Source organism: Gopherus flavomarginatus, chromosome 1 (assembly GCF_025201925.1).
Source record: "Gopherus flavomarginatus isolate rGopFla2 chromosome 1, rGopFla2.mat.asm, whole genome shotgun sequence".
In the NCBI taxonomy this organism is placed as follows: domain Eukaryota; kingdom Metazoa; phylum Chordata; order Testudines; family Testudinidae; genus Gopherus; species Gopherus flavomarginatus.
Window position 1 is genome coordinate 242266275 of NC_066617.1, and position 144179 is coordinate 242410453.

A 144179-nucleotide genomic window follows, 5' to 3' on the forward strand; every position below is an offset into this window, starting at 1 on the left:
AATCTTGGTGGAATTTCTCAAGGACCTCCTTCCCATGGGTCCAGATGATGAAGATGATGATGAAGATGTCATCAGCGTAGCGCAAGTAGAGTAGGGATGCTAGAGGATGACAGCTGAGGAGGTGTTGTTCTAAGTCAGCCATAAAAATGTTGGCATACTATGAGGCCACGTGGGTACCCATAGCAGTGCCACTGACTTGAAGGTATATATTGTCCCCAAATCTGAAATAGTTGTGGGTGAGGACAAAGTCACAAAGTTCAGCCACCAAATTTGCAGTGACATTATCGGGGATACTGTTCCTGACAGCTTGTAGTCCATCTTTGTGTGGAATGCTGGTGTAGAGAGCTTCTACATCCATAGTGGCTAAGATGGTGTTTTCTGGAAGATCACCAATGGATTGTAATTTCCTCAAGAAGTTAGTGATGTCTCAAAGATAGCTGGGATTGCTGGTAGTATAGGGCCTGAGGAGAGCGCCCACATAGCCAGACAATCCTGCTGTCAGGGTACCAATGCCTGAGATGATGGACAGCCAGGATTCCCAGGTTTATGGATCTTGGGTAGCAGACAGAATACTCCTAGACCGTGTTCTAGGGATGTATTTGTGTAAGTGGTGATTCAACAAAAAACTTCAAAAACAGATTTTAATGAAAAACTGCAGAACTGGAATTTGCAAACTGGACACCATCAAATTAGGCCTGAATAAAGACTGGGAGTGGATGGGTCACTACAAAAAGTAATTTTCCTCTCTGCTGATACTCACACCTTCTTATCAACTATTGGAAATGAGTGACGTCCATCTTGACTGCATTGGCCTCATTAGCACTACAAAAGTAATTTTCTCTCTCTTGATATTCATCCCTTCTTATCAACTGTTGAGAATAGGCCACTTCCACCTTAATTGAATTGGCCTCGTTAGCACTGACCCCTCACTTGGTAAGGCAACTCCCATCTTTTCATGTGCTGTAATATTTATACTGCTTACTGTATTTTTCACTCCATGCATCTGATGAAGTGGGTTTTGTCCAAAGCTTATGCCCAAATACATTTGTTAATCTCTAAGGTGCCACAAAGACCCACATTGTTTTTGCTAAAAGTTTATAGACAGGCAAAGGAATTTTGTTTAGGGTTAGTGAATCCAATTTGGTTTATCATGGATAACCTAAACAGTTTATAAATGGGCAGAGGTAAGTGATCTTAACCAAGTCCTTAAAAAGAAGCCATTTGAGTAGCCAACTAATTAATACTAAGAATCAAATCAAATGTTGTTATTTCTCTTTGTTTACCAAGTCTCACTTATTTACCCTTTCCAGGAGTACAGCCTAATGTTTAACAGGAGAAGCTATTAATATCTTAAATTACAATGGCATTTCAATATTCCATTAAAACCATTTCAAGAAAAAAAATCCATCTAATCCCTTGACAGTGCTTTTGCAAACTGCATCTCAAAAATCTTGGTGATCACATCACAGAAACAGCACTGGGCTGGATGGTTGCTTCATCTTGATGCTGTGTTATCACCTTCTTTGTTTAGTGCTGAGGTTGGCAACCTTTCAACAGTTGTGTGCCGAGTTTTCATTTACTCACTCTAATTTAAGGTTTTGTGTGCTGGTAATACATTTTAACGTTTTTGGAAGGTCTCTTTCTATAAGTCTATAATATATAATTAAACTATTGTTGTATGTAAAGTAAATAAGGTTTTTAAAATGTTTAAGAAGCTTCATTTAAAATTAAATCAAAATGCAGAGCCCCCTGGATCGGCGACCAGGACCTGCGTGCCATAGGTTGCCTACCCCTGGTTTAGTGCCTTGTTGCTATTTTGCTTGCTTGTAGAAATGAAATGAACAGGCTAAATTGAGAAGAGTGTACTCAGATGAAAGTTTTCAGAGTAGCAGCCATGTTAGTCTGTATCCATAAAAAGAAAAGGCGTACTTGTGGCACCTTAGAGACTAACAAATTTATTTGAGCGTAAGCTTTCATGGGCTACAGCCCACTTCATCGGATGCATGAATGGAAAATATCATAGGAAGATATACACACACACACACAGAACATGAAACAATAGGTGTTACCATACACGCTCTAACGAGAGTGATCAGTTAAGGTGAGCTATTGCCAGCAGATGAAAGTGCTGTTCTATTGGTCTGTCAACTCAGAGTTTTATATTGCTCTCTTTCTCTGTTCTCATTAAGGGTAGAAGTCTTGGCTCAAATATCAGCTGCTGTTACCTTTTGATTACTTCATCACTTTCATGGGAAGGTCTTGACTGCATATTCAGCAGCTGAAGATCCTGTCTGGTAATACATATGTAGCAGAGTTGTAAATGACTTTGTCTGTGGTGGGAATTTCTCAGGTCATATTTAAAGTTTGAGTTTTAACTCTTTTATTCAGCTCATTTTGAGATCCCTTTAGTTCTATTGGGTTTAATAAGAGTTGAAATTCTTTTTTAAATGAGTCCAAATATGCCTATTTCCTATGTAAAGGTTTTTCATCTTTCAAAAAAATATTTTTTAAACAAATTGTTTGAGAGTCTTTAAACTAAAATGGTCATCAAAGAAGATATTGTGCGCCCCACTCCCTTACTAATCCTTGTAGAGGTTCTTCTTATAGTAAGGAGTTGCACTGGCAGGTAACGAATTAATTGCCAATTAATGTCCAATTAATATTGATGTGTATAAGGAAGTGGCTTACTATATTAATAATCAGCATCATGTGTATGAAAATAAAGTAGCTCTTAAAATTCAGCAAAGATGCAGAAAAGTTTGTAATAACCTAAAGTTACTTTTATTATAATTAGTAACCATTTTTGCATCAATGGTGAGGTCTACCCCTGCAGAAAGGCAATGGGCCTAATTCTTGTGTAGTCACCTGCATCCAATTTAAGTATTATACAGTAGTTAATTTACATATACATTATAGTGTATTCTAACGTGGATGAATTCATTAGTTTTTTCATAATGTTTTAAGTGTGAAAACAATTGTAAGGAGAAAGGGGTACCCACTGCAGGCAAATATTTTAACCCTGTGTCAGCCGGAGAAGTTAGGGCCCTTTTTAGTCCATGTCTGAGGGCATTTATTGCAATACCTCACCCCTGACTATGTAAAGCATGTCAAGGGTTAAATATGTCTGCCACTGAACACCATGCAATCGTTTAACACCATATGCACACTTGCGAAGCACAGAAAGTGGGGAATAGCTGTGCCTAGCAGGACTGATTGCTGTCCCCGTGTGACAGGATCAGAAGTTTTCTCTTACCAGACACTTCTCTGGCCGGGGGGAGCGCGCGGCGGTGAGAAGCCAACTCGCAGCCTGGGCGCCGCAAGGGAAGCCCCCCCGAACCTGCCCAGTCCTGTCTGGTTTACCAGGTGGCGGGGGCGGTGAGAGACTGAGCGGCAGCCTCAGGTGTCCGCGGAGGTGGGGCTGCCCGGCTAGGAGGAAGAGCCGCAGTTTGAAACGTGTGCGCGGGGCGGGCATCTGGATTATGAAGGCACCAGCCAGTTACTGCCCCCACCCCATGGTGGGGGAAGCGCAGCGAGGACGCCTTGTCCCGCCAGGTGGGGCGAGGCGGGGGGGGCTGGCTCTGCACAGGGCGGCGGGGATGAGCAGACACCCCGCTCCACGCTGTGGTGCCGCGGGCACCTCCCTCCCTCGCCGGGACTGTCTGTGCCGCAGCGGCAGGAAACCCAACCTCGCCCCGCCTCCTCCCGCCCTCGTGCGGCTCAGCGCTAGCCTCGCCCGCCCGGGCTGCCCATTGTCTGCGCGGCGGCTCCGGGAGGCGGGAGAGGCGGCCCGGGCAGCCAGGCAGGGCGCGCAGCGGGGGCGGCTGCCGCTGCTGCTGGTGCTTCGGGGTAGGAAGGCGGCGGCGGGGGCGCGATGCTGGGCAGCCCGGCAGCCGCTGAGAGACTGAACCAGGAACTGGCCCGGCGGGGCAGCCGCCCCTGCTGCTGCTGAAGGGGGAGCGGCCGCGCCGGCTCCGGAGACGCGAACTTCGCGCCCCCGACCCCATGGAGACGCTCAGCGCCGTGAAGGCCAAAGTGGGGGCGAAAAGCGCCGGCGGCTGCGAGGCGGCGGGGACGGGCGAGTCCCAGCCCGCCCCTTCCTCCAGCCCCGCGGGCTCCGGCTCCCCGGCGCCGCCCGAGCCCCACGCCTGCAAGCTGGAGGATTTGGAGACCCTGGCGACTGTGGGTGAGTGGGGGGGACTTGGGACGCAGCCACTGCGCCCTCGGGGCGAACAAAGGAGCCGCGTCCCTCTGCCCCGTCCTCTGCCCAGGTACCCGCCAGCCAGCCGGGGCTGGGGGCGCTGGGCTCCGGGCACCAGTTCTTGGCTCCGCAGCCGGCAGTGGCACCGCTTTGCCCCTTCTCAAAGCCGAAGCTCTATCCCTCTTCTTTGTTGTGCCTTGTGCCTTCCCCTCCGCCTAGTCCCCAAGGGGCATCTTCCATGCCCGGCGCCAGCCGTGCCCTGGTCCTCTCCCGTGGCTTTCTGAAGACTTCAGTGCCTGCTGGGTAGTTCCTGAGCGCCTGGAGGTGCAGTGTCTGAGCTAGCAGAGTTAAGCTCTGTAAATGTCAGTGTAATGGCTGGCAGGTGCCACCCACTGAAAAACCTACTGACACTGTGGGGAATTGCGATATTTTATGTGCCTATAACTTTTATTTTGTTCGGCATCTATGTTAAGCATAAAGCTAAGCCTTTTCTCTTCTTGATAGACAAGACCACAAACTGTTCATCTCAGAACAATATATTGCTCTGAACTTCAGCCACCTTTGAAAGCTGTTTTCACTAGACCCAGTTTTTGAATGAAAGCTATAGTTCGCATAAATTGGTGCATTACTGTGGACCTTCTTTTTTCAGTTTCTCCTACCCTAAACACTGCAGAATTCCTACTCCACTGCATGCTCTCCAGCTGAGCTCTGTAGGCATCACTGTAGTGTGGATACTATGTTCAGACTGTCTGAAAAGGGCTTTGAGCAGGGTTTAAAAACAGAAGAGAGCTGAGCTGGATGTTGCTGGCTGCATAGTCATGTGTGAGTCACAACTGAACCAGTTAATAACATGATTTTGGGTCTGTGTGTGGGGATGGGGCAATCAGTGTTTAATGGCATTGAACTGTACATTCTTTTTGTAATACTGTTTTATATGGTTTAGCTTTAACCCATTCACCACAATCATGTTAAAATACACATTTAGAGTTTTAAATGCAGTTTGTGGGCCACTGAGGAGGGCAGGTTCACTGACACCCAGTTAAATATATTTCACAATCGAAATCCGCACTGCCTTCTTGGTAACTAATGCAAAAAAGCTTTGCGTTGATTGGAATAGTGGAAGAAGGTAAAGTAGCATCTTCTGATTTCTAGCACACCTTATCTAGATCTCCATTTTTTTATGAGAACACCATTCCAGTGTGTGTTAAATAGTAGCATTTATTTCAACATTTGACACCCTGTATACAACTACAGTAACTTGAATGGTATCTGCATTTAGTCTAAAATCAGTAGATGCTATGTACTTCAACAGTGTGTGCATGTGTGAATCTGTATGTTCTTGTACTAGGTTCAAATGGTGTATGCAACCATACCAAACCTTTATTTATACTTGCCAACACAATGCCAAAAAGATTAATATCTTGGATGGACTTGCTCTCTAGCAAATGCTGCAAACCCCCTAAGCTAGATAGAGAGAAATTTTATTCAGCCACATCTCGCTTAATATTTAAAACGATTCTTAATATTGTAGTTTAAACATGGTTCTTTAAAAATGGTTGTTGAATGGCTTAAGACTTTTATAGTTATGAACCATGTTAGCCAATCTTAAAATATATTGCTTTCTTTGTTATTATTTAAAAGTTGAAGTGTGAACAAGTCTTAATAGCGATTTGCATAAAACACTGATGCACTGCCTTGGAAGTGATTAATCTCATTTGTGACATCACAACTAGTTCCTGTAGAAACAGTTGTCCTCACAGAAGATTATGCCCCCAAGTGGGGCACAAACTGCATGAAAAGACTGATTCTTAAGACGCACAGATATAATTGTCATGCAAATGTCCCTAGAAATAACAAGGAAAGCAAAAAATGACACAAGAATTATTTCTAAACGTCTTTTCAGAGCTTAACACTTAAGAAAATGGAAACTCGGGATTCTGTAAAGAATGCTGATGGAACAGAGGTGTGAAGAGGGGGGGTTGCCTTAACATTTCTACTTTCTATCTGATAGTGGAAGGCACAGTGCTCAGGAAGGGTGGGAAGAAGAATGCAGGAGCGGCAACCTATGTTTAGCGGTGCACTGACAATGCACTTCTGTCTTTTTCCTGTTACCCTGCTTTTGCTGTTGCTTGGGTATTCATAGCCAGTTGGCCAACTCTTATCTGTGGCCAGAACTATGCTATAAACTTACATCAGTGTAACTATGTTGCTCAGAAGTGTGAAGAATCCACACTCCTGAGTGACAGTTATATTGACTTAACCCCCAGTGTAGACTGTCCTATGTTGATGGGAGGACTTCTGCGGTCAGTGTAGCTGCACTACTTCTCATGGAGGTGGATTGACTACACTGATGGAAGAAACTCTCCTGTTGGTAAAGTAGCATCTTCACTGAAGTGCTGCAGCAGAAACTAGAAAACTTGAGAGAGAGGAGAGAAGAGTGTACAAATCTGTTGGTGTAAAGACCCCTAGGAAGTTAAACATGGAAGTTTGAGGTGGCTTAACTTAAATTAGTTTTAAAACTGATTTTGTTAAACCAGTGCAGAAGATCATGGGTGTTGAGTTTAAACGTGTTCCTTACCTTGCTAAAGCAGTATAATCCAAATTTGTATTGTTTTGAGGATCCAAACAGTCTTTTACTCTGCTTTAAATAGATAGATTTTAAGTCGCACCTCTTCACTCCAAGCATTATCAGCATGAAATTAACAATACTATGGTTAGTTTCACTGCTGCAATTTAGAACCTCAGTAAAATTGTCAAGAATGGTCAGTTTCAGTCTGCTGATATTGAAAGCTATGCCTGGTATCAGAGGTGAACATGGGAATCATCTGTGTGGGAGGAGAGCCAGGATGTTGCAGTCCAGGAAGTTCTGATTTTTGGCAGGGTTTGTGTATGGGAAAGGAAGAAAGAGGAAGAGACAACAGCATCTGGGGTCCTTTGGACTGTCTTACTACAGTAATGGGGGCCATTTCGGTAGCTATTTGAGCACCTCACCATCTTTAATGCATTTATCCCCTGTGAGGTGAAGTAATTATCCCTATTTGTAGATGGGAAGCTAAACAGAGTGACTTTCCTAGAGTCGCATAGAAAGTACGTGACAGAACAAGGACCTGAACCCCAGTTTTCCAAGTCCTAGGCTCATGACCTAATTGCTGGACCATCCTTCCTCATCGTTTTCTAACACTAATGAATCATTGTTTGATACAAAAGATGGAGGAATTATTTAAGTTTAGTACTAATGTAGGCACGAGAACGAATGGGTACAAACTGGATATAAGGAAGTTTAGACTTGAAATTAGACGAAGGTTTCTAACCATTAGGGGAGTGAAGTTCTGGAACAGCCTTCTGAGGGAAGTAGTGGGGGCAAAAGACTTTTCTGGCTTTAAGACTAAGCTTGATAAGTATATGGAGGGGATGTTATGATAGGATAGTTTAATTTGGGCAATTGATCTTGGATTATCACCAGATAAGTCTGCTCAATGGTCTGCGGGGAGATGTTGGATGGGATGGGAACTGAGTTACTGCAGAGAATTCCTTCTTGGGTGCTGGCTGGTGAGTCTTGCCCACATGCTCAGGGTTTAGCTGATAGCCATATTTGGGGTCGGGAAGGAATTTTCCTCCAGGGCGGATTGGCAGGGGCCCTGAAGGTTTTTTGCCTTCCCCTGCAGCGTGGGGCATGGGTCGCTTGCTGGTGGATTCTCTGCAGCTTGAGGTCTTCAAACCAATTTTGAGGATTTCAATAACTCAGTCCTGGGTTAGGGGTTGTTATAAAAGTGGATGGGTAGGGTTCTGTGGCCTGCCTTGTGCAGGAGGTCAGACTAGATGATCATATTGGTCCCTTCTGACCTATGAGTCTATGAGCCCTGAAGGAGAATCTGGAGAAAATAATCTGAAGGAGTTGTAGCATCTTCTCCTTTTCCCAACTGCTTGAGTTGCTTGGGGATTTTTATCTAGATCCTCTGCAGTGGGGCTGTCTATTTTTTTCTGTATTATTTCTATAGTACACCTCTCTCCCAATATAACGCTGTCCTCGGGAGCCAAAACATCTTACCGTGTTATAAGTGAAACTGTGTTATATCGAACTTGCTTTGATCTGCCAGAGCGCGCAGCCCCTCCCCCCCAATCACTGCTTTACTGTTTTATATCTGAATTCATGTTATATTGGGTCATGTTATATCAGGGTAGAGGTGTATATGTCAGTTTTTTCTAAGCTTTAACAAAGGGATGAAAAACGTAGACAAGGAGGTAGAATAAGACAACAGAATGAAGGGAAAGGGGAGATTGCTTCATTCCTGGAGGGGTGTGGGGGGAAAGGAAATACTTTACTTTCTTTGTTCCCCTTCTCTTTCTTCTCTCCTCCTTCTCTCACACATTCACACCTGTCCTTGAACAATCTGCTATGACCCAGCTACAGTTTGAGTGAAAATGAAGAGGTGTGTGTCAGTTTCTCTGTGGCTCCTGCAATACTTTACTGTGGGATTGTTCCACAGGTAACTGAAGAAGCACCACTGGTAGATTATGAAGAGAGGGAAATCAGACCCTACAGGGCCAGAAGAAGGGCCTCTTCCTTGAGGGTCCTTGTTCTTAATGGGTTGGTAAGTGAATAATGAAACGGAGAAATGAACAACCCTTCTTTCCTCAAAAGGAAAAGCGTATCCAAAAGGAAAGATTCTTTTTCCAAACTGGGAGTATGCGATGACTGAAGCATGCACAGACTGGGGGGGTTGAGGATACAGACAGAGTAGGAAAAATGTTTGTGGTAAAGAGAGATTTGTAAAATCTGAGAAATTGGTAAAGAAAAGAAATGTCTGGGTTCAGTACAGTGTTACCCTGTTACCCCCTAATATTAAATTTCCTTGGACTACTAATCATATTAAAGTAGTTAGTTGGTATGAGGCAAGCTCAGACTCCCTCCCTCTTCATGCTTTGGACTTGACTGTATTTGAAAATGTGTGTGGGTAGGGAAGTTCCCTTGATATAAAACAAAATGAAATTAATCCCCATAGCAGTTATTCTTCAAAATTTATGCTAGAGTGGATCATTGCACGGTTAATCCAGTCTCCATGTCCTGAAATTGGAGAAAATGTAGGTGGAATATTGGAGAAGACTTCCTCACAGTGAGATCTAGGGAATAGTCACCCAAGGAAAAGCACTGAAGAATAAACTGAGGAATAGGGCTGTCAAGTGGTTAAAAAAATTAATCGCGATTAATCATACTGTTAAACAATGCCATTTATTGTAAGTATTTTTGGGTGTTTTCTACATTTTCAAATGTATTGATTTCAGTCGCAATAACATGTGCTGGGTCATCGTCCATGACTGCTATAACATGAAATATATGGCAGAATATGGGTAAAACTGAGCGGGGACATACTATTGTCCCCCAAGAAATTCAGTCACAAATTTAATTAACACATTTATTTTTTTTTAGCAAGCATCGTCAGCATGGAAGCATGTCCTCTGGAATAGTGGCCAAAGCATGAAGGGGCATATGAATCTTCAGCACATCTGCGATGCCAGCTAAAACAGTGCCATTCACATGCCTGTTCTCACTTTCTGGTGACATTGTAAATTACAAGAGGGCAGTATTATCTCCTGCGAATGTAAATAGACTTGTTCAGCCAGTCGCTCAGACAAAAAAGAAGTAGGACATAGCCTACGTCCACACTACAGCTTTAAATCGATATTAGTAAAATCGATTTTATAAAACAGGTTTTATAAAATCGATTTTACGCGTCCACACTAGGGCACATTACTTCGGTGGTGTGCGTCCATGGTCCCAGGGTACCATCGATTTCCGGAGCGGTGCACTCTGGGTAGCTCAGTAAAAGAATAGGACCAATAACTTCGATATCCGTCCACACTAACCCTAAATCGATTTAGTAATATTGATTTTAGGGTTACTCCTTTCGTTTAGCTAGAGTACAGAAATCGATTTTAAGACCCCTTAAAATCGATTTTAAGTGCCTTGTAGTGTGGACGGTTACAGCGTTAAAACGATTTAACGCTGTTTAAATCGATTTAACGTTGTAGTGTGGACCTGGCCTTTGTGGACTTGTAGGCTCTGAAGTTTTACATTGTTTAGTTTTTAGTGCTGCTATGTAACAAAAAAAATTACATTTGTAAGTTGCACTTTCATGACAGATTGCACTACAGTACTTGTATGAGGTGAATTGAAAAATACTGTTTTTACAGCGCATATATTTATAATAAAAATAGTAAATGCTTTGATTTCAGTTACAACGCAGAATACAATATATATTAAAATGTAGAAAAACATCCAAAAATATTTAATATATTTCAATTGGTATTCTATTATTTAACAGTGCGATTAAAACTATGATTAATCAGCAGCCCTACCAGGGAATAATCCTGCATTGCCAGGGAAACGGATATAGTTTAATATCTTTTTAATCTGATTTCTGCAGTTAGGCCTGTGCTATGGTTTTCAACAAAGCTACCTAAAAGTGTCAATGATGATGTGAATGCTTGAATAATCTCAGATCCAGCTCATACCAGTGCTGCAGACAGATGAAGCCTATAAAAGGTAGGATAATTCCTTCTCTTTACAAATAAAATATAAACAAGTATAACAGGGAGGTGTATTCTTACAGGATTTCTCCACCAGAAAGCGATAAGTCACAACTAGAAATTGGGAAGATGGAAAGTTTATATTTAACCTGAGCAGATAGAGAGATGGCGTTCAGTTGGAACAGAGAACTTTGTAAATGGCCGGCTCCAGGCACTAGCTGAGCAAGCTCGTGCTTGGGGTGGCAGATTCCAAGGGGCAGCATTTTTTTTCTCTTTGCTGCTCTGGCTGCCCTGTAGGGGGCAGCAGCATGGAGGAGGGGTGCGCCCTGCTAGGAATGGTGCCAGGTCTGTAGCAAGCACGGCACGTTTTGTTTTTTTTTTTTTTCCTTTGCTGCTCCGGCCGGCCCGCAGGTTTGTGGTCCCCACCCCGCCCCTCGCTGCTCTGGCCGGTCCGCAGGTTTTGGTTTTTTTTGCTTGGGGCGGCAAAAAAGCCAGAGCCGGCCCTGTTTGTAAATACAGTAATTGAGCACCAAGGAAGTTGTTGACTCAAACCTATTGATTTCTAGCAAGTCTGGGGAGACAGAGAGCCGCATCCAACCTACCCTTCTGCTGCCCCAGAGCCTCTCAATCAGTCTTCCTTTCAGAGCAATAAGAAGTGAGAACAAGTAGATTCTCGTTCAAGGCTGGTTGTGAAATACAGCATGTCTGCAGTGGAAGAGGGATGGACAGTGCAATTTATGTATGTGTTTCATTAGCTGCTGGGAGTGGTAAGCCAGGAAAAGCAACCAAGAATTGTCTTTCATTAAATGAAAGACAAGAAATTTGTGTTCCTGCTGTAACGGGTTGTCTATGCTAGAAAGTAGCACAGCATTCACTGTACAGATATAACTAAAGCTATTCTACCCCTTATTGTGGATGCAGTTAAACCGGTGTAAATGTGTTTATACGAGGGGAATAGTTCTTCTAGTATAACTGTGTTCACATTAGAGCTTTTATTAGTGTAACTGTTTTGGTTTAAAAAAAAATCATATCCCTAATCAAAATAGATATATGGGTAAAAAAACAAAGCCCACTATGAATTGTAGACTTGACCTAAGGTGGTATTACACTCTTCTTCAAAAACAAGGAAAATTCTGTAAATAAAACTCTGCTTAGTAAGGTGCATTTCACATGTGCTTTTCAAATGGGAGGGATGTGAGGGAGTTCCTTTTTTAGTAACAAGATTGAAATAAATTTCAGTGTTCCTGAGGGGAAAAGTAGTATCTTTCAAGTGAATTGAAAGATTGATGCCTTTGAACTTTGAGCATTAAAGTATTTTAACTAGCTAGTGCTTCTATCTGTGCTCTCATACTGTAGGAGTTGCTTAGGTTGATTTGGAAAAAAATCATTATCTCAACTGATCCTTGTTGCATACTAAGAGCACATCAGAAATCATTGTGCCAGTTCCAGCACAGTCCCTTTTGTAGCTTTGAGAACTTTGAGGGAGATTTCAAAGTGCTGAGGGAGCTCATCCAAAGCATTAGAGGTGCATTTGAGGTGTATTCCTTGTGTGGCTAAATCTGGAGGTTCATATTATGAACAGAATTGTTTGTTTGATAGCTTAGTGCAATGGGATAGTTACTATTTTCTCGTAATCTTTTAAAGAGGAGTGATGGCAGTAGAGAAGGAGTGGCCTTATTCTTAAGGAATGGAAATGAGAATGAGTTTTCTTAGGGCCTGTCTACAATACTACTTAAGTCAATGTAATTTGCATTGCTCAGGGATGTGAAAAAATACCCCCCAAATGACACAAGTTACATCGACTTAAAGCAGTATCTACACCATACTATGTCAGCAGGAGACGCTCTCCCACTGACATAGCTTCTACCTCTCGTTGCGGTGGAGTAATTACGTTGACGGGAGAGCGCTCTCCCATTATAGCATGTCTTCACTGTTTATGTTGAAGCATGGTAGTGAAGACAAGCCCTGTGTTACCTTTGGTAAGTCACTTAGGCCCAGATTTTTAAAAGGTATTTAGGCACCTAAATCCCATTAATTTCAGTGAAAGTTAGGCACCTAGGAACTTACTAAATCCTCTGTTATGGCCTGACTTTTCAAAGCACTGAACACCTGAAGCTCCCATTGACTTCATATGGCGCTTCGGGTGTATAGTACCTCTGCAAATCAGATCTATAATCTTTCTTTATTATAATAAATGAGAGTAAGAACACTGATGTAATCTCTCTAGGGAGTTCAGAATAAGCTAGTTTTTAAAATATATAGAGTCAGATGGAAGGCATTACATTTTATAAATGCAAAGTGTGCATGGAGCACACAAGGGAGAAAGGTTGGGTGGATCTTAAACTGAAATATAGGAGGGAGCAAAGGCGACATGAGTCACTGGGGAGCAGAAAGAACATAAATAGAAGACTAGAAGATGGAACAATGATATGGAAGAGCAAGGAAGTGGATGTGATTATGAAAGTTGGTAGGAGAAGAAAGGTGATGCTGTCTTTCAGAGAAAGAAGACAATAGTGGGAATAAGCATGGGAATGTTATAGAGATGGGTGAAAGGTGAGCTGTGCATACGTAACTAGAAGAAAGGAATAAATAGGAAAATATGCACACAACTCATAGGACAGTGAATTTTATTAAACCTTTTTCTCCTTTATCGCATTTACTGTACCTGGAAACTTCCTGCATGTATGTTTGTCTTTTTTTTTAAAAAGTAGTTAAAGTGGTGAGTTTTTGTGTACAGATGCTCCCCGACTTATGCAAGGCGTTCCAGAATGGAATGCTTGTGTAAGTCAAGTTTTGCGTAAGTCAAGGATATATACCGACACTTACCACCCCCCTCCCCTCCAAAAAAAGAAAACCCAGGGAGCATAACCCGGAGAGCGTCTCTGCTTATTTTATGTCAAGGTTGTTGTTACTCTCTTTCTATAGATAAATAATGGTGGGGAGGGAGGAAAGAGGAGATTGTCTAGGCAAACCTCTGACTGATAAAGGGAGTCCAATTCCTTAGAGCTTATAAGGAAATATGCCAATTTATATATTTAAATAGGATCCATGCATAGCTGTCACTATTTTGAGCAGCTGGGCTCCCCTCTTCTATCAGTAGAGACTGTTGCTGATCCAGATCGCCATCTCCCACCTCCCCCCACCCGGTGATGAGGGATGGGGAGGAGACAAAATAATTGAACACTTTTTCCAAAATCTTGAGGTCAGTCTGTGATTGGTATAATATTACAACTGGGTAAAATGAGTGGTGAAAATATTCATATTCCCACTCTAAAATGCTATGGTCAGTTCTGAAGGAGAGGAGATTGTGGGGTTTTTGTTTTTGTGTGAAAGGTGAAGGCAGCTGTGTGTGTGTATGAAATGAATGTATTTTTGTGCTACCTTTATGTAATTCAGGAGATCAAAAATTCATGTACTGCATCTGACATTCTATAAATAGATTCTTTGAACATGAAGAAAACACCTTACTTTTTCACTCTAGAGAGCTCTCTGAAAGCTTTCTGAAAGAGCAACAACAATAATTTCACAGTTGTAAAACAATTTGCGATTGGTATAGCTATAACTAAAATTGTGACCTTCAGATTATGTAAAATCTGAATTTTGTGGTTAGAGTTTTCGGGCAAGGAGAGGGCATATGGTTACTTCTCCCTAAATGCTTGGAAAGTCTGCTTCACTGCAATGCTGAAAGCAACTTGGCAGCAGGGGAAATGGGGTTAGAGACAAATGTGGCAATATATTAGCAGTACTTGCCGAGAGTCTCTCCTGTTCTATTGTCCCATTGCACAACAGAGCCAGTAATGCAGGCTACTGCAAAATTTAAAAAAGGGAAAAAAAAATCCAATTGTATGTCCTGCATGGAAGAGTTTACATGACTGACAGTTTAGCCCTTATACTTAGGATTGGTGGAACCTGATTTTTATTTTTCATAACTCCAACAAATATTTATTTTTAAGCTTTTTTATTTAAGTTTTCACAGTTCCATGAACTTGTGGAAAGGGGCTAGATGATAATTTAATGACTATAGACAATGAGATTTAATCAATTTTATTAGATAACCTATAACATCTCTTGCAAACACAGAAAACATACATGATCTAAAACTATACCAACAGCCACATAATATATTAAAATGTCTCTCTTCTAAGCCATAATCTAAAAGGGCAAAAATTACCATCAATTTATTTACTACCAGGCATTGAGAAAATACTAAAAAAATCTTTTGAGCTGATAGATTCTTTTTATACAAAAAAGATAAAATCAGCCACGCTCTCGGAAATTGGAAAATCGAATAATTCAAAAGATGAGAAATCTTCCTGTGCTCCAGATTCACATGGGCAAAAATGAAGATCTGAAGGATCTAACTTTTGAGGACTGCAGTTACCATGGTTTGGAATCTTAATTGAGTATATGCCTTTGATAATTCATTCAAATACAGTTAAAAAACATAGGGTGTCTTGAAATGTAGAAAACCAAAAGGCAAACTTGGAATCATGAATCATAGCCACATCTTCTTGCTGGGTAATATCTGTGGTTCTGTTTGAGTAACTGATTGAGTTAACTAAACAATATTGACAATAAGTCAATAATAGAAAAACCCAACCTAAATAAAATCAATTGGAGGGTCTTATACCATGGAAAAAAGGAGTATTCAGGCCAAAATTAAAAAAAAAAAAAAAAAAAAAGGCAATTCAAGATCTTCTACTTGCAGGGGGGAAAAAACCCACCTTGGTATGTAAAAATGAGGCAAGTACAGAATCTGGGAGAATTGTCTCCTCAAAATTATTTTGAACTCTCTCTGTGGCTGACATTTGGTCTCTAAACTAAACTTTGACCCCCTAAAGCATCTGTGATATTATTGTAGCATTAAAAACTTAGTGCTGCAGCAGCTATGTTCCCACCATATAAGAGGATAAAACAGGGCACTCCCTGAGCAGAGCTAAGGGCCTTTTGTTTTAAATCTTTATGATAAGGGGATCAGTGGCCCACATGGTGAAACTTCATCCCTAAATGCATAAAAGCAGAGACTTCTACAAGGTGGCCTCCTGTCTTTCCCTCAATTTGCAGAGGGTTTGTCCCAAAATCGTAATTGACAGCCTGGTCTTGAGAATTATAGCATGAAGAAAAATCACAGCCTTCAGAGCTTTCTTGGAGTTTGCAATAAAACAACCATATTACTGGCATATAACAGGATACGTCTACCCTTAATTTGTGGCAGAGAGGCATTACTGTCTTTTAAAAGGTACACCATGTCATTAATAAAATTTAATTAAAAAGAGGCACTAGAAGTCATCCCTGACATATTCCCTTAGAAGTAGGGAAAATAGTACAGTCTGGGTTGATTTTTAGTTTTTGCCCTAGAGGTATTGCCTTGGTGTAAAACCTCCAAAATATACAGAAATCTTAGATCGATACCCAAGTCGTCTTAATTTTACCCACAGTTTTTCTGTTAAAGTCAAATGCCATCTTAAGATCTATGAAAGCCACATACAATCTAGTACCCTTAACTGCAGTATATTTATAAATCATATCGGATAAAATAAGCAATTGTCAGGTGTGGCTCTACTAGCCGTAAAGCCACTTTGCTCTTTGTGTCATAAATTAGCCTTTCAAGTCCATATTTCAAATTTAGATATTAAAAATCCAGAATACATTTTCCCTGCCACATTTAACTGATTGATAGGTCTATATGAATCAGGACTTTTTTGGTCCCCTTTAAAACAAACAAAAAAAAAACTGTGATATTGCACTTCCAGGATGACTAATGACAGTAAATAATTTAGCCACGGCTGGAGACACTAGTCAAGATTCTTCTGAAAAAACATCAGTGGGGAGAAAAATCTTTCCCTGGAACTTTTTTCTATCATTGGGCTAAAATAAATTACTAGAGTTCACTGTCTGTTTCTGAAGGCCAGAGTGGTAAATTAAAGAGAGAATTCCTCAGTGCACCAACTATGGTTGAAGTAGATTAAAAAGCCATTTCGGGGTAGTCATTAAAGACCTCGCCAAAATGTGTTATCCAGACTTCTTCCTTAATATGAGGTTCCTCAACTGGAACATCTCTACTAAAACCACATTCAGATTGAAAAGGTTAAAGCTTTATAAACCATTAAAACACAAATTGTCAACATCCTATATAGAAATATATAAAAGTAAATATCCTTACATCAACTCATCATACTTGGTTTTACTAGTCATGTGCTAGTTCAAGTCTAATTGAAAAGTCTAAATTACTGGATTTTTGCCTATAAGGTTTCTATGACTAGTAGCTTTAAGTGAGACTCCTTCCCCACCTCCCCGCCCCAACACTCCCCCCCTGCCAAAACACATTTATGCGTATGTGCACACTCATCCACCTCAGGCCTTTTATTACAGTTATTGGAATGCCTAGTTATTTGATAGTCAGCAGATGATTCTAGATTTCAGAAGATCTCCAAATTTGAACATATGTCTTTAAGGTACAAAATGCTGAGCTGTCCAATTTGGTTTTCACAGAGGCATATGCAATGTTTGCTTTCAACTTTTCAACAGACAGTGATTTTTCTGCAGACATTGAAGTTGCTGGCATTCTGAGTGCAGGTGATGCACTGGACATGACACGCAGTGGCTAGGTTTCCCTTATCTAATGTTCAAGTCATCACATGACACTTTGCACACCATATGCAAGTCAAAATCATGCTTGAACTCGTCTGCCTAGCAAGGGAAACACACAGAATATTTTTGTAGTTGCTAAAATTGTGTGACATCTGGGCCTTGACAAATGAATCAAACTGAAATCCTGATCCATAGAGTCAGAGTACCTTGTGGGATATGGTTGCCTTCAGTTGGCTTAGAAATTCTGGTGTGAAAGCACACACTGCAGATGAAAGGGATCACTTTTGGAGCATATTTACTTGCCTTCTATTTCTTAAAGGCATTATCTACATCAGCCGCAGCTTGTAAATAGTGGTTAAACTGCAGATCATTGTGATGCATTGGAGTGCATTTGTTTCCATTTGCAAAGGAACCCCATGGATTTCCCCTCAAAATACAAAAAGAAAAGGTAACTTGCAATACAGTTCTCACAAGTTTCCATCATCCTCAACAATCCAGCATAGTTTCATTGCCTTCTTTGAGTTGACTGTATCCTCGTCTTTAATGAGAATGTGTCACTCTATCCCTGTGTGCGTGAATGAATTGTGTTGCCTTGAGCCAGAAAAACCAGAGCAATTGTACAATGGGGGGTGGGTGGGGACACATCCAGTGAGCTCATGTTATTGCTTGACAGACTTTAAAAAATGCTCACCTTTGCCTGTTGGTATGTTTAAATATTGCTGGAAAATGTATTTTAAATTCATTGATGTCGTGGAACTCATCAGTTCTGATTGCCTTATCAAAGCCTACGTTGGAGAAGATGAGCAATACATGGAATGTGCAGCAGATGTGGATACATTTCTTTCACTAAGCATTGCATTTGCATTGTGGAGCATTGTTGATTGACAGTTTTCCTGTGTGTGGCTGTACTCTCCAAAATGTCTTAAATCCAAATTGAAATGTCTCCTGCACTGTGCTGAGGAACAACAGAGGATTTAAATGGTATTTAAATGGTATTTATTGATTTATATTTGTCACTGAGAACACTGCAAGGATGTTAATTGCTGGGTGTCCAGCAAGCTCTGGAGTTGCATCAGTTAGTAAAGAGAATTTCCCACCACTCAAAAGATCCCTAGTTGCAGCTTGGTGAGTGAAAACTTCAGGGAGGTGTATTTTTCCAGTGGATGATGATCTGGAAGCATAGTTAATAAAAAGCTCAAACCATGGACTGAATTCACTCAAATTGCCTCAAAGCACAACATGAGTACCAGATTGCATGAAAATCTGTAGCTTCTTGGTTCGTTTGTCTATTTCTTCCCTAACAAGTTTCTTAAAGCCTCGTTTATTTTTTCTTGACATTTATTAATATCATGAACCTTACTATTCACATGTTCAGCAGTATAATTTGCCTGTTACGAGAGATCTGTTTTGCAGTACAAAATGTCCTTCTGTCCCTTTCCAGGCTTTGTCACTGTTTTGAATTTGAGGTCAGTGTATTTGTTGCAATATTCCCTTAGGGATTTTCTTCTGCAACCTGTAATAGAAATAAAACAACAAAGTTAGCCTCTGTTATTGTACATGTGCAGCAGAGCTGCAGACCGCAAATATAATTGCATTTATGCTGTTCCTCAACTTTGACCCCCACACACCTGTAACGAACATTAACACCAGAGCCAGCAGTTTTAGAAGAGTGTAGATACATGCTTTATGTAGCCTCCATTAACGCATATAAAACATGTTGTAAGGTGGGAATCTAAGACTCGGCAATATTTTTCTTTCTTTGCCTATCTGTAAAAGTTTTATCGATGGAAATATTTTGTCAGTCTGTGTGCATATGGAGAAATCAACGTTTACAAATAAAAATCAAATCCTTCCAAACCTACTTGCAGTCAGTGAATTCTGACCCTTTTTGACAGCTTTCATGTTGTACTATCAGCTGCTGTGACTTTATTATGCTATCCTATTAAGGAGCTCTCCATTCTTCTGCCTTCTTTTTCTTTACCCATGTCTCCATGCAGAGTAGTTGATGACTGCTCTGTGGATTGGTTTGGAAACAAGTGCTAATGAAACAAGACAGCTGTCACCTGCTCCAATGGAGTCTGTCTGTCTTCTATGGAACACTTGACCTCAACTAATTTGTGACGAATGTCTTTTTAAATATGAAACTCACTGTTAATTCATAAGGCATTACTGTCATGAAACTGGATTGGCTGATAGGTATATCTACCATAATAGATAAGTAGAGGGTTAAGGTCAAGGCTGACTGATGAATTCCTTTTGGGGTTAGTAGTGGTATTGTGCATTGTCATTGAATTCTTCCTGCCTCTTACCCACCCTTACAGCACACTGCATAAACTTCAGTTCAGGTTGATATGCTCTCTGGTTTACAATTGCTTAATTGTTCTGTGTAGGTAATATTTAATACTGTATAAAATACTCAAATGTATAATTTTGGAGTTTCTTAAATGAAACTGAGCTTTATTTTATTTATTAGGAAAGCTTGGTCACTGGAAGAGTTTTTTTTTTAACTTTTTTTCTCACTAAATATATATTTATAGGACTTTTAAGCCAATGGCTCTAGCTTTCAGCCAGTTTTATTGTAAGACCTGATCTGCTCTTGCCTTGCTATCTGACTATGTAGTATCATAACAGATCACAGCTTTCTGTACTGGAACACACAGCTTTATGGAATAAATTATATGTAACTTCTTGGGTTCTGCAAGTTAAAAGAAGTCAAGTAAAAAACATTAGATAATGACAAGACTTCTTATCTATCAGATCATTTATAGGATTTCATAATTAGTTATCTAGAACACTTGCTTGCAGAAACAAGGAATTACTGGTTCATCATTGGTACTACTGGTTCATTGTGTGCTGCAGAAATAAGTAGGCCATTTGCTTGGTAATGCTGGAACTCACTTTCCTTGCAAGGGACATATCTAATCTGTATTTAGATTTTATATCAGGAGTCGGCAACCTCTGGCACGCAGTTCACCAGGGTAAGCATCCTGGCAGGCTAGGCCAGTTTGTTTACCTGCCACATCCACAGGTTGGGCCAATTGCAACTCCCACTGGCCATGGTTCGCTGCTCCAGGCCAGTGAGGGCGGTCGGAAACCGCAGCCAGCACATCCCTCAGCCTGTGCCGCTTCCCGCAGCCCCTATTGGCCTGGAGCTGCGAACCGCGGCCAGTGGGAGCTGCAACCCGCTGAACCTGCGGACACGGCAGGTAAACAAACTGGCCTGGCCCGCCAGGGTGAGTCACATGCCAGAGATTGCCGTCCCTTGTTCTACATTGTAACTGACAAAGAATGAGAGAAATGGAACAACTTATTTCCAACTCAAGTAGCCTAGTTTGATTCCTCCATCCAGTTCCAATATCAGATTAATTTGTTTATAGTTGTAAGTAAATATATTTAGTGTAACCTGTAACTTAGTCTATATTTTATCTTGCACAACTGATACATATTAAAATTGTATGTAAGGAAATAATTTAGTTGAATTTAAAATAAATAGAAAATGTCATTGAATTCAAAATCCAAAAACTTTCAGTGGAATCTATAAAAGAAAAATAATTTTGTTTATACACACTCTTAAAATGAAACAAATACCTTCTGACTAATGATTGCAGAGCATTAAGTTGGTTTCTGAGTACAAAAACATAACATTCCAGTGCTGTGGGAGTCTGGATACCATTATCAGATCCTAGAAATGTAGGGTTGGATGAGACCTTGAGAGGTCATCAAGTCCAGCCCCTCCAGCTGAGCCAGGATCAAGTAAACCTAGACCATCTCTCACAAGTGTATTTGTCCAACCAGTTCTTAAAAACATCCAATTCTGAGGATTCCACAGCCTCCCTTGGAAGCCTATTCTGGAGCTTAATTATCGTTTGCTTTTCCCCTCTTCCTAATATCTCTAACCTGATTCTCCCTTACTATAGGATCAAAAAACAAAAAAAAAATCAAATATCTTAGACATAGTCTGCAGATCCCAGGTTGAAATCCCCTGTTATAGATTAAGCCAATTAATTCTTGTTCTACCTTCAGTGGGACATAGAGAACAATTAATTACTGTCCTCTTTATCACAGCCCTTCACATACCTGAAGATTGAGGTTCCACTCAGTCTTGTCTCAAGACTAAAACTTTCCTAGTAATAAGGGTTTAGAAAATCTGACCTTTTTTGTATTTGTGTGTTTTTGTTTCTGTGTTTTGCCCTAGACACTTTCCAGTTTGTCCACGTTTTCCTAAAGTATGGTGCCCAGAATTGGACACAGTACTTTAGCTGTGGCCTCATCAGTGCCAAGTGGAGCGGGACAGTTACCTCCTGTTTTAAATAAAACACTCCTGTTAATACATCCCAGAATATTAGCTTTTTTCACAACAATGTTAGAGAGCTTATTCCTTCACTCTCACCCTTCCCTGGTCCTTCTCGCATGAACAGACAGCAACAATACCTGTAGTCCAAAGGTGCAAACAATTCGATGTTTATTGGGGTGAACTTCCAGCAAGCTTAAATTCAAGTTCCTTTTCCTTATTTTCAAATCCCAGCTTACTTCCTGTTTGCCCCTAATTTATATAGTAATATTTTCAGCTATACCTTAACCAATCATTCTACTAAAATTTACCTTACCAATCCTAACATACTGTAACATGATTAGCTAACCAATTATATCCCACCACCTTAATTAGTTTACACCTAGCAAAATTAACTATACAGCAGACAGAGACCATGCATATAAACATACAAAACAATACAGAAGTAAGGATTTCACAACTACATCTATACAGAAATAAGGGTTCTCCAGCTGTGTCTATTGTTGAGTGAGTTCTTACCAGACAGAAAACTATCAAACTAAATTTCTAGGCTCTTTCCTTTCTCTGGAGGTGGTAGATTGAATCACCTTCCTAACAGTCCCAGATTGCCTTATTTTAATATGATTAGTTTGGAATGTGAGGACGTGACCATACATTTCCCAGTTTATGGCTGCTAAAGAACTAGGCCTCAGATTGTCACAGTAAGAGAAGGCAACTACACAGACCGTGATTTTGATTCTTTCTTTTATACCTCTATAACTAGCTAAATGATAAGAATACACCTAAATTCTTAAAGTATAGGCCTTTGCAGACAGGCCTGAATATCTATATCCTAACAAACAACCTCATTGATTCATACTCAAATTGTGATCTACTGTAACCCTCAATCCTTTTCAACAGTACTATCATTGAGCCATTTTGTAGTTATGCTTTTGATTTTTTCCTTCATAAGTGTAGTACTTTGCAGTTGTCTTCATCGAATTTTATCTTGATTTCAGACCAATCCTCCAATTTATCAAGATTGTTTTGAATTCTAATACTGTCCTCCAAAGTGCTTGCAGTCCCACAGTGCGGCTTGGTGTGCACTGTAGATTTCATAAGCATAGTTGCTGTTCTACTATACAGGTCATTAATGGAAGTAACCAATAGAACCAGACCCAGGATTGACTCTTGTGTGGTAAAATAAGGCCTCCCATTTTGACAGCCTTGGGAATACTCTTTCAACCTGCCTTACAGGAATTTCATCTAGACTGTGTCAGAAGCCTTACTGAAATCAAGATGTACCACACCTGCTGCTTCCCTCTATCCACTACACCAGTAACCCAGTCAAAGAAGGAAACTATATTTATTTGACATGACTTGTTCTTGACAAATTCATGCTGGCTATTGTTTTATAATCCTGTTATCCTCTAGGTGTTTACAAATTGATTGTTTAATAATTTGTTCCAGTACAGTATCTTTCCACACATCTAAGTTAGACTGTTCTGTAATTTCCTGAGTCCTCTATTTCCCCCTTTTAAAAGATAGGTACCGGGGCAAACCTTTGCCCTGGTTTGCCCTTGTCCAGCCCTCTGGGACCTCACTCCTCCTCCAGGAGGTCTCAGAAATAACCTAATCAATCTTAGAACTGGTAAGAAACTTAAGTCCCCCTAAGATGAACTTCCTCCAGCCCTGCCTAATTGAATACATCTAATTTACCTAAATATTCTTTAATCTGTTCTTCCCATTTGACTTGTGCATCTTCCTCCTTGTTGTTAATATTGTATTTAACATTTAGTAAAGACTGAATCAAAATCAATGTTAAGCACCTCAGCTTTTTTGATGTCATCAGTTATTTCTACTTCCCCACAAAGTAGAAGGACCTACACTTTTCCTCTCTCCATATGTATTTAGAGAACCTCTTCTAGTTCTCCACATGTTAGTAAATCAGTTTTTGTAGTAGGGCAGAAGTTGAGTTCCTTAAAGCATCGATAATTCAGCTCCAGTCTTGATAAACTGATGATTGGATGTTGTTTAGTGCTCATGTGGTGGGTACTGGTCCCATGGTTTCTTCCAGATGTGGTGGTCTGTGGGTTGTGGAGTAGGTATAGTTTTTGTTGTTGTGTTGGATGGTTGTCTGTTTTTTTGATAGTTTTAGAAAGATGAGCCTGGGAGCTTAAATTCATAGTTTTGCTAGAAACTAAAAATCATGGTCTTAATAAAGACACTGGATTTATGGCTTATTATAACAATCTGTAACCCACTAACCCTCCTTTGTCTGATTACAGAGGTTTTAGCAGGCCACATCACCTTGAATAGTCCCTTAGCACATGTGCTAACTACTTATGCTGAACTGTGTGTTTGATCTTGTAGTTAGCTGTGAAAACTCGCAGCTGTGAAACTGGGAGTACTTTCCCAGACCTGAGGAAGAGCTCGGTGTAGCTCAGTCTTGTTTTTCACCATCAGAAGTTGGTCCAGTAAACTATTACCTCACTCACCTTCTCTATGTACTCGTTAGCAGTTATTCTCTTGCTACTTTTTTAGGATTCCTTTTTGATTTTTCAGGTCATTAAAGAGCTCCTGATGGAATTGTATTGGCCTCTTACTATTCTTGTTTCCTGCACTTTGGGATAGTGCAGTTATGCCTTTTAATATTTTCTCTTTGAGAAGCTGCCAGCTCTCCTGGACTCCTTTATTCCTTACATTTTCTTCCATGGGACCTTACCTACCAGATTGGACTGTCTACTTTTTTGAATTCCATTTTCCTTATTCTGCTACTCTCACTCCTCCTTTCTTTCCATAGTATAATGAAATAATCATTTCCTGATAACTTCCACCCAAATTGCCTTCCACCTTCAGATTCTTTAAGCAATTCCTCCCAGTTGGTCAGAATAAAGTTTGAAATGACTGTCCCCATGTTACTTACTGTGCATTCTGCAACAAAAAAAAGTTGCCCTCGGTATGTTCCAAGAACTTAGAGATTGTGTTTTGTCATATGACTTTCCAACAGATGTTTGGGTAGTTAAAGTCCTCAGTTACTGCTGTACGGTGTTTGACCTGGGATTTCATTTTGGCTTGACCCAGTGCTCAATAGAAGCATCATTTCTCATATAGCTGATCATGGCATTATCTTTGACATCTTCCCCAACTTTTGGGGGGAGCCACTTGAAACTTGTTAGTGGCCCTAGTGTCATGGTTGGAGGTGTCAAAACTCCAAAGATTAAAACAAAGAATATGGCTTGAATTTTCTGTTTGGCAGTGGTCAGAGATGGAATTATGACTTTTGTCATTGGAACCGTTGCTTTGCATGAAGTATAGCATCAGTCAGGAACTGTAATGCCCATTACATTGTATCTGTTGGTGGACTCACAATGTATCTATCTCTCTAACATCTTCTGGGTTACTGATCGTCACAACTGAAGCCTCTTTTCGAAGATCCTGATTCTAGAGTTCTTTGCTGCCATCTGCTTGTAAGGAGTTGCTTCCACCTTTCTGCAGCTGTTGAAAATAGAAGTGGGAGACTGAATCCTATTAGTTTTGCGTAAAAGTCCTGCAAACTGCCATGGCTATCTCCCCTGGCCACCTGCCCCAAAGAGATCGTATGTACTGTTTTTATTATTTTCAAATTTCTTTTGGTTTTAGTGACTTTTTATAACGACTTGTATGCAATAAATGGTAATATATACAGTTATTACTCTGCACAATCTGCAGGTGGTGACTTTAGAGAAAAGTGGGTCCAAATTCTGTTTGCCTGTGTGTCACAGAACTAATAGGTGGTTTCCTTCCTTGTGTGGGGAATTGAGTAACAAATGTTTCCTTTTTTATCTGCATTCACTTAAGTTTAGAAATCAGTTGTTTCTCTTGACAGTGAAGACAACTTTCTTTGCTCCTGGCAGTGACTGTATATGTTGAGCCTTGCATTCTGGCATCACCAGGTGCCTTGTAAAACCTGGGAGCATGTAAGACCCATGGAGGCTTTCTGCAACATAGTTCTATTTAAACAATCCAACCGTTACTCAGAGCTTAGAGAGATAAATGTAAAACTTTATATTAAATGAACAGTGGTTACTCCCCCCTCCTCCTTTAATCAACACTAAACATATCTGGTAGGAATTTTGTTCATGTGAACTTGATATCCTGTAGAATTTTTTTTGAAAGATTCTTCTGGCAAGTAAATAAAAACATTTGGAAGATAATGAGTTTAAGGGTAATCTTGCTGCTTGGTTTTTTTGCTCAGCGCTTCTGGTTCATCGCAGTTCAACTTAAAAGTCTAAATTTATTTTACTGTTGATCATGACAAGAATTTTACAATTTTTGGTGGAATTATTTTGCTGCTAAAAACAGCTTATGTAGACTTTATGGGCTTGTATATCGAAGTGCCCATGGCACTGATGAGAAGCAGATGGCAAGAAGCTACATAGGGGGGCAGGAAGACCAACCATGTGGGACCATGAGTGTGAACTACTACACGGGGAAACAATCTGGTTAGGAAAGGAGTCCAGGATCTGGTTTTCCTGCAAAGTTTACTCTACCTATAATTTGACTGTCGCTCCTAACTTGAGTCCCTTTAATTGTGCATGATGATGCCAGCCAACTCAAGTTAAGAGCCTGTCAGGAGAGTAAAGTTACAGCTGAGTGAGCACAAATTGTCAGCTGTTCATATGACCAGTGCAGTGTGGATGCAGGCTAGCTCCACTTGAGTGCTGCTAGTCCTTCCCACGATTGCTCCTACCCTCTGTGTTCCCAAAAGGACAGGCAAACTATCCCGCTGTTCACTAGGAAAGAATCAATAGTTTTTCAGCTTACTGCAGTGCTAAGAAATGTGGAGGCTGGCCTGGGTCCCTCACCCCCCTGGACGTTCCTCTACACCCTCCTGGGGGGTACACCTCACATTTTAGGGACAGATCTGAACCAGAGCAACATGTCACTCTAAAAGCTAAAGCAGGCTCTTGTGCATTGCCATTTAAAGTGTAAATGTAACTGTTTCCTCCTCCCCCCGCCCCATCCCCAATGTTAAAGTCCAGGGTCTTTGAGAACCGAAGTCGTGGTTGTTTTTTGTTTTTTTTTTTTCTTTTAACCAAAGGACCTTTTTTCACTTGCTAAGTTGTTTTTTTTTTCCCTCTTCTTGCTTGGGAATGTATCTACTTCTCATGCATTAATTTGTATATGCAAATATTAAATGATCTTAAAAGAACACTCTCCACTTAAAACACCTTTAAGTCTGATTACAGAAAGGAGAGGATCTTTTTTTTTGTTTCCCACTTATTTTTGTCAGTTATGGCAGTTACCTATTGGAAATTATACAATGAACTTCAATGAGTGCAGAGTTAGACCCTTAATTGGTTCCAATTTGTCTGTTTGTGGCTATTTGTTTAAAAGCAAAACATGACTGCAAAAACCATAAAATTAACAGGATTATTTTGGAGGTAGTTTCAGGCACCACTACCATTTCCAAGTCAGTTTTTGAAATTGACTAAATTGCAATTTGTTGATGGCTTTATAATGCCAATACAATCCTTTCCTGAATGGATATGCATTAGGAATTTTCCTTTTGAGTTACAATTTTAAGCAGTAAACAAACTTTTTTTATGTAGAACCACTGTATACAGTAGCAAAACTTAAAGGACATTTGAGAGAAGGATTTCACAATGATTTATAAAATGGAAATTCTAAGTGTACAGTAGAACCTCAGTTACAAACGACGGGAATGGAGGTTGTTCATAACTCTGAACAAAATGTTACCTTTCAAAAGTTTACAACTGAACATTGACTTAATACAGCCTTGAAACTACTATGCAGAAGAAAAATGCTGCTTTTAACCATTTTAATTTAAATGAAACAAGCACAGGAACAGTTTTCTTACCTGGTCAAATCTTTTTTTAAACCTTCCCTTTTTTAGCAGTTACTGTACAGTACCATACTGTATTTATTTGCTTTTTTGTCTCTGCTTCCTGATTGTGTACTTCGGTCAACTACACACCGTATTTGGAACCAGATCAGTTTATAACTCTGGTGTTCATAACTCTGAGGTTCTACTGTACTTGCAAAAAACAAAGATCACAGGACAATGCCAGAATATGGGATGAAATTTCATTACATCAGCATTTCTAGCACTTAAAACTGGACAGAAAATGAAATTTTAAGTGAAACTTAAATGGTATAAAACTTAACTGTGTAGGATTTTCCATCACATCTGTTTTGGGCACAGAACAAGAAGCTATGGCTTTTTACCCACACGTTCTTTCTAAGCTTCTACGAAGATAGCCATGCACAATGTTTCAGCTCATACCTAATGTGCCTTTACCTTGTGATGCATTGTCAGACTGTAAGATGCAAAGGCTGGTGCATCTTGCATGTCATGCTACATGTAGCTTGAATTTGTGTGGAAGATTGTAACTTTATACAATACAAAAACTCTACTGTTTTAAAACCTAAATACATATCAGCCATATGCAGCAGTTTGATTTGGAACATGTTTCATGTACCATATACTGAGGAATTACATGAGAGGACTCCATGTTTTTTCTTACTCTTTAAACTGACTCTTTATTATGAGCTACTTGCAGAGGTTCTGCAAGTAGTTCATAATAAAGAGCCAGTTTAAAGAGTTAGAAAAAACATGCAGAGGTTCTGCAAGTGCATATGAACACAGACTGGCTTCCTGATGCCTCTTCCAAATTCTGCTCTCCTGCAGTCTATGCTCCTTCCTCCAAGTTTCATGTAGGAGGCTACAGATTTATAGGAGAAACAGCACTTTCACTGACCTTGTTCTATAGCAAAATAATTGTGCACTTATCATAACCTTAGGCCCAGATTTGGACCTTAGCGTCCAAAATATGGGGGTTAGCATGAAAACCTCCAAGCTTAGTTACCAGCTTGGACCTGGTACCTGCTGCCACCACCCAAAAAATTAGAGTGTTTTGGGGCACTCTGGTCCCTCTGAAAAACCTTCCCTGGGGACCCCAAGACCCAAATCCCTTGAGTCTCACAACAAAGGGAAATAATCCTTTTTCCCTTCCCCCCCCTCCAGGTGCTCCTGGAGAGATACACAGACACAAGCTCTGTGAAACTACACAGAGAGACTCCCCCTCTCTGTTCCCAATCCTGGAAACAAAAAGTACTTTCCTATTCCCCCAGAGGGAATGCAAAATCAGGCTAGCAATCCAACACACAGATCTCCCCTTGATTTCTTCCTCCCACCAATTCCCTGGTGAGTACAGACTCAATTTCCCTGAAGTAAAGAAAAACTCCAACAGGTCTTAAAAGAAAGCTTTATATAAAAAGAAAGAAAAATACATACAAATGTTCTCTCTGTATTAAGATGATATAATACAGGGTCGATTGCTTAAAAGAATATTGAATAAACAGCCTTATTCAAAAAGAATAAAAATCAAAGCACTCCAGCACTTATATTCATGCAAATACCAAAGAAAAGAAACCATAGAACTTACTATCTGATCTCTTTGTCCTTACACTTAGAAACAGAAGACTAGAAAGTAGAAACTACTTCTCCAAAGCTCAGAGAAAGCAGGAAGACAGACAAAAGACTCAGACACAAACTCCCTCCACCCAGAGTTGAAAAAATCCGGTTTCCTGATTGGTCCTCTGGTCAGGTGCTTCAGGTGGAAGAGACATTAACCCTTAGCTATCTGTTTATGACAGCACTATTTCAACATGTTTACCCTGAACAGGTGTATCTTGCTGTTCATAAGGCTGAGAACACATCAAAAATGGACAATTACCCTGCTAATGATTCCAGGCTTCTTACAGATTTACTCTACAAGGAGACTCCTAAAATCCTGATCTCCATAGTGAAAAAACTGTCTGGAGCGTTGGAACTCAACTGGAGAGAACAGAATAGTATGCCTTCTTGAGTATCAAAATGAACAGGTGAAAACATGGAATATAATAGTATACTTCTCTATGTTGGAGCAAATTAGCAGAGTGAAAAGAAATTTGAGTTTTAGGCTGTGACTTCAGGGGTCTGGAAACTGAAAAGAGACTGGAGTGATAAGGTGATCTTAGAGTCTCTTCTGTTTCCCAGCATGAGTGAAAAACTTACACGTCAAATTAACTGATGGTTGCTCTAGTGGTGTAGTGAGGAGGATTTGGGGATTGCTAAGAAATGAAATGCCTCCTGTGATTAGGACATTTTGAAGTAGATGGGTTTCCTCTTCAGATAAAATGATGAAAACCTGTGTTGGTAAGACTTGTTAGGCAAGCTCTACATAAAACAGGAAGGTTGGAGATAGGGATCTTTCTCTTGGCTCAAATAAGTGGGTATACTTCCAGAACACGCACACAAACATAAAATAGTTTTTATAAAACACAAGGTGTAAGGACATAAAGTGAAAGTGATGCTTAGTAGGTCATAATGCCCATTAAGGCTTAGTGGAATCATTCTTATAAATGGAATGTCAATAGAAAGGTAGAGTCTGCTTAGTGATAAATAGAAATATGTCAAAAGTGCATGCCCAAAGAATTTCACCACCACATATCACTGTAAAGAGGAAAAAATTGAAGAAACAATGTAGGAAAAATTATCCTGGACATCTGCAGATCACCTGGACTGAATGATAGTGGGATTGAAAAATCAATGGACCTGGTCTCAAGAAACTTGAGTTCATGGAACACCATGTTTATAGGGGACATTTTTTGCTACCTAGAGTAGGATGGTTAACATATGCCCAATGCTTAACTTAGAAAATTCAGACTTGATGATGAAGTGGTTAAGGCATCCTGAATTACCTCCTTGCTGATGCAGCAAAACAGAGTAAATATAAAAGAATGGCATTATTGACCAGTATAAGAAAAGGGCTGACAGAATGTAGCAGTACAAAAATTTTTGGATTGTAGGAAGTATATTTTGAAGAATTTTAAGTAATCTGTAGTTCAAGATGCAGTGGGAGAAATTAAAATCTGATGGGTTACATGCTACAGTCTATAGAGTAACAGCATTTGCACAGGTTCTTTTGCTCATATCAGCTATAAAATCTATTTTGATGTCACTTACTCCTCAGAAAACTGTTCTTGTTCTAAGGCCAAAAAATGTAATGCCTGTGGTTCGGGCTATGAAACCAAAAAAAGTTCACTATACCTTCTTTCTGCACGTACAAAGTGAGGGTCGGAATAGTGTCTTAAAAATACATAAGGAACTGAGATGTAATTCTCTGGAAGCTAAGGCTGGTGCAAGGCCAAGAAGAATTGAGAGAGAAAAGGCCTCTCAAATATCCTGTTACACAATTTTGTTTTGTTTTGGGTGAAAACATTCCATAGTAGTACATTCTACATTGTATCCCTGAATAAGGGAAATATTTATCTTCTGAAAAGGGGTAAAGAGGGGTGGGTAAAGAGACTGTTACAAAATTGTGAAATGCCAAAGGCAAAAAATAATTGGCTTTACTACTCTTCTTAGCTGATTGTCATTCTTTAGCTCTCTAAAATCTTCTGGCAATCTTATCTTAAGCCCTTGCTAGAGTTTGTCCCCATACTTTGAATTAAACAAAAGCTCCAGGAGGGGTCTGTCCTGTGATATAGTTTTAAGAATTGTCAGGCTGTGGTTAGAACATATGCTAGATGTTCCTTTTTTAAATGGAGATCTGTATAAGCCTACATAATAATAGCTTGCTGGAGGGTGTAGTTTGCCTTAAATCCAAAGGACTGAGTTAAAGTTTGTAGTCTTACAACATGTTACTAGGAATGTACTCAGGACCAAGAGTTCTACACACATCTTTAAATGATTGTTTTTTAGCAACTGCATAAAAAATAACACATGACAAGTGGTGCAAAAAAGAATTGGCTTCTCAGTGAAATGTGAATTTGCTTGAACTATCTTTTTCTTCTTTTATAGGGAGGAAACAAAGATTGTCTAACGCAGATAAAAATAGAGAAATGCCTGACTGAGGCAGAAAGCCGCACCTGGAATGTTAGAGGTCCTGCACCCTATAAAGAAAATTCTAATGCAGTTAAAAAGAAACATAATACATTTTCCCAAACAATCTTTTACATTAAAATCAATAGACGTTACGTTCTATGAGCCTGCATAGAAAAGTTTGTTTGTTTTTTTAAAGGAAGGCTGAGCAGGTGCAGGGTTTTAATAATAAATAAACAAAAAAATAAAAAGTGAAACCTACGCGCTCTCCTTGAGTCCACCTTCCTCCTCTAGGTATTCTCTGTTCTATAGGCAGAGGGAAATGAGGTAGTAAAGTCTAGCAGATGGCATTCTGGGCAAGGAGCAGTGTGTGGTGGTGGTGTTTGTAGGTCACTTTTCAAAAGGGCACATTTTCACAATGATATTCTAACCTGTATTGACCACTAGCTAGTATTAATTGGGAGGTGGGTCAGTGCTTTACATTAATGCTTCATCTGGAAAAAAGCCAGCTACTGGCTCCCTGATAATCGGAAAGCTTGTCAGTGATCTATGGAATGTTGCCAATCTAATGCCATAATGAAGTCTTGTCATAAACAGTAGGAGTTAATAGAACAAAAGTACTTTATATCTCTTTTGACTGTAAAGAATTAACAAGTTCAGTGAGTCTGGCTGTCACCTGACCAGAGGACCAATCAGGGGACAGGATACTTTCAAATCTTGAGGGAGGCAAGTTTGTGTGTGTGCTGTTAGTTTTTGGTGGTGGTTCTCTCTGGGTTCTCAGAGGGACCAGACGTGCAACCAGGTTTCTCTCCAATCTCTCTGATACAGTCTCTTATATGTCCAGAATAGTAAGTACTAGGTAGATCAGGCGAGTTAGGCTTATGTTTGTTTTCTTTATCTGCAAATGTGTATTTGGCTGGAAGGAGTTCAAATTTGTATTTTGCTGAAAGGATTTTAATTTGTACTTGTATACTTAGGCTGGGAGGGTATTCCCAGTGTCTATAGCTGAAAGGCCCTGTAACATATTCCATCTTAAATTTACAAAGATAATTTTTACTGTTTTTCCCTCTTTAATTAAAAGCTTTTCTTGATTAAGAACCTGATTGTTTTTTTATTCTGGTGAGACCCCAGGGGACTGGGTCTGGATTCTCCAGGGAATTGGTGGGGAGAAAGAAGGGAAGGGGGAGAGAGAGGTTATTTTCTCTCTGTGTTAGGATTACTTTCTCTCTCAGGGAGAGTCTGGGAGGGGGAGAGAGAAGGAGGGGGGAAGGTGGCTTTTCCTCTCTGTTTCAAGATTCAAGGAATTGGAATCACAGTGATCTTCCAGGGTAACCCAGGGAGGGGAAGCCTGGGAGAGGCAACGGTGAGGGAAAGGGTTTACTTTCCTTGTGTTAAGATCCAGAGGGTCTGGGTCTTGGGGGTCCCCGGGCAAGGTTTTGGGGGGACCAGAGTGTACCAGGCACTGGAATTCCTGGTTGGTGGCAGCGCTACAAGTACTAAGCTGGTAATTGAGCTTAGAGGAATTCATGCTGGTACCCCATCTTTTGGACGCTAAGGTTCAGAGTGGGGAATTATACCATGACAAGTCTATTGATAAAACTCTGATTGTCATGTGTTTTGAGCATTCATTTTTCTCCCTAATAATAATTAAAGTCTCTAGTTGCAGTTAGCTAGTATCTTTGGTGAGATATTTAGAAATCCAGGTAACTAAACCTCTTAGGTCCTTTAGCAGACTAGTAGTCTCTTTTCTAAATTTATTCCTACTTCTTGCTTTTTCTGGATGAGGGGTGGGGGAAAATGTCTGTGAACATATACATTATTCCACTTATTGCTAACCTGCTTCCTTGGTTCTCTGAAATACATTTCCTGGCATAAGCTAATTTGGATACTGATGTAATAATGCAAAAGTCTGGAAATGCTAACTCCCCTCCCTTTTATTGTGTCCCTACAATTTTTGAGCATCATGCTTCAGAAGTGCTTTTAAATGGAAAACATTATTGATATTGTTTTAATGCCCATAGGCTCCCAAGTAGGATCGGGGCCCTGTAATGCTAGATTCTGTCCAAACAACAAAAATAGTCTCTCTCTCCCCTTGGGGAGCTTACAATCCTAGAATATCAGGGTTGAAAGGGACCTCAGGAGGTCATCTAGTCCAACCCCCTGCTCAAAGCAGGACCAGTCCTCAATTAAATCATCCCAGCCAGGGCTTTTTCAAGCCTGACCTTAAAAACCTCTAAGGAAGGAGATTCCATCACCTCTCTAGGTAACCCATTCCAGTGCTTCGCCAACCTCCTAGTGAAACAGTGTTTCCTAATATCCAACCTGAACCTCCCTCACTGCAACTTGAGACCATTACTCCTTGTTCTGTCATCTGGTACCACTGAGAACAGTCCAGATCCTTCCTCTTTGGAACCCCCTTTCAGGTAGTTGAAAGCAGCTATCAAATCCCCCCTCGTTCTTCTCTTCTGCAGACTAAATAATCCCAGTTCCCTCAGCCTCTCCTCATAAGTCATGTGTTCCAGTCCCCTAATCATTTTTGTTGCCCTCCGCTGGACTCTCCAATTTTTCCACATCCTCCTTATAGTGTGGGGCCCAAAACTGGACACAGTCCACCAATGTCGAATAGAGGGGAATGATCATGTCACTCGATCTGCTGGCCATGTTCCTACTTATACAGCCCCAAATGTCGTTAGCCTTCTTGGCAACAAGGGCACACTACTGACTCATATCCAGCGTCTCGTCCATCGTAACCCCTAGGTCCTATACTGCAGAACTGCTGCCTAGCCATTCGGTCCCTAGTCTGTAGCAGTGCATGGGATTCTTCTGTCGTAAGTGCAAAACTCTGCATTTGTCCTTGTTGAACCTCCTCAGATTTCTTTTGGCCCAATCCTCTAATTTGTCTAGGTCCCTCTGTATCCTATCCCTACCCTTCAGCATATCTACCACTCCTTCCAGTTTAGTGTCATCTGCAAAGCACTGTGGAGAACAATCCTGCATGGCCAGAAGGATGGAGTAAATTATCAGTCTCTAACATTTGACTGACTGCAATGGAATCCATTTGTAAATTGCCCATATGTAAAACACTAACCCTAAATCTGAAGAGGAAAAAAAACAAGTGCTGTTGTAGCCGAACAGCTCTAATCAGGGGCTGATTAAAGTTAATCAAGGCCTGAATTCATAAAAATAGTTTGGGGACCCCGGACACTTGCAACAGGCATATTTTTTTTCCCTGCATATAAACACCCTGGACATGACCTTTCAGCCCAGCCACTTACTCCTATACATCCCACCCTGGACAGACTAGTTCCTGAGGTCCCCAAGCCTGGTCTCAACTTGCTTCTCTGACTATTCAGCATGATATTGAATTTAAAAACATTGCCTTTGATAGTCGTGTCCTTGGGTGCTGGTAGAATGATGATTCTTTGTGCTGGTTATTTAGCTGTCAGCCAGTCCATACTCCCTCAGTCAAAGCAGTGTGTTCAATATGAAAACTTGATCATGAGGCTAAGCTGCTGACCGAAGCCAATGTCAGCTTTTGTTCTCTCCACCACTCAGTCCTTCGCAGGTCATATAATAATATCATGTGGCTGGTGGGGGGATGGTGATGATTGCAGCTCTAGCAGCAGGCTGTCAGCAGTTGTCCGGTAGACCCTTTGCTTGCTGCTCCTTCTGCTTCCCTTTCTCTGGGGATCACAAATTTACTTGACCTAAGGGGATGGTTTTGGAGCGTGTTTCAGTTGTCCCTTCTTCTCTGTGTTTATCAGGCAGCAAACATAGTCTGCCCTGAGGAAGTGACAGAGCAGAGGGCACAGTAAGTGGCTACCAGATGAGTGAAGGTCTGAACATTGGGCTTGGATCCCAAGAATCCAAACCTTCTGTGACTCCCATTAAATTAAAGAAGGTTTGGTAGTTACCCTTATGTTGTCTCAAAGTTTATAAGCCTAAATAGCTGTGAACACACTTACAAAACAATTAGAGTCTTCATTTAAAAATACTTACATCTGGGAACTCAAACCATAACTTTCTTGGCAGAGTTTAGAAACACAGTAGGGTTTTTTTAATTGCATTAATCAGTGTTTTTGTCTTGATTTAATCAAAACGCCAACTTGCCGCCTTCTAGAAGAAGGACTCCACATGTCTATAGTATTATCCAAGTCTCATATTATGACTTCGGAGGTGACAGAGTACATTTTCTTGAATAATTCCACATAGTCCAAAAGCAGAACTCATAGCATCTAGAAAGTGACTCCTGAGATCTATATTGTTTTGGAAGCCTATACAAGAGACAAAGAGCATTTACTGTGCCCCTTTAGTAATCCTTTGTTTACCGCACAGGGTTAGAGTCTGAGACACAAGCTTGAGGACAAAATCCAATTTAATGCCTTTCACTTAGAGCACTGCATCTTTGTGGTGAAGGAACAGCTGATGTATTATCTGTGGAGCTAGTAACAAGTAGCATAATCATGGATTTTAAATTTATTAAAAAGTTACCTAGCTAAAGCTGAACAATCAAAAGATGAGCTGTTCCACACTAGCTGGGAGTACAGAGGTTCTCCAATGTTGAAGGTTCTTTTTAACTTAGGCAAGATAAACTGTGCTCATTTGTCACAATAGGTGCTGCCTTTTAAAGACTTAAAAGCTGTTTTGGTCTACTTGTGGAAAGATTAAAGACTATGAGATTTCTCTGGCATTTAGTGCCAGGCCTGATCCTCTGTTCCTCCCCACTGCATAACAATCTGGGAAATTCTCTGTATCAGTGTCCAAGGTTCTTTATGTTGATTTGTGACTTTTTTTGTCCGTATTTTCCAGCCAGATAAATTAGTAGATTATAATCTATTTTTAAATTTTTTAAGATGTATAGTTTATTTTAAAACAGCTCGGTTATCCAAAGTGAGATTTGTTGCCACATTCTTACATTAGCATTAAGGTTTTTTTGTTTGCTTTGAGTTTTGGAGGGATAATTTATTATAGGAAATCCATTTGGAGTTGGGAGTAGGTTCACCTAGAATGTTGCCTTTCTTCTAACAGTGTGTTTCATTCCACTGTAAAATAGCTTGACTATGGCAATTTATTGATCTTAAATCTAGCTGTAGGCTTACTGAAACAATATCTTCATTGCAAATATTCAATATTGTGACTTTTTGCTTACGTACATAAAAGCTGCATATTTTTCTAATATCTGCCTTGTTGAAATAAAGTTTCCTTTCAGAAACCAAATAAATTGACACTAATGATAAAATGACTTTATCGTGTACACTTGTTTCTTGCCCATTTGTGTGCTAGAATACTGTGTATAAAACCAAACTGACTTGCATATAACCGTAGTGAAGAAACAATATACTATACTCTCACAGTCCCATGTGAGCCAAGGATTAGGGAATCTCAATACTATCATGAAAGGATTCAGTGTAGTTGGGAATCAGAGTATCTACAGAGTAAATATACATTTTAGAAATTAGAAACCCTTGTATTAACATTAACATGATGGCTTATTCATTTTTTGAGTGTCTTTCCTCAAGCACAGTTTGATTCCAGAGAATCATTTTTAATAGGGTCAGACCCTCTGCACTATTGGCTAATCACTGACTAAACTGATTTGGTGGGTGTGCAGTATTCTTTAAGATTTGAAACATACTCCTTAGCTTAATCTGGTCCTTAAGTGAATGTGATTACTTCTTTTAAAAGGAAATTTGTGTATAGTTAGTGTGATTACTTCTTTTAAAAGGAAATTTGTGTATAGTTAGTGTATCTCGATTGCCTTCATGGGAAATAATCTTCAAGAAAACTTCTGAAGTCACTACTGTTAAGAAGTGGTTCCCTCCTTTCCTCCCTCTCTTTCTCCTAGGTTCTAGCCCTGGCAGCATTAATCAGTTCATGTGTTTGAAATCTGAGTGGCAAATCCATTCCTGGAGGTGAGGGGCAGGGCTGAGCTAAGCAGAGAAGACTTGGTGTAAAAGTCACTTGCTGGGTGAACTCGAGCCCCAAACAGATGCAGCTAACAGGAAAGTTTAGGAGGGGGAAGCTCCAGTGGCAGACTCCATGCTTGGACATAGTAGGAATTGGTGAGCAGTGCTCTTGGTCTGTCTCAGTTTTGTTTGACTGTTGGTTTATTTGTTCTCTTTTTATGGGCTGCATAACTGTGTTGTGGGTCCCTAAGTCAGCCCTTGGAGCCTTTATCATTGTCTTCTTAAGGCAGTGAGGCAGAAGATATTGGAAGTGAACCACTGGCTAGGTAAGAGGTGTAGGGTTTTGTGGAACATTGGTCCACCCTCTTTGGGGAAATGGGGCTGTGTAGTTTGTATGGTCTCCTTCTCCGTAGAAGGGGAACCAGTATCTATGGGGACAGTCTGGCTTGGGTAGTTAGGATGAGATGTAAAAGGGGAGAGTAAAAAGAGGGAAGATATGAGCATTCAGCACAAAACTGAGCTGTTGAGGAACCACTGGACACAAAGAGAAGAAATCCTATGTTGCCTATACACTAGTGCTTAGGAGCCTGGATAACAAACGAGGAATTGCAATTGTTTATTTATGAACATAAACTTGATCTGATGGGTATTACTGAAATCTGGTGAGAAGATTCACACTACTGGAATGTTAAAATCAATGGTTATAACCTATTTACGAAGGATCAAGTGGTCAAAAGGGGAGAGAGGTGGCACTATGTCAAAAATAGCATTACCTGTTTCCAAGTCAGTGATAACTTGGAAGATGATCCATAAGCATTCAAGAACATCTATGTCCAAACAGAAAAAGCACAAGATGAGATATTAGTTGGTTTCTGCTACAGACCACCAAATCACACTAGGGAACAGGATGACTGCCTCTTAACACATCTGTCTATAATATGTAGGGGAAAAAGCTGTGTGATCCTGGGGGACTTCAGTTTGAGTGACACATACTGGAGGTGTCATGCAGCCAATACTAAAACATCCTTTGAATTTCTAAACATTAGAGATGATTTCCTAACTCAAAAGTGTTGCAGCTGGCGTGGGGGAATTCTTTATTGAACCTTATTTTAACAGATAAAGAAGAACTGATCTTGGAACTAAAAATTAATAGTAGCTTTGGTACAAGTGATTATGGATCAATCATGTCTGTAATGTGCAATCAGAATCAAATCTAGACCAGTAACATAGAAACTTGATCTCATAAGGCCAGTTTTACAAATCTGAAAACAATGCTGAACCAGATCAGCTAGGGGAGAGAATTTGATCAGAAAAATGTGCATCATAATTTGCAATAATTTAAGAACACCTTAATCCATGTCCCCAAAGCCACAATTGAGAGAGGTGGCCATACTGGTTTAAAAAAAAAATTGCTTTAGAGGGGAAGAGAAGACAGCCGTGTGTATGTGCATTTTGTGACAACGTTCCTCCTCTACCTTGGTGGGTCCTGTGCTTATTGACGGATTTGCTAACCTCACAGATTCACCCTGTGGGTTGGGATACAGCCCAGAGACCTTCCCCTCTGGTAGAAACCACAGTCCAGGTCAATTCCTCCTGTGTTTGATCAGGAGTTGGGAGGTTTGGAGAGAACACAGGCCTGCACTCTACTCCGGGTTCCAGCCCAGGGCCCTGTGGACTGCAGCTGTCTAGAATGCATCCTGGTACGGTTGCATGACAGCTACATCTCCCTGGGCTACTTCCCCATGGCCTCCTCCCAACACCTTCTTTGTCCTCACTACCAGACCTGCCTCCTGATGTCTGATAACACTTGTACTTCTCAGTCCTCTAGCAGTATGCCTACTCACTCTCAGCTTCTTGCACACACTTCCTCTCCTCTAGCCTGACTGGAGTGAGCCCTTTTATAGCATCAGAGGGGCCTTAATTAGAGTCAGGTGCTTAACAGGCTCACCTGACTCTTAGCAGGTTAATTGGAGTCAGTTGTCCTCATTAGCCTGGAGCAGCCCCTGCTCTGGTCACTTAGGGAACAGAAAACTGCTTATCCAGTGGCCAGTATATCTCCCTTCAACTATTCTGCTGTTCCCAACTGGCCTGGGTCTATCACAATTTATATAAACAAATAAAATAAAAGGTAAGTTGAAAGTACTGATATATATCAGAAGTTAGAAATTGTAGAAAATTGATAAGGGAAGACAAGGGACTCTGGCCAGAAGCCTTAAGGACAGTAAGGAGGAGTTTAAGTATACTAGGAACACAAAAAAATCTTGATAATGGTATTGGTTCATTTCTAGATGGAAATGGTAGAATTATCAATAATCAAAAAACAGAAGCATTCAATAAACATTTCTGTTCCATTTTTGTGGGGAGAAAAGATTATATAGTCTCATCATGTGGTGATAATGCTACATTCCACTAGTATCATAGGAGGATGTTAAACAGAAGCTGCTAAAGTCACACGTTTAAATCAGCAGGTTCAGATAATTTGACATTCAAGAATTTTAAAAGCTGACTGAGGAGCTTGCTGGAATTTTAGTGTGGATTTTCTTTTCTCTACAATTCTTGAAGCACTGGGGAAGTTACAGAAGATTGAAAGACAGCTAATGCACTAATTCTTAAAAAGGGTAAATAGGATGACCCAAGTAATTACAGGCCTGGCAGCCTGACATTGATCCTGGGCAAGATAATAGAGCATCCGATACAGGACGTGTTTAATAGAGAACTCAAGGAGAGTAATGTAATTAATGCAAATCAATATTGGTTTATGGAAAATAGATTCTATTAGACTAACTTGATATCCCTTTTTGGATGAGATTACAGGTTTGATTGATAAAGGCAATTGTGTGTTGACATAGTTTATTTAGAATTCTGTAAGGCATTTGACTTGGTACTGCACAACATTTTGCTTAAACCAGAATGATGTAAAATTAACATGGGACACATTAAATGGGTTAAAAATGTGCAAACTGATAGGTCTTAAAATGTAATTTGTAAACCAGGAATCATCATGGAGCAGATATGTTCCAGTGCGGTCTTGGAGAGATCGATTCTTGGTGCTACACTATTTAACATTTTTACAATTACCTGGAAGAAAATATAGGAAGAAAACATTAACATTGCTGGTAGTTTGCAGATGACACACAAGTTGGGGGAAGTAAATGATAAGAGGGCAGGTCACTGCTTCAAAATGATCTGTATCATTTGCTAAAGTGGGCACAAACTGTGTGTTTTTTAATACTGCTTAATGTAAATGTATATGTTTGTGAACAAAGATGTAGGCGATACTTACTGGTTGCAGGACTCTATCCTGAAGGAGTGACTCTGGAAAAAATTGGGATTTTGTGGTGGATAATCAGCTGAACATAAACTCCCAATGTAACACTGGCCAAAAGAGCTAATGCGATCCCAGGATGCATAAACGGAGGAATCTCAAGTAGGAGCAGAGAGGTTATTTTACCTCTGTATTAGGCACTGGTGTGACTGCTGCTGAAATTCTTTGTCCAGTTCTGGTGCCCATAATTCAAGAAGGATGTTGATAAATTGGAGAGGACTCAAAGAAGAGCCACAAGAACTAATGAAAGGATTCGAAAATATGCCGTATAATGATAGAGCCCAGTGTATTTAGCTTAACAAGGAAAAGGTTATAGTGTGACTTGACTACAGCCTGTATGTGTAAATGGGGCACAGATATTTTATAATGTGCTGTTTTATATCTAGCAGAGAAAAGTACATGTCTAGAAGTTGAAGCTAGACGAATTCAGACTGGAAATAAGGCATAGTTGGTGTGGGGCCAGCAGAAGGCTGGGGCATGGGAGAGGGCTCAGGGTGCCAGATGCGGGGGAGGGGGCCCAGAAGTGAGCCCCCCACAAGCAACTTCCTGTCCCTGCATTTGCTGGCAGAGGCATGGCCAAGTGGCTCTGCAGGCACACTGCCTCCATCCCTGCTCCCCAAGCACTGACTCTGCGGCTCCCAGCCTATTGATGGGAACCGAGGCCAATGGGAGTTGCAGGGGGTGGCGCCTGCAGATGGAGGCAGCGTGCTTGCTTCCAGAGCCATCTTGCTGCGCCTCCACCAGGAGTAGCAGGGACAGGGAGCTGCTGGAGGTGAGGGGCCTCCCCACCCCCTCTGGCACTCTGAACCCCCTCCTATGCCCCAATCCCCTGGCCCAAGCCACCTCCCAGACCCCAACTGCCTCCCAGAGATTTGTCCTGCAGCCCCTGCCCCACTCACACTCCAAACCCCTCCCTCTGAGTTAACCTGCATTTTTAATTTACCAGCACCCCCCATTCCCAGCATGCTGCTTAAAAAGCTTTTACTGTATCTTCTCAGGGTTTTACTTCATCTGGATAATTTACTGCTCAGCACAATATTAAGAGAAACTGGTGGGACTAGTATCGTAAAGCACTAGTGGAATTTTTAATGAATTTAAGTTTTCATATCTGTGCTGTAGAGAAGAACTTGGTAAATGGTTCAGTACAATTCTGAATAGCCTTAGGCACTGCAGTACGGTGGCTTTATTTCAGCTGCAGTTTTACGGTGCACATGCTGTACTTACAACTGTTTTACTATATTGAGATAACAAGTCTTTAATAATGTTTGACTTTGATAAGTAACAATATATTCTGCCTGTGATATTTTGTCAATAAGATTAATTTTGCTTACATTCACACGGAGACATTTTCTCCTAAGTTTGCTGTCAGTTAACGGTTGTCATTCTGAAAATGGGACTTTAAGTACCAGGTTTTGGAAAACTTAGTATTTTTGTTCACACACTTATTCCAGTTCTATGAAGAATGTAATTGTATTACTTGGAATATCTATTTGTATTACTGTATTGCTTAGGAGCCCCAGGTTCTCATTGTGCCTAGGTTCTGTACAAATACAGAATAAAAAGATCTTATTTTTCTGCCTCAGCAGGTTTTGCTCCATACATCATAAAATTACTGATGATGTCAATTCTAATTTTAACTTCCAAATAATGTGGCTGCCACCACTTTCCGTGGGAGAATATTTCATATCCTTCTGTGTGGCAGGGTTAAAGAGGAATCTAGGAAATACAAAGGCCACTTGATATAAATTTCAGACTCTTGATATCTCCCTCAAAATTCTCAAAGGAATATCTGATAATACTATCATATGAACATAAACAAAACCTCCCTTTGAGGAATACTTTGTCCCATCGGCTAATTGTCAGTGGTCTTGTTAACAGTTAACCAAAATAAATAAACCCATTTGCAGCTGGAGTTCCAGATTAAAATAGCTTGTTAGGAGCGGATTGTGATACGTGTTCACCTTGTTCTGCTTTATTTTGCAGAATTTAATTTACAATACATAAAATAAAGACAGGGCATTTAGACTTCATGGAAATCCATCCATTCTGCCTGCAGACAAGATTAAGGAATCTTTCTCTGCATGTGGTCATCTCTTAGTCATGTGCACTTTGTGGATGATATACTTAAGACTTTTCATGTTATAAAGGGCTTGTAACTGAGAATTCAATTAAAGTTATGCAGAAATTTTCAACTAGGGCTTTATATCTTTCTCCATATGCTCCATCCTAATAACAATAAAACACAGATCAAACTAAATAAAAGTTAAAGGAAAAGAGCTCAATTATGAAAGTAAGGATCAATCATGTAGTTTTCCAGTTTCTCGTTTTCTAACGGCTTTTCTTTAGCTGCCTACAACTAAGCTTTCAGTCACACAAACATAATACATCAGATATTAAACATATAGAATCATGGGTATGTTCTAAGGTGTCTTTGTGTTGTATAAAGTTGTAGTGATGTATGGAGCATTAAGGCCTTAATGAAATGCTTATCAGGAAATAAAATTAGTGTTTTCTACTCTGACGTGTAGCTCTTGTGTGCAGTATGTCTGCTTGTATTAGTGATGGCAGTTTTACTCTTTCTACTTCTGCTCAGAGTGAGTTGAATTCTTTCTTGTGCGTTAATAGAACTGTTTCAGTCCGTTATGTCTGCATGACCCCATTGAAGGGATAGAGTTGCACTGGTGTCAATGACAGCAACATTTTGCCTGCAGAAGCTTTCACTGATGATGTGCCAGAAGGAGAGAACCCTGCTTGACATGCTGGCAATTAGGAAAGAGTCTGCAAACATATTTTTGAGTATAAATTGAGCAGATTTGATAAGGAAATGCGGTATATGTTTGATTATAAGCCGGTTTGTTATAAGCTGACCCCCTGCCCCAAAGATAGATAAGTAAAAATGGAATTTTTTTATAACCTGTTCATAAGCCGGCACTGTAATTCAGTGGTCTGCAAACTTTGGCTCCCAGGCCATCAGGATAAGCTGCTGGTGGGCCGAGATGGTTTGTTTACCTGGAGCGTCTGCAGGCACAGAGGTAAACCGAAGTAAACAAAGTGTCTCAGCGTGCTAGCTGCTTACCCTGATGGGCTGGGACAGCAACCCCACCCCTAGCCTGAGACCCCACACTCTTCCCATCCCATCCCTTCCCACCTTATCTGGGGAGGACCAGGGAAGGATGTCTCTGGCCTGGCTGGAGCTACTCTGGCAGACTGAGCAGTGCAGCTGCAGCCTGCTCTGGCAGGCCAGACTGAGCGGTGCAGCTGCAGCATGTTCCAGGCGGCTGGGCTAGGCAGCATGGCCACAGTGAGCTCTGGCAGGCCGAGCAGCGCGGCTGCAGCCTGCTCTGGGGGGGGCGGGGCCAAGCAACACAGCTGCAGCCTGCCAGCCCTGGAGCTGCAGCTGTTTCGGAGGCTGGGGGGGAGAGCAGCATTGCCAGAAATGGAGAGACTCTGGCCCCGCCTATTCCCTTCTGTCTCTGCTGTCTGTGCTGCCTCTCCTTGCTCCGTCTGTTGGGGGGAGGTGCTGTGTCCCACCTCTCCCTCTCTATACCAGTTCATAAGCTGACCCCCTTCTCTGGTGCTTCCCTTTTTTACTAAAAAAAAAATTTTGGGTTATGAACGAGTAAATTCGGTAGATGACTAATGGGACATGTTTTGTGTCTCTCTTAGCAAAACTTACACTGTTTTGAAAAGTGATACAGATATTTGAAGGATACAAACTAAGGATGGAGGTTTACCATTGGGTTTTTTAAGAGTACTGGGATGAAATTAAGAGAAGCCTACATTCCAAAAAATCTTCCTTATAGTGAGAATCTTAGGCCATAGAAGAGAAATGGGAGTGTGGAAACATTGTGGCTTGAGACACCAAAACTAGGCTAGACAAAACATGAGTATATAAGACTACTTTATTTATTGTTGTGTTGGTGCTCAAAATGTGGTAGGCACTATAGAAATATATAGGAGGAGACAATCCCTGACCCAAAGAGATTAAAATCTAAATCTAAATGGGGGGGGGAGGGGGAAAGAAGATGGAGTAATGGTGTACAAGAAACAGTATTTAGAGTGACTACTGGCATGGCTTATTAATGTAATCTGAAAGTTCTAGCATGTCTAAACTATAGGGACTGGAGTGACATAGCTATGACACCGTAGCTATTTTGCTATATTCCTATCATGTAGGTGCAGCGTACTGCGACACTTCCCCCACCCCTACCCCGCTGTAGAAACACAACCCCTCTGAGGGCTTGTCTACATCATAAAGTTGCAGCGCTGGTGAGGGAGTTACAGCGCTGCAACTTTGAAGGTGTACACATCTGCAGGGCACCACCAGCGCTGCAACTCCCTGTTTGCAGCGCTGGCCGTACTCCCGTTTTGTCTCGGGTGTAGAGGATCCAGCGCTGGTGATCCAGCGCTGGTAATCCAATGTAGACACTTACCAGCGCTTTTCTTGACCTCCGTGGAAGGAGGAAGCCTCTGGTAATCAAGCTGGTCTCCTTTCCCGGTTTGCTCTCTCCTTCCCGGAGCCCCGAGCAAGCAGGTCTCCTTCCCTGCGGTTTGCTGGGTGGCTCCGGGAACGAGAGAGCAAACCGCGGCGAAGCGGGTCTCCTTTCCCGGTTTGCTCTCTCGTTCCCGGAGCCCAGAGCAAGCAGATCTCCTTCCCTGCGGTTTGCTGGGTGGCTCCGGGAACGAGAGAGCAAACCGCGGCGAAGCGGGTCTCCTTTCCCGGTTTGCTCTCTCGTTCCCGGAGCCCAGAGCAAGCAGATCTCCTTCCCTGCGGTTTGCTGGGTGGCTCCGGAACGAGAGAGCAAACCGCGGCGAAGCGGGTCTCCTTTCCCGGTTTGCTCTCGCGTTCCCGGAACCCCCCTTGAAGCCGCCCAACAGCGCTGCAGTGTGGCCACATCTAACACCACTTGCAGCGCTGGTTGCTGTAAGTGTGGCCACTCTGCAGCGCTGGCCCTATACAGCTGTACTAATACAGCTGTAACAACCAGCGCTGCAAAACTTTAGATGTAGACATGGCCTCAGTGATGGTAGCTAGGTAGATGGAAGCATTCTTCTGTTGACCTAGTTGCGTCTATGCTGGAAGTTAGCTTAACATAGTTATGCGGCTCAGGGGTATGGATATTTCACACCCCTGAGTACTGTAGCCACGTTGACTTAAATTTTAAGTGTAGAACAGGCCTTAGAAGGACTATAATCTTCTGATTGTTTTCTTTGTATCTATGCCACATTCTGTACAGTTAGAGTGGAGTTGCAATAGAAGAACAGAAATGGATTTTTGAGAGCCCCACTCTTAGTGCTCCCATATATGTTGCCTGCAACCTCTTCTCTCTCTTTCGCTCTCTCTCTCTCTCTTCCCCCCCCCCCTCCACTCTCTTCCATGGTATTGTGAAAGGGGGGTTGATTTTTATAAAGTTTCTAGTTATGCCTTGCAACAGGACCACAAATGTACCCACTGAACTTCCCACCAGGCCTGTCTACATGCAATCATACAAAGATGGTTGGAAGCCACCATGAATTTAACATATACAGCCTTTGCACCACTGTGGGAAGAGGGAGATCAATTCAACCTTTTCTAAAAGGTCTTTGGGCCCTCAAAGCCACAGTCTACCAAAATGGGTTCCTTTCCCAGCCCCAGACTGTTTCTCTGAAGTCATTTCCTCCAACTCACTGACTGTACTCCTTTGCAGTGAGCTGTTAACCTCTTCCATTTCTACCTTACTTCTTTCTGTTTGGCTTTTGTCAACATTGGATTATGTTTGGTTGGTCTATGAATTAAGGTTGGAGACTTCTGATTTGGATTTTTAATTACAGATTAACTTGCTGTAAGGGAAAAAAAACCAAAACAAGTTCATAATGTTTGTTAGTTAATGCCAGATTTTTTAAGGATAAAGATTAAACTGTGGAAAAACTTACTGGGAATTACTATTTCATCAACAAGGACAACATGTGAAAATCCCCTCCCAAAAGCCCCTCACTGCTTTTCAGAGTTGTACTGGGGTTATGATTGTCTAAAATGTGTCTTAAGTGATTAACTGAATTTGTTGGTGTATTGTTCTTACCTGCCCAATTTATCAGTTTTGAAATTATTTTCTTTGCAGTACAATTGACTGCTCCAGATGTGTGGTTGTGTTCACTGAAAGAGGCTTTCATGTTACAGTAATACTGTTGGTAACCTTTTTTCCGCTTTATATTATCGTGACTGGTAGAAAGCTGCTCAGTTTTTTTTATTGTGTTATTTGTTCAATATAATTTGAAACCGTGGTCTATATTTGCAATACAGAAGTATGTAAGAGAAAGTTCAAGTATCTGAATGTGTATTTGAAAGCTTCTTCGTCCTAATTCAGGAGAGTGGATATCAACTTTCTCAGTGGTTTGTTTTCTCTCTCTCTTCCCTTGGTATGAATACATAGGTGCAACACTAAATTCAAGTTATTGAAGTAGTCTTTTAATTATTTATTATTGGCTCTTATATTCTGTGAATTATAGTAAGTTTAAAGCTGATTCTGAACACTATTGCTGTCCTCCAGTTTGTTATACCTGAAATTCTTCAGATCTGTTTTTGGCCATCAACTCTGGCTATGTTGGTGAGCTGTATGCTGTGGAAGAATAGAAGTCTGGTATGGCAGTCTGAACTGTTTTTCCTTAAGCTAGGATTTTCAGAAGTACTCAGCATTGGCCTCACTCCATTCCTGGTGGAAATCAGTAGAAATATTGTCATGTACTTGTCTGAATATTTGAGAACCTGCAGGATCATTTATCATGGTCCTTTTGTTCTGCTTCATTGAAAGTTTTTTGGTTTTTTTAGTACTACAGTAAATTTTTTTCATAGATTTTGTTCTTTATGAGCATTAAAAGCTTTGGATTTAGGTTTGTCTTGCTCAATTACATCGTGATTCTGCTAAAACTTAACTCATGTCTTCAACTTTAAACACATGCATCTGTGTTTGTAGGACTGGGGTCTTGGTCCCTTTCACAGTCATATTTCTAAGGCAGCACCTAGAGCTCTGGGAAGGAGTTACTGTTGAACATTTTCATATAACCATGCCTGTTTCTTAAGTATATGAAACATTTGGATGGGATGAGGAAAGTTTCAGCTACAACTAAAATTAGATCATTACGTACCATCAAAGAGTGTTCATCCAGTAGTTTATATGCTCGTGAGCATATTTTGTTCAATTTTGTGCTTTAGGACAGTTTAAATGCTACAGATTTAATCAAGCAGTTAACAGGTAATCTGTGTCTAAAGTTTTCAGTAAATGCTCTTTTTGCACTAAGTGTATTCCCACCGCCATTTTCTTCCTCCTTCAGTATGTTATTAAATGAAGGAGGAAATGAGAGGTAATTGTAAGGCACTATATTACAAGTGCCAGTCCCTTGAAGGCGTCTGTATAACGGTGGTAAAGGAGAAAATCAGTCAAGTATAAACAATATAGCTTTTATTGCACTCCGTGAGCGATAATAAAGTTCTGTACTTCAATAAGACTTCTTTTTTGTTTTGCTTTTTAAAAGGAGTCAGGGATGGTAGGCCAAATACTTTCCTTGCCTTATAGACTTCTAATGTAGGAATGATTCACATCAGGTAGTCCTTTTTTAAAAATTTAAAAAAAAAAATCTTCCAAATGCTGAATTTCTTTTTAAAAAAAAGAATTCTAGTTTTGTTTATATAAACTGTGTGTGTGTGTGTGTGTGTGTGTGTGTGTGTGTGTGTGTGTGTATGTATATCGCTTCTCTTTCTACAAATAGGAACAAGTAATATCCTTAAAATTTTTAAGATTGTCTCATAAAGGAATACCTAGTAATCATTAAAATGCTAACTTCTATAAAGAAAAGTTCTATGCTTAAGATACGTAAAAGTAGTAATCTGTCTCTCCTGTCACTGGGAACAAGGGGAGAAAAGTACAGATCTTTAAATCTTATATAAATATCAACAAAATAACTTTATAAACATAAAACAAACAAAGGAAGAAGGCTATACAATCCACTTGGATGCAGACCCTAGTCATGGCACTTCATCCACTTACTTCCTCTATAGTAGATTACAGCAATATCCAATCAGTTAGCCTACAAAGAAAAAAATCATAAACCTCTGTAGCTCATTTCCTAAGTGGAACAAACAAAATAACGTATTGTTGCACAATGCTGCAATTGGTTCCTTGTGCATTACCAGATCCAAATCTAAATTCTAGTTCTGATTTACAAAGGATACACTGGGAAACCAGAACAGCAATCATAACCATTGGCCATTCTGTTAATCCAAAGCAGATAGAGACTTTAGCGACTAGGAGACAGAGACTTGAAACTTCAAAGATGATCAGGGAAAGTCCTTCCTTTTTTTGGGTCATATTCTGACACTGCTTTTTGTCATAGTAGTATCCACTATACCAGAACTAAACATAACTTAATGGCATTAAAATTGGGGACTAATTACAACTAGCCTAGGGTGGAATACTAACTTCCCTGATTTTTCCCTCCTTCCCCCCTTTCCCTCCCCTCCCCCAGCCCACACATTGTACACAAAATAAAGATGACAGTGTATGAGTGCTGTGGTGGTACTTTTGTACAGCAGTTCCTATAGATTCAGGACACTTTTAATTGAGGTATATTTGTGAGGCTAGCACATGTTTTGATGTAGGTGAATGTCAGGCTTCATTACAGTGAAGGTATGAGATTGATTATGTAGAAGTCAGATTCTGTTAGTATTGTCCTCTTTTTATTACTTGAACAAATTATTCCTAAGCACAAAATACATTTAAATATAGAGCCTAGTATTTTCAGAGTTGGACTCAGGAGTGCCGCCAGCTTTTTTGGCACCCTAGATGGTGGAAGGTCCTGCCCCCGACAGAGGCGGCAGAAGATCCCAGCCCGAAATGCTGCCCCTGACAGAGGCGGCACATGGTCCCACCCCGAAATGCTGCCCCCGACAGAGGCGGCAGAAGGTTCCGCCCCCAAAATGCCACCGATGACCAGGGTGGCCAAAGATCCAACCACCACAGTCACCGCCCCCCAAATTTTAGTGCCCTATGCGACCGCCTAGGTCACCTAATGGGTTGCGCCAGCCCTGGTTGGACTTCCAGTTGATGGGAAATAGGTGTCTAGATGTACGGTCTTTTGAAAACCTCAGCTTGAGGCTTGCACTGTAACATGGTTCTTGAGTAACTTGTTGGTTTCCATGTTGAGAGAGAGAGATTCAAATGCTAATTTTAAAGTAATTCTATGGTTCTGAAGACTGAAATGAAATTTTACATTGTGGATATGGAAAAAAAATGAAAATGTCCAGTAGTAGTCTGTGTAAGCTTTGTGTGTATATTTCTAACTCTCAAAATAACTGTTCGAACCAAAAATACCATTGTTACTTTTGGATATTTTTTGTAAATTGAGATAGCTAAATGATGGACTGCCAACTAGCCAGGCACCATCCTGTTTAACTCTGTTTAATTTTCTTTGGTTCTAATGTGTGGCAGGCTGAGTTTGTATTTGTCTGCCTGATCTTAAGATAACACATTTTTTTATTATTAACCTGAGCTTAGCATCCTTTAAAACACCTTGTTTTTACAGCTAGTTTAAATAAGATAATACAGAGCTTATTTGTTAGGTAAAGCAGCAATAGCTTGCTAATATTAAACTATTAATTTAACTACATATTTCTGCAGGATTTTGCAGTTAATTTACATTTAAAGTATAGTTGAGTCCTACTAAAATGTGATATAGTTGTAAAATGGCTGAAGTAAGGATAACGCTTCAGAAAGCTTTTTGGTTTTTTGGAGGGTTCTATTTCCATTGTGGCTGAAACCTTTCTTTTAAACTGTACTGTGTATTTATTTATGTACCAAGTCCCTGCTGAGGTGGGTAAGAAGGGAGAGGAAAAGAATCCTTAATGTACTACTTAAGCCAAGATATGCCTGTTCAATGTTTAAGTGAAATTCTGTAATGCATATTGTTTTGTCGCACCTGGGCGCTCATGTCATAACATTTCTTCCCAGATCTGGACCTTAGCGTCCAAAATATGGGTGTTAGCATGAAAACCTCCAAGCTTAGTTACCAGCTTGGACCTGTAATTGCTGCCACCAGCCAGGAATTATACAGTGCCTAGCTCACTATGGTCTCCCCAAAACCTTCCCTGGGGGACCCCAAGACTCAGATTCCTTGAGTCTTACAGCAAAGGGAAATAACCCCCTCCCCTTGTTTCCTTGTTACTTCCGCCCAGGCTCCCCTCCCTGGACGACCCTAGGAGATTCCCTGCTTCTAGTCCTGGAAACACAAGTACCGAGAGATCTAATCTCTCTTCCCCCTCACCCAGAGGGTATGCAAAGTCAGGCTTAGTAACTCTAACACAAAGAGATTTTCCCCCTGACTTCTTCCTCCCACCAATTCCCTGGTGAGCTGTAGACTCAATTCCCTGGAGTCCCCACTAAAGAAAAGCTCCAACAGGTCTTAAAAAGAAAGCTTTATATAAAAAGAAAGAAAAAGGACAGAAAATGGTTTCTGTATTAAGGTGACAATATACAGGGTCAATTGCTTAAAGGAAAAAAATGAATAAACAGCCTTATCCAAAAAGAATACAATTTAACACATTCCAGCAACTACACACATGTAAATACAAAAAAAATATATAAACCTATTGTCTTACTATCCTTGTACTTACAACTTGGAAACAGAAGATTAGAAAGCCTGGAGATTCCTGTGGTCACTCTCAGAGCCGAGAAAAGAACAGACCAAGAACAAAGGACTCAGACCCAAAACTTCCCTCCACCCAGATTTGAAAAAATCTTGTTTCCTGATTGGTTCTCTGGTCAGGTGTTTGGTTCCCTGTGTTAACCCTTTACAGGTAAAAGAACATTAACCCTTAGCTATCTGTTTATGACAGCTCATGACGCGGTAAAATTGTTACTGTGAAAGATTTTAAGTGCATGCTCAAATCCTAAGTGCAGCTGAAAATGTTGGTGATTGAAAGGAAATAAGGACTTCTACATGCAGTTTGATGGAAAATTTTCTCAGCTGGCTGCTGTTACTCTGTCATCTTCATAGAGGAGTTACGAAGAGGTGAAGAAGCTGGAGAGGTGTTTCAAGGACACTGAACTAAAATTGTCAGGGAGAAAAAATGTTTTTTTAAGGTGCTTTTGTTAAAGGAGCACTAGAGGTGACAAAGGTCATGCTTCAGGTCACAAACCAACTACTAACTACTTTGGGTTATGAAGAAACTTCTCATGGGCTTTTTGTTACCTCACTTTTCATTATGGGAGTCTAATAACCTTCCTTTGAACCAAATGAAAGACCGGATGTTGCACTAGATATACAGTTGGCCTCATTAGTCTGGTAATTCTTATGCTCTTTATTCCTAAAAGTTATAATTTAAGAATAATAAGTGGTGGTGTGACTGGGGAAAAAAAGCTTTATATTTTTCTGGCATGTGAAATCTTGCAGGTGAAGTGGGTAGAGCCTAGACAATTCAAGTTGTCTTGAAGGCTGAAAAGACATCCTTTGCTGAATGAGACAAGAAGGAAGTGAGCAGAAACTGACCTCATTTCCAAAATCTTTGGAAACTGGGGACGGCAAAAAGGTGAAGGCTTGTGGCTAAACTGGAGCTGACCTTCAGGGACCTGTCAGAGGACTGCTAGGAAAGCTGAACTGTAGATGCAAGTACTGTACTACCTGTTGTCACTGTCAGTTGATATGAATGATAGACATCATTCGTTATTGGAGACTTGCAGGCTAGACAGATAAGGATTCTGATCATGACTCAATATATGAAAGAAAGCAAATAAAGATTGCTATTAAGTGAATGAATGCTAGTCATAAGACTTTGAGTCATTAAAAGCTCTTGTTCCTGAGATGTGGCCTGCTTTAAAGAACAGAGTAATAATCGATCAAACAAAGTCAGAGCCATCTATGTGAGCAGGAGCCACGTGCCAGACTAAAAGCTGTTGTGGGAAGTAAAAGGCAAAATTACAGAAAAATCCACCTAATTGCTTCTCTTTTCAATTAAATCTTTTAGGTTTAGACAATTAAGAAATCTCTAATGCTCAAAATCTGAGTTTGTTGCAGAAAATTTATTGTCTTTAGGTCTCAAATTTACTTTTGGGGAAATAAGTGCGCTGTCAGTTTTCCAAAAGAAAAAAAATTAAGTATTTACTTGTATAATGGGACAGAGTATCTCATAAAGCAATCAAGTGTTTAAAGTCCATTCCCTTTTTTCCAGAAAAATATTCTTCAAGTTGAAACTTGACATAAATGAGCTTACATTATGAAGAGTTTTTTTACATTTTTTTTCAAAACACAAGTTGAGCTTAAAATTAATAAAATGCTTTTTTGCACTTTTACATTTCTATAAATGAAATGACTATTGCACCAAAATACCTACAGTATTAACTGGGAATGATAATGCTTAGGCAAAGAGAGAGATCCAGTGTAAGGTTATTTACTGTGTGATGGGATCCCCAGGGTGCAACCTGGGACTGTTGTACCCACTGAACTCTCCAGCCTGGGCTGTCTCTCACAATGTCTTGCTAGTTACCAGCAGCAAACCCCTCCAGGTACAGTTGTGCTGAGTGATAACAGCATGTGGAGACCCAACACGCAGCTAGATTGCATGAATGCTCCGAGACACTCATGAATCATACAGAGAAAGGCACCAGAGCTAAATCCTTCAGTTCCCAGCACTGTACCTCAGGAATTATACCATCTTGTATTGTTCAGGATGAACAATATAGATTTATTAATTGGTTCACCATTTCATCAATGGAAAGTGGACATGTACCAGTCATTGCAAAACCTGAGCAGATTTGTCACACATTTCATACATACTCACTGGTAGAGATAAAAGATTAAACAAATTTGACTACAAAAGGTAGATTTTATAGATTCATAGACTCTAGGACTGGAAGGGACCTCGAGAGGTCATCGAGTTCAGTTTCCTGCTCTCATGGCAGGACCAAATACTGTCTAGACTATCCCTGATAGACATTTATCTAACCTACTCTTAAATATTTCCAGAGATGGAGATTCTGCAACCTCCCTAGGCAGTTTATTCCAATGTTTAACCACCCTGACAGTTAGGAACTTTTCCCTAATGTCCAACGTAAATCTCCCTTGCTGCAGTTTAAGCCCATTGCTTCTTGCTCTATCCTTAGAGGCTAAGATGAACAAGTTTTCTCCCACCTCCTTATGACATCCTTTTAGATACCTGAAAACTGTTATCATGTCCCCTCTCAGTCTTCTCTTTTCCAAACTAAACAAATGCAATTCTTCCAGTCTTCCTTCATAGGTCATGTTCTCTAGACCTTTAATCATTCTGTTGTTCTCTGGACCCTCTCCAATTTCTCCACATCTTTCTTGAAATGTGGTGCCCAGAACTGGACACAATACTCCAGCTGAGGCCTAACCAGCTCAGAGTAGAGTGGAAGAATGACTTCTTGTGTCTTGCTCACAACATACCTGTTAATTCACTCCAGAATCACGTTTGCTTTTTTTGCAACAGCATCAGGGACCTGTCAGAGGACTGCTAGGAAAGCTGAACTGCAGATGCAAGTACTGTACTACCTGTTGTCACTGTCAGTTGATGTGAATGATAGACATCATTTGTTACTGGAGACTTGCAGGCTAGACAGATAAGGATTCTGATCATGACTCAGTGTTGACTCATATTTAGTTTGTGGTCCACTATAACCCCTAGATCCCTTTCCGCCCTACTCTTTCTTAGGCAATCTCTTCCTATTCTGTATGTGTGAAACTGATTGTTCCTTCCTAAGTGGAGCACTTTGCATTTGTCTTTAATAAACTTCATCCTGTTTACCTCAGACCGTTTGTCCAATTTGTCCAGATCATTTTGAATTTTGACCCTATCCTCCAAAGCAGTTGCAATCTCTCCCAGTTTGGTATCATCTACAAACTTAATTAGCATATTTTCTATGCCAATATCTAAGTCATTGATGAAGATATTGAACAGAGCCAGTCCCAAAACAGACCCCTGCGGAACTCCACTCGTTATACCTTTCCTGCAGGATTGGGAACCATTAATAATTACTCTGAGTACGGTTATCCAGCCAGTTATGCACCCACTTTATAGTAGCCCCATTTAAGTTGTATTTGCCTAGTTTATTGATAAGAATATCATGTGAGACTGTATCAAATGCCTTACTAAAGTCTAGGTATACCACATCCACCGCTTCTCCTTTATCCACAAGACTCATTATTCTATCAATGAAAGCTATCAGATTAGTTTGACATGATTTGTTCTTTACAAATCCATGCTGGCTATTCCCTATCACCTTACCACCTTCCAAGTGTTTGCAGATGATTTCCTTAATTACTTGCTCCATTATCTTCCCTGGCACGGAAGTTAAACTAACTGGTCTGTAGTTTCCTGGGTTGTTTTTATTTCCCTTTTTATAGATGGGCACTATGTTTGCCCTTTTCCAGTCTTCTGGAATCTCTCCTGTCTCCCATGATTTTCCAAAGATAATAGCTAGAAGCTCAGATACTTCCTCTGTTAGCTCCTTGAGTATTCTAGGATGCATTTCATCAGGCCCTGGTGACTTGGAGGCATCTAACTTTTCTAAGAGATTTTTAACTTGTTCTTTTTTTATTTTCTCTTCTAAACCTACTCCCTTTCCATTAGCATTCACTATGTTAGGGATTCCTTCAGACTTCTCGGTGAAGACCAAAACAAAGTCGTCATTAAGCATCTCTGCCATTTCCAACTTTCCTGTTACTGTTTCTCCCTCCTCACTGAGCAGTGGGCCTACCCTGTCTTTGGTCTTCCTCTTGCTTTTAAGTGATATTAAGTGATAGGCAAAAAGTCACAGTTACCAAAAGAGAGAAAGATATAACCATGCAGTCTAAACTCTCAACCCTATTAGACTGGGCAACATCTAGATTAAGCAGTTTTTTTTTCTCACCCCACTGGATATTGCAGTCCATAGTTTACAGATTTCACACTTGAAATTTGGGCCAGGCCCTTCAGTTGGAGTCTTCAGAGTGTTCTTGTTGCTTGCAGAGTAGGTGGATGAAGGAGAAAGGCCCAGCATGGACCCCTTGTATTCAGTTTTATACCCTGAGTCCATGTGCTTAGAAAACACAAGTCCAGGCATGTCTGGGTGCATTGCTGAGTCTCTAGGCAAGGTTGAGCAATTCCCCTGGTGTAGCCTCATGCAGATGAGTCGTTGCATTGTAGCTCCCTTGCTGGACAGTGGTTGTTGATGATGACGGGTTGATTGAAACCCCACCTGGGTGTTAGCTACTTTTCTTGCAGTTGCCTTTGTGGAGCTAATATCTGGCTGATTCCCCAACTTACAGCATGTTTTAGTGACCACCATACAACACAATTCTCATAACTTCATATGCATTAATGATATACATATATGGATAGAGAAGTGACTTGCAGCAGATTATGATCTCTCCTCTGACCCCTTAAAAGGCATGCTTTATAAGTAAGATAATTATATAAAAATGAGGACTGTGGGGGTCACTGAGTGCCCCTCAAAGATGCAGAATGTTACTGTGCATACATTTTCATACAGAACTTAAAAAATAGAGAATCCTTTTCAAGTATGTATTGATTTGACAGCACTTCACAGTGAGAAGACATTGCCTCTGATCTAAATGGGTTAACCAAATAGTAGAGTGGAGTTACAGTAATAGTGCATGTGGCTACTCTACAAAGCCTATCACATCGCACAGTGGGGAACACTTTTAAAAACCATAAATAAAACCTGTGTCTCTGACTTGCTTTGAGTAGACTTCTGTGATATGGGAGCCCTCAGGGTCCTGACTTCTGCTTGTCCTTGTTTTCCATATTTAAAAACAGGCAATGTGTGTGTCTGAGTGAATAGGGGGAGCTTGATATCCAGAAGAGTAGTTCCTTCAAGGATTGAGAGGATAGGAAGCCAAAGGGGCTGGACCCAGTCATGGTAGACGGAACAGGTAGGTGGCTGCTTCTCTAAAGCAAAATATCTATCAACTTTCCGGGAAGTTTGTTTTGTTTTTTAACTCTGTGAATTTTTAGGGTCTTCTTTTTTTTTTTTTTTTTGCAGGGTTTTATTGGGCATCTGCTTATTATTATTATTAAACTGACCTCTCTTCCCCCTGGTGCCCCAAGAAGGTTTTTCATTTAAATAGATTATCTCTTGATGTGTTTGAATGTGGTTCTGGAACTGGGTCCTGTCTTGACAAAGTGGGTCTTGAAAGGTATGACTTTGTAAACCAGCTTAGAAAAAGTGAATCATGAGATTTGTGGGGAGAGAAAGTACTGATGGTAACTTGATGAATGGACAGATGGGGCTCTGAGGTGCCATTAGAGAAGTAAAGGGGGTAGGGACTTGCAAGAGACAGGGAGTCTGAATCATACTCATACTATAGTAAAACAGAAGAGTCTCCACCAAAGTGTTAGATTAGGGTCAACTTGGTACAGTATGAGTCAGATCAGAAAGCTCAGGGTATTACTCTAATCTTAGTTTACCTTATCTTCATGGCACTGAATAGCTGCAAGAAGTTCAGTCTTGATATAGTGGAGGAGAAGGAGCTATTGAAGGGATTAAGGCTTAAAACAAACCGACAATCCTGATTTTTCTGTGTGTCTCAGAAGCTGCCTTGACAAAGTTTTGTTTCAGTAGTTTGTCTGCATTATATTCTAAGCAAATCTTGGGTTGCTGTGAGAAAAATACATAATTAATAACATTTGTTCTTCCATGAGACTTTTGGCTAAGCCAAGTAAGTTTTAACATAATATAACAGATGGTGAAAAATGTTCCAATGGAACTTTGACTGCAGATGGCTTTTTGACTACATGGAACTCTTTTTTGAAAAATTTACAACCACAAAAACTAAAATTTTTCTTGTCAGTTTTTTGTAGAGAAAAATACATTTTTCCCCAAACATCTTTGAAAAGTAAATACATTAACACAAAGTATACCATTTTATCAGGAAAAGCCAGAACTGCCAGTCTCTATAAACGGAGAATACATTCTTAAATCTGTTCTGTTGTACCTGGATATTTAAATACACTTGCATTATTTTAATATTTTTTCCTCAGAATTATTCACTTAATGCTTTTGGTGCATGTACAGAATCTCTGAATATACAATACATAACACACATTCTCTGAAACATGGAACGTCCCAAATCCTTGCAGCTCAAAACTATGGCTCTTTTTTACCCACACTCAACCTCCTGCTCCCAGACTTTAAAGCATGATCTGAATGCCAGTGAATACTGGCTCTGATGAACAGAAAGAGGACGCAAAGGCTACTGGCAATGACTCTTGCCTGGAAATACCATATCTCCTGCTTCCTCACTATTAATGTAGGCAACTGTTCACTCTAATGTCTTGGCTGATCAACAGCTGTAATATAGACTTTTTACACTACAACTATATAAAATTGCACTAAGAAACAAATACTCCCACTTCCTTTACAGTTTTCTCCTAGCAAGACTTTGAGGATGGCAAAATTTGGAAGCCCAATGTGGTAATTCTGGCCTGGAACAAGGCAGACTGGTTTGAAGTTTGTACAATTTGGGTATGCATAATCCTTTTCTATCCTCAATTTCAATGACACTTCAGCCAAGCTGGTCTAGTATTTCTACACTCCTTCCTGTGGACTCACTTGTACTGTGTCAAGTATCAGAGGGGTAGCCGTGTTAGTCTGGATCTGTAAAAGCAGCAAATAGTCCTGTGGCACCTTATAGACTAACAGACGTTTTGGAGCATGAGCTTTCGTGAGTGAATACCCACTTCGTCGAATGCATCCGACGAAGTGGGTATTCACCCAGAAATCTCATGCTCCAAAATGTCTGTTAGTCTATAAGGTGCCACAGGACTCTTTGCTACTTGTACTGTGGATTCTAATATGTTAAGGTTATCTGTTCAAGGAAATAGTTGAGATTCTTCAGAGTTCTGCAATCTAACTAAATTTGCAGAAGGCTCCAGGAGTGTGTTCTTCTCATGGAAACAGATGATAATGGATTAATGGTTAGCATTTTAAAGTACACATATTTGCCCTTTCAGCTCTGAAGGTCTGGAATTGTCTTGCCCAACTTCCCAAACAGCAGAAGCTTTCTTTATTCCCTGAAGAAATACACTTCACTGCTTACCTGAATCTGTGGGCCTTCATTTACCATATGTTATTTTGATAGGTGTATGTTTTCATTCAAAAGAGGGGGATGTCCCAGAAAAACTGTTAAGTACCATTTTTATGCTATATAAACTCCTTTGTCTATTCTAAAAATGCAACACTTAGTTGCAGTAACCAAGCAATGTACATGCATAGTCATTATCCTGCTGAGGCAACATTATTGCCTCATTGTAACATTCCCAAGATTCATCGAGAACAGTACTTGGGACTACTGAAGTTGTCCTGTACAAACTAAATATAGGATTTTAATGATATTGGCTACAGATCTCCAAATACTGTATAATCTAAGGGAATGCATTTATCATGGACAGGACCAGTGTCCATTATTTTAAAGCAATCCTAACTATGTACTTAACAAAGTAGTACGTAAAGCACACATTGCTAAGGGACAAGTCTATTTAACTGTGACCAGCCTGGGTAGCTGGACACCGAGGTGATAATGGGAAGGGGTAAATAATCCTTCCCATGGAAGCAAGAGACACCCTCCAGTAGCTTCCAAAAAGCTACTGGAGAGCAGGAGCCAGTCAATGTCTTTGGCAGTCTGGTCCCAACTCCTGTCTTCTGCTGCAGTGAGAGCCTGTGCAGTTTCTCCCTGATGCATGGGGTATAAGCATACCATGCACAGTCCCCTCTCGATCCCACCCACTACCTCTCTTCTGTGCAGCTCAGCCTGGCTTTTTCAACTCTTGGGACTCTTGGCACCCATGAAGCTACGGCCAGAATTTCTCTCCAAGTAAATATTACAATGCTAAAATGTACTTACAAGAGAATTATTTACAACCATAATTTTCTCTCTCCTGTTTAGCTTATGCTAAGCAGCAACCAAATGACAGTTTCTGACTTTGGAAGAACGAGTTAGGAGTGTGATCAGATTTAACTGTGTAGTCGAGGGGTGGCCAACCTGAGCCAGAATTTACCAGTGTACATTGCCAAAGAGCCACAGTAATTTGTTAGCAGCCCCTCATGAGCTCCCACCTCCCACCCACCATCAACCCTGCTGATCAGCGCCTCCCCTCCCTCCTCGCACCTCCTGATCAGCTGTTTTGTGAAATGCAGGAGGCTCTGGTGGGGAGGAGCAAGGGCATGGCAGGGAAGGGAGCGGGAAGGGGTGGAATGGGGGCAAGGCCTGTGGGCAAAGCCAGGGGTTGAGCAGTGAGCACCCCTCGGCACATTGGAAAATTGGCACCTGTAGCTCCAGCCCCAGAGTTGATGCCTACACAAGGAGCCACATATTAACTTCTGAAGAGCCTCATGTGGCTCCAGAGCCACAGGTTGGCTACCTCTGGTGCAGTCAATACAGGAGTGAAAAGAAGTAACAAGGCACAGTACGAAAAGTTTGAGCTGCAATAACAAATACTTGTATATCATCCTTGTGTATACACTTTGTCACATCTCCTGAAGAATGCTGTAAGTAGGAAAATATAGAATAGACTCCTCTAAATGCATGTGCACATGCACCAATTAAACAATAGTCTTTCTCAATAATGTATGCACAAGAGACTAACAATCATTTTAAAAATTCAGTAGTGACAGGACTTTCCTTCCCTCCCGCATATTATATTAATCTCTCTTGACTGAATAGACCTGAAGGAGACTTTCTTTACAGTACATCTCTGCTCTCTACAGTTGGGATGGGGATCTTCTAGTCCTTGATGGCCTTGAGAGGGTGACCTGGCAATCAGCAATCAAGCCAGAGTGTTTCATATGTCCACACTGAGTGCAATTTGCATGAGGACTATTTTAATAATCAGCATTAATTCTCATGTTTAGTACCATGTTATGGGGAAATGAATGCTTACAAAAAGTCTTGATAATTAGAGGGGAAGACCTTCAGTACTCTATAGTGGAGAGGCCAACATATGAACTAAAATTGAAAGCATAGGACTTGCATGATATAGCTTAAAATCATTGTTCAAGTATTCATTCACTTTGTACATGCACACTGTATTATGTATAGCAATGTATTTGCTGAATACTAAATATTTACTCCTTATTACATGAAATTTCACCACGATCATTGCTCTTGACTGCAAAATGATTAGAAGAGAGCAAACTAATTTAAGGAATGTTGGATAATCTAAAATGTGCAACTAAAACTTTAGTTCATATTCAAAACAATGAATATTTTTGTTTGGGGTATCCAGAACAGCATATCCATCACAAGTCCTGGAAGGTTTGTGTGCTTCCATTTGTCATTGGTAGTTGCCTTAGGCAGTCTTACTTTCTTTGTATTTTCTGAGAGAGAAGCCTTGAACATAATTGGTGAAATTCTAATAGAAGAAAATTTAAAAAATGACTTCTGCTTTGCAAAATCAAACATTAGATGTTTCCTTGATTGAGTAGAGAGGAAGGATCATTGATTGGATCATAACTTCTTTCTTGTAATAGCTTATGGATTAGTTTACACAAAGAAGACCTTGAGTAAGATCAGTTGTCAAACAATAAAACTGGTTAGGGAGGTTGTACATTCTTGCCTGTCTGTGGGTGCGTCTTTTTTTTTTCCCCTGCGGCACTCTAGATTAGATATTTGCCACAGGTCTGGAATAACCTGCCAGTCTCTACAACTGAGGCAATGCTACCTGAGTGAGATTATTACTGAATGAGTCCATGAGACCATGTCTTGAAACTGATTGATTTGTTTGGAGAATCCCATCATATGTAAAGTTAAACTAGCAGGAGTATTGAAAATAATAAAATCCAAAATAAAAGATTCAACACAGTAACTGTGACAATTTTGTTTAATGTGAGATCAAAAATGCCACAGGGTCCTAGAAACAACTTTCCTTCCCTTCTCTTAGAAAAATTTGTATTCATTTGGTAACTTAAAACACACACAATAGCCTTCACTTGTAATGTGTTAATGCTATTTTTTTATTTATTTATACTGAGTTCATATTTGGAAATGTAAATGTCTGTCTCAGATTAATTTCTAATAGCTTTTTCTAGTTGTCACTGACCTAATTTAGAAACATAATATGACAACTTCTGGTCAACAGTTCACTGGGCATTTGTAACTTTAGTTTTGGTGTCTCTTTTAGCTCCCAATGCATCTATTTAAAACTGCATGCTGCTGCATTTTAAAAAAATAACATTGATTTTAGATTTGTGTAAGGTATCTAATATTACACAGATCATTAATATTTCAAATATGTTGGGGATGATGGTGCTTTCATTAGAATCATATTTTACTGCATAAGCCCACCTGAAAACAAGGTTGTTTAAACGTATAGTCATGTAATGTGAATTCATTAAGGGACACAAAAGCCTTCATGGGTTTACTCTGCTACAAAATTTGTCTGCATATTTCTGAAACTTGTATCTGAGTACAGCTGAACTCCCATACAGTGCTCCTATAAACTGGGTTAGTGACTTGCACTTCATGTTCTTGAAGATAATTTTAAAAACAAACTGACTACTTTTACAGATTGTTGCTTGTTTTAGCAAATGCCTTGTCTCTATTGTTCTCAGTTAGAAACACTTGAAAAAATAGCTACATGAAACAGGAAAATATGTTAAGCATGTAAACACACAGAAAAACTTAATTATTTGTAAAATGACTTGCATCTGTAGTGTGGAAGGTAAACTGGAGCTTCTAGCTCAAACAAAAGGCCAAAGGATTGTGCATTTTATTTTATCATTTGTTGCTGGTAAGCTCCCCAGACAACTCAGTTCTTACTCCGTAAAGGCTCCTTGGCATTTATAGGCAACTGTTTTCAAGTGTGGGCTATTCATGAGAGATCAGTGTAGTGCGAGTTCAGCTTAACTTGCTGATAGCACTGAAATATATAAATGAGCTTCCTTTAGAGGCATGCACAAAACATGCATTTAATTCATCACACAATTAGCCATTTTCTATCAACTTGTGATAGAATGAGTAAATGATTAGAAAACATTCATTATAATGATAAGAGTTCAGTCTGTTTAGCTTAACAAAGAGAAGGCTAAGGTGTGTCTTGATTAGTGTATAAATATCTGCATGGGGAACAAATATTTAATAATGAGGGTCTTCAGTGTAACTGAGATAAGTAAACACGATCCAATGGCTTGAAGTTGATGTTAGACACATTCAGACTTGGAGATAAGGTGCAACTTTTTAATGCTGAGAATAATTAACCGTTGGAACAATTTACCAAGGGTCATTGTGGATTGTCAATCACAGACAATTTTTAAATAAAGATATGCTCTAAGAATTATATTAAGGAAGATTTATGGCCTGTTACACAGGAGATCAGAGTAAATGATCGGTGGTTCCTTCTGGTCTTGGAATTTGTGTCTATTAGCTGTATCTAGGCTTGGTAGAATTTGGTTTTTGTTACTTTTTATAAATTTGATGGATAAATATTTTTATTTTTATCGGCTTAAATTGTACCAGTTGAAAGAAATTATGGTGGGGAGATCATGCAGACAATAGGGAGGGTTGGACAATAATTATTTAGTGACAGTGAGATTCAGAAAGTTTGAACAGTTACAAAACTTTGTCAACATCACATGAACATAAGAATGGTCATACTGAGTCATATCAATGGTCCATCTACCCCAGTATCCTGTCTTCTGGCAGTGACTAGTGAGACTTCAGAGGACATGAACAGAACACATCAATTTTGAGTGATCCATGCCCTTGGGTTGTTTTTTGCGCTCTTAGTTTTTTTTGTCCTTAGCTAGTTGCTATTCAGATTCTCTCTTGGCCTGCCTTAGTATACTTTTACATTTGACTTGCTAGACTTTATGCTCCTTTCTATTTTCCTCACTAGGATTTGATTTCTACTTTTAAAAGAATGCCTTTTTGCCTCTAACCACCTCTTTTACTCTGTTGTTTAGCCGTGGTAAGGTATTGTGGTCTTTCTACTGTTTTTGTTTGCGGGGGGTTACATTTCGTTTGAGTCAGTATTATGGTGTTTTAAAATAGTCTCCATGCAGTTTGCAGACTTCTCACCCCTGTGACTGTTCCTTTTAACATCTGCTTAACTAGCTTCCTCACTTTTGCCTAGTTCCCCTTTTGAAGTTACGTGCTACTATGATGGGTTTATTTTTGTTTGTTTGTTTTTACCATTTTGCCGCTTACAAGGATGTTAAATGTACTACATTATGATGACTGTTACTGAACAGTTCACTTATGTTTACATCTTGTACCAGATCCTGCATTCCATTAGGACTTAATCAAGAATTGCCTCTGCCCTTGTGGGTTCCAGGACAAGCTGCTCTAAGAAGCAGTCTAGAAACTTTATCTCTGCATCCCTTCTTGAGGTGACCTATACCAAGTCACTATGAGGATAGTTGAAATCCCCCATTATTATTGCATTTTCAGCCTTTGTAGTCTCTCTAGTCTCCTTGAGCATTTCGCAGTCACCACCCTGGTCAGGTGCTCGATAATATATTTCTATAGCTATACTCTTATTGTTCAAGCACGGAATTTCTATCCATAGATTCTGTGGTACAATTTGATTCATTTAAGATTTTTACTTTGACTCTGCCTTCTTTCACACGTAGTGTCACTCACCCTACCGTCACAACCTACTCTCATACTTGTATATTTTATACTCTGGAATTAGTGCGTCCAATTGATTATCCTCATTCTACCAAGTTTCCTTGATGCCTGTTATATCAATATCCTCATTTAATACCAGGCACTCTTGTTTACCCTCTTAGTATTTAGATTTGTGGCAGTTGTATTTTGTCAATGTTGAGTTGCTTGCCTTTATGTGTACTATTTAAATGGGATTCTCTTACTTTTGACTGTTTCTCACTAGGTTCTACCTGTAGTTTACGAATGGCTTTCCTATCTTCTTTACTAGTCTATAATGAACTCATCCCTAAGTGATGTCTTCTCCCTAATCATGTGCTTCCTACTCACCAACACTTAGATCCTCTGCGACCTTTTTAATTTTACATACAAGCCATCTGTTTCCATTTTGGTTTAGGTGGAGTCCATCCTTCTTGTATAGGTTCCTACTTTCACAAAAGTAAATAGCCTTAAATCAAATTCAAATAAATTTTCAAGCAGCGTCTCTTACTTTCACCATCTCTGCATTTCAGTTATCGATGAAGATATTTAGTCATCAGTTTGTGCATACATGGTATAATGGATGCTTGTCAACAAAAATCAAATCCTTGAATTCTAACTATACTCTTATCTAAAGGTGTGTCCATGCAAAAGCATGGCCTTTTCAAATTTTGGCACAGTGTATATGAACATTAATCAAAAAATTAGTAAATTTGATAGGTAGTATGAACTTCGGTTTGAGGCAGCTTTGGGAAAAATGAATTGTCACTACTAATTTTAGTACACTAGTCTGAAGTGTTAACTTTAGTCATTTTGCCCTGTTCTTTATTTCTCCAGTAACTGTAATGTGTCAAAGGGAGATTGGAGTTATGGAGAGAGGTTTGCAAGATTGGCAAGTGACTGAATATTTTTACAATTGCCTTTACCTTTTAACTTGATTTCTTTTAAAATAATTTGCAATGTTAAGGTATTTATTTGTCATTTCACTTAGATCCTCAATTAATTTTAGTCAGTGCTTTAAAATGGGTGAACAGACAATGCAAGCACAAGTATTGTATAGTAATTATAACTTTACCTTCCTCTCATAAGCAAACTAAAGCTCTTCATCTACGTGCATTGTTTTTAAGCTTATAATTTTAAGAATGGTATAGTGATACTCTGTTGATGAAAGGTGTATTTGAAGTGTGCAATGACAAAAAGATTTGTAGATGTGAATCACTTCATGATGGATTTACTTTTATAACATCAATTTTAATAAGGACATCATGTAAGGTATATACTAAATTAAAAAAAAAGGTAAATGCATGACTGAAGTGCAACCGCGTGTGTGTGTGTGTGGGGGGGGTATTTCTACAGGAGTCTTTCCTCCTCACCCCTAATTCATTGCTAACATACAGTATCTGCAGAAGAGAGCATGCCACTGAAAAATTGGCTTTTTTTCATGTGGTATGGAGACACAAGACCACAGACAATTTAGTATCAAATTTGTTGAGTTTGACCATGTTTTATGTTTTATCTGCACTATGCAGTTCTGCCAGTATTTTGAGATTTCATTTTCTCCTGTCCCCAACCCATTTTGTTTGTGTAAAACATACTTCATTTTATATAGTTTTCTAATGTGCTAAAATGTAATGATGCTGAAGGGGAGAAACCAAGAAAAATATGGACTGTCTTATTCGCCTTTACTTGATGACATTTATCTAAAAACATTTATAATTTTTGTAGAATCATAGAAGTGTAGGTCTAGAAGGGACCTCAATAGGATTTTGCAACAAAATATTGATAAGAAATTACTGTGAAGATGTCATTCAATCTGTGGCGGGGGGGGAGTAAAAAATACAGCTGAAAAGTTGGAATTCAGTTACCCTGCTTCAGTGGGCAGGAACTGTTACTTTAACAAACTTATTGCATTTCTGCATTTCTTATATGTATAATTATAGAAAAGGTTGGTTCATTTGACCTTTTTGTTCTTTAATTTTCAGGCACAGGTACTTTTGGGCGGGTTCATCTGGTGAAAGAAAAAATGGCCAAACGTTACTTTGCCCTGAAAGTAATGAGCATTCCAGATGTCATTCGGCTAAAACAAGAACAGCATGTACACAATGAGAAGTCAGTCTTGAAAGAGGTCAATCACCCATTTCTGATCAGATTGTAAGTTTTCCTTCTGCCTTCACTTTTTTTTTGGCGTGGTTATTTTTGGGACCAGATATTCAGGAACAACGAACTTTTTAAATTGGCTTAAATAGTGTCCTTTAAGTCAGGAGTTCTCAACCTTTTTCTTTCTGAAGCCCCCCTCAGCATGCTAGAAAAACTCCAGGGTGCAGTGGGGAGGAGAGGCTCGGGGCTCCTGGTCACGGGTGGAAACGGTTAGGCATAGATGTTGTTTGACTTCTATTGGGGAGGGGGGAGGAGCAGCAATGACTGGCGAGGCTGTGCCCAGGTCTGCACAGCAGGGTCCACGGAGGGAGCGCCACCTCTACCCCCAGCTCACTTCAGCAGGCCACCCACATTTCTGGGGCTGTGTGCTGGTAGCTACTCCCTAAGGGCTCTTCTGGGCCTGGAACCGCCTGGGCAACTCTGACCGGCTGCATGAGCAGTCAAAGAGGGTTGGAAGCTGAGGAGCAGCCACAGTACTGGGTACCAGCAGCAGATGGGAGAATGCCATGGTTGCCCACTACATGGCACCACCAGCCAGAGGAACAGCTGTTCTACACCACCTGGCCTTAACTTTCTATCTAGGACCTGGCCAGTGGGGTGGGGGGCTGGGGGAGAGGAGGTGGTACGTGGAGGGGTGGAGCTGCTGCCAGGACGGTCCCACTCTGAGTAAGGTGCTGCAGTTTGGGAGCCCAGTACCTTTGGGGCCCCTCAGTTCTGCTCATGGGCTCAAAGTTTCTGCCCTGTTGGAGTTTCGAACTGCACATTTTTACTATATTAATTGAGGGGGTGCAGGGTCTGGAACGGAGTTTGAGTACACGAAGGGGCTCCAGTCTGGGGTGCCGGAGGGGGTGCAAGGTGCAAGCTGTGGCAGGGAGCTACTTACCACAGGCGACTCCCAGCCAATGGCGAAGCAGGGTTCAGGCAGGCTGTCTGCGTGCCGTGGCCTCGTGCTGCTCCCGGAGATGGCTGTGGCCAACTGCTGCCGATGCATATCTGCGTGCCCCTTGGAGGGAGGTGGGCAGCAGGCTTCTGAGTGCTGCTTGTACGCTCAGAAACGGCTGGTTTCTGGCCAATGGGAGCTGTGAAGATGGTGCTGGAGGAAGGGGTAGTGCGCACAGAGCTACCTCCCCCCACTGCCAGGGGCGCACAGAGCCATGCCAACAGCAGCCAGCCGTTTCCGGGAGTGGCGTGGGGCAGGACAGGCAGGCAGCCTGCCTGAGCGCTCTGCAGCGCTGTGGGACTTCTAGCAGCCGAGAGATCGCGAGGGGGCAGTCAAAGAGCCTGGTGGGCTGGAGAGAAACGTTAGTTGAGCTGGGACCAGCCTATGGGCTGTATTTTGCCCACCCCTGCTTTAAGGTATGAAGTTTACAAGCTGTTCCTGTTGTATTGCATTGCCCTTATCTGTGAAATTAGATGATTCTACCTTCTGGAGCACGTCAGCAGGATGCACCCGGGGCTGTTACAGCGCAGCTCTTTAGAGAACTCTACAGTTTATGCCCCTTCAGTTTACATTGCCACAATATGTAGACAAGCCCTAAGTGTTCACACATCCAGTAGTAACTTCCTCAGAACAGGCATGGGATAGAAAAAAATTGCATTACTGCCTTTAATATACCTTTATTGTGGATAAAGCACATATGGGAGACTAATCTGCCACCTTTTCTAGTATGATTCTCACTGTTGTTTTAAATTGATTTATGGACCTCAAGTCCTCCAGGAATAGTGCAAATACATAATGTCTGAATGATGGATTTTTGTTTTAGCTGCAGATTTATAAAATCACATATATAACCAGGCTGCTCGCAGTGAGTACACACATGAATGCAGCTGAAGTCAGCATTAATCTATACTTGTTTGCCATCCATATCTGCCTCTTTCTGAAAGCATAATTCAGCATTGCTGTACTAATTCTACCCACTTCCAATCAGACTGGACCACTTCTTGGCTTCCTTTGATATATACGATGCGAGCAAAGCAATGAATCCAAATCAGGTGCAAGGGCTGACTGGAGTTCCTTGAATCCATAAGCAGAACCAAAATGTAGTTTTCCAGAAGCCAGGTCTGCTAGTGACATATGGGCTCACATATTTACTTTAAAAGCATTAGACATTTGAGGTCAAAGAGCATAATTTAAACATTCAACCACTAATTGATCATGGATGATTGCAGCTGAAATAAGTGTCTCTTGCTTTTACACCAATACTGTTTGCTCTAGAGAAATTTTCAAACAGGGAAAAAATGATTCATTAAAGTGTTACAGCTGGCTCATTAGCATGGTGAGATGCCAGGACTTTTTGCATCAGATGGAAAATAAGTGTGGCAGAGCTGATGCATTTGGTCTCTAAGGGGTGAAATCAAACTTGTGCTACTGTTAGCAGGTGAATTATTCTCCTCTGCTTTTAGAGAGGTTGCGGGAGCTAAAGTTTTTAAAGTGAGACTAGAAATGCTAATGGTGACTAGAGTTTGAGGAGCAGATGAGGACAGGTGACATTTTTTAAAAATTAAAAAAGCAATTTGTACATTAAAACGTGTCCCTGTCTCTCTCGCTCCCCCACCCTCCTTTGTATGTCACTTGTCTTAAAATATGGAAGTCAAAGAGAGTCCTTGTGAAATTCTGGGGGATATCACAGGAGGAAAGTGTCCCTCTGCCTGTCTGACTTGATCCCTGTACTCTCAGATTAAAAGACTGATGCTCTGCTAACTGAGCTAGCCAGGCTCATACACTAGGTGATGAGGACAGCAATTTTGTATGTTCTTACTGTTGGAATTCTGCACCATTGCGCAATGCAGAATTCATGTTTTCTGCAGAATTTTATTTTTCCACACAGAATTTGATATTCCCTTTTCTCCTCTACTCCTACCCTGGCCTAGCATCGTCAGCTGGGACTCCTGCTGGCAGCCTCAGATGTGATTATGTTGTTGTTTTTGATAAAATATGCTGAATTTTGCAGAATTTTTAAAACACTGTGCCGAATTTTTAATTTTTTTGACACAGAATTCCCCCAGCAGTAGTCTGTTTGCTAGCACAATAGGGACCTAATCTTGACTGGTATCTCTGAATATTCCTGCAATATATAAAGTTAATAGAAATATTCCATGGTAGTTTGGAGAGAGGATACAGCAACCCTTGTACAAGGAAATGGATGTAAGCAAATGTGTTTAACTATAGGGAGAGAGCAGAATTTGGTCTTCTCTTAAAACAAAAGAAAAAGGTAAAACTTGCAGCCGTCACTTTCATAATATGGTGGAATGGGATCTGAATATTAGTTATTTACACAGAATACATACTGTACAGTGATGATTGGCTGTACCATCTCTCAGATCTGAAATGTAATGGAACTTGGTGTGGATATACATTTAAATATACTTCTTGAATAATCATGCTCAGATGCAAAATAATTTTTAGTAGCCAATTTCATTATGGAAAGAAGAATGGAGGGATCTGTGGGCGTGTGTGCGCACATGCACGATGTTTACTTGATGGATGACTGGAAGAAAATATCACCTCCTTGCTGCTCTTTCAACACACACCTACTTCTGTTGTTCCTTCTTGTACCTGAATTCAACTTGTAGAAGTGTCTGTCTAAAATTTCACCTGGATATGTGCTTGATTGCCCAATTAACAATTTTTGCTTCTGAGTCTCCATTTACATGCTCAAATGTGACATTTTTTTAGGAAATGCTTATTTTATACTGTTGCAACAGCCAGGCGGTGTAATCTTGTATGCTACCTTCAGTGGGCATATTAAGGTAAAAACCAGTCTTATAGAAACAAGGATGCTTCCTAAGGCCATGTCTACATCTAAAATTTTGCAGCGCTGGTTGTTACAGCTGTATTAGTACAGCTGTATAGGGCCAGCGCTGCAGAGTGGCCACACTTACAGCAACCAGCGCTGCAAGTGGTGTTAGATGTGGCCACACTGCAGCGCTGTTGGGCGGCTTCAAGGGAGGTTCGGGGAACGCGAGAGCAAACCGCGGCGAAGCTGGTCTCCTTTCCCGGTTTGCTCTGCGTTCCCCGAACAAGCAGGTCTCCTTCCCTGCGGTTTGCTGGGTGGTTCGGGGAACGCGAGAGCAAACCCGGGAAAGGAGACCAGCTTCGCCGCGGTTTGCTCTCGCGTTCCCCGAACAAGCAGGTCTCCTTCCCTGCGGTTTGCAGGGTGGTTCCGGGAAACGCGAGAGCAAACCGCGGCGAAGCTGGTCTCCTTTCCCGGTTTGCTCTCGCGTTCCCGGAACCACCCAGCAAACCTCAGGGAAGGAGACCTGCTTGCTCGGGGTTCAGGGAACGCGAGAGCAAACCGCGGCGAAGCTGGTCTCCTTTCCCGGTTTGCTCTCGCGTTCCCGGAACCACCCAGCAAACCTCAGGGAAGGAGACCTGCTTGCTCGGGGTTCGGGGAACGCGAGAGCAAACCGCGGCGAAGCTGGTCTCCTTTCCCGGTTTGCTCTCGCGTTCCCGGAACCACCCAGCAAACCTCAGGGAAGGAGACCTGCTTGCTCGGGGTTCGGGGAACGCGAGAGCAAACCGCGGCGAAGCTGGTCTCCTTTCCCGGTTTGCTCTCGCGTTCCCGGAACCACCCAGCAAACCGCAGGGAAGGAGACCTGCTTGCTCGGGGTTCGGGGAACGCGAGAGCAAACCGGGGAAGGAGACCAGCTTGATTACCAGAGGCTTCCTCAGGTATGCTGGGATACCTGCTTATTCCATGGAGGTCAAGAAAAGCGCTGGTAAGTGTCTATATTTGATTACCAGCGCTGGATCACCAGCGCTGGATCCTCTACACCCGAGACAAAACGGGAGTACGGCCAGCGCTGCAAACAGGGAGTTGCAGCGCTGGTGGTGCCCTGCAGATGTGTACACCTCCTAAGTTGCAGCGCTGTAACTCCCTCACCAGCGCTGCAACTTTCTGATGTAGACAAGCCCTAAGTGAATTCAACTGTAACTTTTTGTATTTATGGCTTTCAGAAAAATAATTAAGAATAAAATTGAGCCCTATGTTTGATCATCCCATTAATATCAACTAGTTGCTTGGTTGTAAGAGTGCAGAATAGGAGTCTTAAGTTGGCCCCGTAAACATAATAAGATCCAAGAGCTAACTTCATATTAAAATAATACTTGTTGGCTTCGCCTCAGATTTTGTAAGCAAATTGAGTTATTGATGCTGCATTCATTTAAAGGAAAAAATAACTTTTTAAAGTGAAAATAAACTCCTTTAAGGCTTGCAGTATGTACTGTTTTTTTTTCATTGTCAGTGACATCTTAATTTAAAAACTAATAAGAACACTCCCAGCCTTACTAGATTATGGATTAGCTGTTGGCACTTATTTTAATTTTTGCTAAATGATTTAAGAGATACCTACAAAAAACAGTAAACTGGTGTTCACATCCAGGTCTTCCATTGTTGGCCACATTTTGCCTCACGTCACAGTACTTTTTTTTTAAAGATGAGTTGTCTGTTTTTATGATTTTCTACTGCTCTGAGCTACTATTCTGGTCTATATGGCTGTTCTGCTTAATTCCTTAAAATTAGGGCTGTCAAGTCGTTAAATAAATAATCGTGATTAATTGTACCATTTAAATATTGTGGATGTTTTCTACGTATTCAAATATATTGATTTTAATTACAGCACAGAATACGAAGTGTACAGTGCTCACTTTATATTTATTTTTATTACAAATATTTGCACTGTAAAAGACAAAAATAGTATTTTCCAATTCACCTAATACAAGTACTGTAATGCGGTCTCTTTATCATGAAAGTTGAACTTACAAATGTAGAATTATGTACAAAAAACCCTGTATTCCAAATAAAACAATATAAAACTTTGGACCCTACAAGTCCAGTGAGTCCTCCTCCTTTGTTCAGCCAATCACTCAGACAAACAAGTTTGTTTACATTCGCAGAAGATAATGCTGCCTGCATCTTGTTTACAATGTCATCTGAAAGTGAGAACAGGCATTCGCATGGCACTGTTGTAGCCAGCATCACAAGATATTTACGTGCCAGATGTGCTAAAGATTCATATGTCCCTTCATGCTTAACCACCATTCCGGAGGACATGCGTCCATGCTGATGACAGGTTCTGCTCGATAACAATCCAAAGCAGTGTGGTCCGATGCATGTTCATTTTAATCATCTGAGTCATATGCCACAAGCTGAAGGTTAATTTTCTTTTTTGGTGGTTTCAGTTCTGTAGTTTTGCATCAGAGTGTTGCTCTTTTAAGACTACTGAAAGCATGGTCCACACCTCGTTCCTCTCAGATTCCGGAAGGCACTTCAGATTCTTAAATCTTGGGTCGAGTGCTGTAGCTATCTTTAGAAATTTCACATTGGTATCTTCTTTGCATTTTGTCAAATTTGCAGTGAAAGCGTTCTTAAAACGAACAACATGTGCTGGGTCATCATCTGACACTGCTATGACATGAAACATATGGCAGAAGGGTAAAACAAAGCAGCAGACATACAATTCTCCCCCAAGGAGTTCAGTCACAAATTTAATTAACGCATTATTTTTTTTAACGAGCATCATTCTTTTATGGACAGCATTATCTCCCGTAAATGTAAAAAAAACTTCTTTCTCTTAGTAATTGGCTGAACAAGAAATAGAACTGAGTGGAATTCTAGGCTCCAAAGTTCTATGTTGTTTTGTTTTTGAGTGCAGTTATGTAACCAAAAAAAACTAATTTGTAAGTTGCACTTTCATGATGAAGAAATTGCACTGCAGTGCTTGTATGAGGGGAATTTAAAAATACTCTTTTGTTTATCATTTTTAAAGTGCATATATTTGTAATAAATATGAAGTGACCACTGTACATGTGTTCTGTGTTGTAATTGAAATTAATATTTTTGAAATTGTAGAAAAAATCCAAAATATTTAATAAAATTCAATTGGTAATCTATTGTTTAACAGTGCGATTAATCCTTTTTTTTTTTGAGTTTATCATGAGTTAAGTGCGATTAATCGACAGCCCTACTTAAAATGCATTTTTCAACTCAGAGTATGCATGTTTGAGTTATTCAGTGTGTTCCATAGCACAGTTCTTCTGTGACTGGGTGTGGGGACGATTTATCAGGGATGTTTATTGGCAGAACAATGTTGTTAGGATTTTGCTTTATTTAGGAAAAAGATGTCAGTGGCAGCCCTTCACATCCTTGTTAGAAAAAGACATTAGCATCATTAACATCAATCATGGCCCAGAGTTCTGTGCCGTGTTCCCCCAGGCTAACCTGTGCTGGGGCTGAGAATTAGGAGCTGTACTGGTTTAGTTCTCATGGTCTCAAATTTGCCTTTTGCTAGGCTTTCTCATGTTCCTGTATCAAGGAATGAAGCCTTACTTTGCTCAAGACTCCCACAGACTTGGGAAGAACCAGTTGAGCTACTATTCTGCTCTTCCTGGGGCTCCTGCAGCCTGTCTGGGAAGCAGGTAATGGTGCAGCAAAAGCTATTTTTTAGAGTTCAAAAATTGGAATATTTTTGATGGGAAAAAATACCCTTTTCACACAGCTGAAAAGTCCCTTCCCCTCCCCCCCCAGGGAATAACGAAAGGAGGGCTTCTTTGCTGCTTGTCTAGAAGGCATTTGTCAATTTTACTTTCTACCTTTGAAACTGACAAAAGCTTTTTATCTTGATAGGGCTGCTTTGGTGGTGCACCCTGGTTCAGCCTCTTAGCCTTACACTCCTTGCCCCACATCCTGTTTTAAGGCTAGTGGGGCTGAGTGCCCAAGCTCTTTGCCTCTCTGGCCCCAGAGCTAGGGTGTGGAGACTGAGAGGCAGAGCTTTCTCTGAAATTTTTTTTTTTTTAATGGGTAGAGATCTCCATTTTCCAGCCAACTCTGCCTTTGTCCTCCTTTCCCTACAGTGCAGTGGGCAGGGAGTGGGGTGTTGCTGATGCTGCAGAAGCAGTAAGGGGACAATTCAGTTTAGAAATTGCAGAGTGTGTCTCAGGCCACGTCCAGACTAGGAATTAAAATCGATTTTAGATACGCAACTTCAGCTACGAGAATAACGTAGCTGAAGTCGAATTTCTAAAATCGAGGTACTCACCAGTCTGGACGGGGCGGCATCGATGTCCGCGGCTCTCCGCGTCGATTCCGGAACTCCGTTCGGATTGATGGAGTTCCGGAATCGATGTAAGCGCGCTCGGGGATCGATACACCGCGTCCAGACTAGACGCGATATATCGATCCCCGAGCAATCGATTTTAACCCGCCGATGCCGCGGGTTAGTCTGGACGAGGGCTCAGAATACCTGTTCAGTTTACTCCAATACAGACTTTCTTCTTAACAGATTTGCTCTTTAGGCTGACAGGTTGGATACAAGTGTGGTATTTGGTCTGTTCAGTATACGTGGAAAAAAATTTATCTTCCCTTTCTAGCATATGCTAGATTATGATCTTGTGTTCAGTACAAAACTTTTTGTGAGGCAGCAGTTCTAATTTATACTTGCTATTTTATTCATTCTTTTTGTCTAATGCCATGAGCCCATGTTTGAGGCGTGTGGCCCCATTGTGCTAAGTATGCTTATGTAATGAGTGTGTGTGACACATACACATGTACACACACACTCTCTCTCTCTGTCTCTTGGCCTTCACTATTAGTTGTTGACTTGTACTTAATAGTAGCCAGCATGTTTTGATCAACCTCTCTTCCTTCTGACTTAAATGAGCTGGAATGTATTTCCTTAAAGTTGCATAGCTTGTTTTTCACTGTCTTGTGCTGAGTGTAGTGGTACTACTGAAAGAGCAGTATTCCTCAATTGAAAGAGGAAAGAGAATCTGTAGGATGGAGGTACTTATCAGCTTAATATCTGGGTGCAGATGTTTCTTTATAGTAGTGCTTAGAGGCCCTAGTCAAGACTGAGGATTTTTTTAAAGCTAATCCCTTTGTTGGCATTGATGCAGCTGTTGCACAACAAAATTATGATGTAGATGATAAGTCAAGATGGTTTAATGGTTAAGTCATAGTACTGGGTGTGAAAAGATGGGAGTTCTGTTTCTGGCTATGCCACAAACTTCTGGCAAGCCACTAAACTTCTCTTCCCAACTCTCCCTAAATTTTAAAATGACTATAATCCTTTACTAGCTCACATTTCTGTTTTGTGAAATATTGTTCTGAGAACCTTGAATGGAAGACACTACAGAAGTTAAAGATGGAGATATGGAATTTCTATTAAGACATGACTTAAATTATGGGAAAAAATGATTTAGCTACAGTGTATTTTTCTCCATTTAGACACCTTGTCATAAGCAGTTTTCCAAATTTAGATCACACTTTATTTTTCATTTGGGCTTCACTATGTTGAGTACAATATAGGAACACAAGAATTGTCTTAATAGATAAAGAACAGTGGCTCATTGTGTCTGTAATAGTGGCCTGAATCAGATGCTTCAGAGGAATGTGCAAGAAACCCTATGACAGACAATTATGGGGGAAACCTACCTACAAAGGGAAGCTTTATTTCTAAGCTTGGCGAGTTAGTTGTTGGCTTGTACCCTGAAGAGTGAAAGTTTATATCTTGTCTAAGGCAGGGGTGAGTGTCTCTCCCCTACCTGATTTAACTCTGGGAAATCGTATCCATATATCCATCGAATATACCTAAAAATCCTGCTGAGCTCTTGGTCTTGGAGATACCTTGTGCAGTGAAATCCACAAGTTAGCTATGCATTATTTTAGAGTACTTCTTTCTTGAGACAATGGAACAACACCAGTTTACAGAATATCTTATTTGTTTGACAAATGAATTTTTGGCTCAATATTTAATAAAGACTTTTTGTTACAGATTTTGGACCTACCACGATGAACGCTTTTTATACATGTTAATGGAATATGTACCTGGAGGAGAACTTTTTAGTTATCTGCGCAACATGGGGCGTTTCAACAACAGCACAGGACTGTTTTACTCTGCGGAGATTATTTGTGCAATAGAATATTTGCACTCCAAAGAAATCGTTTACAGAGACTTAAAACCTGAAAATATATTGTTAGATAAAGAAGGGCATATCAAGCTTACAGATTTTGGATTTGCTAAAAAGCTGGTGGATAGGTAAGACTTTTTGAAATCACACTTGAAAAGTAAAACATAGTTAAGTTTGGGTGAGAAGTAATGTTTATTTTCAGTGCTCAATTTTTCATTCACTCTTAGTGTTGTTGACATCTGAGAGAACCACATTACAATCTTACTACCAGGAGGAAAGGAGTACTGAAACTACTGTACAGTAGATAGTATTCAGCAATATTTATAGCAAATAGCGCCACCGTGGCTAAGGAATCGCTTTCTAAAAAACATTGTGGATGTTCTTGTGCACTTGATATTTGAGTACATGCACAGCAAAACACCAAGTGACTCACGTGAAATGAGCAAACATTAATCTATGAACATCAGTGTTAAAATGTGATATTAACCTTTCAGACTTGGAAGTAAAAGTTGTTTAACTTTTGAATGCATTATAATTGACTTCATTTTGTTGTTACCCTTACGTTTTGAGGGACTTTTTGAAAGTGGAGCTATAAGAGGGCATTTCAATTTGGATTAAAGAAAATTTGGTAATTCATTAGCATATTATATTATTGAAATAAAATTACAAAAAAAACTAGACTGAAGGCATAAGGACAGTTTTTTGTTGAAAAACCTTATGGCCCATACCATCTCCCCTATAGATATGCTGCTGTATATATTTTATGTGAAACACATCTATTGCCTTTTTCTGGTAGAAAGGGATATTAGTTTGCTTATCATGGAAGGGTGAAGTTTGAATAGTGTATCTTGTATCTCTTGGCCTATCCATAATCATTGGAAAAATGCTAATGGGAACAATGTGAAAGAATATATTTAGGTGGAAAGCGGAGGGTTGCTATTAGCCATGTGAGGATGAATTTAAGAAGGAACAACTTAATCTGAATATTAGAGAACAATCCCTGACAATGAGGACTCTGTTGGCCTGCAGGATAAGGGAAACCCCATTTTATTGGGATGCTAAAAACTAGACTGGATCATATACTAATGCTAACAATATTTAATCGACAGAGACAAACTTGATGAGAGATTATGCTGATTTCTTTGATCACTTTTGTTCTACTTTAGCGTATGTGAGGATTTTACAAAGGGGACCCAAATAGAAGTGGCTCAGCTGCAGCTACCCTAACATACACCTTAAAGTGACAAAAACAGAACATGGCAGGCTGAATCATAACAGGAAGGTTGCTTGGGAAACAAACTTTTCCTTGCATCTTTCCAATCCTGTGCTGGCTAAAGATGATGCTGGTTGGGCATAACAAGTCACCAGCCAATTGAGGTTATTTATAAAAGATTCTTCCAACTTTTGTGAACATCTGAAACACATTGAGGCTAAAGATCAGTTGAAAAATGTGATGAACAAATATGTGTTTGATTCTGTCCTAATTCAGTTAATGCTGGGTATATATGGAATCTAGTAGCTCTTGTTTTTAAAATATGAATGAATCTTGTGTTGAGGTTGTCCTGTAATGGTAAAGGTTCTTAAACATTGGAGGTCGTCAGGTTTGTGATAAAGTGAAGTTAATTTTAATTTCTGAGCACCATATTTCACTGGATTGTCTCGATTTGTTTTACATTACTATGGAAATGATTGCTCCTCCCCTACTTGAATAAATTAACTTAAACATTGTTTTGAATGCAAGATCTTTCTTATCTTTAATGGCAGTCTTTAGAGACAATTATGGAGACTGCCTGATTTACACAAGTGATTATAACCCTGTGGCAGTTCTTACTTCAGAAATACATAAAACTCCAATTCACTGAATTCTGCTGACTAACAAGAAACAAACCTTTATTGCATGTAGTAAATTAGTGGGTCTCATTATGAATTGTCTTGTATTCTCATGATTTTGTTTTTAAATGTAGATACTGTCACTTAGTGACTGATCTAAGTTTGGTGTGGTTAAGTATAATGGGTATAACTCAGCATCAACAGTGTGTCTGAACAATGTACTTTGATTTGAGCAATTTAAAATCCAGAACAAAGGGGAAGTGGGTTAATCTGAATATATTCTGTAATATTATACTGTAATACCTCTCCTGTATTTTGTATACTGTTTACATTTTCTCTCCTATTTCAGAAAAGTAGTTAAGATTATAGTCTGGCACTTTGCATTAGGTTTGACTTGAGTATGGTAGAGTGGTGTGTAATTTATAGCTACTCCAACTGTAAAGAGATAAGGAGAGTAATGCAAAGTACGCTGTTCAGCAACGTGGGTGGTATTTACAGGCCATAGATGGTAGTTTAGCAAACTCATGGTGCTATGTTTAACCACTAGAAAGAGAATAAAACTAATTCTCCCTTTGTATTATTGTGAATTTAAAATTCCTTTTGCTTTTTTTTACTATATATCGGGGGTGAGCAAACTACAGCCCTCACGCTGTCAGGGCTATGGACCTGGCTCACGGGATTGCCAGCCCCATGCCGCTCCCGGAAGTGGCTGGCACTGAGGCTGCCCTCGCCTGCAGGCACTGCCCTGTGCAGCTCCCATTGGCCAGGAACAGGGAACTGCAGACAATGGGAGCTTTCGGGGGAAGTACCTGCAGGCAAGGACAGCATGTAGAGTCCTCTGCTCCCTCCTCCCCCTCCCCCCACCCGGGCAGGCAGGGAGCCTACCTTAGCCACGCTGTGCGCCACTGCCACCCTGGAACTGCTCAAGCACCTCAAACCCCTCCTGCCCCCCAACTCCCTACCCTGATCCCTGTGTCACCCCTGCTGCATCCCAACCCCCTGCCCTGAGCCCCCGTCGCACCCTGCAACCCTCCTGAACGCCAGCCCCCTGCCCTGAGCCCTTCTTGCACACTGCACCCTTCCCACAGCCTGCACTCCCTCCTGCACTCCAACCCCCTGGCCTGAGCAACTGGCTGCACCCTGCATCCCAACTTCCTGCCCTGAGCCCCCTCCTGCACACTGCACCCCGCCTGCACCGCAACCCTGTGCCCCGGCACTGTATTCATGGTCCTCCTTGCAATTTCCCCACCCAGATGTCGCCCTCAAACCAAAATGTTTGCTCACCCCTGCTATGTATTGTACATCTAGAAAAACAGTGATTGTAACACAATTGATTTCAGAGAAGTAGTGACTTTATAGCTATAATGTACTATGTATTATTGTGCATCTATAAAAAGAGAGCTCTCCTAATACAATTATTGCAGAGAAATAGTAACTATATATCTATAATTATGTTTTAAATTTATAGAGCACTTACCCCAAAGTAGGAGCTGTTCAAAAATATAAGTACAACAAATCAAAATTCTGGAAACTAACGCAGCTGCTATAAAGAAACTTCCCAGGCCAGGTTATACATTAAAGCAGAAGTACCCCAAGATTATCTCTGTTGTTTCTCTCCTCCCTCAAAAAGGAATTAAATAGAATTATACCATTCCTAGGGTTTGTAATCTGGCCTTTCAATTATTCTATTACTTAAATTGACATCTTCCTAAGGATTAGAATACCCCATAAAACATAACAAGCTTGTTTATAAGTGGTTCACGCTTCGTAATTTTTGCGTGTAAAGAATTATTCCCTTTCAGAAATGGCAAAAATGTCAATTTATTGACATTTCCTCTTAAATGTCTGAAGTAAATTGTTGTCAAAGAAGTAAAGAAGTAGTAATTAAAAATAATGGTTCAGGAGGGTATCAGTTTAACATGAAATGTGACTGATTTCTCACTCTTCTGTTCCTTTTAGTTTATGGGTTATTTTATTTTATTTTTTTCATCATTCCTACCTTTGGCCGAATGAACTGGTTGTCACAGGCCAGATAGTGACAAGCCCACGTGCAGCATACAGAAGATGAGTGAGCTCACACAGTTTCCTCTGCCTTGGTCTAAACAGTTGTAGTTGCTGTATTCAAATGAGTACAAGGGGTGCTGCTTTGGTAAACCCAAAAGGTGGAGAATGTCATCCCAGGCAAACAGCAAGAAGACATGGGCCAGGTTAAACCCTCCCAAATCCTCTCACTGATTGTCTGGTCACAATGTGTAATGGAGCAAGTTGCTCTATTCTCTGTGATTGCACAATCTGCACAGTCCTTCCTGTATGGAAAGCTGCTCGGGTCTACCTGAGCTTTCCATGGAGCGAGTCAGCTCCATGCTACGCTTTTGCCCTAAGACAGCAATTTTTCAGTCTGAGAATGATATAGTGGTAGTTTCTGGCAGGTAAGATTTTCTTTGGTTTTCTCTTCTCTCCTGGCTCTTTTCTCCAACCCTCCTTAGAAAACAAGGAGTTATCTCTTCTCTGCTTCTCTTGTGTTGACTTATCCCCTTTTCTTCCTTCTCTATCTCTCAGCTGTTTTCTTCCAGTTTTCCACTTCGTGTTGATGGCTTCCTCCAAAGTAGTGTGTCCTCACTTCACTTCCTGATTATCTATCTTTTCACTCTTGTTCTCTCAGTCAGAACTAAACATACTGAGGATTTGGCTAGTGCTCTGTTGACTTTCAGTAAAGACATTCGGATACTATGGTGATGAAAACCAGCATAAAACCCTACAATTTTAATTATCTAATATTTTGACGACTTTAGTTATAGTTAGGGATTTTGATTAATCGCAGTTAACTCACGAGATTAACTCAAAAAACATTAATTGCAGTTTTATTCACACTGTTAAGCAATAGAATACCAACTGAAATGTATTAAATATTTTGAATGTTTTTCTGCATTTTCAAATATATTTATTTCAATTACAACACAGAATACAAAGTGTACACTGCTCACTTTATATTTTATTATACTTGCACTGTAAAAAACGAGATTTTTCAATTCACCTCATACAAGTACTCTAGTACAATCTCTTTATCCTGAAAGTGCAACTTACAAATGTAGATTTTTTTTTTTGGTTAAATAACTTCATTCAAAAATAAAACAATGTAAAACTGTAGAGCCTACAAGTCCATTCAGTCCTACTTCTTATACAGCCAGTTGCTAAGACAAACAAGTTTATTAACATTTACGGGAGATAGTACTGCCCACTTGTTATTTACAATGTCACTAGAAAATGAGAACATGCATTCACATGGGACTTTTGTAGCTGGCATTGCAAGGTATTTGTGTCAGATATGCTAAACATTTGTATACCCCTTCATTCCAGAGGACATTTTTCCATGCTGATGATGCTTGTTAAAAATTAATGCAATAATTGAATTTTTGACTGAACTCCTTGGGGGAGAATTGTATGTCTCCAGCTCTATTTTACCCACATTCTGCCATATATTTCATGTTATAGTGGTCTCAGATGATGTCTCAGCACGTTGTTCATTTTAAGAACACTTCTGCTGCAGATTTGACAAAATGCAAAGAAGGTACCAATGAGGAATTCTAAAAACAGCAACGGCACTCAATCCAAGGTTTAGAATCTGAAGTGCCTTCCAGAATCTGAGAGGGATGAGGTGTGGAGCATGCTTTCAGAAGTCTTAAGAGTAATACGCTGATGCAGAAACTACAGAATCCGAACCACCAAAAAAGAAAATCAACCTTCAGCTGGTGGCATCTGACTCAGAGGATGAAAATGAACATACCTCAATCCGCACTGCTTTGGATTGTTATCGAGCAGAACTCATCAGAAGCATGGACGTATGTCCTCTGAAATGGTGGTTGAAGCATGAAGGGACATACGAATGTTTAGCACATGTGGCATGTAAATATCTTGCATCGCCGGCTACAATAGTGCCATGTGAAAACCAGGTCTCACAGTTTTAGGTGACGTAAACAAGAAGCAGGCAGCATTATCTCCTGCAAATGTAAACAAACTTTATTTGTCTGAGCGATTTGGCCAGAAAAAAAAAAAGGACTGAATGGACTTGAAGGCTCTAAAGTTTTATATTTTATTTTTGAATGCAGTTACTTTTTGTACATAATTCTACGTTTGTAAGTTCAACTTTTATGATAGACGTTGCAGTACAGTATTTGTGTTTAGTGAATTGAAAAATACTATTTTGTTTTTTACAGTGCAAATATTTAATCAAAATAAATATAAAGTGAGCGCTGTACGCTTTGTATTCTGTTATAATTGAAATCAATATATTTGATATATTTAGAGTGTGGGAGGGGGCTCAGGGCTGGGCCAGAGAGTTGTGGTACAAGGGTCGGGGGAGGAGGTGCTTTGGCTGTGGATGCAGGCTCTGGGGTGGGGCTGAGATAAGGGGTTTGGGGCTCAGGCTGCCCTGGACCTGTGGCAGGGAGAGAGGATTCCCTCCAGCCCTCTCTCACCGCAGTAGCCCGGGGCTGGGGGATAGGCAGAGAGGCACCTCTCCCCTCTGCATGCCTGCGCAGCCCCTAATAGCCTGCTGCATGGCCACGCAGCTTAGGGGGAACTTAGGCTGCAATCCTACACAGACAACTTCCGTACCCTTCAGTTTCCTACTTTATTTTAATTCCTACCTTGTGAACCCAAAATATGAAAAATGTTGTAATGTTTTAAAATAATTTGTCTACTCTATTAAAGATTAATTGCCTCTTTCATCTTCAGTTTTATTTTCAGAGAAAACAGAAACATGCAGCCAATAAATATTCTGTAAGGCTGGTCACTTTTCCCAGAACTTTTGTATGGGGGAGGGACTTGCCATTTATGAAATTGGTGAACTTTATTATTGATCTCAGCAGAGCAACTTAATTTTTTTTGGAGATTGTTCTAAAATTATTTAGGTTCCTGAAATGTGGAATGGATGTATTTTATAAATCTAGAAAAATAAAAAGGTAAAAGCACAAGTATATACAGAAGAATGCTGTGTGAGGAAAAATAGATACGCCAATGATTCCAGCATGATGAAGAGTTAACACACTCGCCTTCAAATGTGCAGGCAATCAGTTAATATAAGTAGTTTGTGATAAAATTAGCAGTAAAACCAGGTGTCCTGTTGGGTAGTAGTAAAACCTGATGGTCGTGTTTGACCAGATACTCTCTAATTAATTTCCCTACACCTGTAATTTTCTTTTTGCAAGTTGAGTAATTTTATCCATTACAAAAGTGTTAAGTAGTTAAGGAAACAGCTCATTTTAATCTTATTGTTAGCAGTAAGATATGTAATCTCTTGTGCACTGGAAGCAATGCTCTAATATTTCATAAGGACTTTCCTATCTGAAAAATCTGGCCACAAATAAGTTTTGAAGGTCAGAATCCAAAAAGATTCCAACTCTCTTATGTGCTTTGTGCATTGTTTTCTGTAGTAAAGTCCATAGTCAAATGCTGGAATCTGGCTCAGTTTGTAGCACTTGACTAATTCATGTGAATGAAAAATCAAACATTGAAATGATATGGTTCTATTTTTTTGTTTTGAATTTTTCATGTTTTAATACTGATTGCATACCTTGTACTGCATTATAGTCATGTTTCAGGCTACTGCTAGATGGCACTATTGTGTAAAGCAGTGCTGTGTCTGGGTATTTGGGTGTTAGATGGTGTCTTCTAAAAATCAGACATTTTCTAGATTTTAAAAATAATTCCCCAAACTTCTTATGGTAAAAACTGAAGGAGTATCTTTAGGTGAATGAACAGTTTCAAGAAATGCTGGGCATGTAGAGGAGTGTGTTTGAAAATATATTCTGACAGTTCTGTTGGAGCAAAACATCTTTAACTTTTGCCACATTTAAAACATTAACAAACTTAAAGTCCTACAGTAGGAGCCCTCTTTTAAAGGATTGCCTCAACAACCTTTTCCTTTCTAATAAACACCCAATTTAAAATCTCAGGCCTGACTCTTTTTTAAAAAAAAAAAAAAAAAAAGAAAACCTGTTCCCCCCCACCCCTCCCAAGAGAGAGAGAATTTGTGGAGGTGGAGAGGGTTGTTTTATATTTCAAATGCAATTATAGTGGTGGGATACAAACCTTTGAAATGATTTTTCTCATTCATTCTAGGAGTACTTTTTGTCAAATTTTGACAAGGAGTAAGACTCTGTATACCTCTTCTGTGATGGAGATGCCCCCTTTTCCCATTTCAACTCAAGAATTTTCTCTAATGCTTTATCTTTTGACTACTTAATTTCAGGGAAGTGCAAGTCTTCAAAAATGAGAACAGGATTTTTATTTTCACACTTAAAAAGAATCTCAAGATAGTGAAGCCAAAGAAACTCTAAAAGATGCAGCACAGATGTTTCACAGAGAACAGTTCAGAGTTCTAGTTCGTTACAACAATTAGTTGTCTATTGTGTATATAGCATAGGCAGATGAATTACCACTTAACATTCCTTAATAACAGTGCTTAACCTTGGATAGTAAAGATAAATTTTGAATGGCTAGAAATGTATCCTGACAAAACAATAAATGAGCCCTGAGTCAAAGCAGATAGATAAGTGTGTGTATATGTAATATAGTGTAATTCAAATGTTTGCTTGAATTACATTGCAGAGTATTAAAATTTTAGCAGACCTGTGTATCTGTGGAGAGAGGATATACAACAATAAATATCTCTAAGCAAACTGAGCTTTTAAAAAGTAATCAAACACAAGTTTAATGGATCCCTTTTGAATATTAGATTGGAACAAAGTTCAAAGCCATATAGTCTAGTGCAGGGGTCTCCAGTCTTTTTACACACAAGATCACTTTTTGAACTTAAGATCAACCCAGGATCTACCCGGCCCCTTCCCTTAGGCCCCGTCCTGCTCACTCCATTTCCCCCTGCCTCTGTTGCTCACACTCCCCAACCCTCACTCACTTTCACTAGGCTGGGGCAGGGGGTTGGGGTGTGGGAGGAGGTACAGGCTCTGGGCTAGTGTGGGAGAGGGCTGGGGCAGGGGATTGGGGTGCAGGCGTGAGGGGTGCAAGCTCTGGGAGCGAGTTTAGGTGCAGTGTGACCATATGCCGCCTACACCCAATCTCATAGAATCCACTGGGCATTTCATGACTTCTACTTTTTATTAGTGTCGTTTGTGGTTTATAGATCCAAAATCCTTCCAGGATTGTTGCAAATCAGTGTAGCATTCTCAACTAGGGGAGGGGGTTGTGGTGCAGGAGTGAGGGGTGCAAGCCCTGGGAGGAAGTTTGGGTGCAGGAGGGATCTCCAGGCTGGTTCAGAGTGTTGGGGTGCAGGAGCGGGTGAGAGCTGCAGGCTCTGGAAGGGAGTTCGGGTGCAGGAGCGGGCTCTGGGCTGGTGCAAGGGATTGGGATGCGGGAGAAGGTGAGGGGTGCAGGGTCTGGAAGGGAGTTTGCATTGCAGGAGGGGGATCCAGGCTGGGGCAGAGAGGTTGTGGTGTGGGATGGGTTATGGGTGAGAGTTCTGGCGCGGGTCCTTCAGATGTGTTTAAAGGGGAGGGCTGGGATTCTGCTGAAAGTTGTCATTTCCAGACACATGTGGGGAGCCTTAAATAGCCACAGGGATAGGGTTGTAGGGCGCTGATGACTAGCAGAGATCTGAGTACAAAGCTAAACACTGAATCAACAGATTCTAGGTGGGTTTTGTCAATGGCAGGAGCTTACTGGTGGTTTTAGCAGCATTACACAAATGCCTCCTTGCATGATGCTGAAGTTACTACTACTGCTGTTCTTAGTATTACTAATTATATTCATGACTGATCAAAAGTGCCTGCACTGTGCAAGTGACTCAGACCCAGGACTACAATGCACTATAAGAAACCGAATTTTAAATTGTCTAAAAAGTTATTTATTCGCTGCATATTTAAGCTAGTTTGGAGGACTTCAGCTTTTGAGAAGACAACAAAATTTGCATTTCCATATGAACTGCAAGCTTTGTGGGTTAAACTGGCAGGGTGGATGCAGTCTCCAGGATTAGATAAAAGCTGTGTACTTACTGATTTTTTTTGCCTATTTCTCTGCCTTTTTTCTTACAAAATATGATGTTTATACTCCATGTTAAATTCTAATTATAAATATTGGAAATTTCCTTGCATGAAAATAAGATGCAAACATAGGAATATGAATGGATAAGTAGGATGAACAACATGATTCTAAAAATCTTCAGCTGGGGGTTTGGGTGCAGGTGGGAGTGCAAGGTGCAGGCTCCGACTAGGAGGCATTTACCACAAGCTGCTCCCGGTCAGCGGTGCAGAGGGCTCAGGCAGGCTGCCTGTCTACCGGGGACCCATGCCGCTTCCAGAAGTGGCTGGTTGCTGGCACGTCTTGCGTGTGGCCCCGTGTGTGTGTGTAGCGGGTATCTGTGTGCTACCTGTGCCTGCAAGTGCTGCCCCTGCTGCTTACATTGCCCGGGAACCAGCCAATGGGAGCTACATGAGTGTGTTGCAGACATGTGCGAGCAGCCAGCCACTTCTGGGAGCAGTGTGGGGCAATGGCAGGCAGCCTGCCTGAGCCTGCTGCCTCACTGGACTTTTAGCCCCGGAGATCACAATCAACTGGCCAAGGCTTCAGGATCGACCAGTCAATTGCAATCAATGTGTTGGTGACCACTGATTTAGTGAATAGAGTGCTGTACTGGGAATCAGGAACCGTGATTCCTATTCCTATCTTTATCACTAACCTCCTATGTGACCCTGAGCAAGTCATTTCACTTCCCTATACCTCTGTTATGGGAGTTCAGAGTAGATAATTACTATGGCCTTTCCTGACCTTGTATGAAATGATTAAAAACAGCAATATTCTTGACTTGCCATTTGTAATGTACATTTAGAGCTTTGTGAACTTGGCTGTTCCAAACATTAGTGTGCCTACAGTATTAATGTTAATTCTAGTTTCAATCCAGCCATTTAAAGCGGTAAATGAAAGTTTAGATGTTATGTTTTTGTTGATTCGTTTCTTTTAGAACATGGACGCTGTGTGGCACACCAGAATACCTTGCGCCAGAAGTGATACAGAGTAAGGGTCATGGAAGAGCTGTGGACTGGTGGGCTCTAGGAATTTTGATATTTGAGATGCTGTCAGGGTAAGTGTTTCTCTGGTGATACTAAGTACATAACGTTCACTCTATTTCAGTATTCCAAATAACAAGTTTGAAATATCTGGGTATATGTTTAGTCTATTACTAATAGATTATCTTGTCTTACTGTGAAGAAAAGAATTAAGAGCCTATGAGAGAGATTGCAAAGATGTACTCTATTAGGAATGCAAAAGAATTTAGCCATACAACTCCCAATAACCTGACTAGAGGGAGATTTTGAAGCAAAATCCCAGTTTACAGTTATGAAAATATTCTGCTCAAAATTCTGCAATTCTATATTCTCCCATCATGGAGTTCAGTTTGAGCCTCCATAAAGTATTTATTTAATAACCAATTATACCTTTCTCAAAGGTTGAGCGTCCTGCAAACTGGCACTGTAACTTGTCTTTTTGGCAATTCTTTGAAGCAAAGAGAGCAAGCTTCATAAAGAGTAACTCACCTGATTTACAGTTCAAGAATTAAAATATATGTATATATTTAAACACATTTCTCTTTTTCCTTTAAAAAAAAAAAAGAGTTATGATCAAACTTCATTATTTTCTACCCTCTCACTCTAATTTATATTTCAGTTGGAAGCTTAAGTGTTTTTTAGAGTTTAGATTTTGTGCATGGACTGTTCTTGTGCAGAGAAAGGCTACTAGTTTGCTCTAAGGAGCCTGGTTTAACTTTAAGACTGAGACTTTAACAACTATATCAAAAACCTCTCCTATCTTATGGAAGTTGGAACATGGCAATTGGAAAACAGACACTGCATTATTTCATTTTGTGCACTCTGTTATGGTGCTTTATTTCTTTGAATGAAAAGTTTATTCCTAGTATAGTAAATTCCAAAAAGGCGCAGGAGGAGAGGAGTAAAAAAGTAAAAGCTATCTAGGGATTCTTTCTTGAGTTCATATGCTTATAAACTTTATTTCCAACAATATTTTGGGATTCACTAGATGGCGGTGTTCTCAGAAGACAAACTTAAAATCTTTGCCACTAAAGAAATATTTCTTGACATTACAAATACATTCATGTAAGTATTTGAGTTAAATATTTAAGGAGGATAATTGAAACTCTTATGTTAGGTTTTTAATCAATGCAATTTTTAAAATGAAAAATAAAAGGAAAATTAATATAGTTCTCCTGTTTCAGCTATTTGATTATACCGAAAATAAAAGCCCAATTGAGTATTTACTTGTATATTATACATAAAGACTTCAAAAATGTTTTTAAAAGTTATACCTTTCTTTGCATGTGCACTGCATATCTGCTGAAAGTATACTGGGGGGAAAAAAATGAGGACTGATGGAATTTTATCACTAATGCTGCCATACAGCAGTATAAAAGGGTATCTCTTCGGGCCACCCATGTGTCTTGTGCCTCTTTGTGCTCCTGTACAAGGGTATGAAGAGTAGAATGGCTGGCTGTAACCCTCCCTCATTTCCCATTTACTGCCTATGGCAGCAAGACAGAACCCACCGAGTATCTGACCTATCACTCTCTTCTGAGACTTTAAACAGGTTCTTTTTTAACATTTTAGGAGACAAAATCTTATCTCATACTTCCATTTCAGAGATGTCATCCTCCAGCCCCTCCACCCCCCCTCCACACCCATGAAAAAAAAATAAAGAAAATCCAAACTAACACATTGGTCTAGGACCCTCCTGTACACAACCTGGTATAGCAGGGGAAGGCACATCACACGAAACTGCCGTGCCTTCATGGTGGAATCTAAAACTTCAGGATTCAAACCCTTCCTGTCCTGCAATGGGTTAATCCCCTTCAAGAACAGATGTAGGTGATACCTCTTCTGCCTAATGTCAAATATTGGTTATTTAACAGTTAGATGTGTCTATCTGTAGTCATGTCACCAGTTATGCTGCAAAATGAATTTAATGAAGGGATATTGCCATGAATTATGGGTTGTTTTTATAAGGTAGCTCTACATGATAGTGGAACTTACCTAAATAAACAGGGCAGTAGGTTATCTACTGTTCTTTTTTTCTTACAGCTGTCAGCACTTGGATTTATCCTTTTTTTAAATTTTATTTTATTTTTTTATGGGGAGGAGGGGCAGATGCTTGTATAGTACCTTTTAGTGACAAAATCCATATTTAATCCTATGAGAGTGATTTCAGTGCCATCCCATGGATCAGTCAACAAAGGGAGTGGTTTACAATTGTCTTTCTACTGAAATTTATATTTTATCATGGATATTTTTAGTAAAAGTTCATGGATAGGTCATGGGCAATAAAGAAAAATTCAAAGAAACTGTCCTTGACTTACTAAAAATATACATGATGAAAAAGTGATTTAAAGTGGACTTGGAATTTTCATTTGAAGTCAGTGTGGTTTGTAATCATTTTAATATCTTCTGGGACTTAACTCCAGATTTCTGAAGCAGTTGTGCAGAAAGTTCTGACTCTTGTATATAGTGGAACACAGATGCCATGGGAAGTCATAATGAAGCAGGGTCAGGCAATCCCCAGGAAATTTTATCTATCCCTTATGTGACTTTGAAGTTTAAGACTGAAACACTGAATTTGACATGGTATTTTATAGGGAGGCAGTGAGGAAAGCACTGCAGGGGATGTACTTTTGTCAGCCTTCGTTCCTAAACAGACAGTGCTACTGTATTCTAAGTCAACTGTCAGGTTTTTTTTGTTTTTTTTTAATATTGGCAGCTTCATTAATAGCTAGAGAATTTTTATAGTGATCAAGCCTGGAGATGACAAATATGTGAATCACCATAACAAAGTCTGAACATGACAGAAGGGAGACAGCCTACTTGACAGCTGTAGATGGAAAAGGGTGCCTACCATGTCTGTAGCTGTTGGGGAATCCAGAAGCAATGAGAACTCCAGGTGAACAGTGATCTGCAGTGGGTTCAAATTCTGGCCAGGCCTACACTGTGAAGGGACATAGTCAACTTTAATAATACTAAAAAAAAAAAATCTAGATTAAAAAAATCTATTATTGTGACAGGTCATACTGAGATTACAGTAGCTGAAAAAGAATAGATTCTTTTTTTAATTTTATAAACTTGATAACTCATCAATTTTTTGCTGATTTTTCTTATGTTTGTATGAGTCTTTAAAATAGCAGTGGGGTGAGAAACTTTAAGAAAATGAAGGGGAAGATGTTTGTAAAATCACAAATTTGATGGACACTCAGGGGCAAGTGAGGTATCTGTATCTTTATTTAATGACTAATTTCAAGTTGGTGTGGTATCCCATTTAACTTTGCGTTCTGTGCTCCTTTTAAACTTATTAGGGACATTCATCGGATAACTATAATGTTGACTTTTTTTGTTTTGCTGTTCTTTTTTTAAAGGCTAACAAGCTTTTTAAGGAAAACATGCTAACCTTCTTAGAAGTTGCTGAATGTCCTATCATATGTTGCTTAGTCTTTCTTTTGTTTTCTTTTAATAGTTCCACTTGGGTGCTATCAGATTTTCCTCTCATGCAGAATATGGTTACATGTAATAGTCTCCATGTCAATAGTCCTGAGATGCCAATATTCTCAAGAATAGATGAAGAACTCCGCCTCTGGGAATGTATTTGATATGTAGGAGTTGAATGAAAGTGGATATATATAGTCACAAACAAAATCCCTGCTCTATTGCTAGTCATAGGGATTATCCTCATCACTATTAGAAAGTCTGATTAGAGTAGTATCCAATAAAATGAACACAATGCAGTGGAGTGCTTTCTAACCATAACTGAGCATTTAGCATTTTATAAATAGGACCAGTCTTCCAAGATGCTGCCATATTGGTTTTTCTCTGAGATTAATGTTAAAGTTCAAAGCTGTAGTAAGCTATTAAGGGTTTGGAAGAGAAAACAAATGTATACTCCAATAGTGTACTGCTTATAAAATGTGTCTGCAATTGTCAACAGTAGGGAATTATTGAAGCACAAGCTTACATTCCAATATCATTATAGTTTTACTGAATAGAATCCAGATGTCAGCATTGCTTCCTGCTCCAGAAGCTCTCTAAGCACCTGATGGAGCACATATCTGTCCTATGTAGCAGTTACAATTAGACTTGAATGGCATATTTTGCAGAAAGAAATTGCATTTTTAATCTGTGGCAGTGTAATAACTTGTACTGATTGTTAGACTCGTTCATTCCCTATCATATTTCTCAATGTCTCACCTGGATGTTTCCCTGGGAGAGAATCTAGTCATTTAAAAAAAATGTTTTGAGAGAAGTAAGATGGAAGTAACTTCCATCAAAAAAACTTCTTGCATAAAATTCATTCTCTTTCCTTTTACATTATTAATAAAGCTGGATTAACAATTTCCTAATAGAGATTTCTCAGGCACCTAACATTCCTTTTTGTAATTCACACAGCAAGTCAAAAACAGGATTATGAATCTTAATCATAAATACAAAATTGAAACTTTTTTAGAATTTAGTATCATTTTGATGAATAAAAATTACACAGAAGCAACACAATTCTATAGGCAGTTCTAAATAAGAAACAGGACATCCATTCAGTGTCTCTGCTATATAAGGGGGAATAAATTGAGCACATCCAAAATTTGATATCCTCTCTTGCTACATTGTTCGTTCTTGTAGTTGTCCAAGATAGGAATTTAGGCCCAGATTTTTAAATATATTTAGGCACATTTTTAAAAGACAGTTTGGCTTTGATGCCTAAATCCCACTGACATCTGGATTCTGAAGTACTTAAATCACTTTTGAAAATGAGACTTGGGTTCCTAAATTAATAAGTATAGCCATGCCTAAATACCTTTAAAAATCTGGGCCTTAGACTTCAGAAAAACTTGTGATTGTGTGTTCTCATAGACTCATAGATTCTAGGCTCCGCTATTTCATGATGAGATCATCCAAACGAGGTTCATTGTTACTTTTGCCTTTATGGAGAAAAATAAATAAAGATCCCCCCTCTTATCTGTTCCTACCAAAAATATTTTAGTTATCATTCTTTTCTTTAGTGAAGATATGGCTGGTTTTTTTTCTTGGACACTCAAACAGCATCTAGGGAAACTCTGAATTCGGTTGTTGCCTGTGACTGTGGTTTCGTATCTACAGTGTAAGAGGAATGTTAATCCAGTTACTGTACTTGTTACATGAAGATTCTGGTATATTGAAACAATTGTCCAATTAGTATCTACCTGACATACAGTGATTATGGAACAAGAGACTAAATTTAAAAAAAAAAAATAAACTGCAGAAAGAGAAGTCATATAGGAGGAAAATATTTATTGTTATGGCACTAAGGTCTTGTCTAGACTACCAAGTGTTTGCAAAGAATTAGCACCTAATGTACACATTTAAAAAAAGGAGCTAAGCATATTAAAACAGTAGGGAGGAAATTAACTTTTAAAGGTATTAGAACCTAATGTAGATAGGATTTAACATGGTTTTATTCAGCAGTTCTTTAAAACATTTTAGCTAATACATTAAAAACACCAGCCTTCTTCCTAGTCTACACATGGCATTATACTACTAAAGACTCGATGTAAAGTAAAAAATAGTGGTGGTGTTTTCCCCCCCCACCCCCACAGCCTTGACACCAGTGAAGATGAGGAGCTGCAACCCTTTTAAATTTTAGAAGCATAAGCATTGCAAACAGCAACGTCACATTCCATGTATGGAGGCCAAGGGTGGTGGCTGTAAGAACAGTAGTTACACAGTAGCTTCTTTTGGTAAAAAAGATTCCCCTGGGTAACTTTTAGGAAGGTGGATGTCCAGAATTTCAGGAAATGTATGGAGTCCAGAATTCAATTTATTAAACCTACTGAACTGGTATATTTCCACAGTGATACGTGTATCCTTTCTGATGAGCAAACAGGTCAGCCTGTAGAAAGAGAAGCCCAAGAGGGGTTACAAATTCTTAGTTGTTGCAAGAGGTGCAGCAAAAAAAAAAAAGTCCACTGGCTCCTTATTTTTATATTGTCTTTTAAAGGTAAAGAACTACAGCTTCTTAATTCTGGAATTGGCAGCCAAGGTGAAGGGAAAGTCAGTAGTGTCCAGACTAGAAGGGAAGAATTGGTTTTGGTGAGGGCCTCTCAAATTTCACCAATAGGGAAAAAGCCAAAGCACAGATTTTCCAAGGGAAATCTTCCGGCACTATGTGTGACTGACATTTCTATTGTAATATTAAAAATAGTTCTTAGTATTTCAATTTTAATATATTCTGAATGTGTTCTGTACATTCTATGTTTTGCAGAATAGCTACCTTAAATGAGTTACAGAGGTGTGGTTAACCCTGACTTCAGTATGCAATGCCTCAGTGCATACAGAATAACTATGTGCCTAACAATCTGGTCAGCAGATAAATTACTTCAACATTATACATTTCTGCAGATAACTAAAGAAAGCTGTGTTTTGGTTGTTTAATTCAAATAGGTTTCCTCCATTTTTTGATGACAACCCATTTGGTATATATCAGAAGATTCTTGCTGGCAAAATAGATTTCCCCAGACATTTGGATTTGTATGTGAAGTAAGTATATGGCTTTCATCACGGACATGTTTATTTTTAATTACCTCTTTAGCATAGTTTGAAAGGATCTGCATAGGAGGATACCTTCTTGCAGTATTTTAAAATGCTTTGTTGCAAAATATTTTGGACAAAATTTAGTCCTGAAATCAAAATGAAAACATATTTAATAAAGTTTAAATGTTTCTCTCTCCCATCTCCTGTGAACGCCTCTTCAGGCACAAGGTTTCTCACAAGACCATTATTAAAGCTGTATCAGCAGATTTCATGAGCATGCTTCAGCTTATTATAGGTGCTTATGCTGACTGATCCTAGTATCCCATTCTTGTACATATTCTGAACGGTGGCTGCTCTCAAAATGCTGCTGCTGCTGCTACCAGTTTCCTGCAGTTTCCTCTTCTTGTCCATTGTGTTTTAATACAATCCTTCTCAACAAAGAGTACACATCTCCGTATGTGCTGTCTGTAGTAATTTCTGGGTACATGGCCAGAAGGCGAACAGTACAAAGTTGGTTTCTTTGTCATTGATAACTAGGCCATCGTGATGAAAAGCAATTAAACCTAGGGTACTGTCAGCATCTGTTTGTATTTCTCAGTCACACTGACTCGTAATCACTGACTTGTATTATCTGGTAAATTCTGATGCCATGAAAGACATTCTAATCCCCGCACTCACCAAGTGTATCCAAGTTCCATTGTAAATTGAGAAAGATGGCCATCAGTGAGCAGTTAAGCTCCTTTAGGTATCATACCCTTTGAATACTCTCTTTTTTTTTTTTTCTGGTTCTCCTCATACTTCTCTAGGTATTTTTATAGTGTCTGTCCTGATGGGTAATCTTCCTCCTTCCTCTCCACCTTCGGGGGCGAGAGGGTCGCACATGGCTCTGTTCTTCACCCCTCAGTTCTTTTTACATCTTTTTGGATGAGCTCATCTAGTGCTTCTTTATACTGTTGACTCACCAATCTATCATTTCACTCCTAACTTGTTTCCCACTATCCAATTCTGTATTTCATCCTACCTCTTTGACATCTCTTCCTTGACTTCTCACCATCAACTTAAACAGAACTCCCTATTTTTTTTACTATGAACTCAACCATTATTCTTTCATTTTTGACACATCCCTTCCTTTTCCCCCCCTCACATCCAGGATGTGCCCAAATAATTCTTTCTCCACAACATTTCCATGATGTCTAGCCATTAAAGACTCTTGGCAAGGCTTTGATACTGCAGCCTCTTTTTATCTTTCCCTATTGATGCCCATACCATTCCCTATAATCCTTAGAGAAAACAGCTGCTTCTGTAGACTGTTGATCTGACTTTGCCACACCACTTTCTCCTCTTCCACTATTTCAAGTTCAAGTTTCTTGTTACTGCCAGTAAGGCCCTACATAACTCTCTGCCTTTTCTACTTCTAACCTAGTCTTTTTTCACATCGCTTTTCACTCTGCCTCTGATGTCATCATTGTTGCCAGTTTATCTGACTGTCCTGCAACAGTCTGTGCTTTATTCCTTCCCATCCTCTACATGCAAAATGCCTTTCCTGAACTTTCATGCCCTGACCATTATCCTTTTCTAGTTCAAATCTATTTTCAAGGCCCATTTCTGACACAAATTATGAGACTTTAGCCATCTAATAATCCCTTGGTTTGAAGGTATTTGTCTGTAGCTGTCCACTGCCCACCCTGTTAAAATAGAACTACTAATAGGTGTGTCAGCCACCTCCCTGACCACTCTGTTTTGAAAAGTGTGTGGTTTTGGTTTTTTGGGTAAACTCTTCAGGGCGAAGATGTCATCTTGTGTTTTGGAAATGCATAACAATGGGGGTGCCACTGCAGTCTAAATAATTATTGAGCAGGTCTGATCTAGGATGTCGGCACCTACTTGAATTCAACACTATATGTAATAAACTGTTAGAACATTTGACTTTTTAATCCTGTGTATAAAGTAGGACATTAAGGAAGCACTACACTGTCTCTTGATACAGATGTTAATTTGAATACATTCACAGCTTCAGTGACAACTCAAGATCATTGAGTCAGTTCTGTCTCAGCTGTGTATTTCCTGCATTTCCAAGGCTTGTTTGAGGAACAGTCAAAAGATCACTACAACTTACTCCAAGAGTCATCAATTGAATAACACAATTCTGATTTAAATGACACAGTAAATGACTACACAAACTTGTTCCTAACCCAGTGGGATCTAGCAATAGATCTGGCCCTTCATTTCTAATTTGACTTACTTTTCACTCTTCTATTTGAAAGGGTGTCTATTTGTTTAGAACAATAATGGTTAGATTTCTCCCCCTCCCTCACCCATCCTTAAGTGTCCTCTGGGATGCCCAGGGAGGAAAAGAAATGCCTTCAGGAATGACTACAAATGACTGAATCACAGGACTGAATCTAAATCCAGCCACTTACTGGCTGAAATGTTTATGGGAGATTAGGAAATCTCCTTCCAATTTCACTTTTGTATTCCCGCATGGCTGGCAGCTGAAGTTTTTTTTGTTTTTGTTTTGTTTTTTCCACTGAGTTTCAGAAATATTTGCTTTGTCACATATGACAGTTTTCAAGCTGTTTAGAAAATTTATTATTCAGTTCATTATTCTCAATATGCCAAACTAAGATTCCTAGGTTTCTCAAAGGAAAAAAACTATATTTATTTGCTGAGTTGGATAAATATAGATCTGATTTTTTTTTACTTCACAATCTTTCTCTGAGGCACTCCTGTTTTGAAGTCCTTTCATACAAGGAAGATTGCAGTAGCACCTCTTTCTTCTTTAGGCTGCAGAACAGTGAAGATGGCTAAGCTGTGTGTTTTGTATTAGACATTGATTATTGTGGAACATACAAAACTGTTGTTTTGCTTTCATTGAAGAGGTTAAGTTGTAGATAATTAAGAATATAACCACTGAGAGCACATGTAATTCACTCTAGAAATTTGTTGTTGAATTTCTCTGTAATACCTGTGTGTATCCAGGGTAATTTCACTGCCTTAGGACTCCAGTGAAGTCTATTTTAGGTCGACTTACAGCCACCACAGTAATTACTACCCTCCTGTTGGTCATCCTCACCAGGAGCGCTTCCACTGACCTGAGGTGCTGAGCCCTCCATGCTGGGAGCACAGCTGCCCTCCACCCCTACCCCAAGCTTTTGGCACCCTGCTCCTAGCTGGGAGTAAGGGGCAGCCTTCTGGGCTCCTCACTTCCCGAAGAGAGGAACCTCTGGGCAGCACCCTGGCTGGGAGCATGTACCTAGGGGCAGCCGGGCTTTAGATGCTTTCTTGTCAATTTCACAGCTCTAGCACAGAGCCATGAAATTAAGACAGCCAACAGAAGATGTAAGACGGCATCTCCCTAACTACACCAACATAAGCCATACGCCTCTCATGGAGGTGAATAGTTATGTTGGTGTAGTAGGGCACTTACATTGGCAGGACAAGGTTGTAGTGTGTACGCTGACATAGGTCAACGTTAGATGATTTGTTTAGACCAGACCTTAATGGAGTTGTTCTGGATTTACAGTGGAATAACAGAACAAAATGTAATCCTTGATTTTGTTGTTAACATAGTACTTACAAATGTATTTACATAACACTTTTCATTTTCTAAGTGTTGTCTCAGCTTTTAAAAAGTTGAATTTAGCTTTATGCAAAGCTCATAAAACAATATTAGGGTCTTAAAGTATACATTTCATTTTCTGCAGAGGACTTCTGAATGCAAGCTAGTCCCCACTATATTTTAAACAGAGAACTTACTGTTCCACATTTTCTCTATTTTTAACCAAGGTAGAATTCAGTGTATTATTGGCTGAAACCTAATGATTGAAAATTATCTCTTTCTTTTTTAATTTGCTATAAGATCTAGTCTAAAACCATGCTCTGAAGGAAGTTCAGTTTTGACTTGAGATTTGGAATGCCTAACAAAATGCAAAGGACGTTTCAGGCAAGGAACTTGCATCCCAAGTCTTTTCTTAAGAAACTACACTCTATAGAGAGATTCACCACTGTTCCACTGAGACAGGTTACCTGTTTTCATACTAGTCTTGAACCCTTTGAATGTAAAACATTCTGAAATAGGGAAAACATGAATTGTTAAAATGCACAAAATATTTATGATGGTAAAATAAAAGTGCTTCCAGTGGTCTGCAGTATGCATATCCTAATGAAATAAAACAATGACAAATTTATCCTCTGTTACAGGGACCTTATTAAAAAGCTTCTAGTGGTTGACAGGACAAGGCGATTGGGAAATATGAAGGTTAGTGTTAAATATGTTTAAAAACGTACGTGTGAATTTTGAGGTCCACTTGTGCTTTTGTTGTGTTACTTAGGACTGAACATCTGAATTAGCATATGAAAAATATTAAGTTACATTTTTGTGTAACCCACCAGTGGGTTAGCAGGCCACATTTTAAGGGTTCCTAGTCGGTGAAGTACATACCCCTCATTAAAATCGTTTGCATAGCTATCTCTGTACTGTATATCTGAAAAAAATATGTTCAAAGTTCTTAATGTTGGTTTCTTAGTTATTTTCTTTTCAGGGTGGTTTTGATTTAAATCAGTAGTTAGAAAGACTCAATTTAATCATGGTTTTCGCCATAAAAGTGCATTCTTGTTGGTTGTTATAACCTTAATGCATATTCTTCACAAGTCAGAGATAGATGTAGGTTTCATTTTTAGAAAGTACACACTATACATTTTTAAACAGTGATTTATTTTGAAAACTTATCAGATTAGTTTTACAGGTATATCAGAACATGAATGATTGATTGGTTATTTCATTTACCAAAGGTCATTGAAGCAGATAGTTCACCTCCCAATGACTTCATAAATATCTCCAATTGAACAGGTTAATCATTAATATTTGGAGGATTTTCTTGCCGTGCTGTATTAGGAGGAGAACATCACCAGACAGACATTTAGATTGTTTTATTTAACTAAAACAACAACGTTAAGTATTCTGGGCTTTTTTTCTTCAACAGCAAACATATAATATTTTAACAAAACAAGCATATGTCCCTTGCTTCTCACATTTATCTCCAGACTTCTCCTTGTCCAGATCTATTCTGCTCCCAACAGTCTTCTATTCATTGAACTTTTTGAAACTTTGCACTTTTTAGAGAGAGGTAAGGAACTGACTCTGTACACAAATTTGCAGAGGGACAATAGAGTTGAGTTCTGTTGTTTTTCACCTCTATATATTATGTATTTAAAAACATGTTTGCTGTTAACAAGCATGTTACCTCTGGAGACAAAAATCCACAGTTTAAGAACTGCAAAACTAAGCATCTCTGATGGTATCTTCTAGACTGAGCATTGACTCCCGTTGGGTAGATAGAAAGATTAATCTAAATAATCTATACAGAAGCCTGTGGAACCCCTTAAGATTGGGTCCCTAATCCATGAACTATTGGCATTCATTTACAAAACTTTTCTTAAACATTACATTAATATATTGTCTCATATGATAGAATTAGAATTTATAATCCCTATTCCGTGATGAGATACATTATAACTCAAAGGTATCTTAATTAAAACTATCTTTAGATAGTTTATTTTTTTCCCCGTCAAAAAGCATTTTATCAAAAAAAAATCTAATTTAAATAAAAAAAAATCCAATTGATTTTTATCCACCCTGATTTTTTTTTTAGCAGCATTATTTCACTTTTCTCTGTTCACCTTTTACAAGTGATAAAGTGCCAGGAGAGAGAGGATATTGGAGAGGATATACCCACTGAACCCAAAACTGGGTATGGAGATGCTTCACACTCTCCCATGTCCTTGTACCATGTGTATGAGATCTTGGGTGCCACTGGATCTGTCAATGCAGATCCCCTCATCCTTTCTCTGAATTATCTTAATACCCTATGCAGAGCCAGGCCAGTACCCTTTCTGTGAGTACAGACACCACTCCATCTATTCCTCACCACCGTCCTTTGCAGCCCAAAGTGGGGGCTTATGTGGTCCACAGGGCTTTGCGCTGGCCCTTCATGCCACTGAGAAATTTTGTCCAAAGTGTATAACTAGGGTTAAAAGGTTTTCAGAAATAAAATAGAAATATATTATAAATAAGAGTGAATTTGTGTAGTATCTATTTTTTATACTCACTGGTTATTTAATGCTCTTGTGAAAGCTTTGAAATGTTTTTCATATTTCCCTTCATACTATAGGGTTATGGATGACTTCTGGGCTTCTGTGATTTTTTTTTTTGTTAATATAAAGTTTGAACCTGAGGGGGCAGGAGAACAGCTATAATGAAATACATAGGTTAAGATTTTATGGCATACGCATTCTTATAATCTTTTTGTTTTGTTTTATTTAAAGAATGGAGCAGATGATGTGAAACGGCATCGGTGGTTCAGGTCTATAGATTGGGATGCTGTACCTCAAAGAAAACTAAAGGTATTTTGTACAAAAATCTTATGTAGACTATGGTAATCAAAAATCATCCATGCAAAATTTCTTCTGGTACTATATAGGGGTATAATGTTGCATGTGTATTCAGTTCAGATCTATTACAGAATAATTTGAAATGTATAGTCATGTGATGCATATTAATTCTTTAAAAGAATTTGCTTTTCACTAGTCCATATTTAACATCTTCCAAATTGGTATGGGTTTACATTACAAAATCCCTAAAATAATCAGAAAATTATATCCTGTATTACATACATGTCTCATTTCACAAGAACTAGTTAATAGCTATTTTTCAAAAATAATTAGAAATATTTTATTCTGGATTTGAGTCTCGCTGCTGAATTTCAGTGCAGAGAGATCTTTAAATAAAATTTAAAGCATCTAGGGGGAAAATGAATTTATTATTAAAGTTCTAACAGATACAGCAGCACTAAATTCAGCCAGTATAGAGGAACAAATGTTATGTAAAATATACCAATTTTGAAGATGCTCATTTAAGTTCTTTTGCAGGTAAAACTTCTTCCTTCTTTTAAAAAAGAAAAAAGTTCCAGGTGGTACAATTCCACCTAATTATTAGTAATATGATTTATTCCACCACATAATGTCAGTCTAGTGCTACTCAGATACATTTCTGCTTGCTTGCTTATATATGTATGTGAAGCGGTAAACTTCTGGATAGAATTTCTGGATGGAATCACTGAAACTTCTTTAGAGCAAAGAGATTGATTTTTGCTCTGTTCCATGTAGATGTTGTTTAAAGAGAAACCATATGTGGCTGTTCTATGTTAGAACCCTTAAAGCTTCACTTCAGATGTTTTATCAATATACATTGTCATCTCATATTTTTTCAAACTCTCTGCTCAAGAACATTTGAGCAAGCAAAACTGTGTGAATTTGGGGACATAATTCAGAAAGAGAATGTTTTTAAAAGTATATAGTACTTAAATTGAACGTGTCTGAATGAGAACTGTACTACTGAGATACTTTTAATAGAAAGACACATTTACTTACCTATTATACTAAGCCAATTAATATCCAGATAAAAGATACATGAGCCACTGAATGTTAGCGAGGAAAGCCTCAACTCCAAAGAGCCTTGATATTCTTCGAATAGCCCACCGTTTGGGCTATTCAGATACTGAATTGCAAGTTTGTGGTGGTCTAAATAAGACATGATTAGTTCCTGTGAAGTTTGACACTACACCTTATTGTCACTTGAAAAGATGCAACCATATCACAAACCCTCCTACTGTAGACACAGCTTATGTTTGCAGAGAAGTACTTTTGTCTGTATAGCTTGTACCAGTTCTCTGAGTAAAGTAATCCTTAACTGAAAAAAATACTTCTCTGCCAATATAACTCTGTCTACTCCAGGACTTTTGCCAGTATGAAAATGCCACCAAAAATCACACTCCCTAACTGATGTTAATATACTGGCAAAAGTTTCTAATGTAGAGCTGCCGTCAGTGTTTTTGATGGGTTAATTATATGCACAGCTGTTCTTCTGGAGACAAAGGAAAGTCTATAAAAAATTTTAAGACTTTACACTTGAATATTTTTGATTTAAGAATCTGAATACAGAGAATTATTTTCTCATGGTATATAAGCTTTGTTGGTATGGGTTGTTTTTTTACTAAGAATCAATTATAAATGTGTAGTTTGGGGAGGAGGGAACAGGATAATAAATATAGAAAAGTAAATTGAGGCTGGGATTTTAAAAGGATCTTAAAGGAGTTTGGCATCTATAACCCATTGAAACACAATGGGAGTTGGGTGCCTAAATCCCTTAAGCCCCTTTAAAATACCCAGCCTCAGTTAATTCCCTTTTCTATATTTATCATCCTGTTTCCTCTTTTCCCATAACACTTTTAAGATCCTTTTAAAATCCCAACCTAAAACTGAATCCAAGCAACTCCTTCCTCACCTTCATCCATCATCACAAAGAAAAAAAAAAGTTGAAAGGGAGGCGAATGGATTTTGTAGTTCATTATGCCTTTAATCAAAATGCTAAGCTCTTTTCTGTGAACCTTTTAAATGAAATACATTCATGCTGCTTCTGAAGAACCCATACAATTAAATCTGTGGGGTGGGACTTGTGGGAGAAAGTTTCTTCATTCTGTCTTGATTCTGGGACTGGAAGTTATGGGTTTCAGCTGTGTAGCTTATACACAGAAGATTCGTAGATCTGCATAATGTATTATGAAAAGCATCTCGTTCTGATGCCATCTGGGAGAGGACTACTACATTTTTCCTGCCAATCTGACCAGTGGAGCTAAAAAGCCAAAGGAGAGGAGCAGTACTGAGCATCCTAGGCCGCCCATTTCCCCTCCCTGTCCCCCCTGAGTGCCCCCCCATTTTTCTCAGGGGGATATAGTAAAAGTCATGGACAGGTCATGGGCCGTGAATGTTTGTTTACTGCCCATGACTAGGGTTGCCAACTTTCTACTTGCGCAAAACTGAACACCCTTGCCCCACCCCACCTCCAAGGCCCTGCCCATGCCCTGCCACTTCTCCAAAGCCTCACCCCCTGCTCACTCCATTCCCCCTTCCTCTATCATTTGCTCTCCCCACCCTCGCTCACTTGCTCATTTTCAGCAGGCTGGGGTGCAGGAGGAGTGAGTGCTCCAACTGGCAGTGCGGGCTCTGCGGTGGGGCATGGGATGAAGGGTTTGGGGTGCAGGAGGGGGCGGTGGAGCCGAGGGGTTCAGAGTATGAGAGTGGCTCTGGGCTGAGGCAGGGGGTTGGGGTGTAGGAGGAGGTACAGGCCCTGGGGTGAGGGGGGTGGGCTCTGTGTGGCTGGGGATGAGGGATTTGGGATGCAGGAGGGTGCTCTGGGGTGGGACAGAGGGGTTCAGAGTGTGGGAGGGGGCTTTGTGCTGGGGCAGGGGTTTAGGGTGAAGGGGGATGTGAGGGCTCTGGCTGGGGGTGCAGGCTCTGGGGAGAAGCCTGTGATGAGGGATTGGGATGAAGGAGGGGCCTCTTATCTGGGGCAGAGGGTTAGGAAGCGGGGGGTGGGAGGGCTACGCAAGAGGTGCGGGCTCTGGGGTGGTGGAGCTGAGGGGTTCAGAGTATGGGAGGGGCTCTGGGCTGAGGCAGGGGGTTGAGGTGTAGGAGGAGGTACAGGCTCTGGGGTGTGGGTGTGGGCTCTGATGTGTGGCTGGGGATGACGGGTTTGGGTGCAGGAGGGTGCTCCGGGCTGGGACTGAGGGGTTTGGAGGGTGTCGGGGGGGGGGGGGGGGGGGTTCGGGTTTGGGGCTGTGAGGGGTTCAGCCTCGGTTGGGTTCCGGAAGCAGCGGCATGTCCCACTGTGACGTTGCACTCCATATGTTTTATAAAAATATGTTTATAAGTGTTGATATGATGTAACTGGAATATGCTTTATGCAAAAGGTCTCTTTTTAAGGTGTCATTACAAAGCTTATAATCTACAAAGTGTGATCATACTATTTGTATGAATGTATCATTCTTGTATCTAAAACTAGAAATATGAAATATAACTGAGGTCCTATTGTAATTATGCAAAGTGTGGGTCATCAATGGTGGTTTGGAATCTTGATGGCTCCCATTAACTAGGACAATTAGTTGTAAATGGCTGTTTACTTGTAAGTCTTCTTTACAAGCCCTCTTTGTGTGCCAGCAAGTGGGTAATGAAGTCTTCAGTGACATGATCATGTTACCTGAACTGGAATCCATCTTAAACCTGTTGCTTTTCCATTTAGAAGGAGGGGTGAGGACCCAAAGAGACAAAGGATTCCCACCTTGTGCCAAAGCTATAAAAGGGGATGGAACAGAATAAAGAGGGCTGCTAGTCATGCGAAATCCCCTAGTTACCACCTGAGCTGGAACTAACAAGAATTGTACCAGGGGAATGGATTGGGCCCAGACTAGGAAGAAGTCTAGTCTGTAAAAGAATCTTATTGGAAAATCTCTGAGGGCGAGATTTATCTGTAATGAGTTTCTTAATGTATTAGGCTTAGACTTGTGTGTTTTGTTTTGTTTTGCTTGGTAACTTACTTTGTCTGTTATTACTTGAAACCACTTAAATCCTACTTTTTATACTTAATAAAATCACTTTTGTTTATTAATTAACACAAAGTAAGTGGTTAATACCAGGGGGAGCAAACAGCTGTGTATATCTCTCTCAGTGTTATAGAGGGTGGACAATTTGAGTTTATCCTGTAACAGCTTTATACAGAGTAAAACGGATTTATTTGGGTTTGGATCCCATTGGGAACTGAGTGTCTGGGTGTTGGAGACAAGAGTACTTGCTGAGCTGTTTTCAGTTAGTCTGCAGCTTTGGGGGCGTGGACCAGACCGGGATGTATGTTTTCAGCTGGCTAGCATGTCTGGCTCAACAAGGCAGGATTCTGGAGTCCCAAGCTGGCAGGGAAAACTGACTCAGAGGCAAATTCAGCACATCAGGTGACAGTCCCAAGGGGGTCTCTGAACTTCTCACACTCCCCTCTAGCTCTTATGGGGAGGTGCAGCCGGGTGGCTCTGCGTGCTGCCCTTTCTGCAGGCACCGCCCCCTCCGCTCCCATTGGCCACAGTTCCCAAACAATGGGAGCTGTGAAGTGGCCTTGGGGCACAGGCAGCATGCAGAGCCACCTGGCTGCCCTTATGTGTAGGAGCTGGAGGGGGGACTTGATGGCTGCTTCCTGCCAGCTGCATGGCGCAGAGGCTAGCAAGGAGCCTGCCAGCCCAACCATGCAGTGCCACCACGTAGACAGTCAATAGCGCAGTCAGCAATGCTGACTGAAGCTGCCAGGATCCCTTTTTGACTGGATGTTTCAGTTGAAAATCTGACACCTGGTCACCCTGCCTGTGACCTGTCTATGACTTTTACTAAAAATACCCGTGACTAAAATGTAGCCTTACTTATATGAGTATCATCATTCCCCCTCCCCCCTCAGTTCCATATTGATCATGTGACTTTGGATGTAACACTGAAATAACTAAGGAAAACCATCTATATCCCATATCTAACAGGAATAATCTTAATTTCAGAATTTTTTCATTATTATTAATTCCTTCAGGGAAAGTTATGTTCTGCTCTGTTAATGGCTTGTAGCAAATTATATGAATAATGCTTTATATTAGGCGGTTTGATAGTCCAGTGCCTTTGCAATGCCAAGCAGAAGATGCAGGTTTGATTCACAATGATAAATTTGCTCCCTAGGTAGTAGGGGATGAGAGTTGTGTGAGAGAAGGCAACATCTGTTTGCTTTACACAAACCCATCTGCCTAATGAAAGAGAGAGATAAAGGGAGCCCCATTCTGTACTTCAGGCCCAGAAGAAGAGTAGGCTGGTGATTATGTACTAGATGTAAGATGGGAAAGGCTATGGAGACTGGGGATTCCCAGGCCAATATTAGAAATGCAAAAGACCTTCAGGGGAAGCTAAGAACAGATGGTTCCTCACAATATCTCCACATTTGCTTTAAAAGTTCTACTGGGATGAAATATATACTTTTGTTAATAAAACACTGTAAAATCAGCATTTTATGATGTGGCTACTTTTTCTTAAAATAAAAAGTAATTTGAACTGCTGAAAGCTTTTCTCCTGCATGGGTTTATTGCCAGACTAGAAAAAGCATAAGATATTAATGAAGTGCAGTATCTGAGTGAAACATTTTAATGCACTTACAAGCAATCAGTTTGATAGGTTTGGGGTGTTTTCTAAGCCAAAATATACAAATCTCTCTTAAGGAGTGGTTGGAAAGAGACACATTTGTTGCCAGCAAAAGGACCTGCTGATGTCACGGCAAGGACATATTAAAAATAGGTTAATATTTAATGTGACCAAATCACTTCTTAATACTCAGCAGGAAAAAGTCATATTATATTTAACTCTCTGAAATTTTAGTCACTAAGCAATTAGTCAAAGCTTCCAAGAATGTTTTGTTACAATCTAATCTCTTTACTGTATTACTAAGGTACCCTTCACCATAGTATACAAGCACTGTGCAACAATTGAGAAGCCTTGAGCATGCCTACAAATGATTAGAAAATCATCTCCCCTCTTTCCTAATTTTAAGAGGGGTGCGGGAGAGTATTTATTTGTTTTTATCCTTACTACTTTACCTCGTCCTTTCTCTCATGATGTTTATTCATTTCTTCTTGTCTCCTGCTTTTCTTCCCTGTTACCCCATTAATGTTAAGGAAATACCACCACAGGAGCAAGGCCTTTTGCAATATGTAATAATTGGCCCTACTTTATTTACGAATATTGCCCGGTATAGAGTCAGTGCTAAGATGCCCATTGATCCTTAAAGAGAGTTAAAAGATATGACTATTGATGGTGATCAAATCTCTAGGAGAAAACAGATTAGTTAAGGATGGAGCTTCAGCCTTATGTAATCTTTGTGTTCTTTTGGGTTTAATTCAGAGTCAGCATTATTCCAGAGCATTTTTCTTAGCTCTGCTCATCTTTCTATCAAAAATTAAATCACAGAAATTTTATTCTGTTAATAGATCCATCATATGTGAAAATATGAATGCCCCCTCTAAAATTGTTCAAAGTACTGCTGTCAGGAACCTCCTCCTGTCTCATTGCACAGACCACATCAGCCCCCTTCCACCCTCATGTCTGTCCCTTTGTCCTAGACCAGGGGTCAGCAACCTTTTAGAAGTGGTGTGCCAAGTCTTCATTTATTCACTCTAATTTAAGGTTTTGTGTGCCGGTCATACATTTTAATGATTTTTAGAAGGTCTCTCTCTATAAGTCTATATATTGTATATATAAACTATTGTTGTATTGTAAAATAAACAAGGTCTTCAAAATGTTTAAGAAGCTTCATTTAAAATTAAATTATAATGTTGATCTTACGCTGCCGGCCAGCTCAGCCCACTGCTGGTCTGGGGTTCTGTTCACCTCAGCCGGCAGTGGGCTGAGTGAAGCCTGCGGCTGAGACCTCGGCTGGCAAGGGTCCAGCAGCCAGAACCCCAGACCGGCAGTAGGCTGTGCGGGGCTGGTGGCTGGGATCCAAGACCAGCAGTGGGCTGAGCGGACTTCCATCCACTGGCTCCTGCCAGCCGGGATCTCAGCTGCCAGATCCACTCAGCCCACTGGCGGTCTGGGGTCCCAGCCCTGCCTACATACAGTGGGCACCTACTTTCTCCCTGGTTCTGGCCCCTTCTGTTCCTCTCTCTGCACTGAGCTGAGGGTGGGAGTGCACTGAGCACAGGGCTAGGAGTGAAGGGTCTGGCCAGGAGCTAGAATGGGGGAGGGGGATCAGGGTTGGGGCAGGAGGTTTGATTGTGGGGCACTTACCTGGGCTTCTCCCATTTGATGCGAGGGGTGTAGGTGGGAATGTGGGGGGGGGAGTGCAGGAGCTCCCATTTGGTGCTCAGGGTGGGGATGGGGATATGGGGGGGGAGCGAGAGTCAGGGCTGGAGACATGTGAGGGGGGTGCAGGTGTAAGGGCAGATGGGGGCTGGGTATGTGTGGCGGTGCCAGAGTCAGGGGTGGGGCGGGGGTGAAGGAGTTAGGCAGAGGACTGGGTGTGTATGAGGGAGGTACAGGGCTCAGGGCAGAGGGCTAGGTGACTGCCCAACACCCCACCCCCTATATAAGCCTTCCTCCTCCTTGTCCCCTGACTGTCCTGACCCTTATCCACACCCCTGCCCTCAGACTCCCCAGATCCCTGAGGACTCCCATGCCTATCCAACCACACCCTGCCCCCTGACAGGACCCCCAGAACTCCTGACCCATACAACCCTCCCTGCCTGCCCCAACCCTTGCCCACACCCCTACCTCCTGACAGGATCCCCAGAACTCCTGACTCATCCAACCCACCCAGCTCTTTGTCCCCTGACCACCGCCCCAAAGACCCTCCCATCCTAACTGCCCCCTCCCCCCAGGATCCTCCTTGCTCCCTGTCCCGTGACTGCCCTGACCCTTATCCACTCCCTGCCCCCTGACAGACCCCGGGACTCTCATGCCCCATCCAAACCCCCTGCTCCCTGACTGCCCCCTCCAGAGCCCCCCCACCCCCATCCAACCCACCCTGCCTTCTGTCCCCTGACTGCCCTCACCCCTTATCCAACTCCCCAAGTCCCAGATCCCTTACCATGAGGCTCTAAGCAGAGCCAGATACGCTGCCCACCAGGAGCGCGCAGCCCCACCCCTCAGAGAGCTGCGTGCGCGGCGGCAGGGCTCCAGGGGACGGGGGGAAGGTGGCCAGCAGCTTAATGTGCTCGGCTGGGCGCTCCGGCCTGGGAGCATGGACCTCACGGCTTGCCGCGCCAGGAGAGGGGGGCCATTTGCCCACCCCATGTGCCCTGTGTTTCTGCTCCCTGCCCCCACAGGGGGAGTGGAGGGCAGAGGAGAGCAGGCCAGCCTGGGCAAGATTTTTAATGGCACACTGGAGTCCCAGCAGGCAGCATCGTGACATTAAAAATCGGCTTGCGTGCCGTCTTTGGCATGCATGCCATAGGTTGCTGACCCCTATTTTAGATAAACTCCTGGTCTTCATCTTTAAGGTCCTTCAGCATTAAGCCCGGACCTATTAGGCATACTAGGTTGTTGAGCCATTGATTTCTGCCTTCTTTCTACCAGTCGTAGCAACCTAGAGCACTTGCCTCTCCCTCAGCCACTCCCATCCCAACTCTTCATAAATGGGAGAAAAACTCCTAGTTGAATCCATAAATCTTACCCTTCAATTCTCTACTCGCAAACCACTTCTTCCATAATGCCTTGAGTAAACTGCACCCTGATAATAGTATGCAGGTGGCACTTGTAAATCATGCCCCTGACTATGTGATTCTTAGCCAATCTTATTTTTGTTATCCTGTTCCCCTCATCACCCCTGTCCCTCTCCCATATGCATTTTTCTCTCTTCCTCTTGTAGTCTGGTATTTTAGACTGCAAGCTCTTTGAGCAGGGACTGTCACTTACTGTTTATACAATGTTTACAATGTGGGCACCAACCTGTTTGGTCTCTAGGCACTACTACAGTATGTGTTCAAAAAGATGACAAATAACTGAGAATTGTTGTGGTATGAAACATCTATTTCATTTTTGTGTTGTTTATTTCTCATCAGCCTCCTATAGTGCCGAAGGTATCCAATGATGGAGATACATCTAATTTTGAAGCTTATCCTGAAGATGACTGGAACAAAACCCCTCCTGTAGCCCCTAAAGATCTAGAAATTTTCCAGAACTTCTGAGGGCGGACAACCAAATTCGGCAAGGTATTTGGCCTTCATCTTTGTCAGCAGTAACCTTAGTAAAACGGCAGCCTGTACTATGTATGCTGAAATTCAGTAGGAAATGTCGGTTTGTACAACAGAGCCTTATGCAGAAGAAAAAGTGCTACCATATTTGCCCATCACTTGTGTTCTCATATAGAGCTCTACTTCAGCAAGTTCCCTCCCAATGGAGCTATTTTGCAGGACCTATGTTCACCAGGGCTGCCTTCTTCCAGCCCCAGGTTCAGCGCATGCCTATCCCCACTTTCATGTTACAATTGTTCTAGTAGTAACCCACTTGATGCAAGGATTTTTAGCTTAGGTATGAGGAGCATTGCTGCAGAGTGAATAAGAGAGCCAAAGAACACCCGCCGGGGGGCGGCAAAGAGGGAAGCAGCCAGCTTAACCATGAAAGTTATGTATTGCCATGTAATAACCATAAAAACAAAATAGTTACACTATTAAATCTAATCTAAGTCAGGTTTAGAAAACTATAACTGATCACGCAAGTCAGGGTCAGAAAGCTATACCTAGAGAGAGAGAGAGGGAGTGTGAGCTGGGTTCTTACCATTATGTGAAGCTTGGCTCAAATGGAGGTCCAAGGTGGTGATGGTAGCTGAGGGTCTGGAGTGCTGGAAACAGGCAGAGCCCCCGGCATGATCAGTCAGGAGAAGATGAAGTTCCAGTGGAACTGGTGTAGATTTTTGATCCAAGCATCAGAACACTTACTTGAGCATGAGTGGGATTTTTGTAGGGACAGAACAATGGTTCACGGGAGAACACTAGATTTGTTTATGGGTAAACTGATGGCTCAAGGGAGTATACCAAAATTGTATTGTTCAGGCTAGACAATAGGAACTGATCATTCCTGGCTATGGGTGGTGTTCCTTCGAGGGAGCTCACAATGCGATTAGGAAGCTTCAGTATTTTGAATACCAGTAAAGGATTTATTACTAGAATTGGTCTGATAACTACTGAGCTGGGTGTGTGCAGGTGTGGGTTCATTAGCATCTGGAGCAGAGCTCCCCCATCATGCTGTGCTTCCCAGCTTTTCTGGTCCCAGAGTTCAGTGCTGTTCTTGCCTTGGAATCGCTGTTCTCCATTCAGTCTGTGAATGGGGATGCCTGCCTGTCCCATCCTTGATGCAAATGAGGCGAGGGGAGTTTCCTTAATCCTGTCATCCTTATCCCAAGGATTTAGGTGTCTCCCACTGCCTTTTCATTGCTTTGTGTAAGTCTTTCTTCTGATCAGCTTTGGTTTAAGCAGAGGCTGGGGGGGAGGTCTTTCGTGAGTCAGACTGTATACTGTGCCCCGATTCCCCAAGAACACAGAGCTTGACAGGTAACAGCTTCTGATTATTTAATCACATCGCTATAAAATTTACCTTGCTCTTTTTAAGATTCGGTTAGGATGAGAAAAATGGAGAAGGGTAAGGAGAATTGCTGTTAAAGAATAGCTGAACCAATGTATAGTAAATATATAAATAATATGAAGTATAGTAGATGAAGAGATACTAGATAAGTTTACAGATGAGGTGGTCCAAGTATTTATATGTCCCTATTTTCATAGCATTGTAATCTTAACTATACTAGTCTGGAACTTGGCATTCTTTTAAACATTTTTTTTTCTTTTAGTTTCATGTTGGAAACTGGAAGAAGATTGAAGTGGTATTCGCAAGTTTGCAAGGAAGAACTGAGAACATACATGAAGACATTCTTTCACATGTAGGAGAGTGTTATCACATTCATATGTGCACATTAGTAGATAAATATTTAAACAATTGGCAGGCAAGAGAGACTCATTTTAACTGTATGGAATTGGCATTAGTTTAGGATATTATGATACTGAAAGTCTACTCTGAAGTAGACTCATAAATTCTATCTTGTAGTTTTTTAACTTGTTTTAGTGTTAGTTTCCTGCTATGCCCAGATCCTTTTTGCATAGTTAATGCATAGACTTAATTTTATAAGTTTATACTAAACTTGTGTAATTAAAAGCACAAATTAGTATATATGTATATAATGAGTACATACAACTAAAGCACAGGAACTGTGCAAAGATGTAAATTTTTGTACTTTGCAGAGTCTGATTTTTATTTTTCAAATGTTTTTCAAGAAGTTCTCTGAGGGAAAATCGCAAAAGGATAAATGAGTTTTTCATCATCTTATATGCATTTTATAATTCTTTGTAAAAAATAAAAATAATTAAGTTTAAAAATGTGTACCTAAAACTTCCAGTGCTTCACATTTGCAACCATAATACTTGAAAGCAGAAAGAAAAAGAACATGTTTTGTTCATTTAAAAAGCATCTTAACACCTTCATAAGTAACTTTGGTTAAAACAATGCACTGTTTTTACATATATATATATATATATATATATATATATATATAATATGATATGATATGATATTTGGTGACTACACACTGTGTATAGTGGGTTTCCCTTATATGTGAAATCACTGTAGGGCATATAAAGCAGTGCATACTGCTAATGAGGGGCGGGGGGTAGATCTGTTGCTCTCACTGTGTTCTACTTTATCCAATTTCTGATATTTAAGTAGGAGAAATGAGTTACTCAAAAAAATTTGAAAAAGTGTCATCTAAAAGATGTGAACAGTAGTATAAACAGTGGAATGTGTTAGTGAAGACTACTCAATCCTCCCTAACAAATCTGGATCTTAAAAAACCAACCAAAAACTATTAAACATTATTATTGTTTGGTTATGCTGCAAAATATGGAATTATCTTTGAATATTTTCCCTAAAAATCATAGAATTAAATAACTTTGTGGAAATGATCTGTACAATAGCTCCATTTTTTTTAAACTTCCTGGCTCTCCCTAGCAGCTCTTTTCCCCCAAGTTGAGTACTAGCAGTGTCAGGCATACTTTGATTATAGTTAAAATTATTTTTGTTATTGACCTAAGTAGGAGCTGTTGGATGCTCAGTACTTTTGAAAATCAGACAGGTGTCTAAATATGGGTTTAGATACCTAACTTTGTGCTCCTATATTTGAAAATCCAGGGCTAAACTTATTAGGGTCTTGTCCTATAGGTCCTCACCGTTAGGAGTTTAACACGTGCAGGATCGGGCTTCAGGTTTAAACCTAATCTGTTTTTTATCTACTCTGATCAGTTTTCTAGGTGGACCACATCAGTTGATAAGCAGAGTGCACTGTATTTAAGGAATATTTGCAATAATGCTCCATTTTAAGTAACACCAAATACTAGCAAGTGATGTGTGTGTATACACATACATGTAGAGGTAGATTTAGCTATAATTTAAGAATATTTGATTTCATGTTTCACACTGTGATATTTGCGCTAACGTGAGGAATTGATTTTGAAGTATCAAAGTTTAAAAACAAAACAAAAAATACATGCTTTCAATGATTATATTGTAGATAAATTTGTAGTTAGGGCAAAAGTTTTTTTTTAAAGGCATATTTGTGCACTGGAGTCTTACTACTTATACTGATGGCTCTAAGTAGAGTTTAAGAATACCAAAACAGATGATGTGGACACTTCTCCACAGATCTCTGCACCTCAGTTGTAACCTGCAGTGCCCTAGGTATTGTTGAAATCTAGGCCTAAGTTGGGTAATTGTTCTGAGCTGTATGCTGACTACAATATAGTATGTGATATTCAAATGGTCACTTGGCTCATAACCCAAGCTGGTAAAATAATTCTGCTTCTGACTTCAGTCAGATTTTCAGCCAGGAGTCTCTAGCAGTAAAAAGCTGCTGACATCTGTACCCACCTAGTTCTCATCAGTGCACAAGTGCAGTGAGCTGACAGATATATGTTCATCATTTTATATAATTAATCATATGTCAAACTCCAATTTCTGCTTTATATTGAATAAATAATGGGTATATCCCTGGACCTATACACAATGCAGGAGTGTGACCGATTACATAAGTGTCTTGCGGAAATGTAGACAGTGTTTATCTGGAGGTAACTGAGACACCAAAGGGGAAATTTTGTATCGCTATTGACATCTTGATAACTTTATGCAAGTGCCACGTGTCACTGGTTATTAATAGGCCCCAAGTGCCACTCCCATTAAATACTGTGTAGAAACTGGTAATAAATAAAAATAAGACACAGAACTGGCATAAGGAACAGTCATTTTACTTGGTAAAAATATATCAATCTCTGTAAAATGTTTGATCTGGCATGTATTTATATGCAGGGAGATAACTTTCTCGTGCTGATTTGATAGAATAATTAAGTACACAGCACACAGAGCTTGTATCTTCGAAAGAGTACAGTTCTTTCTAATGTGTAAGTTTACAGTGTTTCATGGAGAACTACAAAACCCGTTTCTTATTACAATATGTACATATTGCAATGAGTGTACTGAATTTCAAGAACTCCAGTTTGCAGATTTAAAAAACTGAACTGCCTAAGGCCTCATTCAAAGCCAGAAGAGGGGAATACATTTGAACACACGTATCACAGTGGCGGTAATTGATCTTAAATGTTTTCACATAAGGGGTTAGATTTTTGTCCGTGAAATTTATCCATTGTTGGCAATGGATGCACTGAACCTCTTTGTGCCAGAGAGTAGAGAAATCTAATCAGGCAGGTAAACTAAGTTGATAGATTAACTTTACAATCTTTCTGGAATTGTGTGTGCATATATAGCTCAACTGCTGATCTCTCGTTATTACAGACTAATGATCTCTCTTTGTGCTTTCTGGTATAAAACTTACTTCACATTTTGGTAACTTATGATTATTAACCATAGACCGTTTTCGTAACATAATTTTAAGTGAAAACTGTTTTGTAATTGTGATCAGTTATTTCCTGTACAATACAGAATTTAAGAGGCACCACTGCCTACACATTTTATTTATTTGTATATCTGGGTCAGTTTCATTTTAACTGTTTGCTGATTGGGATTTCACACCACACTGTTGCAAATATATATCAGTGCTTAACCAGGAGTTCTTAGAAACACTGCATGAAGGACTCTGATTTCTTCAGTAATTTAAAACATTTTTTTCATTTATTATTTGACTCGTGTTATTCTCTAAAGATCTTTTTATAATGGTTGCTTTTGTTAACAAGTATTTTGCATATAAACTAGTGCTGTTTTCCCACAACAGTCTATAAGACCTTTATATTTCTTCAGCTTCAGTGAACAAGAACGTTACAAAAGAAACATCACAATTCTTTATTTTTGTGTTTATATATTTGTTTTTAAACTGCCCAATATGAGCTTTTAAGTGAATGAACTTGCATTGTAAACTAAATTGCCTTGTAACCAAATGATTAAAATGCTTCATGATTTAGATGGAGAACATGCTGTAGATTTTCCTGTAAATTAGCATAATTGATGAATACTTGTGCTACTGAGCTTTAACTAACGTGATCTTCCACTGTAGAAAAGTCATTGTTATTTGATCAAAATATAGGTACTAAACTATGTTTAAATGGATGAACAGGGATTTTGTAAGCAATTAAAATATGCCTACTAATCAGCCCATCTGCTTGTGATGCAGTGCTTCCTATGCTATACAATTATTTTTCAGCTTTCAAGAACTGTAGCATGATTCCTTTTGTACTGTACTGTGTACAGACATTTCCATGTATTGCACTTTTCTGTGGCAAACCTAACTGCTTGATAAATATTTGGATAGTGAGTAATGGTAGTTGCAGCAGGCATCAGTGTACTACTTAACTAATTTGAACTGCTAGACTTCCAAGGTTAACTTAGACAACTGTTACATGTTGTTGGTTGCTTGTCCTAAATCCAATGTATAAGTACTGTTCAAAGTCATAAGTCAGCCCTCATTGCACAATTAAAATCACTGTGATCTGTACATAAACTTTAGTAAAATTTTACTGCTGTTTAATTTATGTAATATCTGTCAATTCTGGATTTGTTTAATAAACCTTTCTATCTTTATAAGTGTCTAAAATCTAGTTTGCTTCAATTTATATTGGGAAGAGGGTATAACTTTTGCACCAGCTTTCAAAATGAAAATGCTTAATTGTTTTGTTTTTGTTTTTTTAAACTGTCCCTTTTTAAAGCAGAAGTCGAGATTTCTCTGCACAAGACTCAGGTGGGGAAGGATATTTCAGTAGCCACTGGCATGAAGAGTTAAAGGAAATATTGGAGAACAAAAATGTTCTGATTCCTGTTTGTTCAGGGATATCTTCCATAGTAAAAAACATAGTCTGCAAAGTTCTCATTAAAATATGTAAATACTTTGTCCTGATCTAGTTCAGTGTGTTCATGATTTAATGCTCTGTAGCTTCCCCAAGTTCATTCCATGCTGTTTTTAATTTAATCAAGTGTGAAAACACATGTACTGAATCAAGTACTTTTAACTTAATATTCCTGTGTTCAGCAGCCTCCGAAAAATATATACTGTTTTACAGATGTTCATGTAGGTGTGGTATCAAACTGCTTCTCTGTGGTTGTGATGACTTCCTGCTAGAATAGACTACAGTGCTTTAGTGTTGCATTGATCATAATATACAATGGCAGGGGAAATCCAAATTAAAATTCTATTTTAGAATGGTCTCCTAGCAAGTCACTTAAAATTGAACCAACCAAAATACTTTTAGATTAGCCACTTGGAAATTCTATCCCTCTCTTTGCCACAGAGTTCTGTTGTGATGCTCAACAAGTCACTTAACCAAAAATGTCACAGGTGGTCACTAAATTGTGTTCCTCATTTTCTGGGTGCCCAGCTTAGGACACCTGGAATCTGATTTCCACAATGATGAGCACTCACAGCTGCACTTGAACTCAATGAGGGCTGTGCTCCGAAGAAATAATATGCTGTATAATGGTAAGTATTCTGAAAAATCAGATTGTAGATATCTCAAATTGAGTATCAAAAATAAGTGGATACTTAGAAGAGAACATAAGAACAGCCATACTGGGTCAGACTAAAGGTCCACCTAGCCCAGTATCCTGTCTTCCAACAGTGACCAATGCCAGGTGCCCCAGAGGGAATGAACAGAACAGGTAATCATCAAGTGATCCATACCCTGTTGCTCATTCCCAGCTGGCAAACAGAGGTTAGGGACAGCATACCTGCCCATCCTGGCTAATAGCCATTGATAGACCTATCCTCCAAGAATTTATCTAGTTCTTTTTTGAACTCTGTGTTATAGTCTTGGCCTTCACAACATCCTCTGACAAAGAGTTCCTCAAGTTGATTCTGCATTGTGTGAACACTTTTGTGTTAAACCTGCTGCCTGTTAATTTCATTTGGTGACCCCTAGTTCTTGTTATGAGAAGGAGTAAATAACATTCCTTATTTACTTCTCCACACTATTCTCAATCATATCCTTCCCCTAGTCATCTCTTTTCCAAGCTGAAAAGTCCCAGTCCTATTAATCTCTCCTCATACGGCAGCTGTTCCATTCCCCTAATCATTTTTGTTGTTCTTTTCTGAACCTTTTCCAATTCTGATACATCTTTTTTGAGATGGGGCGACCACATCTACACGTAGTATTCAAGATGTGGGTGCACCACAGATTTATATAGAGGCTATATGATGATTTCTGTCTAATCTAGCCCTTTCTTAATGATGCCTAACATTCTATTTGCTTCTTTGGCTGCCACTGCACATAGAGTGAATGTTTTCAGAAAACTATTCACAATGATGCCAAGATCTTTCTTGAGTGGTAACAGCTAATTTAGACTCCATCATTTTAGTGTGTAGTTGGGATTGTTTTTTCCAATGTGCATTACTTTGCATCCATCAACACTGAATTTCATCTGCCATTCTGTTGCCCGGTCACCTAGTTTTGAGAGATCCTGTTGTAGCACTTCACAGTCTGCCTGGGACTTAACTATCTTGAAAAGTTTTGTATTGTCCGCAAATTTTGCCACCTCACTGTTTACCCCTTATTCAAAAATGATCTGGAAAAATGTTGAATAGGACTGGTCTCAGTACAGACCCCTGGGGGACACCCCTATTTACCTCTCTCCATTCTGAACACTGACCATTTATTGCTACCGTTTGTTTCCTATCTTTTAACCAGTTACCAATCCATGAGAGAACCTTCCCTCTTATCCCATGACAGTTTACTTTGCATAAGAGCCTTTGGTGAGGGACTTTGTCAAAGGCTTTCTGAAAATCTAAGTACACTATATCCATTGGATCCCCGTTGTCCACGTGCTTGTTGACCCCCTCAAAGAATTCTTGTAGATGGATGAGGCATGATTTCTCTTTACAAAAACTATGTTGATTCTTCCCCATCAAATTATGTTCATCTATGTGTCTGGCAATTTTGTTCTTTCTTTGAGAGGGGAAAGCCTGTCAGTTTGACATCTGTAGTATACAAGGTCTTGGGAAAAAAATTGAAGGAAAAAGTAGTCAAGGACATTGAGGTCAATGGTAATTGGGACAAAATATAATATGGTTTTACAAAAAGCAGATCGTGCCAAACCAACCTGATCTCCTTCTGTCATAAACAGATAGCTAAGATTAATATCTCTTTCACTTGTAAAGGGTTAACAAACAACACCTGACCAGAGGACCAATCAGGAGACAAGATACTTTCAGCTCTGGGTGGAGGGAAGCTTGTGTGTGTGTTCTTTGTCTGTGTTCTCTCTGGGATCTGAGAGTGACCGGACGTACTACAGGCTCTAATTTTCTATTCAAGTAGTAAGTGCAAGTAGAAAGGCAGTTTAGTCTTTTTAATAGGTTTTCTTTATTTGCAAATGTGTATCTGGCTGGAAGTATTTTAAATTGTATTTCTGCTGGAGGAGGCTTTTTCTCCAGTTTCTATAAGCTAAAAGACCATGTAATATTCCATCTTGAATTTACAGTGATATTCTTTATTCTCTTTTCTTTTATTAAATGTTTTTCTCTTTAAGACCTGATTAATTTTTTCCCCTTGTTAAGGCAAAGGAACTAAGTCTGTACTCACCAGGGAATTGGTGGGGAGAAGGGAGAAGGAGTAGTGGGGAGGAAAGGTGAATTTCCTCTATGTTTTAAATTCACGGAGCTTGAATCTCTCTCTCTCTGTCCAGGATAACCCAGGAAGGAAAAGCCTGAGACAGGGAGGGAGAGGGGGAGAAGAGGGAGCAGAAACCTGATTTCTCTGTGTTGTGATTCAAGAAGTTTAAAGCACGGTGATCTCCTGGTGTACCCAGGGCGGGAAAGATCTGGCAGGAAGAAAGGAGGGGGAAGGGAAATGTTTTATTCCCCTTAGTTGTGAGACTCAAGGAATTTGAGTCTTGGGGTCCCCAGGGAAGGTTTTGGGGAGACCAGAGTTTATCAGGCACGCCAAGTCCTGATTGATGGCAGCTTATCAGATCTAAGCTGGTAATTAAGCTTAGAAAAATTCATGCTGGTACCCCAATTTTTTGGACTCTAAGGTTCAAATTGGGGAAAGATACCATGACACTTTCTTTGAGAAGGAACAAATTTTTTTGACAGGAAATGCATGGATCTAATTTACCTTGATTTCAGTAAGGCATTTGATACAGTTCCACATGGGGAGTTATTAGCTAAACTGGAAAAGATGGGGATCAATATGAAAACTGGAAAAGTGGATAAGGAACTGGTTAAAGGGAAGACTACAACGGGTCGTACTGAAAGGTGAATTGCCAGGCTGGAGGGAGGTTACTAGTGGAGTTCCTCAGGGATCAGTTTTGGGACCAATCTGATTTAATCTTTTTATTAATGACCTTGGCACAAAAAGTGAGAATGTGCTAATAAAGTCTGTGGATGACACAAAGCTGGGAGGTATTGCTAACACAGAGAAGGACCAGGATATCATACAGGAAGATCTGGTTGACCTTGTAAACTGGAGTAGTAGTAACAGGATGAAATTTAATATTGAAAAGTGCAAGGTCATGCATTTAGGGATTAATAACAAGAACTATTGTTATAAGCTGGGGAGGCATCAGTTGGAAGTAACAGAGGAGGAGAAGGACCTGGGAGTATTGGTTGATCACAGGATGACTGAGTCGCCAATGTGATATGACTGTGAAAAAAGATAATGCGGTCTTGGGATGCATGAGGTGAGGTATTGCCAGTAGAGATAACACGGTGTTAGTACCGTTATACAAGGCACTGGTGAGACCGCATCTGGAATATTGTGTGCAGTTCTGGTCTCCAATGTTTAAGAAGGATGAATTCAAACTGGAGCAGGTTCAGAGAAGGGCTAGTAGAATGATCCGAGGAATGGAAAACCTGTCATATGAAAGGAGACACAAAGAGCTTGGCTTGTTTAGCCTAACCAAAAGAAGGCTGAGGAGAGATATGATTGCTCTCTATAAATATATCAGAGGGAAAATACCAGGGAGGGAGAGGAATTATTTAAGCTCAGTACCAATGTGGACACAAGAACAAATGGATATAAACTGGCTGTGAGGAAGTTTAGACTTGAAATTAGATGAAGGTTTCTAACCATCAGAGGAGTGAAGTTCTGGAACAGCCTTCCAAGCGGAGGGGGGGGGGAAGACATATCTGGATCCAAGACTAAGCTTGATAAGTTTATGGAGGGGATGGTATAATGGGCAATTATTTTGGCAATTAATTTGTCTTTGACTACTAGCAGTAAATATGCCCAATGGCTTGTGATGGTATGGGATCTGAGTTACTACAGAGAATTCTTTCCTGGGTGTCTGGCTGGTGAGTCTTGCCCACATGCTCAGGGTTTAGCTGATCGCCATATTTGGGGTTGGGATGGAATTTTCCTCCAGGGCAGAAGCCCTGGGAGGGGTTCGCTTTCCTCTGCAGCGTGAGGCACAGGTCACTTGCTGGAAGGTTCTCTGCACTTTGAAGTCTTTAAACCATGATTTGAGTACTTCAATGGCTCAGACTCAAGTTTGATACAGGAGTGGGTGGGTGAGATTCTGTGGCCTGCATTGTGCAGAAGGTCAGATTAGATGATCATAATGGTCCCTTCTGACCTTAAAGTCCATGATTCTATAGTTTCAACCAGTTTGCTTGGTACTGAAGTCAGACTTTCCTGGCCTGTAATTGCCAAGATCACCTCTAGAGCACTTTTTAAAAATTGGCGTCACATTAGCTATCCTCCAGTCATTTGGCACAGAAGCTGATTTAAATGATAGGTTAGAGACTACAGTTAATAGTAAATCTGCAGTTTCTCATTTGAGTTCCTTCAGAACTCTTGGGTGAATACCGTTGTCAGGTGCTACCGGTGGGGTGCTCTGCTCTGTTCAATGTTGATATCAATCGGCTGTGTGCGTGTTCCTTCTGTGTGCTGTCCCAGCTCTGCGCAGATAGCTGACACAACAGATCCCGAGAGAACCCCCAGTGACCACAGACTCTACTAAGGTACGAAGGCACTTCGGCCAGGTTTATTGTCAAACGAAGCACAATGATAGTTCCCTCTAGACTTTACTCTACAGGACATACTAGGAGTATGTGCCCCCGGCAATGGACTCAGCTCAGTCAGTGGCTGGACTTTCCACTGCCCCCTAGGCTGGACAAGGACACTGCCCCAGGGATGCATTCTTATACACAGGTACAAACAAGTTACACATCACTCCTGACGTATTGAGGTGCAACCCCTCTACGTAATAAAGTGCCACCTCTCACCTTGTACATGTTGGTTCGAACAAAACAACTCTATCCATCATATTACCCTTTTGCCCCTGTCATTGGGATGGGTCAGCTTGTTCCTTGTTGTCTGTGGGGCGTGTACAAGTATGCAAATGTTCTGATATCTGGTGTCCAGTACCTTTTAGGTATGTCTCTTTTTGCAGCATCAGCCCTTTCCTTGCCAGCTTCTGTGAGCAGGGCCTGCCTCTGGCTCACAGCTTAACTTTGCTTTATGTTAGCAAAGTCTTGAACATTACTTTAGTTCAGGTCTTAGGCCTCATACCAGGCCTCTGATATCAAGGTTTATATCTCAGGATCTCCTCTTACTACAAATACCATCTGGTCCTGGTGACTTGTTACTGTTTAGTTTATCAATTTGTTCCAAAACCACCTCTAATGACAGCTCAAATCTGGGACAGTTCCTCAGATTTATCACCTAAAAAGAATGGCTCAGGTTTGGGAATCTCCCTCACATCCTCTGCCTTGAAGACTGATGCAAAGAATTCATTTAGTTTCTCTGCAATGGCCTTATCATCCTTGAGTGTTCCTATAGCATCTTGATTGTCTAGTGACCCCACTAGTTGGAATTTAGCAGGTTGCCTGCTTCTGATGCACTTAAAAAAAATGCTATTACCTTTTGAGTCTTTGGCTAGCTGTTCTTCAAATTCTTTTTGGTCTTTCTAATTATATTTTTACACTTCATTTGCCAGTGTTTATGCTCCTTTCTATTTTCCTCACTTCCACTTTTTAAAGGATGCCTTTTTGCCTCTTTAGCCCTGGTGGCACTTTTTGGTGCTCTTACTACGTTTTTTTAATTTGTAGTACACATTTGAGTTGAGCCTCTATTATGATGTCTTTAAAAAGTTCCCATGCAGCTTGTAGGGATTTCACTTTTGGCATGTAACTTTTAATTTGTTTCACTAACTTACTCATTTTTGTGTAGTCCCTCTTTCTGAAATTAAATGCTACAGTGTTTGGCTGCTGTGATGTTTTTCCTACCACAGGGATGTTAAATTTAATTATAACATGGTCACTGTTACCAAGCAGTCCAGCTATATTCAGTTCTTGGACCAGATCCTGTGCTCCACTTAGGACTAAATCAAGAATTGCGTCTCCTCTGGTGGGTTCCAGGACTAGCTGCTCCAAGAAGCAGTCATTTAAGGTGTCAAGAAATTTTCTCTCTGCATCCCTTCCTGAGGTGACATGTACCCAGTCAATATGAGGATAGTTGAAATCCCCCATTATTATTGAGTTTTTTATTTTAATAGCCTCTCTAATATCCCTGATCATTTCACAGCCACTATCACCATCCTGGTCAGGTGGTTGGTAATATACCCCTACTGCTGTATTCTTATTATTAGAGCATGGGATTACTATCCATAGAGATTATATGATGCAGTTTGTTTCATTTAAGATTTATACCCTGGTATTACTGTGTCCCACTGATTATCCTCATTCCACCAAGTTTCTATGATGCCTATTATATCAATATCCTCATTTAATATGAGGCACTCTAGTTCACTTGTATTATTTAGACGTCTAGCAGTGGTATATAAGCACTTTAAAAATTTTAAAACTGTCTGCCATTACATGATGTAATTGAATGGACTGTTTTCATTTGACTGTTTCTCATCAGATCCTACCTGTATTTTTTCATCTTCCATCCTTTCCTCCTTACTAGGGCATAGAGAAGCTCTGTTAATAGATCCTCCTCTAAGGGATATCTCTGTCTGACCCACATGCTACTCTGCACGTGTCAGCTTTCCCTTTTACTTTTGACATAAGATACCTGTGCCTCATTTCCTCATCTGTAAAATGGGAATAATACCATCCCTTTGTTTCACACGGGTGTTGTGAAAATTACTCATTTCTTATGAAGTACTAAGTTGCTGCAGGGACGAGCGCCTTAGAAAAGAAGATGAGGAAATTAATTCGCTCTTCGGAGCAGGGTTTGAATAGTACACAGTAAATAAGGCCTGGGGCCACAAATATAAACAATGAGAATAAAATAAAATTTTGAATATCTGCTCCTTAAGTGGGCAGTGTTCATCCGATGCACTGAAAGATGTAGCGGTCCATATGCTAGCAGGGGAAGTAGCATATGAGCATGCAATTAAAGACTTAGGTGTACACACAAGGGGAGCGAATTAAGCTTGCACATGAAACCTTACATTCTGGCATTTTGTAACTTTTGTATATTTGACTTTGCAAATGTAACGTTCTTTCAACATAGCTTTTTGTCTGTAAATTCCTAGGTCTTAAAAAAGCAAGCTGAAAAAACTCATTCTGTCATAGTGAACCATACTGACTTCCACATGGTTCACCAGTGGAGCATTTAGATCCAAAGCACAGACCTCTGCCACTCAAGCTAACGGAGTAATAGCAATAGAAGGTTGTCTTCCTCTGTGTGGGCCAAGCACTAGAGGAAGATGAGGCACACATTTTGCCAGTGGGTTTTAGTCATTTGTTGACAGCGGATGGGTACTGACTCCAAAATCCTGGATTCTAATCCAAGTTCTGAGGGGAGAACATTCTCGTGATTATACACTTTTACTGCTGGCTTCTCCAGGCTGTCCCAGTCCTGGTTTTCCTGCATCAGCTCTTGTTCTCCTGCGCTCAGTTCCAGAGCCCTGACACTACAGTGACTGCTGCCTACAAGGAAGTGCAATTGCAAGGTCAGTCCTATTCAGCCTCTGCATTCCTGGCCTGGGCTGTGCCAAGTGCAAGCAGTATCTTAGGAAAACTTAACTGCCAAACTGTCTCTACTGAGCATGTGCTAAAAAGATTTTCAGAGGCTCTTTAACTTTGCCACATTTGAGCAGGTTTTCACAGGAATGGCAAAAGACATATCCCTTACAAAAGGACAATGCCATCTCCTCTTGACCAAATTTCATATCAGTGCCAAAAAGCATTGAGGTGTTGAAGTGCTGCACACATCAGGTGTCCCTCCCCCACCATTGCAGTGCTGCTCTTGTCCTCTGCCTTGGAGCCCCTGGCCAGCAGCTCCCAGGTCCCTCCTTGCTGAATGTGGGAGAAGGGGAGGCTCTGATGTCAGAGTCCTCCCCCTCACCTCTGTACCCCATCTCCACTGAGGGGGACACAATAGAGCTCAAGAGTGGGCTAGAGCTTGCTGGCTACTGCTGCTGTCTGAACAAGCAGATTTCAGACTGTTGAGTGCTGCTCTACTCAGGGCCACTCAGAGCGGGGGGCAAGTGGGGCAATTTGCTCCGGGCTCCGCAGGGGCCCCCACAAGAATGGCCGAGGCTCCCTCCCCAGCCCCGCCCCTCTCCTGGAGCCTCAGGGCATCCAGTTGCAGCCCTGGACAGCGCTGCAGCGTGGCTCTGGCGGGGCCCCTGAGCTCCGTCCAGCTCTCCCTTTGCTCGGCCCGGAGCTCACAGCCCCACCCCCTGACCGTGCAGCTCTGAGTGGGGCGGAGCTCAGGGTCAGCACAGGAGCCACGCTGCCACTGTCGAGCGAAGCTCCTGGATGCGCTGAGGCTCCGGGTGAGGCGGGAGCTGGGGGTAAGGGGGTGGGGCTGGAGGGGTTGGCTAAGGGGCAGGAAGTCCCAGGGACGGTCAGGGCACAGGGAGGGGGGAGGTCAGGGAATGCAGGGGTTGGATTGTGGGCATTCTGGGGGTCTGTCAGGACTCAGCGGAGGGGTGTGTGGATAGGGGTCGGGACAGGGAGCAGTGGTGGGGTCCCGGGGTGGTGGTGGTGGTGGTGGGGTCTCTGAGGGACGGTGAGGGGACAAGGAGCAGGATGGGTCGGGGATTCTGAGGCGGGGTAGTCGGATAGGAGGCAGGGCCAGTCTGTTTGGGAGGCACAGCCTTCCCTACCCCAAAGCTCATTCAGCAGTTTGAGGCTTGCAGAAGAGCCAATCTGTTAGCTTTTCCATTAGGGCTACCATCCCTTTCACTTCTCAAATGCCAAATTATAGTCTATATTTAATTTCAGTGCCATAGAGATATTCATGTCAAGGGAGGGGAGCTTCATTTAAAATTAGCCACTGGGGGAGGGATCATATTAGAAGAGTAATATCCTTCCCAACCCTTCCAAGGGAGACCCCTCCCCTGCATTCCCTGAGGCTTCAATGGGGATAATTCAGTGGTTCTCAAACTTTTATACTAGTGACCCCTTTCACATAGCAAACATCTGAGTGTGACCCCCCTTTATAAATTCAAAACACTTCTTTATATATTTAACACTATTATAAATGCTGGAGGCAAAGCGGGGTTTGAGGTGGAGGCTGACAGCTCGCGACCCCTGGTAATAACCTTGTGACCTCTGAGAGGACCTGGCCCCCCATTTGAGAACCCCTGGGTTAATTTAATTTTAGCACCCTGTGTCCATTCACATACATGTACAATTTTGAGCATTTCAGTTTTCACAGCATAGACTCATCCCAGATTCTGGAACAAGCTCATATGCTCAGTTTGTGGAGTATATACATAAGTTATACTAAAGACAAACCCACAGTAACCGTTTCCAGTTTGTGAGGGATCCCATGGAGCCAGTTTCTAGGAAACAGATAAATGTATGGAGGTTAAGTTCATTCATGGCTATTAGCCAGGATGGGTAAGGAATGGTGTCCCTAGCCTCTGTTTGTCAGAGGGTGGAGATGGATGGCAGGAGAGAGATCACTTGATCATTACCTGTTAGATTTACTCCCTCTGGGGCACTTGGCATTGGCCATTGTCGATAGACAGGATACTGGGCTGAATGGACCTTTGGTTTGACCCAGTATGGCTGTTCTTATGTTCTAACCTAAATGAACCCAAAGTTAAGGAGACAGAATGAGTCAAGGAAGCCAGCAGAGTAGCAGAAACCTGGAAAAATCTCTGACTGGGTGGGCTCGGGCGTTTGGTCACAAGCTGAGGTGGTTCAAAAGTTTTGGATTTTTTTTAAATAGATTTTTTTTGTTTCTTTAAACAATCAAACACAGCAAGCCGCAAATATTTGACCACACACTTCTGAAACCCCAAACCATATTCAGACTAATTTCAGCTTTTCAATTAAAACACCACAACAAATTTTGAAGGAAAGCAGACATTGTCCGTGATTTTTTCTGCTTTTTAAAAACCCCTAGTTTTTGATCCAGAAAAAGTTTTGACAGAAAATATTTGTCCAACTCTTTTAATGAGCTTTAGTGCCTTTTAGCACTAGCTGATGCTGAGAACCAGTGATACTTTGTAAAGAAATTTTCTCAAAACTGGGTTTGTGCTGAAATGCTGGTGGTTTATATTTTTTCCCAGGGCCGCCTGTGGGTGTGGAGCAAGTGGGACAATTTGCGCCAGGGCCCCCACGAGAATTGCATAGTATACTAGTATAGTATTGTATAGTATTGCAATTTTTTTATGGAAGGGGCTCCTGAAATTGCTTTGCCTCAGGCCCCCTGAATCCTCTGGGCGGCCCTGAATCTACTTAAATCGGCAGTGCGTGCGTGTCTCTCACACACACACACATACTTGTATTGTTGTTACTTCTTGATACTTCCTGTAATGCACATATATTCTCTGTAACTTTATTCTTTCAAAGTGTGTTACGGATTTTTGACTGGTCTGTGCATTTCATAATTTTATTTCTCTCTTATGGTTAAATTTAGTTCTTTGAGTAGCGAGTTCTAAGATGCCTAACCTGTCCTGGCTGACATAATTATCCCTATGGTAACTTTTTAAAAATATATATTATGTCTAGATTTTTTGTTTCTACTGGTGGTGCACATCCACACACCAAAATTCATTCTGGGAATATTGGCTATAAGAATTTTTTAACTTGAGTGAAACAATGTGTTTCTCTAATCTTGTTCTGAGAAGTGGTTGAACTGCTGTACCTGAAATAAAAAAGAAAAGAAAACACCAGCCTGATGCATACATCGAGCATAGCAAATTTCAACCCAAACAATTAGTGTGACAATGTTATAGGAAGCTGAAATCAGGGTCTTAAAATAGAAAGTGTCAGGCATCCATATCCATGAGCAATTCTTGGACAGTATCCATGTGGAGACAGCTGACGTAGCTGTCCCAGTTGACAGGACTACTGACACACCAGTGGAGGAGGAGATGCGTCAGGGTGTATCGGACACACCAGTGGAGGAGGAGGCTCAGGGTGGACACAGCCAGATGGTTACTTCTAGCAGCAGGCAGTGCTCCACCCCTGCTGCAAACCCTCCTGCTGTGGTAAAAGATAACTGTTATGCTCTTCTTGATACAAGAGAGAAGGAATCACCCCCAACAGTTAAGGAGGGGAAGCCTCGTACCCCTAAGGCTGGGAGGTCTGCTGCCACCACTGATAAGAAACGTAGGGTAGTGGTGGTTGGAGACTCTGCTGAGGGGGACGGAGACACCTATCTGTTGCCCTGACCGTTCATCCCGGGAGGTATGCTGCCTGCCAGGGGCCCGTATCCGAGATGTTACAGAGGCATTGTCGAGGATTATACGGCCTTCTGACTACTACCCCATGCTACTCATCCATGTGGGCACAAATGATACTGCGAGGTGTGACACTGAGCAGATCAAGAGTGACTACAGGGCTCTGGGAGTACGGGTTAAAGAGTTTGGAGCGCAGGTGGTATTCTCTTCGATTCTTCCTGTTGAAGGTAGGGGCCCGGGCAGAGACAGATGCATTGTGGAGGTGAATGCCTGGCTGCGAAGATGGTGTCGCCAGGAGGGCTTTGGCTTCCTCGACCACGGGATGCTATTCGAGGAAGGACTGCTAGGCACAGATGGCGTTCATCTTTCGAAGAGGGGAAAGGCCTTATTTGCGCACAGACTGGCTAACCTAGTAAGGAGGGCTTTAAACTAGGTTCGACGGGGACAGGTGAGCAAAGCCCACAGGTAAGTGGGGAACAAGACCTGGGAGATGGGTTGGAAACAGGAGGGAGCACGGGCTATAATGGCAGTGAGGAAGGAGGGTCAGGGCAAACCTGGGAGGCAAGATCAAACCAGTATCTTAGATGCCTATATACAAATGCAAGAAGTATGGGTAATAAGCAGGAAGAACTGGAAGTGTTAATAAATAAATACAACTATGACATTGTTGGCATTACTGAAACTTGGTGGGATAATACACACGACTGGAATGTTGGTGTGGATGGGTATAGTTTGCTCAGGAAGGATAGACAGGGGAAAAAGGGAGGAGGTGTTGCCTTATATATTAAAAATGTACACACTTGGACTGAGGTGGAGATGGACATAGGAGACGGAAGTCTTGAGAGTCTCTGGGTTAGGCTAAAAGGGGTAAAAAACATGGGTGATGTCGTGCTGGGAGTCTACTACAGGCCACCTAATCAGATGGAAGAGGTGGATGAGGCTTTTTTCAAACAACTTACAAAATCATCCAAAGCCCAAGATTTGGTGGTGATGGGGGACTTCAACTATCCAGATATATGTTGGGAAAATAACACTGCGGGGCACAGACTATCCAATAAGTTCCTGGACTGCATTGCAGACAACTTTTTATTTCAGAAAGTTGAAAAAGCTACTAGGGGGGGAAGCTGTTCTAGACTTGATTTTAACAAATAGGGAGGAACTTGTTGAGAATTTGAAAGTAGAAGGAAGCTTGGGTGAAAGTGATCATGAAATCATAGAGTTTGCAATTCTAAGGAAGGGTAGGAGGGAGTACAGCAGAATAGAGACAACGGATTTCAGGAAGGCAGATTTTGGTAAGCTCAGAGAGCTGATAGGTAAGGTCCCATGGGAATCAAGACTGAGGGGAAAAACAACTGAGAAGAGTTGGCAGTTTTTCAAAGGAACGCTATTAAGGGCCCAAAAGCAAGCTATTCTGATGGTTAGGAAAGATAGAAAATGTGGCAAAAGACCACCTTGGCTTAACCACGAGATCTTGCGTGACCTACAAAATAAAAAAGCGTCATATAAAAAATGGAAACAAGGCAGATTACAAAGGATGAATATAGGCAAATAACACAGGAATGCAGAGGCAAGATTAGAAAGGCAAAGGCACAAAATGAGCTCAAACTAGCTATGGGAATGAAGGGAAACAAGAAGACTTTTTATCAATACATTAGAAGCAAGAGGAAGACCAAGGACAGGGTAGGCCCACTGCTCAGTGAGGAGGGGGAAACAGTAACGGGAGACTTGGAAATGGCAGAGATGCTTAATGACTTCTTCGTTTCGGTCTTCACTGAGAAGTCTGAAGGAATGTCTAATATAGTGAATGCTTACGGGAAGAGGGTAGGTTTAGAAGATAAAATAAAAAAAGAGCAAGTAAAAAATCACTTAGAAAAGTTAGATGCCTGCAAGTCACCAGGGCCTGATGAAATGCATCCTAGAATACTCAAGGAGTTAATAGAAGAGGTATCTGAGCCTCTAGCTATTATCTTTGGGAAATCATGGGAGACGGGGGATATTCCAGAAGACTGGAAGGGGGCAAATATAGTGCCCATCTATAAAAAGGGAAATAAAAACAACCCAGGAAACTACAGACCAGTTAGTTTAACTTCTGTGCCAGGGAAGATAATGGAGCAGGTAATTAAAGAAATCATCTGCAAACACTTGGAAGGTGGTAAGGTGATAGGGAATAGCCAGCATGGATTTGTAAAGAACAAATCATGTCAAACTAATCTGATAGCGTTCTTTGATAGGATAACGAGCCTTGTGGATAAGGGAGAAGCAGTGGATGTGATATACCTAGACTTTAGTAAGGCATTTGATACGGTCTCGCATGATATTCTTAGAGATAAACTGGGAAAGTACAATTTAGATGGGGCTACTATAAGGTGGGTGCATAACTGGCTGGATAACCGTACTCAGAGAGTAGTTGTTAATGGCTCCCAATCCTGCTGGAAAGGTATAACAAGTGGGGTTCCGCAGGGGTCTGTTTTGGGACCGGTTCTGTTCAATATCTTCATCAACGATTTAGATGTTGGCATAGAAAGTACGCTTATTAAGTTTGCAGACGATACCAAACTGGGAGGGATTGCAACTGCTTTGGAGGACAGGGTCAAAATTCAAAATGATCTGGACAAATTGGAGAAATGGTCTGAGGTAAACAGGATGAAGTTCAATAAAGATAAATGCAAAGTGCTCCACTTAGGAAGGAACAATCAGTTTCACACATACAGAATGGGAAGAGACTGTCTAGGAAGGAGTATGGCAGAAAGAGATCTAGGGGTCATAGTAGACCACATGCTTAATATGAGTCAACAGTGTGATACTGTTGCCAAAAAAGCAAACGTGATTCTGGGATGCATTAACAGGTGTGTTGTAAACAAGACACGAGAAGTCATTCTTCTGCTTTACTCTGCGCTGGTCAGGCCTCAGCTGGAGTATTGTGTCCAGTTCTGGGCACCGCATTTCAAGAAAGATGTGGAGAAATTGGAGAGGGTCCAGAGAAGAGCAACAAGAATGATTAAAGGTCTTGAGAACATGACCTATGAAGGAAGGCTGAAGGAATTGGATTTGTTTAGTTTGGAAAAGAGAAGACTGAGAGGGGACATGATAGCAGTTTTCAGGTATCTAAAAGGGTGTCATCAGGAGGAGGGAGAAAACTTGTTCACCTTAGCCTCCAATGATAGAACAAGAAGCAATGGGCTTAAACTGCAGCAAGGGAGATTTAGGTTGGACATTAGGAAAAAGTTTCTAACTGTCAGGGAGTTAAACACTGGAATAGATTGCCTAGGGAAGTTGTGGAATCTCCATCTCTGGAGATATTTAAGAATAGGTTAGATAAATGTCTATTAGGGATGGTCTAGACAATATTTGGTCCTGCCATGAGGGCAGGGGACTGGACTCGATGACCTCTCGAGGTCCCTTCCAGTCCTAGAGTCTATGAATCTATGAATCTTTAATAATAGGTAGCCCTACCTGCGCCATCTATGGGCATGTCTACATGGCGATGATAAACACATGGCTAACCCACATCAGCTAACTCAGGCTTGCAGGGCTCCGACTCTAGGCCTGAAAACTTGTGTAGATGTTTAGGCTCGGGCTGAAGCCTGAGCTCTGGGATCCTGCGAGAGTGGAGGGTCCCGGGGCTCAGGCTCCAGCTTGAGCCTGAACATTTGCAAAGCAATTTTTAACCCTGCAGCCTGAGCCCTGTGAGCCTGAGTCAGCTGATGTGGGCTAGCCACATGTGCCTGTGCTGTATAATAACGGTTTGTCCTAGCAAATGTAACTCTATAACCTGTTATTCATGTAAAGGGCTAATCTTTTTCTGAATACTGTTAAATTATTAGCCTTTATCTTATATGTCCTATTACATATTGATTATGTGTGCTGTATGAAAAGAAGTGCCTGTTTTCAGTTTTAATTTTTTCCCCTTCAGTTTCATGAGATTTTTCCTTGTACAGGTGATATTCAGAAATATGATAGGAGTGTTTTATTGGTCTTCTCTATGCCATTCATTATTTTTATATTCCTCTTTGTACTCTGTTCGGTTAGGTATTAAAATAAGGAAGAACAATGCAGAAGTTCGTAGACCTTTCTAGTGAATAGTGACTCTAGAGTTTGTAATTTTTCTTTAAAATGGGAAAAATTATCCCAATTTACATAGACACAAATGTATTCAGTGGCTTTTAAAAATAGCTCTATTGCTACTTTAATGTAGTGTCAGTCTGAGAACTCTTTTTTCTCATTACGTTAGACCCAGTACCATATTACAGTAAAAAAGTGTTTCCTAGGACTAGAGCAAATGTATTTCTTAATTCTAAATGAATTGACAGTGCTGTATTGCAGCTCACGCTCCAATTTTTGTACAGTGAATCAGCTTAACGCATAGTAGATCTAAAGTTTATTATAATAATTTGATCCCCCTTTATCACACCTGTATGAGGCATTTCCTACATTATCAATAGTGCCACACAGTTAAAAAGTGCCATCCTAATTCCTTACTTCATGCTTTCTTGTTAAAATATGGGTTAATACAGGGGTTGGCAACCTCTGGCACGCGGTTCGCCGTCCCAGGCCAATGCGGGAGGTGGGAAGCTGCAGCCAGCACATCCCTCAACCTGCAGTGCTTCCCGCTGCCCCCATTGGCCTGGGATGGCAAACCATGTCCAGTGGGAGCTGTGGTCCATCGAACCTGCCAACGCGGCAGATAAGCAAACTGGCCTGTCCCACCAGGTTGCTTACCCTGGTGAGCCGTGTGCCAGAGGTTGCCGACCTCAGATATGTTTTTTAAAAGAGCTATTAATGTACCACCTGACCCTTATAGCAGCTGTATCATAACACATCACTGTTCATTTTTCAAAGTTTAGATTATTTTAATTTATCATTTGTAATTCCCTCTCCCTTTTTTTTAATCTCCTGGATGTTGCCGATATAAAGATGCTCACTCTTTGTAGTTCCAAAAGATGACGGTATAAAGGAAACACTGAATTCTTGAAAAAGGAAACAGCCCTTCCAGAAAAATCTTGCTAAGAATGTATTTGTTTCCATACCCCTCTATTGCTATAGCAACTGGGAGGTTTTAGGGCCACATGTTTGCCTCTGTTCTGGTTTTTGTGCTACTTGAGCTGTGAAAAAAAGGCCAGGAAACTGACATAGTGAAATGGAATTCTTGAGATGAGTCAGTCATCATAGCCAGCTCTGTGACACCCATTCTTCCTCCATAAGGGATGGGAAGGTCCAGCGCCATTGTGTACAATACTCCAGAAGGTCTTTTGCAGTTGCAGTTAACAGGAGACTACTGGAGTTGGCATAACTTAAAGCAGCCTTCAGATTACCTTAAAGTTATTCTGGGGGGTTTTACAAGCCCAGGAAAGGAAAGACCGCTTTCCTCAGCTGCAGCAAGTGTGATCTCTGCTCAGCAGAGAATTCCGGTCCTCATTAAGTATATCTGAAGAGCCAGTTCAAGGCTACAACTTGCTACAGCATATATATGCTTTGGACATCATGCTTGGACTGTGTTTTATGTTATAGATTCTAAACAAAAATCTTCTCAAACTCCTTGTATCCCTAGTGCACATGGATAACACTGATATACTGAGGCCCAAAAGGTAGACTATTTTCAGATCAATAAAGACTATCTGAAGTTGACTGAAATCTGGTTTTGTAATGAGTTACTAAACATGATTGAAAATAAGGTATTAATGCAGATTAAAAAATAAACAGAAGAGGAAAACTTATTCTATACCAGGTGAAATGGTCCTATCTAAAAAAACCAAAATCCTGGTTTTAGGCAAACTGAAATATGCTATCAATCCATTCACTGTGATGACAAGTACACCTCTACCCTGATATAACGCTGTCCTTGGGAGCCAAAAAATCTTACCGTGTTATAGGTGAAACCGCATTATATCGAACTTGCTTTGATTCACCGGCATGCGCAGCCCCGCCACTCTGGAGTGCTGCTTTACCACGTTATATCCGAATTTGTGTTATATCGGGTTGCATTATGTCAGAGTAGAGGTGTAGCAGTTGATTATTATTCTATTAAAATACAATCATTTTTCCATTCATTATTTAACTCTGAATGAAAACTGGCAGCAAATTTCACCAATCAGGAGTGCCCTTGACAGCACATTTTTATCAATGCCTAATGCAATGGGCATTGTCCGTGACTGGGGCCCTGATGCATTACAAAGATGTATTCATTTATAAATTACTCATTGTCATAAGTAAGTAGGCACCAAAACAAATGGTGCTCAAAAATTAGCACCCAGAGTCTATTTAATCAAATAGGATAATGCTAAATAAGTTCAGGTGCCTTTCAGGCTAATGAAACTGGCGTGGGAACACATCTCTGGGCATTTTAAAGAACAACATATTCCCAGATTTGGACCTTAGCGTTAATCTAAACAGAGGGATTCCACCCTCCCTATTTCCAGTCCTGGAAACACAAGTACAGAGAGAGAGAGCCAAGCTCCCCCCCACCCCCCATCCTTTACCCAGAGGGAATGCAAAGTCAGGCTAGTAAACCTAACACACACAGATTTCCCCCTGACTTCTTCCTCCCACCAACTCCCTGGTGAGCTACAGACTCAATTCCCTGGAGTTCCCCACTAAAGAAAAACTCCAACAGGTCTTAAAAAGAAAGCTTTATGTAAAAAGAAAGAAAAATACATAAAAATGGTCTCTCTGTATTAAGGTGACAAATACAGGGTCAATTGCTTAAAAGAAATATGAATAAACAGCCTTATTCAAAAGAACACAATTCAAAACACTTCAGCAACTACACACATGTAAATACAAAAGAAAAAAAACAATAACCCCTATTGTTTTATGATCTTTGAACTCACAACTTGGAAACAGAATATTAGAAAGCAGGAGACAGAAAAATCCTTCCCATAGCCGAGAGGGACAGACACAAGACAAGGACAAAGGACTCACACACAAACTTCCCTCCACCCAGATTTGAAAAAGTCTTGTTTCCTGATTGGTCCTCTGGTAAGGTGTTTCAGGTTACTCCTTTCCAGGTAAAAGAACATTAACCCTTAGCTATCTGTTTATGACAACAACAGAGAAGAAAGTTTGGTTCTAGATGAGAACTCTGTTACTGTCAGGGTTTTGCTTCAGACCCACCTCTTTTAGAGATTTACTGCACCATCACAGGGGTTTTATTTTTCTTGAAACTTCAAGCACACCTCAGCATATATTGTAAGTTTCTTTTTGCAGTGCCACTGTGATCCACAAGGCAATATTAAATCAGTCCCTTAAAGCACAAGAAAATCATCCCTGCTGTAATCTGAACATTGGACTAAAAGCAGTAGCTCTACTTCTTGAGCTGTCAGAGCATTTCCAGTAACTGGGAATAGTACTAGTACATATGTTCTCAGCAGAGGTACCCACCCACTGGAGAGCAAAACTGTCGCAATATATTCCTATGTAAAGTGAAGTTTGAGCAGCAAACTTTTAACTCATTTTAAAGTCTTTGTCCAGTGCTCCTATGAATTGCCACTCATAGCCAAAGACCCAAAGTTTTGTGATGGATCATTTTAACAGAATTTTGCTAGCGCTTTGAACTATACCTTAATGTCGCTATCTGCTCCATAAAGAGCATAAAGTGGACCCATAGAAAGGCTATTTCTGTATGTCTTTCTACTGAAATGTGCTTTTTACTATGCAGTCAAATCTTCCTGCAGACACATGGAAATTTGTTATAAAGCCTACTTTCAAGTACATAGATTTGCAGTAGTTAATAAACATCCCTCCTCACTTTAGCCATTATTTATACTATTGATATTTATTTGCCTGTGGAAGATGATGGATGTTAAAACAATACATTGTATGTTGTTTAATCCATTAAAACTTTACTTATTTTAATAAACTGACTTGGCAGTAGAACAAAGGAAATATGTAATTTCGGTTTAGAATGAGATTTTAAAAATGAGTGAAGCTTTTGAGGTAAAATATTTACTATGTAAGGGTATATCTATACAGGATTATTCTGATTTTACATAAACTGGTTTTGTAAAGCAGATTGTATAAAGTCGAGTGCACGCGGCCACACCAAGCACATTAATTCGGCGGTGTGCGTCCATGTACCGAGGCTAGCGTCAATTTCCGGAGTGTTGCACTGTGGGTAGCTATTCCGTAGCTATCCCATAGTTCCCGCAGTCTCCTCTGCCCCTTGGAATTCTGGGTTGAGATCCCAGTGCCTGATGGGGCAAAAAACATTATCGTGGGTGGTTCTGGGTACAGCCTCACCCCTCCCTCCGTGAAAGCAGCAGACAACTGTTTCGCACCTTTTTTCCTGGGTGAACTGTGCAACGCCATAGCACAGCAAGCATGGACCCTGCTCAGATCAAGACTGCAATCGCGGACATAGTAAACACCTTGCGCATTCTCGTGCAGGCTATGCTGAACCAGGACCTGCAAAGCCAGGAGAGGAGGAGGCGGCTACTGCAAAGCAGCGACGAGAGTGATGAGGACATGGACACAGAATTCTCTCAAACCGCGGGCCCCTGCACTTTGGAGATCCTGCTGGTAATGGGGCAGGTTCTAGCCATTGAACACTGATTTTGGGCCCGGGACACAAGCACAGACAGGTGGGACCGCATAGTTTTGCAGGTTTGGGACGATTTGCAGTGGCTAGGAAACTTTCGCATGCATAAGGGCACTTTCATGGAACTTTGTGATTTGCTTTCCCCTGCCCTGAAACGCCATAATACCAAGATGAGAGCAGCCCTCACAGTTGAGAAGCGAGTGGCAATAGCCCTCTGGAAGCTTGCAATGCCAGACAGCTACTAGTCAGTCGGGAATCAGTTTGGAGTGGGAAAATCTACTGTGTGGGCTTCTGTGATGCAAGTAGCCAAAGCAATCATTAAGCTTCAGCTACGAAAGGTTGTGACTCTGGGAAACGTGCAGGGCATAGTGGATGGCTTTGCTGCAATGGGATTCCCTATGTGTGGGGGGGCGATAGATGGAACCCATATCCCTGTCTTGGCACCGGAGCACCAGGGCACCCAGTACGTAAACCGCAAGGGGTACTTTTCAATGGTGCTGCAAGCACTGGTGGATCACAAGGTACATTTCACCAACATCCACGTGGGATGGCCAGAAAGGGTTCATGACGCTGGCATCTTCAGGAACACTACTCTGTTTAAACGGCTGCAGCAAGGGAATTACTTCTCAGACCAGAAAATAACAATTGGGGATGTTGAAATGCCTGTAGTTATCCTGGGAGACCCAACCTACCCCTTGATGCCATGGCTTATGAAGCCATACACAGGCAGCCTGGACAGTAGTCAGGAGCTGTTCAACTACAGGCTGAGTAAGTGCAGAATGGTGGTAGAATATGCATTTGGCCATTTAAAGGCGCGCTGGTGCACATTACTGACTCGCTTAGACCTCAGCCAAATCAATGTCCCCACTGTTATTGCTGCTTGCTGTGTGCTCCACAATCTCTGTAAGAGTAAGGGGGAGACCTTTATGGCGGGGTGGGAGGCCGAGGCAAATCACCTGGCCGCTGATTACGCTCAGCCAGACAACAGGGCGATTAGAAGAGCACACTACGAAGCGGTGCGCATCAAAGAAGCTTTGAAAACGAGTTTCATCAAGGGCCAGGGTACGGTGTGGCTGTTGTGTTTGTTTCCCCTTGATGAGCTCCCGCCCTTGATTGACTCATTCCCTGTAAGCAAGCCACCCACCACCTTCGATTACAGCTTGCTTAAGGAAATAAAGTCACTATCATTTAAAAATCATGTATTCTTTATTAAAAAGTCATTATAAAAAGAGAGAGAGAACTGACAAGGCAGACCGGGTGGGGTTTGGGAGGAGGATAGGAGGGAAGGAAAATGCCACTAAAAATATTTCAAAGTAATGACAGCCTCTTGGCTGGGCTGTCCACGGGGGTGGAGTGGGCGGGTGCACAAAGCCTTCCCCCACGCGTTCTTACACGTCTGGGTGAGGAAGATATGCAACATGGTGAGTGGTGAGGGTGGTTACACAGGGGCTGCAGCGGCACTCTGTGACCCTGCTGCTGTTCCTGAAGCTCCACCAAATGTCGGAGGATGTCAGTTTGATCACGCAGCAGCCCCAGCGTTGCATCCCGCCACCGCTGATCTTCCTGCCTACACCTCTGATCTTCCTGCCGCCACCTCTCATCTTGAGCATCTCTCCTCTCCTTAAGTTGGTCCCTCCTGTCCTCACGTTCACTGGCATCTTTCCTGTAATTTGATACCACGTCCTTCCACTCATTCAGATGAGCTCTTTCATTACGGGTTACTTCCATGATTTCCGAGAACATTTCGTCTCACGTCTTTTTTTCCTCCGCCTTATCTGAGATAGCCTTCGGGATGGAGTAGGGAGGCTTGAAAAATGTGCAGCTGCATGAGGGAGGGAAAAAAGGGAGAGAAGTATTTTAAAAGATACATTTTACAGAACAATGGTTATACTCTTTCACAGTGAACAACACTATTCACCTTACATAGCACATGTGATTTCACCACAAGGTCGCATTTTGCATCTTAATATTGAGTGCCTGCGGCTCTGGTGTTAGAGATCTCACAGACGCAGGTCCGGGCAGCAGAATTCAGCTTGCATGAGGCCATGGTAAGCCATTGTCTTTCGGCTTCTGCAGCCTTCATATACACAGTGCCCTCCTTTCCCAAATACCAAGCAAAGACCGTTGAGTGCTGCTTCTTTCCTGTTAACATGTAGCAGCAGAAACCACCCCCCCATCCAATTCTCTGGGATGATCGCTTTACCCCTCCCCCCACCGCGTGGCTGGTATCGTGGAAGATCACTGCTAATCACCCCCCTTCCCTCCCCACCGAGTGGCTGGTAGCAGGGAAGATCCCTGCCAGCCAAATACGAAAAAGGTCAGCACCATTACCCCCCCTCCCCCTGCTTGGCTACCTGCAAGGAAGGATTTCTTTTAAGCAACAGGCAAACAGCCCAGTAGGAATGACCATCTCTGTCCCCTTAATTAAATTCCTGAATTTCAACCAGGTTACCATGAACGATATCACTCTCCTGAGGATGACATAGCGAGATAAAGAACGGATGTTGCTTGAATGCCAGCAATCACCGGGACCATGCGCAGCTAGGCTTTGTCATGCAATGATACCAGATAACTTGCTACATGCATGATGTGGTCGAGTGTCCTACCATGGTGGACGGAATAATGCTGCCTTGCCCAGAAACCTTCTGCAAAGGCTTTTGGAGTACCTCCAGGAGAGCTTCATGGAGATGTCCCTGGAGGATTTCCGCTCCATCCCCAGACATGTTAACAAACTTTTCCAATAACTGTACTGGCTGCGAATGCATCCCAAGTCCTCAGGTCAAATCAACCATTAAAAAACTCTTGCTTTTAAACCATGTTTTATATTTACAAAGGTACATCATCAAAGGTTGCTTCCATGGCTTCATTGTCTGGGCTAGTGGCTTGGGAGGGCTGGGAGGGTAATTCCGTCTGGGTGAGAAAAAGCTCCTGGCTGCTGGGGAGAATGGAGTGCTGTGTGCTCTCTGCAAGCTTGTCCTCCTCTTTCTCCTCTTCATCTTCCCCGTCCGCAGAATCCTCAGCCATGGCTGAGATTACCACCCCCACCTCGGAATCCACGGACAGGGGTGGGGTAGTGGTGGCGGACCCCCCTAGAATTGCATGCAGCTCAGCGTAGAAGCGGCATGCTTTCGGCCCTGCCCCAGACCTTCCATTTGCTTCTTTGGTTTTCTGGTAGGCTTGTCTGAGCTCCTTAACTTTCACTCTGCACTGCACTGAGTCCCTGGTGTGGCCTTTCTCCACCATAGCCTTGGAAATTTTTTCAAATGTTTTTTCATTTTGTCTTTTGGAACGGAGTTCTGTTAGCACTGAATCCTCTCCCCATATAGCGATCAGATCCAGTACCTCCCATGAGGTCCAGGCTGGAGCTCTTTTTCGATTCTCAGGAGACTGCATTGTTACCTGTGCTGGTGAACTCTCCACGCTGGCCAAACAGGAAATGAAATTCAAAAGTTCGCGGGGATTTTCCTGTCTACCTGACCAGTGCATCCAAGTTCAGATTGCTGTCCAGAGTGGTCACAGTGCTGCACTGTGGGATACCGGCTGGAGGCCAATACCGTTGATTTGCGGCCACACTAACCCTAATCCAATATGGTAATACCGATTTCAGCGCTGCTCCTCTCGTTGGAGAGGAGTACAGAAACCGGTTTATAGAGCCCTTTATATCGATATAAAGGGACTCGTTGTGTGGATGGATGCAGCGTTAAATCGGTTTAAAACTGCTAAAATCGGTATAAACGCTTAGCGTAGACCAGGCCTAAGATACAATGAACAACACAATTTGTATAAGAGGTCTGGGGAGAAGAAGGTGGTGCCACTTTGATTGCTTTTATTCTGTAACTTTTTTTTTTCCTTTCTCTTTCTAATCTTTGCCAAGCATGGCCAGAGCTGTGGCTGGGCATTCCTTGGTATGTGAAAATTTAAACATGGACTGAAAGGTGTATTAAGAAAGGAAGCTCAAATCAATCTCAAACTTTTTTGCGAAAGTAATGAAGACATGCCATACAAAAAATTAAGTTTGAAGGGGGGAAAGGGGAGTGTGAAAGTATCAGACATAAAATGTCTAGGGAGTATGCATAAAACATCTACAGGAAGCGATATGATTATTTCTATGGCTTCATAGATATGCATGGTGCTTTTCAGACAATTTAAAAACAGAGGTCTTTGCCACAAGAACTTCAAATCTAAAACAGATCAAGGAAAGCAGAGTGTAATGGAGTTGGGGAGGAAGGACGAATAGAGTCAGGATTTGTTATAATTTATTTTACATCACTCAAAAATGTGCTAGGCACTTAAATGAAAGATATAATCCCTGCCCAGAAGTGAACATGTCAAAATTATAGGAAGAGGATATATTACAGCAGTACAGTAAGTCTCTTGATTACAGCTTTTGTGCCTCTAACTTGTTTTGTTTAATAGGTTTTTATTCCCGTGTTTGCACTAAATAAGGATCTTAATGAGAGTGAATATTAATGACTTGTTTGTTGTGGATAGAAAGTCACCTTTTTTCTATGCTTAGGGGTCATAAAACTGGTTCCAGTCTAGCAGTGAGGAAAGGAATCCTATTCCAAGTACTTTCTGGTCTCCCCCCCCCCCCCGCCCCCCCCAAAAAAACAGAAAAAAAAACAGATGATGAAGAGCAATATTAGCTCTCAGGTGTCTAAAGAAATACCTGAAACAGCAGAAATTCAGGATTGTGCCCTGGCAGCTATAATTCCCTCTCTAGATTATGGGGAGTGCTTTCCAACTCTTGACCTGCAGGACATGTATTTTCATGTCACAGTTCATCCCTCTCACAAGAAGTGTCTTCATTTCATAGTTGACCACAACTTCTTCCAGCACCATGTGCTCCCCTTTGGTCTGTCCTCTGCTCCAAGGGTATTGTCAAAGATCATAGCACCATACACCAACTAAGGATAATCCTCTTCCCATATGTTGATTTAGTGGCTGATCTTACCATGAGGTTCTATTGGCAGTACAAATGACAAGGTCTCTATTCTACATTTTAGGTCTCCAACTCAACATCAAAAAGTCTGCCTTGAAACCAGTAAAGTGGATAGATTTCATAGGAGTGTCTCTGGAAGCCATGAAGCCTACGGATGGAGAGGTTTGTGATCCTAAAAAAAAAAAAAAGAAAAAAATCTCATTTCAGGGATTCAGATAAGACCTCAAACCACAGCAAGAAATTGTCTCCAGCTATTAGATCATATGGAAGCTTATGTCTTCATAATCCAATATACCAGATTACATTTTGAATGCTTCCAGGGATGGCTCAGGACAGTTTATTAACCGAACAAGCACAATCTGGACAAGCAGATGTCTGTTACCCATTGGATTCTGGACTAATTCAACTAGTGGAAGGACCCATCCAAGGTCTGTGCAGAAGTCCCTTTTGTTCAAGTTCTTCCTACCATTGTTATAACAGGAGACATCTCTGTTAGGGTGAGGGATGCACATCTAGAGTTGTAAAAGCAGTAAAGAGTCCTGTGGCACCTTATAGACTAACAGACATACTGGAGCATGAGCTTTCATGGGTGAATACATGCATCAGATGAAGTGGGTATTCACCCACGAAAGCTCATGCTCCAATACATCTGTTAGTCTATAAGGTGCCACAGGACTCTTTGCTGCTTTTACAGATCCAGACTAACACAGCTACCCCTCTGATACTTGACAGCTAGAGTTGCACGGTATCCAGGCAAATGGTTGTCCTAAGAGTGTCTTACCAACCTTTTAGAGTTGAGAGCAGTCAGAAATACTTGCATTCACTTCCTTCACCTGATCAGAGCCAAATCTGTAGATATCTTGATAGACAATGTGACCTACATGTTTTGCCTCAACTCTCAGGGCAGGACATGCCCCTCTCCCCGCTCCTTACTTTGTACCAAAGCGATAAAACTCTGGAACTGGTACATATGCAACCAGATAGTCATCTCAGCTTCTTAACTCCCAGGTATACATAACACCACAGCTGATTACCTCAGCAGGTACTTCTCCCAAAATTACGAATGGGATTTGGGGTTTCTATCCTTGGGGTTTTCCGGAAGTGGAGCTTTTTCAACCCCTGCCAACACAAAGTGCAAGACATTTTGGTCAAGGGGGGATTAGATTGTCCACCACCAGGGAATGTCTTCCTTATTTCACGGACAAGGAGTCTTCTTTATGTATACACACCAAAACCATTACTTTTGAAAGTACTGAACAAGATCAAACAAGACAGGGTCAAAGTCATTTTAATTGCACTGACTTGGCTGAGACAAATTTGATATTCTTGCCTCATTTGACTTGCTTCTCTTCTATCACTGAGACTTCCAATCAGTTGCCATCCGTCGTCTCAGAATGACAATACAATTTTTCACCCAAATCTTGAAGTTCTGCAACTCCAGATCTGGCTTCTTGATGGTTCTCAGGGATAGACACTTCCTGTTCAACAGAGGTACAACAAATATTGTTAAACAGCAGAAAAACCTGGACATGAAATACTTTCAGAAATGGAAGAGATTTCACATCTGGTGTACCTTTCAACAAGTCTTTCCTGTTCATTCTTTTCTTTCCACTATCTTGGACTACCTATGGGAATTAAAGAGAACAGGTCTCGCTATGCATTCTGTCAAGGTTCACTTGATAGCTATACAGCTTTTCACTCATTTGTGGATGATTTTTCAATTTTTGCTCACCCTAAAATGTCAAGATTCCTCAGGTGACTGATGAATCTTTTCCCACAGATTAGGAGACTTCAATATGGGACTTCAATTTTGTTCATAACTGCCTTGTGAAACACCCTTTTTAAGGGTGTTCACTGCTCCACCCTTCCATGACAACAGTTTCTGTAGTGGCCATCACTTCTGCCCAGAGGATCAGACAACTGGGGTTTTAATTGTAGACCCTCTTTTACAGTGTTTTTCAAGGAAAAGATATTGTTGCTATCACATCTCAAGTTTTTACCTAAGGTTTCTTCTGAATTTCATATTAGCCAGAGCATTCATCCTTCCAATCTCCCCTCCCCCAAAACCGCATCGGACTAGGCAGGAATCTGCTTTCCATACTGTATTGAATCTGTGTGTCAGAAGGGTGTTTGCCTTCTATCTGAACAGAACCAAATCTTTCTGAAAGTCTCCCAGACAGGTTTTTTTAACTGCAGACTAATCCAAGAGATTCACAGCCTAAACCCCGAGACACTCAAGTAGTAGCTCTTGGTGTACTATTTCTTGTTATGATTCTGCCAATATTGAACGTCTTTCTAGAGTGTGTTAGCCTATTCCTCAAGATCTCAATCTATTTCTATGGCATTACTCAAGGATGTTAATTTTGCTGAAATTTGCATAACTGCAACTTTGGTGCATGCTTTCTCCAACCACTATGTTTAGTGCATGTCTCAAAATCAGATGCTACAATTGGCACTGCAATTCTATCTTCAATATTAGACTTTGTTCTGAAGCTTCTTCCTTCCTGTGGGGATGCTGCTCAGGAATCACCTGAAGTGGAGCACTCACAGGGACACTATTCAAAGAAAAAGAAGAGGTTGCTCACCTTGTGCTGTAACTGAAGTTCTTTGAGATGTGTCTTCCAGTGGGTGCTCCTGTCACAAACAGATAGCTAAGGGTTAATGTCTCTTACACCTGGAAAGAGGTAACCTGAAGCACCTGACCAGAGGACCAATCAGGAAACCAGACTTTTTCAGGTCTGGGTGGAGGGAAGTTTGTGTCTGAGTTCTTGTCTTGTGCCTGTATCTCTCTCGGCTATGAGAGGATTTCTGTCTCTTGCTTTCTAATCTTCTGTTTCCAAGTTGTAAGTACAAAAGATCAGATAGTGATTTATATGTTTTTTTGTATTTTACATGTGTGTAGTTGCTGGAGTGTTTTGAATTGTATTCTTTTTGAATAAGGCTGTTTATTCATATTTCTTTTAAGCAATTGACCCTGTATTTGTCACCTTAATACAGAGAGACCATTTTTATGTATTTTTTTTCTTTTTACATAAAGCTTTCTCTTTAAGACCTGTTGGAGTTTTTCTTTAGCGGGGAACTCCAGGGGATTGAGTTTGTGCTCACCAGGGAATTGGTGGGAGGAAGAAGTCAGGGGAAATCTGTGTGTGTTAGATTTACTAGCCTGACTTTGCATACCCTCTGGGTGAAGAGGGAAGTAATTCTGTTTTCCAGGACTGGGAACGGGGAGGGTGGAGTCCCTCTGTTTAGATTCACGGAGCTTGCTTCTGTGTCTCTCTCCAGGAACCTAGGGAGGGAACACCTGGAAGGGAGAAGGGGGGGGGAATGGTTTATTCCCCTTTGTTATAAGACTCAAGGAATTTGGGTCTTGGGGTCCCCAGGGAAGGTTTTTGGGGGGACCAGAGT

At 40.8% G+C, this 144179-nt stretch overlaps 1 protein-coding gene across 3 annotated transcripts; it reads left to right on the top strand.

Annotated features, from left to right (window-relative positions):
* The first annotated feature begins 3831 nt into the window (after nt 1-3831).
* Nucleotides 3832-111716, top strand: PRKX (protein kinase cAMP-dependent X-linked catalytic subunit). Of its 3 annotated transcripts, none has more exons than XM_050964297.1 (9): nt 3832-4183; nt 66297-66465; nt 76243-76506; nt 87183-87302; nt 93682-93777; nt 97972-98029; nt 100096-100173; nt 109233-109382; nt 111014-111716. In XM_050964297.1, exons 1-8 carry the CDS (start codon nt 4003-4005, stop codon nt 109356-109358), a joined length of 1092 nt encoding a protein of 363 aa, XP_050820254.1. In that variant the 5' UTR covers nt 3832-4002; the 3' UTR covers nt 109359-109382; nt 111014-111716. The 3 variants fall into 3 exon arrangements, with proteins under 3 accessions (XP_050820254.1, XP_050820271.1, XP_050820263.1); XM_050964314.1 differs by lacking the exon at nt 3832-4183 and adding an exon at nt 10700-10742; XM_050964306.1 differs by lacking the exon at nt 3832-4183 and adding an exon at nt 56534-56607.
* Nucleotides 111717-144179: the final 32463 nt, after the last annotated feature.

Coding starts and splice junctions, on each gene's coding strand:
- PRKX (XM_050964297.1), top strand. CDS start 4,003: ATGGAGACGCTCAGCGCCGTGAAGGCCAAAGTGGGGGCGAAAAGCGCC. Junction 98,030..100,095: donor GGCGATTGGGAAATATGAAG/GTTAGTGTTAAA, acceptor TTTTATTTAAAG/AATGGAGCAGATGATGTGAA. Junction 100,174..109,232: donor TACCTCAAAGAAAACTAAAG/GTATTTTGTACA, acceptor ATTTCTCATCAG/CCTCCTATAGTGCCGAAGGT.